The sequence below is a fragment of the Megascapheus bottae genome, chromosome 3 (assembly GCF_031878675.1).
Source record: "Megascapheus bottae isolate mThoBot1 chromosome 3, mThoBot2.hap1, whole genome shotgun sequence".
NCBI classification, from domain to species: Eukaryota; Metazoa; Chordata; class Mammalia; order Rodentia; family Geomyidae; genus Megascapheus; species Megascapheus bottae.
Genome location: NC_143511.1, coordinates 9,879,278 through 10,023,456, shown reverse-complemented (window position 1 = coordinate 10,023,456; position 144,179 = coordinate 9,879,278).

Below are 144,179 nucleotides of genomic sequence, written 5' to 3'. Positions count from 1 at the left end.
TTTCTTGTAAATTGGTCATTTCTAGCTTGTACTCGAGAGTACAAATTGATCCCATATTTAAAAACATTAGGAACAATTAAATGGACTAACTATGCATATACATATATATAATATTAAATTAGTATCATAATACATTTTGTGCTACTATAGCAATATTTGAGCCAGGACACTTTATTAAGAATAGAAATAGTAGACATTTCTCACAGTTCTAGACCTGGAGGCACAAGAGTAAGACATGAGTGGATTGAGTTGCCTGACGAGGGCTCCATCCCTGCATGAGAGGAATGCTAGGTCCTCATGGGATTAAAGCTGAAATGCAAAATACCTTTATGTTGTGAAATCTCTTTGCCAAGGTCTTGTCCAAGCCTTAGCCTAATGACCTAATAACCTCATGAAAGCCACTTCCTACTATTTTATAATACCCAGTGTTGCAGGAAACCCTTGGAAACAATAGAAGACAAAATTTTGTAGGATAAAACATCTTTAAATTAATATGGTTACTGAAGCTGATGAGGGTTTAAACTATTTGTCCAATTAAAAGACTATGGCACCCATCATTGCATTAATTCAATGTGGAAAGGAAACAGTTTACAAGTTTTATCAGTTTACAAGAGTAACTAAACAAAAGTTGTAAGTACAGTTTCACCTTATTTTCCTTGCTTCATTTATCTCTTTGTTTATTCTTCTTCTTTTCATATGTATTTTAAGCATTAGCATAGTATTTTAAGACAGTTTATGATTTTAACAAATACCAAAAATCATTATTCTAACATATCAGGCAAGTGTTGGATTCATAGTAAGAACTCAGTGATGATATTTGGAGACCAAAATGTAGAGGAATTACGAATTGCTAAAGGAAAAATTAGGCCATCTCTACCTTTTCAGATAGTATTTGTAAGTATCTAACTTTAGTAGCTTAGTTTAACTGTTTGCACTTCTTACCTATGTATTTATTATATCAATACAGATTTATTTTTTCTTTGCTTTTCTCCTTTTAATATTCATATAAAATTTGTTTATGTCTCATTCATTTCAAGGAAATGATATAGAATTAAAGTATCCCCTGATTAATATATCACACTTATAGTCTGTATATATACTTACATTCCTTTCTAAGTATATATATATTTTAATAGTTATCTCTTACAGAAAAATATAAATGCATTTCTTCTATAGGCTTACAGTTTTCATTTTTAATGCCTGTACTTTTTACTATGCATTTTAGTGGCACTAAAAATGTGCTAGACCCTTACATAGAAAATTATAATAACTATCTGTGTTTTTTAGTAGTAAAGAGAAATCAGGCCTTACTATTCTATATGGTTTTGGAAGTAATTGTCATTCCTTCAAAAGACTTGATAGAAAAAAAGGAACAGTGATGGGAAAAATCACTCTTTTTGTTACTGAATCCATCTTATAATTAAAGATGTTCCTACTTAATAAATATAGTGTGTAAACAGTAACTGTTAGACTCCTTCTTGGTCATAAAGAAACTTACCCCTTTTTGCATAAATGTCAGACTTGTTATAATGGCCCAACAAAAATTTTATAGAGGAATATGCTAATTAAACTACTATTTTTTAAAAGTGAGGATATTAACATAGTACAGAGATGTAGGGAATGTCATTTCCTAGCTCCTATAAGCCTCAAATAATATATTTTAATATCTTAATAAATGAAAAATGTTTATTGATTCTCTGGTTTGTTCACTGTCAAATAGATATGACTAGTCCCCATTGCAGAGCTTCTTTATAAGACAGAAGAAAATGTAAAAGAAATGTTATTATTTAGAAGAAATATTCAGCTAAGCTGTACAGATATGAAAGAAGGACTGGTTTCATAATGATCTCAAGAAACTGGCATTTTGTGGGTGTAAACTCAAGCAAACTGTGGCTTCTGTGGCTTCTGTAGTTAACTTTCACAGTAACAACAAATACCAACGAGTATCAAGTAAGTATTTTTCTTTTTGTGGCACTGGTACTGAAATATGAAACCAGAGACATGTACTTCCTTCTCAGGCACTCTGTAACTTAAAATATACCTCAGCCCATCCCCATCATGTACCATTTGGTGTGATGTACTATGTACAATATTGGTACTACGGTTTTGTTGAAACAATGAAATGTCTGAGTCTGAGCTGGAGTGTGTTATACTTCAGAAATCTTAACTGAGGGCAGTTCTATCCATCCATTTTAAGTGTGCAAATTATCAGAGGCAAGAAAATTATTATATTCAAAGAACAAAGGAAACAGAGTGATATAGAATGATATAGATAATTAAACTGAACTATTTAAGATGAGAGAAAATAAAGCTGGATTAAAAAGAGTACTTAATAACATTATAACATGACGATTTCATTGTTTTAACAATCCTACATGAGGTTGTGAAAATGTCACTAAGTGAAGACTGAGTAAAGAGACTGTATTACTTATACAAATGTGGCTACTTTTATCTAAGTATAAACTAATTTGATCAGAAAACATTTAAAACTTAATCAACTGTTTCACCTTTGATACTTATCTACCTTAGTATTTCTAAGTTGAAATCTTGAGTATTGGAATCCCTGACTTTTCTGGACTTGCAAGTTCTTTTTTGTTTGTTTGTTTCTGCTTGCTATATTTTTTGTTTCAAATATTGATATTTTATTTATTTGACAGTGTTTCTGTGTGCTAGTTGATACTGAAATTTCCCTACCTTCTACCCTTCCTTCCTTCCTTCCTTCCTTCCTTCCTTCCTTCCTTCCTTCCTTCCTTCCTTCCTTCCTTCCTTCCTTCCTTCCCCCTCTCTCTTTCTCTTTCACCTGTCTCTCTCTCTCTCTCTCTCTCTCTCTCTCTCTCTCTCTCTCTCTCTCTCTCTCTCTCTCTCTCTCTCTCTCTCTCTCTCTCCCCTCTCCCTCTCCCTCTCCCTCTCCCTCTCCCCCTCCCCCTCCCCCTCCCCCTCCCTCCTCTCTCTCTCCCCCTCCCCCTCCCCCTCCCCCTCCCCCCCCCTCTCTCTCTCTCTCTCTCTCTCTCTCTCTCTCTCTCTCTCTCTCTCTCTCTCTCTCTCTCTCTCTCCATTAGTGGCTCTGGGGTTTGAATTCAAGGTGTTTGACTTGCTATCTGGTGTTATACCAGGGAGCGTGACTCCACCTCCTTATTGGCTGACATTTTTAATACGGTTTCTCTTTCAGCTCAGGAGGTTACATGGACTGCAAACTACTTGTGTTAGACTTGCTGTCATAGCTGAAATGACCAACTGGCCCTCTGTCACTTGAGTCAGATTTTTACTTCCAAGATTTGCAAATTCTTAATGAAATTTATTAAACCTTTGTTAGTGTTAATAATAGAAAAGCTATTTTAATCCTAACAACATGGTTGATACAGTTTGAGAATGGGAATCTGCAATGGTTTCTCAGATTTAAATTGAATATGGGAAAATACATTAATATCTTTAAGGATTCGAGGAGAATCTAGTAATTATTCTATGACTAGAATCCTAGAATAGGTAGGTATTAAGGTGGAATTAAATAGGTACAAACTATCATATTAGTGCAGGTCTCATGAAATTAATGCAATCAATCATGTAATCACTGATCTCTAAGTGAAATTTACAAGTAAAATAAATTTGTTGCTTGATGCAATTATAAAATTATCATTAATTATTAATATTAATTTTTAAACATAATTACTGAAAGGTACAGTGTATAACTATTTTTTTAAGTTTTATATAAAATGACACATTGTTGTTCCTCCAGAGATTATTGGCAATAAATCTCATTTCAAACCTCACTTGCTACGTAAACACAATTGTAAAGGGTCTTCGTAATTTTCTTATTTACACAAGACTGAATATTAACTCCTGTATATTCTATCTTCTGGGTCTATAGTTGCTATTTAGTTGAACTCCATAAAACGGCATGTTACATGAAATGAATTGAGTAGCAAAAATACATTGATATCTCATAGTTTGGATAACACCGCTTCCCAGTGCTCCATGCTTTAAAGGTTTAGGTGCCAGCATGTGGCACTGCTGAAGGCTGAAGAGGGTGGTAAAAGATGGGACCCTACCGGCAGAGGTATAGCCTTGCCTGGAATGCTGATATCCTGGATCTTTTAACACCCTGCTGTCAAAACAGGAGTATCTTCCTGGGACACAAGCACCTCCTATCATAATGTCTAAATTTGCACAGGTATAGAGAACTATAGCCAAATGACAATGAAGTGAGAACTCAGAAACAAAAACAACTGTTTAGGTGGCAATTATATTTGTATTTAGTTAATGCAAATGATTTGGATGTTATTTAAAATATGAAAGGCATTGCAGTGATTATGTGTAAATATTTGATTTTATGTAAGAAAATTATCTAATTTTCTAGTCACTAAATCAAATTTTAATGTGCAATTCTCATATGTTGGTATCTATTGGAGACCTGAATTAATCATTCATGGAAACTGACTGGATGTGTGTGTGTGTGTGTGTGTGTGCATGTGTGTTTGTGAATTTAAGTTTACATTTTCATGACAATTAAATGAACTAAGTGATAAGTGATATACTTGAAGTTTAGCACTGCATTATGTTCCAGTTAACATGGATAATGTAAGTGCTTGAAATATATTTATTGACTTATACATTATCCTTTACCTTTTGTATTCATAAGGATTGATTGGATCCACAATGGATTGAAAGGTTAAGTTTTAAAATTTGTTTTCATTCACTAAATAGTTGCTGGTGCATATGACTCTGAAGCAGATTTGATGAGAATAATCAACCAAAATTTTCTTTTCTTTTTTCAAATATTTTATTGTAATAAATAGAAAGGTTATATTATATTCACCTGTAGACAGTGCATTACTTCACAATCACACTGATACCCTTTCTCATGTCTTGTTCCCATTTCCCTCCCCAACCCCAGTAACTCATCTTGTTTTCCTCCCTATCTGACTTCCAATAACCAAATACGCATATATACAATATATCAGATAACCAGGAGAAATACTGTAACAATATGAGATAACCAAGTGACAGCAAAAGAGATGAGAGACAACATAGTACATTGAGGACAACAGTCACTCATTATAAGGCTCTTGTTTTTATATCCTGGAGGTCCTTTCATTAGCATCATACTACATGGCCTTATGAATCTACATTTTTTTTTCTATTGTATATCTCTGGTAGAAGAGCCAAGTTTTCTACTGATTAGGACAAATGAGGGAAACCATTGAACCTTTGAGTCTGCTTACTTCACTTAATGTGATTTTTTCAAAGTCTTTCCATTTCCTTACAAATGGGGCCATGTCATTCTTTCTGACAGCCTGACAGCAGCATAGAATTCCATTGTGTATAAATACCACATCTTGTTGATCCACTCATCAACTGAAGGGCATCTGGGTTGGTTCCAAATCTTTGCTATGGTAATAGTGCTGCAATGAAAATCGTTGTGCTAGTGGATTTTGTATGTCCTTGTTTTTGGACTATTGGGTAAATGCCAAGTAGTGGAATTGTTGGGTCATAGGGGAGTTCTATGTTTAGTCTTTTGAGGAACTGCCATACTGCTTTCCATAGTGATTGAATGAGTTTGCACTCCCATCAGAAGTGTAATATTGATCCCTCCTGGCCACATCCCCTCCAGGATCTGTTGTTATTAGATTTCTTGATCCTGGCCATTCTAACTGGAATGAGGTGGAATCTTAGAGTTGTTTTGATTTGCATTTCTTTATGGCCAGAGATGTCGAGCATTTCTTAATGTGTCTTAGGCTATTCTTATTTCTTCTTCAGAGAAGACTCTCTTTAAGTCTTTGGTCCATCTTTTAATGGGATGGTTGTTACTTTGGAGATTAGTTTTAGAGTGATTCAATTTTTTGAGCTGTTGATATATTTTAGTTACGAGGCCTTTGTCCATTTTATTCAACCAAAATTTTCTAAGGAATATTCATGTTTGGCCACACAATATATTAGTGAAGTAATGACTACATAAATTTGCTTGATGATAGTTTAGAAATGTGTACATCTAGCAAAACATCATGTTGTATTTTATTTCATTTTACTCTATTTTAAATATTTGTTTTGCACACATAAGTACAAGCATAAATTTATACATTTTCCATTTTATGTACTCCAAATAATATTTATCTCGTGCACAAATACAAGAGTGAAAGATAAGCATTATCAAATATGTTATTTTGCATGATATAGAAACAGATTTGACTAACCAATGTTTACTTTCTTTTTTTTGCCAGTCCTGGGCTTGAGCTCAGGGCCTGAGCACTGTCCTTGGACTTTCTCAAGGCTAGAGCTCTACCACTTGAGCCTCAGCACCACTTCCAGCATTTTTCTATGTATGTGGTACCGAGGAATCGAACCCGGGTCTTTATGCATGCTAGGCAAGCACTTTAACCACTAGGCCAAACTCCCGGCCCCTGACCAATGTTTACTTAATTTACATTCTTCTATAGTCTCAGGAGATGCTTGAAATAATCCTTGTATTATACATAGATTCAAATTATCTAGGTTTCTTGTATCATTATCCAGACTTCCTGAAGCATTTTTGTATTTATCTCAAACAATTTTTTTATTTATTAAAGAATTTATTAACATTGATTTTTAAATCATATTTCAAATGATATATTTATGAAACAAGTATTCAAGAAGGGAATTTCTATATACAATCACTGGCACTTAGATATTAGAATATAATTAAAATTAGGCTGAGGGTTTGTATGTCATAGATACATATTAATCTATGTAATAAAACATTATGTCTATAGAATCATAGATTTTTTTTTTGCCAGTCCTGGGCTTGGGTTCAGGGCCTGAGCACTGTCCTTGGACTTTCTCAAGGCTTAGCACTCTACCACTTGAGCCTCAGCACCACTTCCGGCTTTTTTTCTATGTACATGGTACCGAGGAATCGAACCTGGGTCTTCGTGCATGCTAGGCAAGCACTCTACCACTAGGCCAAACTCCCGGCCCCTAGAATCATAGATTTTTATGTCTATGTAGTTGTGTTTATATTTCCAATACTATGTCCATAGCATTGGGTACGCAAATATTGTGTCCTCACTCTTGTACTGTTTGGATCTAGTAGCCACATATCAAGGATACCATGTGCCTTTTGTTCCTTTGGTCTTGACTTGTCCCACTCACCATGATCCACTCTATCTCAATCAATTTTAACAAACAAATACATTATGAATTGTATTCAGATGTGACATTCTACAGCCTATTAATTGTAAAAATGGCTTATTGAAGTTGTTATTATTGTGAAGACACATGTTGTCTATTATGTACGAATAAAAAAATTTCTTCTATGTTATCTATATATGTTTATACATTTTAGTATGCACATATATGTATCATATTCCTACTATTGTGTTACTTCTCTTGTTGCAGTGATCAAAATACTTGGCAGAAACAACCTAAGGGAAAAAGGATTATTTTGAATCATATTATTTTCAATATACAGCACTATGACAGGGATATTTAGTGAGGTCACAGAGCTCATGTGAGAAAGAGCAGGAAGCAGAAAGGGAAATACAGGTACATTGTTCTTTTATAGTTAATTTTATTGTAGGGGTGATGCACAGAGGGATTACAGTTACATACATAAGTTAGTGAGTACATTTATTTACTGCATTTTAGTTTGCCATTTTCCTTTGTCAACAACTTTATTTAAAGGTTGATACACATATACACAGTTATCTTACATATATTTATAAAGAAGATAAATGATATAAAAAGAAAATATAGAATTCCCCTATGACCCAGCAATTCCACTACTTGGCATTTACCCAATCGTCCAGAAACAAGGACGTATTAAATCCACTAGCACAACGATGTTCATTGTAGCACTATTTACCATAGCAAAGATATGGAACCAACCCAGATGTCCCTCAGTTGATGAGTGACTCAACAAGATGTGGTATTTATACACAATGGAATTCTATGCTGCTGTCAGGCTGTCAGAAAGAATGGCATTGCCCCATTTGTAAGGAAATGGAAAGACTTAGAAAAAATCATATTAAGCGAAGTAAGCCAGACTCAAAGGAACATAGGCCCAATAGTCTCCTTCATTTGTCATAATCAGTAGGAACCCTGGGCTCTCCTAGCAGAGATTCACAATAGAACAAAATCTAGATTCATAAGGCCATATAGTATGACGCTAAATGTAAGGACCTCCAGGATATAGAAACAAAAGCCATATAAGGAGTAGCTTGTTGTCCTTGATGTACTATGTTATCTCTCATCTCTTTTACTGTCTCTTGGTTATCTCATATTGTTACAATATTTCACCTTGTTATCTGATATATTTTATATATGCTTAATTGTTTGTTTGAAATAGGAAAGCGAAGGGGGGAAATCAAGTTGTGAGTGGAGAAGGGGGGAGGAAAATGGGAAACAGGACATGAGAAAGGGTATCACTATTTATGATACCCTATCTGATGAATATAACGTAATCCTTCTATTACAATAAAAAATGTATGAAAAAATAAAATAACTCATTTAGTATATAATTTTCTACTTACTTGCCAGTAACCGAATGCACAATACTTTAGGGAACATTTTTACAAAACTTTTATGTCATCAAATTATAATAACTTGAAGTAGAATTGGCTCGTAGTTGTCAATATTATTTGCCTTTTGTTACAAATTAAGTAAAATAAATTCTGTGTGTTATATACAATATATTGAGACATACAGTTTCATATAAAATATGTATGCATCTCCTCTCACTTTAAAATATTTATATGTGTAAAACTAAAACTAAACAAATTATACTTGATTCTTTTAGTTATGGATAAATGCATTTATTTAATTGTTTTTACTCCAGGGTATATGTTCACATAATCAAATTCTAGAAAAATTTACAAGATGTTTTAACCTTAAGAAACATAATTTTAGTTTGAGAGTATTTTTGCTTTTTCTATAGATCAAGTTATATATTTGATAGTGCATAATACTGTAATTTATATATGATTCATATGTCAAGGAAAGTAATCTATATTCTCTTTTTTTTTTGCCAGTCCTGGGCTTGAGCTCAGGGCCTGAGCACTGTCCTTGGACTTTCTCAAGGCTAGAGCTCTACCACTTGAGCCTGAGCACCACTTCTGGCTTTTTTCTATGTATGTGGTACCGAGGAATCGAACCAGGGTCTTCATGCATGCTAGGCAAGCACTTTAACCACTAGGCCAAACTCCCGGCCCCAGTAATCTATATTCTAAAGAATTACTGTACACACAAATGGCATTTGGTAAAATTAAAAATCATTACATTTATTCACTGAATTTATTTAACTTTACCAAACATGTGATTTTATTATAGTTCCTGTAGTTATATGTATTTCTTCATTTCTAAACAGCTGATAATTTCTTGCATTGATAATTTTCAAGGAAAATTTTGGTGCTTGTCTCCTGTACCTGACCTCATCCGACTCTGTCTGTGTGTGTGTGTGTGTGTGTGTGTGTGTGTGTGTGTGTGTGTGTGTAGAACCTGTATGTTCTGACCAGAAAAGTAAAGGAAGGAAGGAAAAGTAAAAGTAAGGAAGTTTCAGTTTTAAAACTCAAATAGAAAACTTTACTAATCTGTAGATTTCTTAGTTTCTAATTCTACTTAGTAGAGATGGTGTTATATGCTACCACTCTCTAGATAGTTTTCAAACTGTGTTCATGACCCTATTTTCCTCTTCTACTGACGATAGTCTGGCAATAATAGTTTTTCCATCTTCATTTCCTTTGCCATCTGCCTCCCAAATCCATCCTAAAAAGTATATTGCTTTTCTTTTCTGTTCTCAAGGGCCTTATTTTTCCTCTTCATTTAACTATAAATTTTTCATTATTGCTTTTTATTTCTTTCTAATTTCCACTAACTCTTGAAATATGATTTGACTTACATATGCATGCTGACCACTGCAGAAAATAAATGATTTCTCAAATATCCTAGTCATCCCCGGTCCACTCCACTCACGTGAGTACTACGTTGTTGTTGCTGTTGTTGTTAAAGTAGTCTCAACATTAGTTTCTTTGTGAGGATGATTGTATGTATCTTTGTGATTGACTTAAAAAAATCTAATAATCATTCTCAGAATTATCTTGAGATATTGTGCAAAATCTAGATACATAAGGTCATATAGTATGAGGCTAAATGAAAGGATCTCCAGGATATGGAAACAAAAGCTTTATCTGTGTCATTGTTGTTCTTAATGTACTATGTTATTTCTCTTCTATTTTGTTGCCCTTTGGTTAATCTTATATTGTTACTGCATCTGACTTTGTTTCCTACTATATTGTATATATGTTTATTAGTTTATTTGAAATAGGAAAGGGAAGGGGGGAAACATGTTGATTGGGAGATGGTGCTAGGAGGAAAATGAGAACAAAAACCAGAGAAGTGGTATCAATGTGTGAAAACTAATGCAACTATTATCTGTCAAATATAACTGTAACCCCTCTATACATTACAATAACCGTCAAAAACAATTTGTGAACCTCAAGTATTTGATAGCAATACTTTTAGACAATACCTTTAGTTACTTGTAAGTAATTTTTAATTTCCCTTTGGGAAATGACAATGATTAACTGCACTCTAGAAATTAGTTGAAGTAAGAAATACACCCTTATTAGTCAGATCAGCCTTTCTGTTTGACTTCTTAAAACTTTTGTCAAATCATAGGGAAAATCAATATTAAAACTTAAAACATGAAGCAACACATAATTGGAGGCCTAAAACTGAAGGACACTCCAGTTAGAAGTATTCTTAAGAATCTGAAATAGCACTTTAATTATACATTGCTTATCATCTTGACACTTATTTAGAGCCTGGTGAAAATAAATAGATTTTGACTTTTTAAATAATTCAATTATCATGACGTGCATAAGAACCTATTATTTAAAAATCAGTGTACTCTTTTCTCCTTTCTTTTTCATTTAATTGGCTCATGTCTGTACAGTTTCTCAATTAGAGCACTATTATACCTCATAATTTGTTGTCACAATTTCCCTACAGATAGTCAATATCCCAATTAAAAGCAATAAATACACAAAATTCCCTCAAGTTAAATGTGTACTATACTCTGTGGGTACATTTCTCACTTTATTTCCTGGGGATACAAATATATTTCAATATTATAAAAGCTGTCATGTCTTATTAGCCTTTTCTCTACACTCCAAACAAAAAATGAAAATAGTTTAGACAGTCTCACAGCATGTATATTAGTCTACTTTACCACTTATTTTATAACCATTGTTCAAATCTACTTGAAAATTAATTTAAAAATCAAAATATTTCCAGAGGCAGCCAATCCTCTGAAATCTCCAGAGTAAACTTTCACTTGTTTCAAGATGGCTGACAATTATTAGGATAAATGCTGTAATAATCAGGGTAAAAATGATTCCTATTCTAATGCACCACACCAACATTTTTCTGTATTAACACAAAAACAATTGGGTTCTTTATCATGCAGAATCCAATATAAATGTTTATAATAGGTAGGATTTCTGCAAGAAGTCGTTCAGTATGTTCCATTACTGTTCTGATAACTGGAGGCCAATAAGCTTTCTACTTAATTGGTATGGAGGAAAAAATACAGAGAGAGATTTTTTTATGGACCAGTTAATAAATCATGGTCTGTTACCTTTTTTATTTCTGGAAACTAGAACCAGTGTTTTGGATTAGTACAAAAACACTATGAAATACAATCTTAAGTTTTTTTCTTTAAATTTTGTCATAGTGATGGAGTACAGTTACATTTGTAAGGGAGTGAGTACATTACTACTTGAACAGTTACCCCTTCCCATGTTTTTCTCTTACTTTCAATTCCATCAACCCCTAGCAAGTTGTAAAGTTCCTTTCAATATATTGTCTTGTGATTATAACTGGTACATTGGTTCATCCTTTGTCCTTTGTCTCATCTTCTTGTTTTTCCACTTCCTTTCCCTAATTCAATTAAACAAATAAACCTATATACAATATACGAGGTACCAAAGTTAGGTACAGTAACAATGGGGATAAACCATAAGGGGTAAAAAAGACAAAACAGAATAGAAACAACTCCACATAATGTAATAGTCACAACAATAAAACTCTTGTTTCCATATCCTGGAGTGTATTTCACTTAGTATCATCCTATATGATCATATGCACATAAATCTAATTAAGCTATTGTGATCCTATGCTAGGAAAATTCCGGATATATTAATTATTGCAAATGAGGAAAAAGCCTATGTTTCTCTCGTTCTGGCTTATTTCACTTAATATGATACTTTCCAAGTCTTCAAACAGGTTTTACTAGATAAACATAATACAGAGAGATCTAAGAATGGAGAGAAAAGAACCGTTGGTCTGGGTTTCTCCAGATAATGTTTTCAATCTGTCATAATCTCTCCTGTTTGGGGTGAGTGCTACAAATACTCTTCTCAGCCCTAGAGTTATCCTGTTATTTTAATCTCAGGCAGGAATTAGGATACTGACTAGAAGACAAACATCCTAAAAATTTCACTTAAACCAAAGTAATCTGGAAGGAGAAGCAGATCCTTACATATTTATAGTAATCTGAAAAATAGTGGGGCTTGAACTCTGGGCCTCATTCTCTCACTTGGCTTTTTTGCTCAAGGGTGGTGCTCTAAGCCTAGAGCCACAACTCCCAGAATTTTCAGTCAATTGAAAATAATAGTCTTATGAACTTTTTCCTTCTGGCTAACTTTAAACCACAAACTGCAGATCTCAGTTTCTTGAGAGGCTAAGATTATAGGCATGAATCACTAGTGCCTGACTTAAATTGTATTTATTTATTTCTGTTATTACATCTAGTAATTTTTAATTGTTATTGTAAAGATGTTATACAGAAGGGTTACAGTTATATAAGTCAGGTAATGAGTACATTTGTTTTTGAAATGTCACTTCCTCTCTCATTTTCTACCAGATTCTCTCCCAACTCCCCATTCAGTTGTGTAGTTCTTTTCCAGTACAGCTTCTAGTGAGTATCCCTGCAACATTTGTTTACTCTTTGTCATACCATTTCTGTGCTCCTCCTACCCTCCACAAATAGATAAGCTTACATACAAAAGGTTCATAAAGCACATAGTGTGACAAAGTAGATTAAAACAAAAAAAAGCAAAATAAAAAATAAGGTCTTGCTTCCATTTCTTGACATTCATTTCAATAAGCATCATCTTAATATTTGACTTCTAGACACATAATGTGCTATAGTTAAGATGTGGAATTATTCTCACACAGGTACTGAATTTATATACACATATATAAATTTGTACAGCAATCCAAAATACAAGAAAAGATGGTAAAACTCATGAAAAATGATCTTCTGTTCTTCCGTGTGTGTGTGTGTGTGTGTGTGTGTGTGTGTGTGTGTGTGTGTGTGTTTGTGTCCTCGGACTTGAACACAAGGTCTAGGTGCTATCTCAGAGTTTCTTTTCCCCAAGGATATTGTGCTCTATTACTTGAGCCACAGCTCCACTTTCAGATTTTTTTGGTAGTTTAGTGCAAATAAAAGTCTTACAAGCTTTCCTACCTACGCAGTCTTCCAATAGAGATCCACAATTCACAGTCTCTTGAGTGGCTAAGATTACAGTTGAAAAACCACAAACACCTGGTTTCCCAGTTCGTTTCAAAAGCAACTTCCATTATCTCTTTTGAACATTTTTTTACTCTATTTTTTTCAATTATACAGAACGAAATACCAAACATAAGTAACATCCTGTGTGTTAATTTATATAAATCCACTCAAAAATGTGTACATGTTTTTATGAGATTGAAATATATATGATGAGAAAAATATTTATTTAATAATCCCATATCTTTTATCTGTAAATATATTTTTTTTAAATTTTCACAACGTTGACAGCAGTTTAGATTTTCTTTTATTTATTTATTTATTTTGCCAGTCCTGGGCTTGGGCTCAGGACCTGAGCACTGTCCCTGGATTTTCTCAAGGCTAGGGCTTTAACATTTGAGCCACAGCACCACTTCTGGCTTTTTGCTATGTATGTGGTACTGAGGAATCGAACCCAGGTCTTCGTGCATGCTAGGCAAGCACTCTACCACTAGGCCAAACTCCCGGCCCCTTTATTTTTTGTATTTTGGGGATAATGTATATTTTGGGGTTGCTGTTACATTTGACAGGTAATTAGTGCATTATTCTCACACATAATACTCCTCATGTTTTTGTCCCAATTTCTCTTCCAGTCATCTTGTTTTATCCCCTTTCCTTTCCTATTTCAAGTAAACAAATAAGCCTATATACAACACACCAGGTAACAAAGTCAGATATAGTAACAATATGGGATTAACCATAGGTCAAAAAATAAAAAGACAAATAACACAGTACATTAAGAACAACAAACACAAGAGAAAGCTCTTGTTTCCATATCCTAGAGGTCCTTTCATTTAGTTTCATCCTATATGACCTTATGTACCTAGGTTTGAGCTATTGTAATCCTCTTCTAGGAGAGTCCTAGATGTGTAGTAATCATTACAAATGAGGAAAACCATTGAGCCCATGTTTCTTTGGGTCTGACTTAATTCACTTAATATGATTTTTTCCAAGTCTTTCCATTTCCTTATGGGGCAATGTCACTCTTTCTGATCTCTAAATATTTTGCAAAGAAATTTAAGACTTTCTGTGGCTCAAGTAATATTGAATTTGAATTTCTCATGTTCTCCTGTCATGATTTTTGTACTGGAAACAAGAAAACTCAGATGTTTGAGATACTTGACAAAAGATGTAGAGCATGAGTAGACAGTCTAAATACACTATTAGCATGGACAATTTTTTCAGAAAGAAAAAACCAAATCCCCCAAGCAAGTTTAGAAATCAATGTCTATGTATAAAAAAGAATGAAAAGTTAAGAATATGCAAACATTCAAACATTTCCCTGATACTTTATGTGCACAAACATCAGAATTCCATACCTCATTACATGTAAGTGATCTAGAAAACGTTTGAAGCTTTCTCTTCCCTTTTTATTGCAAAGACTATTATCTCATAGGTCAATTTGGAGTCATCTACCTGTCGCTATGAAAGTCCATATTGTATTGTTAGAAGTTAAAACAGCTGAAAAAGAAAATTAGTTGGGCATTGATCACCAATTAGCTTTCAGGTTTCCAGTAACAGCTATCATTCCTGTAATTGGAATATATTTCTAAACTTCATCAAATTGAGACTCTGGATATCGAGTATTGTATAGTTTTCTACAGTGATAAGCAAAACCAGTAAATCATAGACAACAGAATTACAAAGTGAAATGAATGATATTTTAATATGTTTGTGAATTATAATAGTGAATATATTTCACCCAGATACATATGGATATTATATATCATATATAATGTATATAATATATATTATATTCTACAGTCCAATTTAATGAAAAGAAAACCTTATACATAATATAATATATAATGAATATATAATATCTATAAAATATTATATGCTACTATACTCACTTCCTTCAAAGAAAATCCTTATTTTCATATATTTCTAATTGTAATTATTAAAAAGGTTACATTATATTCACCAGATACAAGGTGCATTACTTCACATACATTGATATCCTTTCTCATGTTTTGGTCCCGATTTCCCTCCCTCAACCCCCACCCCTCATCTTGTGTTCCCCACTTCCCTATCCTATTTCTTTTTTTTTTAATTTTATTTTTTTTATTGTAATTAGTAAAAGGGTTACATGATATTTGCCAGATAGAAGGTGCATTAATTCACATACATTGATACCCTTTCACATGTCTTGGTACCCGTTTCCCTCCCCCCCATCCCTATCCTATTTCAAATAACCAAATAAGCATATACACAATACATAAGATAACAAGGTAAAATACTGTAACAATATGAGATAACCAAGGGACAGCAAAAGAGATGAGAGATAACATAGAACATTAAGGACAACAATCACTCATTATATGGTTTTTGTTTCTATATTCTGGAAGTCCTTTCAGTTAGCATCATACTATATGGCCTTAAGTATCTAGGTTTTGCTCTATTGTAAATCTCTGCTAGGAGAGCTCAAGGTTTCTACTGGTTATGACAAATGAGGGAAACCACTGAGCCTACTTCCTTTGAGTCTGGCTTACTTCATTTAATATGATTTTTGCCTAAGTCTTTCCATTTTCTTACAAATGTGATGTGTTTGTGGAATTTTCTGGCTGTCAATTGAACTTACACTTTCTTTAATTGACATGTTTATTAATCCTGGCTTTCATAGGTTTGTGTATGTTGGGGGAGGGGCATTGTGGAGCTTGAAATCTGGGCCTGGGTGCTGTCCCTGAGATCTTCAGCTGAAGGCTAGTGCTCTACCCCTTGAGCCACAGTGTCATTTCCAGTTTTCTCTATTTAATTGGAGATAAGAATCTCATGGACTTTAGGGCTGTCTTTGAACTAATCATCTGATCTCAGCCTCCTGAGAGCACTCCCAGCTTTTTCATATGTTTTGATTGTGTATTTTGATAATAAATCTTTCAAGTTTGTTTTCATCAAATATGATATGCATAAAATTCACAAAAATTTCATGTTTCATCTTTGTTTTCCTTCAGTTTTACATTTTAGTCATGTATGTATAAATTGACTGCAGTTTTATACTTGTTATGGGTAAGATAATTTTGAGTTGTTTTATCCTGAACATGTTTTTTTTCGCTTGAATATATTTTCTTGTAGAGCTTAATTATTATTTTGATTTTTAATCTTTGTAATTGCAACAGTTTATTAAACTCTGAAGACTTTTCTGACATTATTTCTTCACATATTTTCTTGTTTATTTGTTGGATTTCCCACTGTAATTAGTATTAATTATGGAAACACTGACTCTCTAACCTATGCCTTTATGATTTATTAAGTTTTGTTATTTTTTATAATTGTATTTCGATATTTCAAAATGATTTACTTGTTAAGGATTTTAGTTTGTTTAACTTTACTTAGGATTTGATTTTGGTTTATTGTCTGCTTATTGCAATCCCAAAAGGCACACGCCAAAAGCAGAGTGATTGCATATTCTGTAGAATTTTTAAATCTGCGTGATGTTTTAGTGAAATATAAGTTCTCTTCTTTATGAAAAACTCAGGTACTCTCATTTCTTGATAATTCATGATTTGGAAATACCTTCAAAAACAAAAAATATTAAACATTTTGCTTATAGAATTTGAGAACCATTGTCTATTTTTACCTACCTGCCCTATATTCCTTTGACCATCACCCTGTACACACTGCTTTATTCAAGAACTGGTAAATAAAGTTTCTGATTTCTTCAATTCTTATCTGAAATTAAACAGTTATATCTATAGGCCTGGAGTTGGGTCTAGTGGTAGAGTGATTGCCTAGCATGCATGAAGTCCTGAGGTTCAATTCCTTCATAGCACATGCACAGAAAAAGCCAGAAGTGGTTCTGTGGCTCAAGTAGTAGAGCTCTAGCCTTGAGAAAGCCCAAGTAGAATACTCAGGCATTGAGTTCAAGCCCCAAGACTGGAAAAAAATAAAATATAAGAGTTCCATCTATGCTATTTTGCACTGATATTCATAAGATTGACAAAACAATTAGTCTACCATAGTTAAACATTATTAACAAATAGCTTTGAAGTATGAAATTCTTAGAATATACCTATCAGATAAAGAAACAAGTAAAAATTCAGTATAAAATATATTGTTTTGCTAAATAGCATATCTAACCATCATATATAAATATATATATATGTATCAGTAAAGCAATATACTTATAATTAAAAGTAGCAGACTTATTAGGCCCTAAATGCTTGTCTCATTATGAATATTGATTGTTCACTTCTGAGAGAAAATATAAAATGAGATATTCAAAAATATTTATAATTGTTTATAGACTTAAGTTTACTCTAAATTGAGCTTCACTATCGTTTTCTATCAACACTGCAATTTAACATATGTGGTTTTGACAATGTTACAATTTATCACTTGTGATTATCTGGCAAGGAAGAAGAAATGCCCAGCTTAGAAACTGAAGATAAAAGCAGTAACAACCTTTTAAATATGTGGATACATTTCTTAAAATTATCTCCATTATTTTTGAAGGAAAAGATAATGAGCATATATGTAATCCAAAGGCTTGAAATCTTTCATATAGTTTACTAGATAGCACTAAAAGTTTCTAGTGAAACTTGCTTGCCCCCAAAATGTGTAAAAATCAAAATGTCAATAAAAAGACATTCTCTGACTGTAGTTTAATAACATATCTTCTTTTCTATTTTTGCAATAAAGTCAATAAAATAAAAAATAAAAACAAATCACAGACAGTTTTGTTTTGTTTTGTTTTGTTTGGCCAGTCCTGGGCCTTGAACTCAGGGCCTGGTCACTATCCTTGGGCTTTCTCAAGGCTAGAGCTCTGCCTCTTGAGCCACAGCACCACTTTAGATTTTTACTGTGTGTGTAGTACCAAGGAATTGAACCCAGAGCTTCATGCATGCTAGGCAAGCACTCTACCACTAGGCCACATTCCCTATCCAACTGAGAGATTTATAGTCAGTATTTTAGTTTTTTTTAATTTCCATCCCATGGCTGTTAATTGTTTTTGTTGTAGCCTTGTCTGGTGAATAATGATGAAGAACATTTTAGAGGTACTAAAATAAATTTGGGATATGTGAGTTTACTTTCAGTGCTTCTGGTCTTAATTTTCCATATTTTGTGATTTACATATTTTCTGTATGTTGAGATAGCTTTTAGTAATCTGAGCTTAAAAATCTCACAGAAGAAACATTTGAACTCACAGGGCCTTGTATGTGCAACTCTGAAGAAAAGACTGGTTTCTAGTGCAATTCTGTTGTTGGAAGAATCAAATTCCTTGAGGTTAGGATCTACAGTCCCTGTCCGGCTGTTATGGAGAAATGAACAAACCGTGGAGAGACCAAGGGATTTATTCAGAGAGGTAGGAGTAGAGCAGGGTTTTTCACAACTTTGGCCCCAGAGGAGTTCAGCTTCAAAGTCTGAGTGACAATATTGGGTCATACAGAGTGTTTACAAGCAAGTTAGATACAGAAGAGGCTACAGGTATGGAGCAAGTTTCTAAGAAAACACTTTTTTTCCCCTCAGAGGGCAGATCCAGGAAACTTTTGTAAGGGACGAATGCAAAACCTTTGCAGTAGGTTTCAGGCTTCTCAGAATTTCATCTCAGAAATTTACAGATTTACTACAATGTCTTAGAAATCACAGGAAAGGGTTCAGAAATCATACATGGTTATAGAAGCGAAATGTGAAACTTGCTGGAGCCAAGCTGGTTTTAACAATGGCTGATTTGTTCACCACTGGACTGTAGCTTGTAGGGGAAGGGTCCCAGCTATTGCCAGTGTCCTTACCTGATGTCAGCCAAACCAAGCATCCTTCACACTGTAATTGTCTCCTGGACAACTCTGATCCTCTAGGCCACCTGCCTTCCTTTTCTAACTATACATGATACAGGTCTAAGAGACAGGAATGACTATACTAGGCCAGGAGACAAGGCTCAAGAGAAAAGTCCCACTAGGCCAGATAACCAAAACCTCCTTCTTATGAATAATTTGGTAGAGGACGAAAATGAGAAATCAAACAATTCTAAGAAATAGTCATAATGAAAGATATGAGATACAATGTTATATGAAAAAAAAACTGAATGCAAATAGACCAAAATAGGGACAGGATAGAGAATAAAATTATAATCCAAGATGATGTCATTTTATTAACAGAAAAATCTCTCTGTTCATTTTATTTTTTTCATATATTTTTATTATAATTAATAGAAGGGTTACATTATATTCACCAGATAGAAGCTGCATTACTTCATATATATTGATATCCTTTCTCATGTCTTGGTCACCATTTCCCTTCCCCCAACCCCCACCCCTCATCTTGTTTTCCCCCTTCCCTATTCAGTTTCAAATAACCAAATACGCATTTATCCAATATATCAGATAACAAAGTGAAATACTGTAACAATATGAGATAACCAAGGGACAGCAAAAGAGATGAGAGATAACATAGTACATTAAGGACAACAATCACTCATTATATGGCTTTTGTTTTTATATCCTAGAGGTCTTTTCATTTAGCATCATACTACTTGGCTTTATGTATCTAGGTTTTGCTCTTTTGTAAATCTCTGCTAGGAGAGCCCAAGGTTTCTAATGATTATGACAAATGAGGGAAACCATTGAGCCTAAGTTCCTTTCAGTCTGGCTTACTTCACTTAATATGATTTTTTCTAAGTCTTTCCATTTCCTTACACATGGGGCAATGTCATTCTTTCTGACAGCCTGACAGCAGCATAGAATTCCATTGTGTATAAATACCACATCTTGTTGATCCACTCATCAACTGAGGGACGTCTTGGTTGGTTCCATACCTTTGCTATGGTAAATAGTGCTGCAATGACCATCATTGTGCTAGTGGATTTAGTATGCCATTGTTGCTTGACGGTTGGGTAAATGCCAAGTAGTGGAATTGCTGCCATACTGCTTTCCATAGTGGTTGAACAAGTTTGCACTCCCACCAACAGTGTAGTAATGATCCCTCCTGGCCACATCCCCTCCAGCATCTGTTGTTAGTAGATTCCTTGTTCATGGCCATTCTAACTGGAGTGAGGTGGAATCATAGAGTTGTTTTGATTTGCATTTCTTTTATGACCAGAAATGTCAAGTGTTTCTGCATGTGTCTATAGGCCATTTTTTTTCTTCGTCAGAGAAGACTCTTTAAGTCTTTGGCCCATCTTTTAATGGGATGGTTGTTACTTTGGAGATTAGTTTTGGAGTGATTCAATTTTTCGAGCTGTTGATATATTTTAGATATGAGTCCTTTGTCTGTTGTATGGTTAGTGAAGATTTTCTCCCACTCTGTAGGCTTGCTATTTAATTTACTAGCTATGTCTTTTGCCCTATAGAAGCTATGTAGTTTAATGCAGTCCCACTTATACAGCCTTTCTCTGATTTTTTTCTGTTTCTTGGTCCTTATTGAGAAAGTTTCGATCTGTACCAAGGAGGCCTAGTTGTGTCTCCTATTCCTTCTTGTAAAGTTTTCAGTGTGTCGGCTTTTACCTCGACGTCTTTGATCCATTTAGAATTAATTCTAGTGCAGGGTGACAGAGAAGGACCCAACTTTAGTTTTCTGCAGGTGCTTAACAAGCTCTGCCAGCACCACTTGTTGACGAGGCTTTCTTCCATTCTATTTTTTTGGCTCCCTTGTCAAAGATTAGGTGCCATAGGTCTGTGGTTTAATATCTGGGTCCTCAGTTGTATTCCATTGGTCTTCAGGCCTATTCTTGTGCCAGTGCCAAGCTGTTTTGATAATTATAGCTCTGTAATAGGAGTCTAAAGTTTGCTATTGAAAATCCTCCTGGGCTGTTCTTTCTGCTAAGAAGAGTTTTTGCTATACTGGGTCTATTATTATTCCATATGAAATTTTGGATTGCCTCTTCTATTTCTTTTAGGAATGACATTGGAATATTGATGGGTATTGGGTTGAATTTGTAGATAGCCCTTCGCAATATTGTCATTTTCACGACGATGATTCTTCTAATCCAGGAGCATGGGAGTTTTCCATTTCCTCAGTTCTACTTTAATTTCCTTTTTCAGGGTTTTAAAGTTTTCATCAAAACATCAAAAAGATAAAGTACCTAGGAATTCTTAGTTAAGATAATTCCTAGGTACTTTATCTTTTTTGACGGTATTGCAAAAGTTGTTGCTTTACTGATTGTTGCCTCGTTCCTCTCATTGTTGGCATAGAGGAAGGCAGTTGATTTTTGAGGGTTAATTTTATATCCTGCTATCTTTCCAAAGTTTTGAATCAGCTCAAGGAGCTTGGGAGTGGAGTCTATAGGGTTCTTTAAATACAGAATCATGTCATCTGCAAAGAGGGAGAGTTTCACTTCCTCTTTCCCTATTTGGATCCCCTTTATGCTTGCTTCTTGCCTTATTGCTCTGGCTAGGAATTCTGATACCATGTTAAAGAGGAATGGAGAGAGTGGGCATCCTTGTCTCGTTCCTGATTATTAGAGGGAATGGCTTTAACTTTTCACCATTAAGTATAATACTAGCTGTGGGTTTGTCATACACAGCCTTTATTATACTGAGGAATATTCCATGGATTCCTAGTTTCTCCAGAGCTTTTAGCATAAATGGGGGTTGAATCTTGTCAAATGTCTTTTCTGCATCTATTGAGAAAATCATGTGATTTTTGTCCTTACTCCTATTGATACGTTGAAGTATATTAATTGATTTGCATATGTTGAACTAGCTTTGACTCCCTGTATGAATCCTGTTTGATCATACTGTATGATTTTTTTTTGATAAGTTGTTGTAGACGGTTGGCCAGTATTTTGTTGAGAAGTTTTGCATCAATATTCATCAAAGAAATTGGTCTATAGTTCTCTTTCTTTGATGAATATATGTCTGGTTTGGGGATGAGGGTTATATTGCCTTCATCGAATGAGTTTGGCAGAGCCTTCATTTTCAATTTCGTTGAAGAGCTTGAGGAGTATTGGTGTGAGCTCTGCTTTGAAGATCTTATAGAATTCAGCTCTGAATCCATCTGGCCCTGGGCTTTTCTTAGGCGGAAGGTCTCTTATTGCAGTTTCTATTTCAGTGCTTAAAATAGGCCTGTTTAGTTGGGTTAGGTCTTCTTGGTTCGGTGTGGGTATGTTAATATTGGCTAGAGATTCATCCATTTCTTCTAGAATCTCAAATTTGTTGGCATAGTTTTGAAAGTATTCCCTCATGATGCTCTGGATCTAGGTAATTTCTGTCGTCATATTACCATTGTCATCTGTGATTTTATTTCACTATGCTCCCTTCTTTTTTGGGTAAGATTTGCTAAGGGTCCGTCAATTTTGTTAATTTTTTCAAAGGAACAACTCCTTGTTTTTTTTTATAGTTTTTTTGGTCTCCAATTCATTTAACTCTGCTTTGATTTTAATAATTTGCTTCCTTCTACTGTGATCAGGGTTGGTTTGTTGCTCTTATTCCAGGCGCATAAGGTGACACATTAAGTTGTTTCTTTGCAATTTTTCCAATTTGTTATTGTAGGCACTCAGAGCTATAAACTTTCCTCTGAGTACAGCCTTTGCCGTGTCCCCAAAGGAGCTGGTATTTTGTGTGCTCCTTTTTGTTAAATTTCATAAACTGTTGGATTTCTGTTCTGATCACCTCAATGACCCATTGGTGATTCAACAATGTGTTGTTCAATCTCCATGAGTTACAGTGTTTTCATTGGTGGAGATTGGTGTTCAGTTCCAGTTTGATGCCTTTGTGGTCTGAGAGAGTGCAGGGAATAATTTCAGTGTTTCTGAATCTGTCCGGGTTTGTTTTATGGCCTAAGATGTGGTCTATTTTGGAAAAAGTTCCATGTGCTGCTGAAAAAAAACGTATATTGTGTTGTTGCTGGGTGGAATATTCTGCAGATATCTGTTAGATCTAGTTGGTCTATATAGTTGTTCAGTTCTAAGGTTTCTCTGTTGAGTTTTTGCCTTGTTGATCTGTCCATAGGTGAGAGGGGTGTGTTAAAGTCACCAACAATCACTGTGTTTCGATCTATGTATGTTTTCAGTGAATGTGAAGTTTGCTTGATGAAGTCTGTGATTAGGTGTGTAGATATTTAGGATGTTTATGTCCTCCTGGATGAGAGATCCCTTTAGTAGTATGTAATAACCTTCTTTGTCTTTTCTCACTAATTTTAGTTTGAAGTCTATTGTGTCTTATATGAGGATGGCAACTCCAGCCTGTTTATGTGGGCCCTTAGCTTGATAAAGTTTATTCCCACCTCTCACTTTCAAAAAAAAGTTTGTTTTTCTGAGCAAGATGTGTCTCTTGAAGACAGTAGAACGATGGATCTTGATGTTGCATCCATCTAGATAGTCTATGCCATTGGAGAGTTAAGTCCATTGATATTGATTGAGAAATATTTATTAGTTCCTGCCATTATTAAAAGCTTTCATTAGGGCCTGTGTCTTGACAGTTCTGGTGGTACTTAGATGGTATGATGTTTAGGTGCCATTTCTTTCTCTGTATTGCATTTGTGTTGATTTTCTATGTGTAGCATGTCTTTGAGAATTTTCTGTAATGTTGGTTTGGTTGCTATGCAATGTTGCAGCTTTTCCCTGGAATGGAATGTTTTTATTGTTCCCTCAGTTATGAATGAGAGTTTAGCTGGATACAGTATTCTTGGTTGGTAGTTATTGGACTTAAGGGCATGACATGTATGCTTCCAATCTCTTCTTGTTTGCATGGTCTCTGCTGAGAAATCTGGGGTTATTCTGATGGGTTTGCCTTTGGAGATGATTGTTTTCTTTCTCTGGTTGCCTTTGGGATCCTTTCTTTGGTCTCTATTGATCCTGTTTGGATTATAATGTGGCAGTGGGAGGTCTTTTTCTGGTCAGGTCTGTTTGGGGTTCTAAAAACTTCTTGTATCTGGATGGGCCTGCCTTTCTGGATATTTGGGAAGTTCTTTGAGATGATTCCCTGAAGTATATTTCCAATACCATTGATCTCTTTCTCCAGACTCTTCTCAATACCAATTAGCCTTGAATTAGGCTTCCTAATTGTATCTTGGACCTCCTGAAGCGATCTCTCATATTTCCTAGATTTGGTTTGACTCATTTTCTGTTCTTTATAACAACTAAATTATCTTCAACCCTGGAAATTCTCTTTTCTGTGTTGTCTAACCTGCTATCAAAGCTATCTTGTTTATTCTTCATCTCCCTTGCTTCTAATTGCTCATTTGTGATGCCTTGCCTCTCTTTTTTTAGATCATGTATGGATTTCTTTAACTTGATTTCCATTTGAGTGGTTAGCTCAGCAGCTTTATTCTCTTTGGACATTTGTTGGAGTTTGCTCACATTTTTGTTTGTGAATTCTATGAATTCGTCCATTTTTCTTTGAAAAACCTTTTTATGGCCTCCTTTATGGCTTCCCCTTTTTCACATATTACCTTGTTTATGGTTTCCTCTTGTTTAGCTATGGCTTCCTCCCTCATCTCTTTCTTTATATTTTCATACTTTTCATTAATGATGTTTATCAGTTGCATTTGTATAGCACTTGGAAGCCTCTCCTCTAGGTTTGCCAGTGACTGTTCCATTGTCTGTTTATATTTGGTGGGAGATGCTTTTCCTTGATTTGACATTTTTCTTGAGTTTCTTGTTCTGCCCATTTGAAAATGGGAGCAAAATTAACATTAAAAAAGATTATAATTTTTCAGATATAACCAACCTACACCTCTTTAGCTGGCTGACAGTAGATGTTCACAATTTTAGATGGGTATTATCACTTTCTCTTTCTTTTTGTGCACTTACAGACAAATCTAATACAACCACTGATTACCGATTTATGACCAAGGCAATAAGCCCCTCAATCCAATCTCTATTGTATTTAAGTTCCTCTGGACCTAGAGTATAATTGAACACCTAGGTATACAGTATTGCTCAACAAACATCAAATGTAGATCTATGCATTATAAGAGTTGAAGGATAAACAGAGGACCAGAGATAGAAAAATAGTATGGGAGAAAACAACAGGGGATGCAAGGAAAGAGTAATGTAGGAGTGTAAGCTTATTATAGTAATGAAGAAAAGGTATAGCTTAAGTATAACTGACCTAAGGTGATAAACAGATATGATATTTGAGTACAAGGTTTAGAAAAAAATTAGATAAAACTTATGAAAATAAGAGGAGTAATAAGAATATATAGAGAAAAGGGGAGGTAGATATAGGAGATTTCAATGTTAAAAATTTTTTAAAAGAAAAAAACAAAAACACCAACAAAGAACGTAAAACAAAACAAAACAAAAAACAGAAAAACGAAACAAAATGAAAAGAAAAAAAAGAAACAAAAAAAACGAAAAAAGAAAAAAAAAGAGAAAGATGGGGAAGATTCCTCACTATTCTGAGTTCTTACCCAAGAAATACTAGGGTTGAGAACCAGGAGATTAAAAAGCAGGAGACTGTATAAATATAGATATCATTTGTATTCAGATTGTACCCAGAGCTGTCACTATGTTTCTAGGAACAACCACAGTGACAGAACGAATGCAGGAAAAGAAAGAGAGGAAAATAAAAAAAGAAAGAAAAGAAATACAACATTAAAATAAAGTGTAGGTAAACTGGCAAAGAAAAAATAAGAACACCTAAAATGCAAATTAAAAGGGGTAGAAGAAAAGAAATACAAAGAACTAAAAAAAAGTGTATTTTTCAGGGTTTTTTTGGGGGGGGCAGGATAGGAAACTTGTGTCTCCACTAAATTCAGGATCCACACACTTCAGAAAGTCTTTTATTCTTGTGATTTGGCTTTGCAGTTTTACAGATCAGATTGCTTGCTTGGGAAAACAAAGCTGAAAGATTCACGGGCAGGTTTTCTTTACCAGGACTGTGGCCAGGCTTAGAGGATGGACTTCAGGAGCGCTGGGCCCAAATTTCCGGCTTAGGTTTCTCTGGGAAATCCTTTGCCAGTTAGAATGATGGCCCTGCCAGTACCACCTCTCAGGTTCCAATTGCTTTGGCCGGGTCTTTGCCAGCAGTCAAGATGGCGCTGCTCTCAGCTGGTGGGGGTGGAGGTTCCCTCCCAATGCTGTTCCTGGAGCAGAAGTGGAAACTTCTCTTTGGAGGTACTCACAAATTGCTGGATTCTCCGGTTCCGTGAAGCTGGCAGGTCCGTGCTCGACTGGGTGTCGGCTCTGGGCTCCACAGGCTGTGTGTGGCTCTGCAGCCAGCAGGTCTGTGCCGCTGGGAAGCACTGTCTTCTCTGATTCAGAAGAGCAGCTTTGTCTCTGTGGCTGCTCTATACTGGCTTCTTGAGTCTTTTCTTTTTCTTTTTTTTTTGCCTTTCTCCTCTCTCACTGAGATCTCTGTATCACTAAAGCTTACTTAGGATTGATTTGAGATATCAATCCAGAGCTGGTATCTTGGTGGGAGCTCAAAAAGACTCACTGAACCGCCACCACCACTGATCTCCTTCTTTTTTCTTTTGTACTTTTTTAAGCAGGATTTATGCAAATGGTACTCAGGTTGAACATTTAAAGTCAGTGAATACCATGATGAATAAATTATATTCAGCATCAATCTGCTGCTACACAATCAATTTCTATTTTTGAAAAAAATTAATTAATAAATATATATCATTGTCACTTGCTATTCATAAGTTTTGTTTAAAATGATTATACCATATCCTATTTATATGTGGTTTGTAATTAGGATTTGTAAATAGGAATTTGAACACATAATATCTGCACACATTATGTAAATCATGTCAAACTCAATAGTCACTGCAGATTTTTTTTTTGCAAAAGTCAACAGGATTTGGGGAAATATCAGTTAAGGAAGTAATTACTCACTTGTGTAGGTAATGTGATTCCAATACTTTAAAATGTTTATGCTGTATGGTCTTCAAATATGTTTTAAGAATTAATGTAAAAATAACAAGGTCATCAAAACAAGGCAATTTTTTCATAACTAAAAATTTTCATTCATTTTCTGTCATCCATTAATTATTTGCATTGCATGTATATTTGAAGACTTTTCTCATGTTCTACCATATACACAGAAAAAGTTGGAAGTGGTTCTGTGGCTCAAGTGGTAGAGTGTTAGCCTTGAGAAAGTTCAAGGACAGTGCTCAGGCCCTGAGCTCAAGCCAGAACTGGCAAAATAAATAAATAAATACAAATAAATACAAATAAATACAAATAAATAAACAAGCACACAAAAAAGCCTGAGGCTGTAGAAGATACTAATGGAAATAAATTTATCTAGATTTTGATTTCATGAAATGTTGATAAAATATAAATATCTCAAAATTATATATTTTTTGTACCTAACATCAATTATTACATTAAGCTTTCAAGAAATATGGCTGTCAACATAAAAACAAAACATGGCTAGTTTATCTTGCAACTTTATCTCCCTGTGCTTTGCCATAAGAAAACCATGACTTTGTCATGTGCTTTAAGTGAATTTACAATTTAATATATCAGAATATTAAGATTGGTAGTCACTTGCCATAATTTAACACAATTAGCTTTTATCATTTTAACATGACATTTTAACTGAGGCTGCCTTTCTTGCCATTTTAAACTCCATGCAGTTGTTGGAAGGAAACAGCCACTAGAACAGTATGGGGTGACTGTCAAGGTTCACAGTTAGATGCTGTCACCTTTTTCCACTTTCTTTGTCCTTCCAAAAGTCATGCAATTCAAAGCAAACACAGAAATGATTTTTTTTTATAGTTGAAGCTATTGTGAGATAATTAAATTTAGATAAATCCTTATGATAGAATTAAATTCCTTATATAAAGAAGACAAGAGCTTTTTTGTCACATAAGGAAACAGCAAAGAGTTAGCTGTCTATAAGAAGCATTCTCACCAGTCAGGGTATCAGCTGCCTCTGTGACCTTGGCCTTTTGGCCTTTCCATCCACAAATACTGGGAGAGATGAATTTCTGTGTAAGTCATGGATGCTAGGAATGAATGAATGCTGGACCATCTCATTGAGTTTGTAGTATTGTGTGAAAGCAATTTGAAAACATGATAATATCACTACCAGTGATGATGTACCTTTCTGAACACAGACAATTGAAACACAGTTAAATAACATAATTGAAGTGGTTTTATCTCCAGATCCCCTGAAAGTAGCTCATCCAGCCAGGTGTATTTATTCCAAATGAGAATATTTGAATAATAATAAAAATTAAGTAGCTAATTGTGTATTTCAGTTATGTGACCAAGCAAATGTAGCATTCATATGTGTTTTCTGTATATTTGAAAATACTTTTTAATGGATGATTTTAAAGTTAATATCCATAACTTTACAAGTGTAGTGGAAAGCTCAGTTTTTAACTCTAAGTAGTTGAGTTAATTTATTTGTACACTGGGGCAAATATATACAGGAAAGGTAATATCAGTCTTTTTCAAATGGATGTTTGGCAAAGTATTTGAAGGATCAGAAAAATTCTACCATTTATTAATTAAGACTATGTAGAGTGTGTGAGTTGTAACACAAAGGAATCATATATACAATATGTAAGGCTTAAGTAACTGTATTATAACCCTCAATGAGACTTTTGTCTAAAAACTTCCTTAATTATTCAATGATTCAGGAGATGTGGGTTATATTAATAAGATTTGAAGATAGAGACTGGTGATTATTCAGCTTGCCTATCCAACTGGTGATCTACCATTGAGCCACACATCCATCCCAGAATTTTTTTTTTGCCAGTCCTGGGCTTGAGCTCAGGGCCTGAGCACTGCCCTTGGAATTTTTCAAGGCCAGACTTCTACCACTTGAGCCTCAGCACCACTTCCAGCTTTTTTTCTATGTATGTGGTACCGAGGAATTGAACCTGGGTCTTTGTGCATGTTAGGCAAGCACTGTACCACTAGGCCAAACTCCAGGCCCCCATCCCAGAATTTTTAATGATCACTTTGGAGATTGAATCTACATAATGACTTTTCTACTAGGTTGTTTATTCGAATCACAAACTCCTGAGTAGATTGTGGATAATCATAACTGAACAATGGCATGCTAGGAAACTTTTAACTATAGTAAATACCATACCCTGGAAAATGGATATTTTAACCAACAGAAGTGCAATGTACATTTTTCATTGTTGCCCTTAAGACATTCAGTGTTTGGGATAATGCTTATTAACATTCACATAGAATGGTAAAGTTATTGGGGTATCCCCTTCTAAAATAACACATCATTTTTATTAAGCCAAGTCTGAAAATATATTGATGATAAAATTCTTTATCTGACCAATTCTGCCTCAATTTCTTTCTCAGAAATTATATTCCTGGTAGGTTTTCCCATTATATAGTCATACATACATGCATATTGCAGATTCTTTTTTCTTTTCTTTTTTTCTTTTTTTTTTTTGCCAGTCCTGGACTTGAGCTCAGAGCCTGAGCAATGTCCTTGGACTTTCTCAAGGCTAGAGCTCTACCATTTGAGCCTCAGCACCACTTCCGGCTTTTTTCTATGTATGTGGTACCAAAGAATGCGAACCAGGTCTTCATGCATGCTAGGCAAGCACTTTAACCACTAGGCCAAATTCCCGGCCCGCAGATTCTGTTTTTTAAGAATAAAGATAAGAGAAAGTTCATTGTGTAGAGTCTACAAAGCATTTATTAATATACATATGCATTTGGCCAATCACCAGTGCAATGAGTGCCGTGTTCCTCACCATATGTTACAAATGGATATTTCCTGGCATGTCATGGCAATGTAGTTGTTAAATTTTATTAATTATAAAGTAGTCAAGTAAAAAAATATACTAGTAGAGGGTAATTCCCAATGTGTATAACATATCTGGCCTTTTAGAAGTGTGAGCAAAATAAGAAAAATGATGACATTCATTGGTTATTATGGGAGAGAATGATGACATTTATTGGTTATTATGGGGGAGAATGAAGGTATGAGTGAGAGGTGGTGAAATGAAGTGTGATTAATCACCAAGTTAATTGATGAATAAAAGCCAGAGGGCCTCCTTAGTAGCATATAAAATATTTCTCATCTCAGCTGAAGGGTACTAAAAGCTGATGATGAGTCTAGTATTGAACTAGAGAAGAAGTAAAGTTTCAGACAGAATGACATTTTTATTAAGTGTGGTCTGTTTAAACTACTGATTGAGAGGAATTGTGGAAAGGAGAAATAAAGGGAAACTCAGAATTTTGAGAATCTTGAACCACAGATCTTACTGTATATAATGGATTTGTAAAAAAAAAAGTGCTCTAATGTAGGCTGGGACTGTGGCCTGGAGGTAGAGTGTTGACCTAGCATGCATGAAGCCCTGTACCACATACACAGAAAAAGCTGGAAGTGGTGCTGTGGCTCAAGAGGCAGAGTACTAGCCTTGAGCAAAAAGAGTTCCCAGGCTTGAGTTCAACCCCAGGACTGGAAAAAAGAAAAAAAATCTAATGACTTAAATGGTAGGTTACTTGAAACTGAAGACCACTAAAACATCTCTACCTTGTGACACAAAGCTCCAGTTTACTTCTTAATGCTACCCAAGAAATAAAAAGGATTATTCTACATGGAAGCTGGAAGGGCTGGAAAATACATGTATAAGAATTATTACAGAGTATCCTACAATTGAAACATACAATTTGATAAAGGACTAACAAATCTCCTTTGATCTATTGTGAAAGATCTTTAGAAAAAAATATCACATATTCACAAACCTGCTTTGTCTCTTGGAACCTTGGGAAAGAATGCCTAAACTAATGAAAGTACAAGTTCTACAACTTTCATGGAAACCACTAGCAGGCTTATATACTAAAAGTATCAGGAGATGAGTAGTCTCTTCCAGTAGCTTGAAAAACATACAAATGACTTATGACCTATATGATAGCTCAGAAGTCACTTTCTCTACCAAAATGATGACAAATGTGTATGTGCAAATAAGAGCAGTACTTCTTAAAAGTTCAGTTTTTCCATTCTTTTGAAAACTGTTGGTAGTGAAGAACAACACAGGATCTCATGAAGACATTCACATAACACTTTTGACTATCAGCAAAAGAAAGATGGGGACAATTATTTTAATAAGTGTCAATGTCAGAGTAGAAACCAGAGGGTTTCTTATATGGATAGTTATTAAGATACCAGAAATATCTGTGTTTCTAGGGATAAGACAGATGGGCAACCTCAACAAGAAAATAGAATTGCTCATAAACCCAATCAAAATAATTCAAGGATAATTAGTATAAGACAAATCAAGCTAAGGACAATGGGACAGTAAAAAGCCACACCACACTATCTTTCTCACTTTCTGGATCACAATGCATATATATATATATATGTATGTATGTATTAACATCAGATATTTAGATCCCTAAAAATGAGAATGACCATATATCATCATAAGTGTATAAAATAGCTATTCTCTCATTCTTCCTCACAGATACTTCCATGTCTTAACAGGTGTATATATAATGTGAAGGAAGAAAATGTGACATGTTTTTTCATAGTAGATATGAATTAACTTCAGCATAGAGAAACTCAAACATAACCCATGCTTTCTGCAAAATAGGGCATTTGACATAGCAGGTAGTAATTTTTAATCCTAGAATTTATCTGAATAAAAATTGATCTAGGATGTCCAAAGCAATTGTCAAGTTCCTATCTAAATGACTGAATTGAATTATCTTATAATGGAGAAAGATAAGAATAAGTCTTTACAACTATCTATTGTTGTTCCTAAAGAAATGAGAAGTGTGCAGGATGAAGAAATATTGGAAGTAGTGAGTAATTTCTTAAATTAATGTAAAATTAAAAACTATTGATGTACCCAAAAGTTAGAAATAAAATTGAGAGAACTAATAGGCATGATAAATACCAATGGAGACAATGAAAATATAGAAATAAAAACTATTCAAATTGAAGAAAGGAAGAATATTAAACATAAAATTATTAATGTGTAAGATAATTGCAGATACAATAAATGAGAAACTGATATTTCAGAAAAAAAGAAGAGTGAGGAATACTGCTCAATGATAAAGGACTTGCTTTACACATGCAGGAACACACACACATGTATAAAATATGTATTATATATGTATAAAATATATAATATATATGAAATACATGCACATACATATAGAGGTATGAAGAGAAATGGAAGAAGTGGAGAACATAAAGATGACAAGAAGGAGAAAAATATAATTAGTATAGAGAGAAAGAAATAAAGAGTATTATAGAGGAATAGATAAAAAGAGATTTATTATAAAAAGATTCAGAAAATAAATAAAAATACAGATCAAATCATCTCAACCACAAAAATTAAGTTTATAAGGGTACCAAAAGAAATACTGAGGTGACAAAAGTGGTAAAAATAATTTTGTATTCTGTCCCGTAGAGTCAAATAATTATGAAGTAGTTACTATCTAATCCGTTCAGCCAATGAAATTTGCCTCTTACAATAACTCTGCTGTACTGAGTAGGATAAGATTCTTTTTTAAAGGAGTATTTATGAAGAAACTTTTTGTAATATGTGTAACCAATAAAGAAGCAGAAAGCAATAGAGGAAGGATAGTCTAACTATTCATTTTCAAATGACACAAACACAAACAATAAGCCTCGATTTCAATCAAGAGAACTGACCTACATATTTTTGAAATTGGCTTTGGGCTTACCATAATGTATTATTGAACTCTACACTAATTAAGAGCTGAGGCAGAGGGCCTTGAGCTTTCCTTAAAACTATAACGAATGAAATGTGTTCTTTTCCCAGAGGAAATGCTTGATAATTTTGAAAAAGAAGGGGAAATAGACATCACATAGAAGATCGAAAAAATATTCATACTGTGGGTCCCACTAATATCAGAGAAATAAGATGCATCAATATTGGTCAGCGATATTTGTCTTATAAACAATGATTTCTCACAAAACTTGCACATCAAATTCCAGCCCATAGATCTCAACTTGACAGGTTTCTTACCAGTAAATCCTGAAAATGTGGATAAAATTTGGCAAATTGTTAATGTGCAGCAACTAGTTGCAAAGATATATATTGGTAATCACAGAAAATCTGATTAGTAGAAATATCTTATAGATCATGTAGTATAATCAAATGTGTTACACTTCCAGTTCTTCCAATTCTTCTATAGTTTTAGACATACAATTTTTTAAGTGAAACTCTATTTTATTTTCTGGGCTCTTTGGCTCAGAAAGTTCAAACCATCTTTCAAAACTGTAAACTTATTTTCTCAATGCTTCTTTGAATACAAAGCATAGTCAATTTGAAATTGTAGTCTGAAACAGATGATCAGCATTTGCAATAGGTATAAAGAAGATTTTCATCATTATCAATGAAGTGCGAAATGGATGAAGATAAGAGGCATTGTAAGGAGAATGTCTCAAGGTGTAAGTCTTGAGCCACATTAAAAGGGCAAGGGACAAAATATAAATTGCAATGTAAAGTGTGCTTTTTTGCTGACTTAATTTCCATAAAAGGGAAAGGTTTTATTACAACTTGTCTAGGTGTTAAAGCCAGATTGTTAAAGACAAATGATACCTAAGTATCCTCAAACAAATATGACATTGTAGACCTGAAAAATAAAGTTTCTCATCACTGAAGACATTTTGTTTTATCCTCATAATAGAAATGTCATAGAGTAAATTTTATGTAAAGCCTATGTCTGTCAGGCATTAGAGTTTACATTATCTTTTTAAATAAGGAACTAGGGTGGTGAGGCATAAATTATTATATCTATGATATATATATATATATATATATATAATACCTCATTATTTGTATCACTTGAGTGCTTGCTCAGTGTCAAGAATGCTCAAGTGACCCTCATCCATAATCTTTTCCTGTAGGTTGCCTTCAGATTTTATATGGACGTTTTTACTGGGGATGTATTTGATGTACTGCATTGTTTTCCACAAATAAAATCATATAGCTTAGTAGAAGATAGTATCTTAACAAGTCTTTGGTTACTGAAAAATTGGGGGGGGGTGTCAATTTTGAAGGAGTATTGTGAAGAAATACATTTTGGGAGCTTTCAGCGCAACCAGTGTAAAATGTGGCAAGAGAACACACAGAGAGTGACACAAACTAATAGTTCTGCTAAGGCTTCCCAGGAAAGAGGGGATAGAAATGAATTTGTTGCTGTGAGTACCTAAGTGAAAGTGAATGGGGTTGAACACATAAGAGGGAGGAGATTTCACTCCTGAAAGGCCAGGGACAATCAAATGTACAGGGAGAAAGTCCAGGTAGTAATATCAGTAAGTAGGACTGGAAAGGGTTGTAACAGGCAGGTATTAAATCAGAAGAAAAATTAAAATGTAGCTATACTAACTAAAGTTAACAATGAAATAACAAAGTACAAATATGCTAGGAAAAGGAAATATAAATCTCTTTAGTTTGTGATTTACGAGGTATTTTAATTTATTTGCAATAATTTGGTAGGCTTTTTTTTTTTTGGTTTGTTTTTGTTTGTTTTTGGTCATGGTGGTCATGGGGCTTGAACTTGGCCTAAGCGCTGTGCCTGAGCCCTTCAGCTCAAGGCTAGCAATCTACCACTTGAGCCACAGTGCCAGTTCCAGTTTTCTGGTGATTAATTGGAGATAAGGATCTTATGGACTTTAGCGCCCAGGCTGTCTTTAAACCTCAGATCTCAGCCTCCTGAGTAGCTAGGATTACAGGCATGAGCCATCACGCTCAGTTGATTTGGTAGATTTTTAAAAAGAAGAAAGCATATGAAATATTTATCTAAGAACTAAAGAATTTAAAACCTCCATTCTCTGATCCAATTCCTGTAATAATCTGTTGGGGAGTAAAATAAATGATCAGGAAATCTCAGAAGGAACATATAAATTTCAAGACCCAGCTAAAGGAGAGCGCCTGAAGATATTTAGACCATGGTCAAAACAATATGCATATTTAAATAAGACCTATGAGGTAGACAACAAGGCAAAAAAGAAAAAAGAAATCCATAGTAAAAACTACCACCAGAAATTGGCTAAATATGACTTTTAAGAAAAAAAAGGATTAGTTCTAATATTACAGGAAGTTCATCATTTATGTTTATAGTACCATTCACTAAATTTGGCAAGCATTTTAACATCATAAATGACTTGTAATTACTTGAAATTAAATGGTAGTTTGGAATTCCACATTTTAAATGGAAATAAAGATGTAGATAATTAGAAAGAAACACTGTTCTTGTTTCAATTTTGAGGGAAATAGGTATAAATTAAGATGAAAAGCATATGGGTGAGAAAACTGCTAGGTAGTTGCCTCAAAAATAAATAAATTTAATAATGTAAGAGATATTCTTAAAGAGATATTCATGATATGATTGCAAATAAAGAGCTATATTAGCAGATGTGGTACATAACATAATATATGAATGACCTTAATTTTCACAGAGAAGGTCACATAATAATAAAAAAATGAACAAATGTGTCACATCTTATAAATTATCTAGGAAAACTGGGAGAAAAAATTACTAAGACAACTGGATATATGAAAACGTTTTAGAGTATAATGAGTTTGAAAAACTTGGATTAGCATTCAACCAAGGGATTTTATTATATTATATAATATACAAATATATATTATATTATGTAATTAAAGTTGGCTTTAAAGCTTATTACATATGATTGTATGTAACATTATGTTATTATATATGACATAATATTATATATTAATTATACAATAATTTTTTTTTATATTTAACATAAAACATTGTAATATTTCATTCTTTTTTCTGTCTCTAAAGAAGTCTATAATTAAATTTGAGTAAAATTAATGAATAAAATGTGTATGTACTCTTTTAGCAAAATAACATTTAAATTTTTTTTCTTTCAACAACTCTACAAAATGGTTTCAATTCAGCATGTCAATTTATGAGTACAGTGCATCTTTATAATAGCAACTCTTCTGTTATTCTCTCCCATCTTTAGCAGCCTATCTCCTCAAGTTACCTTATTCAACATAGTTTGACCTTTTTAAAAAAAGAAGTTGAGGAATAATTCCTCACATGTTGTATTGGATGAATGGAGATAAAATTGGAATAGCAAATTAATTACTTGTATTGAATATTGTATTCCAATATTTAAGGATTAAAAATGAAACAAAAAGATACGATAGTATTCACAAAATACACTATTCAGTAAAAAGTGAGCAAGTCCAGCAAGTGTGTAGTTTAGGATACAATAAAATCATGTGTGGAATATTGGGCAAGCTCTCATCTCTTTTGCTGTCCCTTGGTTATCTCATATTGTTACAGTATCTCACTTTGTTATCTGATATATTGGATTTATTTGTATTTGGTTATTTGAAATTGGATAGGGAAGGGGAGAAAACCAACAGGGGGGGAGGGGGGGTAATGGGGACCAAGACATGTGAAAGGGTATCAACATATGTGAATTAATGCACCTTCTATCTGGCAAATATCATATAACCCTTTTATTAATTACAATAAAAAATATATAAAAACGAGTTACAAATGAGAAATAGGTGAGAATATGATTGATTTCATCCAGCTGTGGTGAAATTTGAATATGAGCCCAATAAATACTTAAAATATTGACTTACATGGAGCATATGTATTTTATGATACCTGTATTTTTAAATGTCTTGGTTACTTAATTGACCTTTGTTAATCTTTTTTAAAACAAAAAAATATGCCTTTATTGATTAGCTGCTCCACTCTTGATCCACCTTGTAGACTACAACCTTTTTTGTAAGAGGTATCCTTTGTTCTGTGGGTTGTTTACTTAACACCCCATCCTCTCCTTCTTAGGCTGTCTCTGAGAGAAGTCACAAACAAAAAGCTTTTTAAAATTTTTTATTGTAGGGGTAATGTATAAACTGGTTACAGTTACATTGGCCAGGAAGTAGGTACATTACTTCTCACACATTGACACCCCTTCTAATGTTTTTGTCCCTATTTCCTTCCCCCAGCCCATCCCAATAATCTTGTTTTTACCCCTTCCCTTGTCTATAATCATTGTTAATCTTGATAATTATTTTCTGGCCTCTACAAAGCTGGCTCCATGTCGAATATGGGCAAGTAGGGAGTATTTTTGTTGTTGTTGTTGTTGTTTTGTGGGTCTTGGGGCTTGAACTTGGCCTGAGCAATGTTCTTGAGCTCTTCAGGTCAAGGCTACCATTCTACACCCAGGCCTGGGCGTTGTCCCTGAGCTCTTCAGCTCAAGGCTATACCACCCTACCTTGAGCCAAGCCCCACTTCCCATTTTCTAGGTGTTAGAAAGTTGGAGATAAGAGACTCAGGTCCTTTTACTCCCGGGCTTGCTTTGAACCTTGATCCTCGGATCTCAGCCTCCTGAGTGGCTAGGATGACAGGTGTGAGCCACCGCGCCCGGCATAAGGAGCATTTTTTAATGTAAAAATGTTCAGTCATCTGTAAAGGGAAAAATGATAAATGAGAAATATGACTCCATAAAACCCATTCCCAGGAGAAAATAGCAAATTTATACTGAGTCAGCAGAAAAGCTCTTCTAAGAACCTGAAGACAAATTTATCCAGCAAGGAGTCAATGCTCCATTGTGCAGTCTGTTTATAGTGCTAAAACAAACCAACCATCAAATACTATTGTGCTTCTTACTCAGATCAATATCCAAGTATCCAATTTTCTAGTGTGAATGCATGTAAGTCCATTTTTGGCTCTACGGCTTATTAAAATCAACTTAATTACTTGACTATTATTCTTGGTTGAAGGAGACAATGTTACTCATTAATTTTGATTTATGTATTTTTTAATCTGTTGACAACTCAAAACTGATGAATGAAGCCAAAATTAGTTCATAAATTCTATACACATTATTTTAATTTTCAGCTTATTTTAAGCTGTCATTAAGACAAAAAAGAAACAATGAGCTTTGAAAAAAAATTTTGTGCACAAAGCCTGAAGCTCCTTTAAACAAATGTGTTTTAGATGCACAATTTCAAATCTTAATGCTTTATCATGATTTTAGCTGGTAGAATGTTTTGCCAGTAAAACCTTATACAATTGAGTTCTTTATTATAAAAATCATTGCATGATGTACTAACAATCAGTAGTACTTGGCAAAATGTTACTACATTACTAATTGCTTTAATGCAGAAAAACTGTGAAAATTTCAATAAATAAAATTCATATAAAAGAAAATCTGTATCAATTACAACAATTGAAATAAAAGACATGCAAATTCAGGATAATTTTAACCATGGATAAAGTGATTCAGGATATCTGTATCTGTACAGGCAATGTCTCTTAAATAAAAAATTGTATTCCTTTGGAATCAGTATTTTATTTCTGTGTAGTGTAACTTCCACTTTATAGAATAGAGATAAGTTAAATCACTCAAACAATGTAAAACACACAAATGTTTTGGTATTCTATGTATTACATAGAATTCTATGTTACATGTTTTCCATTCAATAACTTTAGTAAAATATGATTTATACAGTAATATCCTCTCATTTACAGCATGGGATTCACTGGTTTTACTATATCCATCAACTCATGCAATATTGCAATCTAAATTCAGAACATTTTGTTAATCCCCAAGGAAACCCTGTATTTGTTTTCCATCCTTCCAGTCATTGCTGTGCCATCATTCTATTATAACTAGGCTATACAGATTTATGGCTTTTGCCGAGTTCTGCAAAAGTAATTTTACAAAATGAAGACACAGTCACTGAGTAGCTTCGCATTTTCTGCAGATTTCCAGTGGTGTACCTTGTATTCATACTTTATTCTCTATATTGGCAAATAAGAAAAATTTCTGTATAAGGATATATTTGCATTTCTTTTGAATATATATAGGTGTGATATTAACTTATACATTTTCTATAGAGCTAATTTAATAAGCAAATTCCTACCAGTGTAAACTTTAGAGTTAACATAGGTAGAAATTTGGTTATTTCTTCCTGAGTGGCTGTATTATATTTCATCCAGCAGTATAAGACAATTGTAAATTCTCCACATATTTACAAACATATATATATATATCCCTACCAATGGTGTGAAATAATAACTTAGTCTGAAATTGCATTTTCATTTTTCATTTTTAATTATTAGTTTTGGTATCATGATAATAACACCTCATAGCCTTCTGTTGGCTAGTAAGACACTCACCTATTTCATCCATACCCCAGAATTCTCCCCTTTTAGTTAAGTTTTCATAGGGGATCTCATACATTTTTCCTAGGCTGCCTTTGAATCTTGGCTCTAAGAAAGGTTTTTAGTATTATATACATGAGACACTACATAAAACCTGTTTATGTATTTTCTTCCTGGTTAACAATGCTGAACAATTTCTATAACATGAATCATATGCATATATTTTCTTTGCATAAAAATCCATTCATATCTTTTGCTCAAAGCCAAATCTGAGCAGTTGTTTATAATATTGCTTTGTAAGAATTCCCAATGAATTCTGCTTATGATAACTGTTCAAATAAATTATTCATAGATATAGCATTTGCTCCATTCTAGATTTGTTACAGAGGATGGTTTTAATTTTGATTAGTTATTTTTTTTTTGCCAGTCCTGGGCTTGAGCTCAGGGCCTGAGCCCCGTCCTTGGACTTTCTCAAGGCTAGAGCTCTACCACTTGAGCCTCAGCACCACTCCCGGCTTTTCTACATATGTGGTACCAAGGAATCGAACCCGGGTCTTCATGCATGCTAGGCAAGCACTTTAACCACTAGGCCAAGCTCCCGGCCCAATTGAGATTAGTTAATTTACCTACTTTTTCTTACTTCTACTTAAATAAAAATTATATTGTCTAAGCGACATACAATATCAGTATATGTTCTTTTTTTGAACAAAAACACTACAGTACATTTTATTTTATGATATTTAAAATACTAACAAAATCACTCCAAATTTTTTCAGAATAATTTATAAAAATATTTTTGGAACTAATTGTTACCTTTTTATATGCTTTCCATTGGAAGAAAGCATTTATTTGAAGTTATTATTGAGAATAAGAGAATAATATGAACAAAATATTAAAATGACTAGAATCATTACACAGCTTATAAACAAGGGTGATATGGAGGGTTTAAAACAATAATTCATAACTAACAGTACTATAATTAGGGAAATAACAGTGAAGAGAGTTATTTTTATGTGGTCAATGTCTTAAACATAAGAAATTCTGATTCAGACTTCTTAGGGAGATTCTTTTCCCATTGCTGTTTGAAATTCTATGTTAAAGACTGCACTACAAAAATAACACAGACTTAAGGATTAACAGTGCTCAGGAAACAACACAAACACATAATTATTCATTTGAAAAATTATATGGTAAAATGATTGGAGGAAATACCAGCCTGTCAAATAAGTTGGCTTATTCTAATTAAGAGAGAATAACTTAATTACATAATCTTACAACTCTGATAGAGATTTCCAACATTTAAATTTTGTGTAATTTAAATAATGTAATCATTCTATTCTCAATTTATCATTTTGCTATTTGAAAAAGATTTATTTCTTGTCAGTTGAATATAAGGTGGAGGAATATAGCTTTTAGGGTTCATTTTTAATTAATTATTAAAATTTCAGTATTCAAGGTATATGACAGCTACATGGAAAAAGCTGTGTTTATTATATAAACGAGTGGTCATATTTTTCCATATATTTTTATTCTAATTAATGGAAGGATTACATTATATTCACCAGGTAGAAGGCACATTACTTCACAAACATTGATACCCCTTCTCATGTCTTGGTCCTCATTTCTCTCCCTCCACCCCACCCCTCATCTTGTTTTCCCCCCTTCCCTATCCTATTTCAAATAACCAAATAAGCATATATACAATATATCAGATAACAAGGTGAAATACTGTAACAATATGAGATAAACCAGGGACAGCCAGGATATAGAAACAAAAGCCATATAATGAGTGTGTTCATATTTTTGAAGAGCACTACACACTAAAGTAGACTTTTCCATTACTGAACTAAAAGTGTAAGGACTTCAGCACTAAATAAGAGAGTTCAAACCCATGTATTCATTCATGTAAAATAAAAATAAAAACAAATTATGTTGGCAAATCCTGTGCCACATTGTAAGGAGAATCTCAATTATCACTTTTCCAAATCTTGCAATCTTATTAGAGACGAAAGTCAGGGAGATTTTCAAAATTAATATAGTTTGATTTGTGGATTGAAGACCTATCAAAAGCTGCATAATTCACTTATTGATTTAGTATGCTATGCCCATTATTTTCAATGAATTCTTGAAATACTATTTTCTTTATAGCACTGAAAGAAACAGATGCCCTGAGAAGTGAAATTATATGCCAAAGGCATATACACTCCTATACAATTACTTGTATTTAATATTAATCTAAGAACCAGAACGTCTATGAATTTTAAAAATATTATCAGTGTAATATGCATTTGTATAGTTATATATCAGTATATCGTTATAAACACACCCATGTATAAATGTTGAACATATATACATATGTTTAATTTTGTAAATGTGAACAAAATAGTACATGTGCATATGTATATACTTATATAGTATGTTTATCATATGTATACATGTTTAACTCTATGTAAATCTGAGGAATTTTAATATTATGCTCCACTCACTCTGCAAACAGAAAAATGTACATAAACTACATGCAAGTTTTCAACGTAGAATTACTTTCTATTATTTATTCAATCACTTATTGGTACCAATATGAAGTATTTATTTTGAGCTTTCTTTTTTCTAATGTGATAGCCTTGAATACTTCAGAGATATTAGGTAACTCTATGTTTAATTCTCCTAAAATTTCCATTGAACTATATTCTTAATTTCACTGATTGTTTTCTTTAAATGTTATGCTAACAAATGCTGAAAAAGAATTTTTAGTAGTTACATGTTCAGAATTTCTACTGTTGATGATATAGGGGCAAAATCAGATTCCAGATTTTATGTTTTGCTTTGTAGGTAACCATTTCTTCCTGTGTATCTTCCTAATACCTTGCCTTATTTCGACCTATATGTGTTTCCAAATCTTCCTCTTTATTAAACTCACCTTGGATTAGAATCAACTCAAAACACTTCATTTGAAATTTATTGTTAAAATATCTTCAGATAGCCAATGCTTATTAATAAGTTAAAGTACATGTGGTTCTTAAATATTACCAAAATTTGCTGGTCTTTGATAAGACTCAGTTAAGTGCAATGTATAGTCACGTACACTCTTAATGTTGGCACTCAGGAGGCTAAGGCAAGTAAAGGCATGTTAGGTTGGGTTAGATGAATAATATATTTAAGAACTACTTGGACAACATAGATCCCAAATTAAAGACTCAATAAAAGACAAAAATTTAATTTTACATGTGCATTAGATAACATTCTTAAATACTATAGTTTAGAATTCTAACTAATTTTTGTTTAGTTGGAGACTAACCAATAAAAATTACTGCAATTTTATCAGTTTTACTTTACTAGAACATGAGATTGCATACACTGGAAATTAGAAGAAACGTAAGATGTTTTCAGTTGAAAATAATTTCAAGACTGTGCAATTAGTGAACGAGAAAATGTACCTAGAAATATGTTAGCCAAAACTTTTTAGCTCTTGTTCCAAGAAGGAATTAATGACATTGGTATCATTACTAGAATGAGATGGAATTAGTTATAAATATATTTCCTAAGACTGTATGTATACAATGATTTTATATTTAATGCTTTTGATTTTATTTATATAAAAATGTGTTTGTCATACGCTCAAGTTAAATGGGTTGATATAACGTTCCAGAATTCTGATGGAAATACAGATAAATGCATTTATCCAAGTGACTACGAACAAGGCCACATTAAGCAAGCAACATAACCATGTTCATTGCAGCATTGGTTACCAGAACGAAGCTATGGAATCAACACAGGTGACCTTCAGTGGATGAAGGGATCAAGAAAATTTGGCATACATACACACGGAATTCTGTTCTTCCATCAAAAAGAACGTTTTATTATTCTTAAGGAAATGAAAATACATGGAAATAATTATATTAAATGAAGTAACATAAAACCCAAAGAAACACAGATTATATGAATTTCCACATTTGTTGTAACTATAATGTTCCTATAAATCTGAAAGGAAACACACTGGATGGCAAAAGACAAAAAAAAATACAGTTGCAAAATGCCCACAAAAGACAAAAAATACACATAATAAATTATACAAGACTCTAAGCAGTCACACAGTGAGTCCAAAAGGAAGATATTCTTAGGACTGGGTCACCAAGGGTTCATAGCTATGTGCATATGATCATGTAACATGATAATTATCTAAATGAACTTGAAGAAATGGAAATGAGATTTTTTGTTAATTCATTTTTCTTGTTCTCCTTTGCCATTGTTTTGTTTACTGTTCCTTTTGTCTGGTAAGTAAGTTTTTCTGTTTGGGCTTGGGGGAAGGAGGCTAAGGAGGAACACAGATAGTGTGACAAAAGTTGAACACATGCAGCCTTGATACTATGTAGAAAATGAACTGCACAACATGGCGGGGAGGATGTTGGGAAGAAAAAAGTGGGAGAAAAAGTGGGAAGAGTTGACAACATTCAAAATGAATTGTGCTCATTACCTGATTTACATAACTGTAACCTCTGTGTAGATCATCCTTACAATAGCTATTAAATTTTATTTATTCTTCCCTGAGAAGGATTATTCTTAAGGATGTGTCATATCCATACAATGCGGTTAATATGTTAAAGGTAAATAAATGAAAATGAAAGAAGTTAATAAATCAGAGAAAATCAATATTTGAAAAGTATTATTTTTCACTAGGTCCACCAAAAATGTTTGGCTCTCAAAAATAATGATTATGATAAAGCAGCTGCTTTTGTTTTGTTTTACTTTGATTTTTCATGTGGGAATTCTGAGAATAAAACTTCTAGAGGTATCTCTGTGCCAGGAATTTTGGTCTTTAAAATATTTCTCTTTAATAGGGCCCATACTCCCTGAACAGAAGGCAAATTCTATTCCTGGCTTGAAGAAGAACTCAAAACTCAATAATACAGTACCTATTAATTGCATCTTAAGGGCATTTAAAAGTGCCTTGTTGAAAAATTCAACATTGAAATTTAAACACTGAAAACAAAAGTAATGTGTAATGTAACATCTAGAATGGAGAATCCTACATAAATACAAATACTCAGAGTTGCATTTACTACACATCAGAACAAATGCTCACTAAATACAATGTTGAAAATGAATCGCACAACTGGTCTGGGATGAGGATTGGGTAAACTTGGAGAAAATGAAGGAAGAGATGACACAGTTCAAAATAATAACTGGTATGTGTCTAGAATAGTTCTAGCCGAGGATCACAATAACTCAAAAGCTATGTACAGATAACTGTATAAAACGACGGGAATTGAAAGGAACTACAAGATATGGAAACAAGAGGGTTTTGTGTGTGTGATGGCGGTGGTGGTGGTGGTGGTGGTTATGTGTGTGTGCATGTTGCTTGTGGTTATTTCTTTTTTCTTTCATTTCCCCTTCCCTTTGGTTTCTTTCCTGTTGTCACTGTTTTGTTGTTGTTGTACCCTTTGTCTTGTAAATCTAACTGATTTGGGAAGGGAAGGGAAGAGTGGGACAAATGGTGAACCAATGAAACTGCGATAGTCTGGTGACTCTATGTTGGCAATGAATTTTACAATGTGGGGGGCGGGGGAAGGAAGGAGTTTGTGGGGTAAGCAGAAGAGGACCAGGGAGAGGATAATACTCTTCAGAAAGAAATGCACTCATTACCTTATTCATGTAACTATAACCTTTCTCTAATCACTGTTACAATAAAAAGCACACATGATTACCCGACTTATGTAACTCTAACTCCTCGTTACATCACTATTATAATAACAATAAAAAGAACAGAAGGATGGAAGGAAGGGAGAGAGAGAGGGAGGGAGGGAGGGAAGGAGGAGGAAGTGAGAAATGGAGGGAGGGAAGGAAAAAAGAAACCAAGAAAAAAATGTTGGATAATGTCAAAGGAAACTAGACACTTTTTATAATCACAGTGAAATGTGATATATTAGTTTGTATTGTACTCTAGGGCAGTTTTCTTAACACAACATATTAGACTCTTCTTTGAACTAGGCCTTTTTGTCCACTAAGTTTTACAGAGTTTTGCTACCAAAACTCAATCTCATAGAGCAACATATACAAGATAATATATATTGTATATGTTTGGTGGAAAAATTTGCGTATGGTAGCAGAAAAATTCATTTGCATAAATCTTCTATGCAAATAATTTCCTAGTGAAATCTATATTTCGAACATTAACACAAGGTATCCACCCTGAACATAAATAATACTTATAATTTGGTTGACAACCAAATAATTGTCAGACAAGTATCAATTCTCTCCAATTATGATTGTTTAAATTTTTATGAAGCCTGAATTACATTGATGTGATAAAATATCTGTCGTGCTGATAATCATTGTTTAACTCATTTTGGGAAGGAGGAATGTCAAAACTAGACAAATTCTCACAATACTGAACAGAGTGTAACTTGCAATACTGAATAAATTGACCCTAAAAGCAAGAACAACATAAGAAAAACAGATGAGTCATTGAATGCTCATTTTTATTATAGTATTATTCACAATGATCAATATTCTGAAGTTATACTAGCCCCCTAGCAGACTAATGGACAGTGGTATATGATGCACAATGAGTAGATTCAAAGAGTATGGAGGGAACACGTGCAGGTAATGTCTGTACTCCTGTGACCCCTGTTACATTGTGTATAACAACCAAGCTATGGAATCAGATTTACTGTCTATTACAGGATGAGTGAGTAATGAAAACTCCAGAGCCATACATTTTAAGACAATAAATTTCATTTTTAATTAATTTACTCAAATAAAAATGCACACCAAATTGAGCTGGTTCTTAATTGTGTGAATTCATGAGTTCAATAAGGAAATGACTTAAAATTTTGCATGATGTTTTGAAAGAAAAACCTAAATTTAACATAGTTCCATTGATAGAAGCAAAATATGTTACTGACTTAAAAACACAGATAATGTAGGACTATAGTTCATAAATATGTTTTTGACTGAAAGTGAATTTCAGAAATTTTAATAATACCTTCTCTTAAAATGCTTGAATTTAGTTATTAAATTCTACCTCTGTCTCTGAACTCTACACATATGTGTGACTTAATGGATACAGAGAAGGAAGGGATTTCTTTATGTTTCCCTTAATTTTTCTATTGTTACTTATTCAAAATACCAGCTGTAAGCACAACCATTTTGTTTCTGAGTTCCTTGCGTGCTAATACAAGTGATCTTTTTAGTACTCTTTCTTCGATATTTTCATGTATGATCTCAGTCTTCTTCTCAGGCATAGTATGGCACTTCAGGGAGTTTCTAGACCTCTGAAAATTGAGCATGAAGGAATCTCTCTGTCTTATTGGTCTATAGGGAGCTAAAGAATGAACACCAGGTGCATCCTGTGGCTTGTTTCTGAGCATGGCTTCTCTTTATTTGCAGAAATACGACAAACTGGAAATGCACTAAACATTTTGTGACAGATACTGACACATATCTGAAGAAAAATATAATAATGTGAGAAAAGGGAATTTGCAATGTGTACCTGGGATGCGCTAGGGAGCGAATATTAAGGTTGACCTTGATTGCTTCCACAGAATTTCCCACATCTAAGTAGCTTTTCTCCAAGATTTTTTGAAGAGAGTAGTATTGGTGACAAAACACATGCCAAGGAAAGGTCACACCTAACAGTACCCTCTAGGAAGTACCAATGAACTGGGGAATATAGATTTTAATATCAACAGGTTCGGGTTGGTGACAGATTGGACATACATGCTATGACAAGAGATCCCACAGGAAAAAGTGTGTTTTGGAACCTGATAGCTGATCTGACTGTTGCTGTGCATTGGGAAATAAAAATAAGGTGTTAAGTCTAAATAAGCATAATTTACATGCAATACAGTTTGCAATTCTTCCAGTTTTTAATTTGGAAACATCTTAACAGCTAAAATAGAAAGTAAGCCAAAATATTTTCATAGAAATATTAAAAAACTATTGTTTTCCTGTTGACATAGAAAATAGCAAAATATATTAGTTGAGATGTTGTTCTATGATAAAGTAAAATACAAATATATGTAGACCTTTTAAACAAGAAGAGTTTGTCAACTGAATGTCCAGTAATAGTGTTGGTGTGACCAATATACAGAAGGCATTTTCGGAGTATACTTCAGGGTATTCCATCAAATACAGTGAAATTCTTAAGTCAAATAACTTTATATCTCCTAATAAGATTTTCCTATACACCTGATAATGTTTTTAATAGAAATAAAGATTCCCAACAAAGTTAGTGAAATATAAAATAAAAGCTTATCTGTCACTGAGAATTTGTATTAATACCAAGGCTACAAGGTGTTGATTAACTTGTAAGAAAGAAAAAAAAAACACTACTTTAAGAATGTGTTAGAAGGGGCTGAGAGTTTGGACTAGTGGTAGAGTGCTTGCCTAGGATGCACGAAGACCCAGGTACCACACACATAGAAAAAAGCTGGAAGTGGTGCTGAGGCTCAAGGGTTAGAGCTCTAACCTTGAGAAAGTCCAAAGACAGTGCTCAGGCCCTGAGCTCAAGCTCAAGGCTGGCAAAAAAGAAAAAAAAAAAAGGAATGTGTTACAGAATGTTTAGGAATTCTCTGTAAGTCTTTATGTTAAAAACTAAATAAGTCTTTCCCTTTCCTTTCCCTATATCTTATAAGAAATTAAGCACATAGTGATAAAAATTCATCAATACGCTTTTACCATAACCAAGTGAAAACAGTAAACACTGGCATTCATTCTGTGGTTTTCTTTCTTTCTTTCTTTCTTTCTTTCTTTCTTTCTTTCTTTCTTTCTTCCTTCCTTCCTTCCTTCCTTCCTTTCTTTCTTTCTTTCTTTCTTTCTTTCTTTCTTTCCTTCCTTCCTTCCTTCCTTCCTTCCTTCCTTCCTTCCTTCCTTCTTTCTTTCTTTCTTTCTTTCTTTCTTTCTTTCTTTCTTTCTTTCTCTCTTTCTTTCTTTCTTGAGGGTCATGGGGCTTGAGCTCAGCCTGGGTGTTGTCCCTTAGCTCTTCAGCTCAAGAGTACTGCCCTATCCTTGAGCCAAGCCCAACTTCCTGTTTTCTAGAGGTTAATTGGAGATAAGAATCCTTTTGTGCCTGGGTGGGCTTTGAACATTGATCATCAGATCTCAGCCTCCTGATTAGCTAGGATTACAGGTATGAGCCACTTCGTCCAGCCACTCTGGTTTTTCTCCGCTTCTTTTATAGATGTAGCTATATAGGTAGATGTAATAAATATATGTGTTAATTATACATGGATATATATTTATATCTATATATACACAGACTATGCATATGTATTTATAGACTATGTATTTATAGTGTACATTAATACATATTTAAATTTACACTTGTTTATTTTTGTCTTTAATGATTGAAACAATATGATGTTGAGATTAAATTTGTAAGTTCATCATACCATGGGTTTGGTCAAAATGCTTCCAAGTATTATCTTAATTTTCGTGTAATGCTTCAATGGAAGACAAGGCAAATAAGTAATAAAGCAGAATTTTGAAACCTTCAGCATACTCAGTATATGCTCAGGCAAATAGTGGACTGTCTTATAAAATTAGTCATCTCAGCAATTTCCATATTGCTTGGACTGTTCTTTTATGCCTGTTGTAGTCAGGAAATTGGAATAAATCTTAATAGATGGTTTCACTTTCACTGGCTCCAGTTAGCTCTTCTATGTAAAAAGATGGCAGATTTATTCAGCTTACTAGAACTTTCTAGGGACAACCAGTCATTTACCTTTCACAGAAATATTCATTTCAAAAGTGCTTGTCCCACTGTAACATATACTATTTCATCCTTCCATAATTGGATTTAGGAGTACAACAGAAACTGTCTTATGCATACATGAAATCATTATGTAATGCAGATAGTCATGCATTCCTTATTCTTCTTTACCTTCAATAAATATATTAGAAGAAAATAATTTAAGTGATTGTGTTTTTGTAGAGTTTTACCACTTCTGTTCATGATAACAAAATGTTATCAACTCCTCCAAATGAAACTTATGATATGGGAAAGATATATGGATGTACTTATAAAAGAAAAGGACCACTCTGAATATCAAAGTTAGAAGGGTAGCAGGAAATTATTTTAAACCTATGGATTTATTTTTAAAATTAAAGTTTTAAAAATGTAAAATACTAAAATCGTTTTAAAAGTTATATATGTAGAGAAAGATAGATATTCTACATATGTATAGTTTCTATAAAACTTATTATAAAAATACATATCTCTGGGGGGAGGGGGGGAGGAAAATGGGGACCAAGCCATGAGAAAGGGTATTAATGTTTGTGAGGTTATGCACCTTCTATCTGGTGAATATAATGTAACCCTTCTATTAGTCACAATAAAAATTATTAAAAAAATAAATATCTCAATCTTGTCTTCAGAGACTGAACTTCATAGATACATAAGAAATCACAGGATTAGTAAAGCTATTCTTGTTCTTTTTCTACCACCTTTTTTTTCTCCTAAAAGTGTCTATTGATTGTGGCTGGAGCTGCAGGAAGATTCCTTCACATAAACAGATTTTGCAGAATGTGTAGCAAGAACTGCCTAATAGAAAACATAAAGCTTATTCAGGGAAGGATATAGTGAAAACAGAAGTTCATGTTTATTTTTTCCAAACTGGAAATCAAATACGTAAGTATCCATTTACTATTCGTATATCCAGCTGTCCTGAAAAGCAACATTACAGCCTGGAAGATGTCCAGCTCTTTTTCAGCCTCATTACAAATCTTTTCCATTGCATAACTATTTCATACCTCTGTGCTACAGTTGAGCAAGTTTGCTAGTCCCCTTTTCCATTTTGATAAATGATGCTGACATCCTTTGTGGGATTCTAAGTGGAATAATGCCAGGAAGATACAATCTCTGACATATGTAACCAAAAGTTACTCTGTCAATGACTTCAAAAGACTCAAGTAGGATGTTTTGATTCTCAGACAATTGTATAATGTTCATGTCCATCAAACATGGACATGAATCATGTCTTGTGCTTGGTCATGATTGTTAGCTTCCAGTTCATCATCACTCTGTACTTGTTTGGTTGATTCTGTACTTTTTGTTCGTCAATAGTTCTTACTGTGGCAATATCATAAAAACTTGAGACAGGAAAAAAACAATGTGTTTGCTTGGTTTTCCTAATAAGTCTCTTTCACCAACTTGCTTTTCTCCCCAGAGAGATAATCCAAATGAGGGTTGATCTTTTCCCAGCACTAATAACCCGAAAAAGAGCACATCTATTCCTGCTCTTCCAATCACTGAAGAACATTTTTCTATGACTTCCCTTGGGGTCCTTTGTTGATTGCAATACTAGGCCGGAGGTACTAATAGGAAGGAGTCTTGATTGTCAAAGGTGATTCAGTGGCGTAAAGGCCTTTTTCAAGCATTTGGTACATGTAATGGTACCACCTAATTGTCTTTGTGTGGATGAGCAATTTCCCCTTCCAATGAAAATAAGGGAAAATAACTGGCACATTGTAACTTGTTACTTTAACAGAAACAGAAATGAAACTAATGACTAACCAGTCCTTTTTTCTCCTTTCACCACGTATCTTGTGATTATGAAGAAGCAGCCACAGAAAAGCATTTTAAATAACTATAGTGGGAATCCAGCACACACACCCAAAAAGTATTTTATGATGTTTTTGACACTCTGAGAAGGATGGGCTGTGTACTCTATGGGTACCTGGTGTTTTTATCTTTTCTCATTTCCTGACACACATCCAAATGGCATAAGCTACATGTTTCATTAATATAACAAACTTTTATTCCTTAGCAAAACTTACTCAAAATCTTAAGAAATATTCCAAGGTGTTTTGTTGTTGTTGATGTTGTTAGTTTGTTAGTTTGTGTTGAACTTGGCCTGGGCCCTGTCCCTGAGCAATTCAGCTCAAGACTACTATCCTACCCTGGGGCCTGGGCACTCTTACTGAGCTCCTCAGCTCAAGGCTACCACCCTACTCTTTGAGCCCCAGTGCCACTTTGAGTTTTCTGGTGGTTAATTGGAGATTTGAGTCTGTCAGTCTTTACTGCCGCAATCCTTTGAACCACAATCCTCAGATTTCAGCCTCTTGAGTGGCTAGGATTACAGGCATGAGGCACCACGCCCGGCTATTCCAAATTATTATCAGCTGGTAAATTATTTTGGAGAATTCAAGAATTCTTAACCATTTATAGGAAGAGCATTAGTGTGTGTGTGTGTGTATGTGTGTGTGTGTGTGTGTGTATGTTTATGTGAAGTATTTTTGTAAATCATAGTGATTAACTACAATGATGTATTTCAGATATTGTTAATACTTCTACCATTGTTAGCTTTCTGTTTGTCCTACTAAGTACATCTTAGATTGTCTAACTTGAAGCTATGTTTCATTTACATTTTCTGGGTTTTGTTGTTGATCTGTAATGAATGATGGGCTATTATGATAGCTCTACTTTATGGAGTAAGTTTTAGAATTTTATTTAAGGAGGCAAAATAAGAAAGTAAGACTTCTTAAATAATATCAAGGGAGAAAAGAGGCCCATTTTGAATTAGACCCTCTCTAGATACTTGACCCTGGCAAAAAGTTATATATTTACCAAGTGAATAGTAATGTCGAATAAACCAAGCAAGCAAATAAAGAAGAGCAAAAAAGTATGTGCTTAATCTCTACCATACTTTCAAATTCTGAAACTAAAATGGCAATCAATGAAAGTATCCTTATGGATGATTCTATCCAAAGTGAATAGTTTTGCACCACACCCCATGTTTCCAAGTATACTCATCTAATCATGAAAACATTTTTCTTATTTTCACAAAATATTGGTGATTCTTCTTATCTGATTTTACTTTTTCCTATTTTCCTATTTTCTTGTTAGTTGTACACAGAAAGAAGATACTATAAGCTCAAGGATTGCGACTGCCACATTAAAATAAATCTTCTTAAATAATATCTGAATTTCTACTGGTTATAAGCAAGTAAAATACTGCCTTCCCAGAACTAGTGGTTGAATGAATTAATGCACCCAATATTAAAATTAACAAAAAATGAAGTTCATTTTACTTTTTTGTGTATATACTATATTCTCTATTTTGAAGACAAACTCAGGAGTCAAATATTTCACATTATGTAAATTTAAGAAGTGAAATGTGGAGATTTTACCGAAAGTTTGTTAACACTTGAGAAATTTTTGAAGTCCATTTTATAAGACGTTAAAATTCACAATTAATTTAAATTAATGACTTGCTTCAAGTCTTTAAACAATGTGTACCTGCTGCAATATATGTTCATTATCTCTCAAGATTTTTCCTATCACTTTTTGTTTGACTTAAACCATACATTGTTGACAGTAGATCATTTGAATTTTATGTCATATTTTAATAATACACTCATTGTACTTGTGAATGAGTTAAATCCAAAACAGATATTAGGATTATGCAGCCTTCTTATAGACATATATGTACATATTGGTAGTTATTAAAATCCATGTGCTAGTAAGTTGTTTCAAAAATTTCTTTGGATCTAGAACAGTGATATACCCCAACTAATAAAAATACCTGGACCTAGTGACCCATGTCTATCAACCTAGCTATACTGAAAACGTAAATAAGATCACGATTGGTCTGGCAAGGCCATGAATCAAGATCTCTTCCTAACATAGTTAAAGTGACAAGTGCTAGTTGCTCTTAAGTGCAAGAATATCTGCATCAGAAGCAGAAGATCCTGAGTTTGAAGTATAGTACTACTAAAAATAGATGAAGGACTAAATAAACACATAGATACCTTTGAAATTTACTATGTCTACTTTCTGTTTTAAAATATTTAGAATAAGAGATAAAATGTATTCACTATTCTAAAGCAGCCATCTTAAAATATCTTTTTTCTGTGTTTCATTTTAGATGACTCCTGAGATGTAAAATCTAGAACCCAACTTCATCGAAATTAAGGGTCTACTTTCTTACACAGTATACAAATAATTATCACCTAGCAAATGGGATAATTGATTCTGGTAGCATAGCTAATGTAAGAGTTTATATTTTAAGAATTATTTTTAAGGCAGGATCATTTCTTCCCTAATATTCATTTTAGACATAAGAATGTTAAACACTGAAAATAAATCCAAACTGTGAGTATGGTATTTATTATTATTTTGGAGGACAAATTATTTTTTGGACCTCTAGCATATTTTAAGAAGAACCCAAGGAAAGTAGAACTACTGTACCTCAGAATCTCACTTTGGGCCAATTGAATTTAATATGTGTAACTGGCAAGCTTGGATGTAAGCCTCAGGGAATATTTTTCATGAAAATCTTCAGTGCCACTATCTTGATATTCTGGGACACATAATTAAATGAACTAAAATATTCACACAGAATTTTTGGACAAATAAAATGTTATGTGTATGATAAGAAGAAAACAGTAAATAATCTCATATTTTGAATCACTAGAAAACATAACATGAACATTGATAAACGTTTGGGAATCTGAACACTGACCAAATAGTGTCTTCTTTATTCTGGCTCAGAACCAAGACTCAGTGGTTATTCTGAAAGAAGCTTATTTTTATTCAATTTTGTATCATGTTTATCTTAATGGATATCTTGCTTGTAGATGTCCAATCATATCTGCAGAACAAGTTCCACTTATCTCAATTTTGGAGTCATCTCTTGAATCTCGGAGAATGGCATTTTCAAAGTAATGGGTAAACACATGCATGATGCTATTATTTATTAATCAACCTAATGCAATCTCATATCAGGATCAATGGAAATATGAGTCCATTAAAGACCAGTAAGCCACAAAAACCTGTGGTGATGGGTGAAGGGCATTTCACTCCACATATGTTGCTTAGCAGCAATTCCTTCCTGAGCATAATGGTAACTGTAGGAAGCAATTAACATTGAAGCGACTGGAAAGCAAGGAGCAAGAGGGCAATGCATCATACCTACCAGAAGATGTGGCCCACTTGTAACGGATGCGCATGTTACCCTAGCCTGGAAGTGATTTCAAAGTGAGTATCGCTTTCATAAACGCAGGACTTCAGACATGCACAAGTAGTGCGTGTGATGCCTCAGCATGCACACAAATGCTATCGTTCTTCACAAAATGACAGCAAAGAACTTCCAACCTACGGCAAAGCAGAATTAACTTCTCCCGAAGAATGTAAGATACAATGCAATTATGAGTAGCAGGTGAATTTGTTACATTTCATCAATAACAATATACTTGACTTAAATTAGTAATTTGAGACTATTTCTGAATTTTAAATGAACATTATATAAGATAATGCTTCAGTGATAGGAGCATACACACATACTGATGGCATAACTAAGCTTCACAGTTCTTGGAAATAGTGTAAGAGGAATTAGCAGATTTTCCAGCTCATTTTTTTTAATATCTCAAGTTCAACACTTGAGATATTATATTATAAGAAGCATGGATTGAACTCAGAGCTGATAAGTGATTAGCATTGCTCAAGTATTTTTGCTTTGGATAAACATTTTGAAAACCTATCTTGAGGATTTTTAATTTCACCATAGAAATATTAATGAGTTTCTCCCTATAGTCAAAGAATTTGAATACTTTGATATTAAAAATTTATTTATATATGAAAAAGACTTAAGGAAACTCATCTGTAATCTAAGTGATAGTTTATTGGGTTACAAAAGCATTTATTTTTCGTTTTTCTTTCTTTTTTTGTCAGCTGTGGGACTTGAACTCTGGGCCTAGGCATTATCCCTGAGCTCTTCAGCTCAAAGTCACTGGCCCTACCCCTTGATCCACAGTGCCACTTCCTACAAAAGCATTTCTAAGTCACATTTTTTCATTGTGCAAGGGACATCTATTAAGATTACTGTGAACCAACTAAATGTGGTCACAGAAACAGTACAATTGGAGAGGAAAAGTGGGAGAATGGGGGAAGGAGTGACAATGTTCAGTAATAGGGGATGGGTAACAATGTTCAAGAGGTAATGTACCCACTACCTGAGCAATGTAACTTCAACCCCTCTGTACATCACCCCAACAATAAAATAAAATAAAAAAGAAATGTACTCATTCCCCATGTAACTGTAACCCTGCTGTACATCCCCTTGACAATAAAATTAAAATTTTAAAGAGCAACAGCACAATGTTTTTGAAGTACTCGTGTCAATTGGATAGATGCCCAGAAGTGTATTGCTGGATCAGAGGGAAGCTGTATGTTCAGACTTTGGCAGAATCTCCATGTTGCTTTCAAAACTGGTTGAGTAAGTTTACATTCCAACCAACAGTTTAATATATTCCCTACTGGCTACTTCCCTGACAACATCTGCTATTGCTAGTTTTCTTACCAATGGCCAATCTACCTGGGGTGCAGTGGAATTTCAATGTCCTTTTTTTACATTTCTTTTATGGCCAGAGATGGCCAATGTTTCTTCGGGTGTCTTCTGGCCATTCATTTTTATTTCTTTTTCAGAGAAGTCTCTTCAGGAAATGGAAGCAAGAGGACTATTGTTGTTGTTGTTAGTTGTTGCTGTTGTTTAATTGTACAGTAGGAAATTTTTTGTTTTTCCCTTTGGTTTATTACTTATTGTTGCTGTTTATGATGTCTATATCCACCTCTGTATATAAGCTGATGTAATTTGTGGAAGTGAAGGGTAAGCACAGAAATGGTGGGACAAAGGGTGAACAGATTCAGCAGTGAAACACCACCAGACACTATGCTGGAAATGAACTACATAACCTGGGGAGGAGAAAACTGGGAGAGCATTTCCAAAGGAAATGTACTCATTACATGACTTGTAACTGTAACCTCACTGGGTATCACTTTTAAAATAAAAACGTTAAAAACCAATATTGACTAGAAGTCTTGCAATGTAGGGGAATTTTAACAATTGGTTAATACTCAATGTATATCAAAATCCAAAACTTTTGTATAATATCTACTCAATTAAAAACAAACAATCAAGTTTTCTCAAAAGGGGAAATGCTGATATCAAAGATAAAGACATGAAAAGACACACAACGTCACTAATCATCAAAAAAGGGCAAATAAAACCAGCAGTATCTCATCTCAACCCAGGTGCAACACTTGACAACCGCGATAGAACTGGAGTCTCCTCCGAGCACACTTGAAAAAGTAAAGTGTACTCAGAAAAGGCAGACACCAGCAAGGGATAGTTTGAACAAGAACTGCTTCAAGCTGGGTCACTGGCAACTGATTTTGGCCTGGAGCCATATGTTTTTGTGCCTTATGGACATTAGAGCACCACTCTGGTAGTTTCAATAGAAGAGTGATTCACTGAATAAACAGAATCAAATAAAAAATTGCTTTAATCACACTGTAAGTTATATTTTGCAAGACTCACTTTCACCAAATTACTGGATGTGCATATGTAAATGTCAGTTAGGATATGTTTTACACAACTTTTTGAGCACATGATAATATTCAGTGTAGTATTATGTCTATGAAAATTAAGTACTGAAATGCCGATGTTATCAACTATTTTGATATGTAACTCACTACTTCAGATTTTCATTTGATTAACATTTTCTATGTATACATCCAAATTTACTGTGTGTTAATGTTTCGTAGCACAGACAATAAACCCATATATGTATATACAATAAAATATAATTGCTTGTTGATTAAAAGAAAAAGAAAACCTGAGTCCCACTAAAGAAAGTTTCATCATCAAAAATAAAAGCATTTTTATCTACCAGAATATAGGACTATTATAGAAATGCAGTTCAATGAATTGAGAACCAGTAAAACTATGATTGTGAAGGAATTGTCATTTTCTTACTTTGGGAATCTCAGGAACAAACCCATGGAAAATGATTATAGTACAGGAACCATGAAAAGGAAATGGATGTTGGGGCAAATACCTGAATCACAAAACCTCAGCAATGTCCTAATTACCTCTACATGAAGCAAAGACTAAATACAGTGTAATCTCATTGCATTTCAAAACTAATGAAAGGTATACATGTTGTTGCACTCAGGGAACAAGGGGACTAAGTATTTCTGCTGTATAATTCCCATAGCTTGTTCATGGGAACAAGTTTGCCATTCAAGATTACCTAAGATTTTCTAAGGCCCTAGAGCAATACACAGGTAAAGAAATGAATACTGTCTTTAGAAAAATGGTGAACACAATTCCAAAATTACTGACAGTAAAAGTCAACAGTCACCTAGATGTTCTGCACAGATACTTCAAATATGTATCGCAAAGGACAAAGATTGTGGGAATTGAATACAAATAATTATAAATGCGTGCTGATGATATTAGTTATGTATGGAATTATTGATTCAGATATTCATTGAGTTCTAAACAATGTTCAATACATAATTATACATTAATAAAGTCGTTTTAAGGCAAAACAACGATGGAAAAGATAATATAGGGAGTCTATTTAATCTTGATTAGAACAAATGTGGTAAAGATCAAAAATCAGTAGAGATAGATTACTGGTATATGACATTATCAGTATTTTCATTGACGATGAGGATGATTTTGTATTTGTTTTAGAATATTATCTATTAGATGTAGTGTCTGTAATTTATCTTTAAATTGATTTTGAAAAAAATAATTTAAATACCAAAGAGAGTAAAAATAAGCTAGAATAGCTGACTTTTGGCATTTCCAACATCTGCTTACCTTTAAATTTTTTTACAATTAAAATTTACTTATTTATTTGTTCAAGTGTAATCTGTAGATACTATGCTCTATTTAACATGCAGTATCTATTACAACCAAGGTATATTTAATTGCCTAAGATAGGTAAATATAACAAATTAATTTAACTGGGATATTGGCATATTGTGCACAGTTTGGTCATTGGAGGATGTGAACTAATGACTTTGGATATATTGGTTCACCCTCTACCTTCTCATTTATCATACTTTCTTTAACTCCTTGCTAATTACGAAGTCACAATACATTTTCTCCAATGTATACTGCCTTCTAAAAGATGATTTCATAACATTTTTACAAATCCTTCTTTATTTTGACATGCATATTGAATTCTTTGGCAACATATAAAAACAGAATACAATGACTGCTTACGACTCCATTTGCTTTGTACAGGATTTATTTTTCATGCATTTTAACTTAAAGCAATTTCCTTCTGTGTTCTCAATTGCTAAGATATATAATTCTTGAATTATAGTAATTTGTAGATCATATTTTCTGAGTCCACTTTCTGACTTAGTAGAACCTATAATGATGCCAAACTTCTAAAATGCAAATAGAATATATTCTCACAACTTTCTGAAGTTAAAAAAAAATAGATGAGGAAAAAGACAACTTACAAAATTCAGTTATTTTAATATGCAGTCAGTTCAATGTGATATGTTGAAAATCCAATCAGACATTGGCATTTTCTGTGAGAAATGTACTTTTAACACAACTTAATAAGTAGAGAGGAAGACAGTGTGCTAAAAGAATAATTTCATCTTTTACTCAAGATAACTTCTATCTCATAATGATGAAAGATTTCATGTATGTGTAAGACAAAGCTAAGCTATAATGAGGTTATTCATATTTTTTTAGACCAGCAAATAAATGAACTCTAAGTAATGGCTTCCAATTTAGAGTCCCTTTTTTCATACTGAATATAAGGACTTTGCAGAACTCTAATGTATCTTTTAGTGTCTCTGCATGCTCTTCAGTTATTACAAATAAATTTACAGAGGTTTGGGGGGAAAGGGAGATGGGAGTTCTATTTATAGTCTTTAATATCTAGCATTATCATGAAACCCAGAGGCTGTTTCTAAAGAAAAGGAAATAAATCTGTTACAAATTATCTACAAAAGACACTAATTTTTGCAAAACCCTAATTGATATTAAACTATCTGTAATAACTGGAGTATGTCTATGGTATTTCTATCAATAGATCACAATATTCCAATCACTAGATACATGTGAGCATATAGATATAGATATAGATGATGATCAAAATGATATCCAAGAACTGAAAAATTGAGATAAGGAGGTTTTATTATGTTCCTTTTGCAATTATTTCCATTTTTTCTTTTTAGTTTATGTACCCTTTGCCTTATATGTATCTAATATATGGAAGGGAAAGGGAATTACAGAAACAGCAAGACAAAGGATGAACTAATGCAACAATTAGACTCACAAGACACCATGTTGTAAACAAACTTTACAAATTTGGGGGGATGTCAGTAAGGAGGGGAAAGCTGGAGAAAATGAGGATGGGGTAACTGTTCAAAAAGAAATAAACTCGTTGCCTTACTTATGTAACTATAATAACCTGTTCATTAACTTTACAATAAATTAAAAAATGAAATACAATTTTAAAAAACTTTTCTATTGAGCTTGGAATTCAGTAAGAATCCCACAAAATTAAGAAGAGATCAGAGAGGGATGGATGAGACCGTTGAGAGGGAACACATTGATCAAGATGCAATTTATTCATAAACTACTTCAAGAGGTAATAACAGGTGTAATTGAGTAAAGATACAACTCAAGAAAGGAGAATATGAAAGTAAATTTTCAATGAGTTGCCAGCCAGTTATTCTATATGTTGAATAATACTACATTTTCTATATATTTTTGTTTGGACATTGTGGATGCTTTTTTTTTTTTTGCCAGTCCTGGGCTTGGGCTCAGGGCTTGAGCACTGTCCTTGGACTTTCTCAAGGCTAGAGCTCTACCACTTAAGCCTCAGCACCACTTCCAGCTTTTTGCTATGTATGTGGGGTACCGAGGAATTGAACCCTGGTCTTCGTGCATGCTAGGCAAGCACTCTACCACTAGGCCAAACTCCCGGCCCCCATTGTGGATGCTTTTAAGTTGTTTACATGTTTTTTGGTCACTTAGGTATGCCTGTCACATGGAAAAAAAGCTGGAAGTGGTGCTGAGACTCAAGTGCTAGAGCTCTAGACTTGAGAAAGTCCAAGGACAGTGCTCAGGCCTTGAGCTCAAGCCCAGGACTGGCAAAATAAAAAATAGAATAGATTATTTTCTAATTTAACTCTATAAGGTTTTCTGATACTCTAGAACTCTGAAGATACCATTTAAAGAAATAGTTTAAAACATTTTAAAAGAACATTGAACCAGAAGGAAAAAAAAAGAACACATAGAAATCACTGCAGGAAGATTTAACCTGTATCCCCAAACTGTGGATTTGTTTGTTTGCTTGATTTCATTGGGTTTTAACTTTTGTTTGATTTTATTGTAAAATATTTACTCTCTCAAAGTAGTGGGTATATTAGTCATTATAACTATCTTCTAAGGCAGATTGCACTGATCAATTAATGAGGCAAATAGTCCACTTTGATCACCTGGTCTTGCCAGTGTTTGTGAAGCTGCATAGAGAACCCTGACTTCAAGACAGCATTGTCTATGCTCCATGCAATACAATATAACAAAGAAAATTATTGTAGAGGGGGTTTGTATAGGGGGCCTGGAGTGTGACCTAGTGGTAGAGTACTTGCCTAGGATGCACAAAGCCCTGGGTTCAATTCCTCGGTACCACATACATAGAAATAATCAGAAGTGGTGTTGTAGCTCAAAGTGGTAGAGTGCTAGTCTTGAGAAAGCTCAAGGACAGTGCTCAGGCCCTGAGTTCTAACCTCAGGACAGACAGACAGACAGACAGACAGAGAGAAAGAAAGGAAGGGAAGAAGGAAGAAAGAAAGGAAGGAAGGAAGGAAGGAAGGAAGGAAGGAAGGAAGGAAGAAAGAAAGAAAGAAAGAAAGAAAGAAAGAAAGAAAGAAAGAAAGAAAGAAAGAATTTGTGTAGGATCATGTCTCTACAAATATGAGGTGTGCATGAGTGCTCAATTTTAACCTAAAAGAAGTGAATTAATTTCTTTAAAAGACAATGAACATTATTCTCGCAAAACAATTTTCCACTGCTTTCTGAAACTTGGCCATCTGTTTCTCATCTCTGTATGTTATTCAGTCATAAGTAATTCTATACAAAGCAATATAATGAATTTATTTAAATAATTTAATACTTTACTAATGATAAAGTAACAAATTGAAATTAAATGTAATATGAAATTAAGAGTAATAGTTTAAGCATGTAATTAATTTAAGTTTTAAGCATTTATTTCAGATAGTTATATGTTCTTTTGAGGTTTAAAAATATTCAATAAAATAGGGACCAGGAGTGTGGCCTAGTAGTAGAGTGCTTGCCTAGCCTACATGAAGCCATAGGTTCCATTCCTTGGTACCACTTATACAGAAAAAGCCAGAAGTGATGCTGTGGCCAGAGTGCTAGCCTTGAGAAAGCTCAAGGACAATGCTCAGGATCTGAGTTCAAGACCCAGACTAGCAAAAGAAAATTCAATTTAATAAAAAAATAAAAATTTCATTAAAGATTATGCTTTATTTCTCAAAAGATGTATTCTTTTTCTGACATTTTTTGTGAAGTTGCAGTAAAGATGAACAAGTGGAATAATAAATTAATCAGACAAGGTGTTCATCCAAGATGAATAATTATAAATGTGATACACACAAATAAACACACACATCCTATTTGGGATTACAAAAGAATGAAATTTTCATGTTCAGAAAAATATATTAGAGATCATTTTAAGCAAAATAAGATAAACTGAGAATGACACTATATGTTCTCTCTCATTTGTTGACTTTCAACAAAAATAAACAATAAGAATGGAACTTTTACATGAGAGGAATGAGTAAGTATGTGGAAACAGAGAAGGGAGAGTAAAGTGAGAATAAATAGGGCTTCTCTGTGTGATAAACGTGCATTCAAACAGATGGATTAAATGTGTTAAGCTTTGCTTTTTTCTGAAAATTTTTTATTGTTGTAAAAGTGTTGTACAGAGGGGTACAGATATAAATGTACAGATACAGAAGTCAGGTAAAGAGACATTGTTGAAGTAGTTCTACTTTAAGGGAAGCAGTAAAAAGAGCCTAAGAAACAATACAGCGAAGAGGCTTCCTGCCTTGGGAGGCAGTGGCAGTGTGCCAGGACAACTGGCAGGGGATACTCCATTCACTCACTGAGCCTCTGGGACCCCGGGACCCCTTAGGGATGTTACATTTCCTCTCCTTTCATTGTCAGGGAACTAGACATGTCCTGAAGGCCTCCCGCTAACCCAGAGAGTGCTTTGGAAAACCCACAGCAAGCACACACCATAGCGCTGGTCCTTGCTTCCAGTTGGCAACCAAATCACCCAGGCTGGCTTTGTCCATTCGCACTGTTCTCTAACCTGTCAGCTGACCAACACCTTCTTCCTTGTGGCTCGGATTTTTTTCGGACTGGCTACTCTCCTCAGCCCTAGAGTATCACCCTGCAGCTCTTGGTATTTCATACTCTTTGACCAGAGATAGTATTGATTTTTTGAACTATTTCCTGATTGGACCCAGATTACTGCGTCACTTCCACTTGACCTTCTCATTCATAAAATATAATCATGTACAAAAAGTTTATGAATGGATAAATTTATTATTGAATTTTCAGATAAATTGATGAGTTCCATCCTAAGCAAGATAAATCATGGAAAATCCACTGAACTATTTCCACACATCATGATGAGTTTCAGAGGTAGAGGATTTTATTTTCTTTTATAGGCTGTGTAAACATTTTCTGTGTAGTGCGTCCTAATTAAAATATTGTAGATGGATTCCTGAAATAGAAGCTTGTGTCTCACTTAATCGAGGCCTTTGCATATCAAGGTGACATTTAAGATTTGAGAAACTAAAGTTGTTATTGAATTGCTGGAATCTCTGACAGTATCCTAACAGCTGTATGACTGGGCGACTAGGTGTAATCACACTTGCCAAGAAATGTGAGGAGAAAATGCATTTTTAGAAACAAATAAATATGTGCATAATCTTCTCCAAAATCTGTAATAGAAAAACTTCAGTAAGCATCTTGCATTTCTCTCCCATTTTCATAAATAAACTTGACATCATGAAAACAATAAATTTCTAAGAATGGGATTGTAATTCACTCTATACCAAAAAAATAAAATAGAACACAGCAGCAACAACAAATCTTGCATTACTTAAATCTTGCATTAGAAGCTTGTGGGTTTGGTATTGTTTCACTTTTATTTATTTTCCTGAAGAACATACATTATTATTACTCTTAAATTCTCAGAGAAATTACCTTAGTAGGACTTGAAAGAAAAATATAAATGATCATTTTTGTGAAGTATGGGAATCTGGTGATTTTCTTTATATCTTGTTCATTTACTCTGGCCCAGCTTCATGAAGCGGGTTTCATGTTAACTCAACAAATATTTTAAATGTGTACTCAATACCATTATAGCACCTTAGCTTTATGGAAATTTTCAATAATCCATACAAAATAAAAGACCCATCTGAAAGCAAAACTGTCAGAAGCTAGTTTCGTTCTTTAAACCCATTTGGATGAAGACTGAAGAAAACATAGTATTTCTTCTTTCCTTCCTCCCTTCATTTTGCATGTCAAATCTCCTTTTCCTTCTTTTCTTCCTTCTTCAGAATTTCTCAATGTATCTTTTCCTTATTGAAAAGACTTAATCATATCCATACATATGTGCACAGTGCCAAATAATTGATTAATTTCTTGGATACTTTGATAAACCAAAAGTTTTGCTAATGGCCAGTAGTGTGGCTTACTGGTAGAGCACTCACCTAGCATGCATAAAGCACTGGGTTGAATTCTGCAGTAGCACATACACAGAAAGCGCCAGAAGTGGCCCTGTGGCTCAAGTAACAGAGTGCTAGCCTTGAGCAAAAAATGTCCAAGAACAGTGCCCAGGCCCTGACATCAAGCCCCAGGACCATAAAAAAAATTGCTAAATTTCCACACTAGCAGTTTAAATCTTTCATAATTTTTATACTCCTTTTTTTTTTTTACTGATTTCTATTGTTGCACATTTTTTCCTATTGATTCACTGGCCACTCCTTTTTGTTTGTTTTTGTTTGTTTGAATGTTTTTTTTTATTTTCTTCATTTTCCACTTCATTCAATGGGAAAGGTTCTTTGTGTATATTTGGTGGCTACAAATTGAGTTTTTAAAATTTGATATATAAAATTATCTGGGCCTGGGCGGTGGTGGTTCACACCTGAAATCATTAGTACTCAGGATGTCAAAATCTAAGGACCTCGGTTTACCAGCACAGGCAGGAAAGACCATGAGACTCTTACCTCCAATTAACCACCAGAAAACCTGAAGTGGCTCTGTGATTCAAAGTGATACAGCACTCACTTTGAGCAAAAAGCTCAGAGACAGCACCTAGTCCCTGAGTTCAATATTCATGACACAACATAAATAATTGAATAATTGAATAATGCTTCCATTTCGGGAAATCACTTTTACACTCAGACAATTCTGAAGACAATACGTTAGAGATAACCTTTGCAACTGAAGGGGGTGGGGGGAGAAGAATTGGAGGAGAGTAGAAGACAAAGGAGGGAGAGGGTAATGTTTTACAAGAAATATCTTACATATATAACTTTAACCCTCTGTACATCACCTTGACAATAAAAATGGAATTAAAACATTTGAATTCTTTTTTCAACATTAATAGCTTCTGCATACTATAAAATAATTTATTCCTAAATACTACTCTTTAGTGATTTTATATAATTTTTATTGTTGGTTATGCAGATACACCTGTAGATATATAGAAATAAAGAAGAATATTAGCTAATATAGTTAACTCGACATAACTCTAAATTTCATATGATGAGTCAACATATATACAAAAATAGGAAAATATCAAAATAGAAAAAAGTGTAGTTAGTAACTTTGAATGGTATTAGTTGGCTCCCATTGATCTCTGTATTACTTTATGTATTTATTTTTCCGTGTGGGACTTGAACTCTGGGCCTGGGCACAGTCCTTGAACTCTTCAGGTCAAAACTACCACCGTATCCCTGGTCCTGGGGAGCTGTCACTGAGTTCTTCATTCAAGGCTACTGCCCTTTGAGCCATAGTGCAACTTTCAGTTTTCTGGTGGTTAATTGGAGGTAAAAGTCTCACAGTCTTTAGTGCCTGGGCATGCTTTGAACTGTGATCCTCGGATCTGAGTCCCCTGAGTAACTAGGATTGCAGGCTTGAGCCACCATCCCCAGCTTCTATATCTTATACATCCTTAGGAAGAAACTTTTCAGCACTTTGATTTGTATAAAGTTTGTCTTTCGACTTGATTTTGGAATTTGCTTTGACTAGTTGGATGATAGCAGGCACATGCAAGTAGACTTGATAAGACTGGATTTTTTTCCTTTTGTTCTTCAGACTACAAATGAAAATTTTCTAAGACTAGTCTACTAAAGAGTAATAAGCATGAAAATCCATCAGAATTTCTCTATGCAGTTAGTGTGAGTACCCTTATAGAAACAAATACCACAAAGGATTTTCAATCTCAGCCATGTAAAAAACTGAACAATGAAGTCAGAAACTGCTCCAAACACGGTTAAAGTGAGGATTGAAGCTCACTCAATCTTGTTTATTGTTTTTATAGATGTTGTAGAGTTACTCAACATTGCAAGATATGCTTTGTGGAACATGAATGACTATGAAGAGGTATTTGAAATTGGAGATTTAAAAATCTAACCAACTTGCATTCATTTTGACTGATATCACAAATATAAAATAAAAATGCTGTTTGACTACACAAAAAAATGCTTCTCTTTAAAATGAATAAGCACTTGCATATAAAAAGAAATGACAAGTGCACTTAATAAAATCAGCAGCTGCTTAAGGTTAGGCTGTGAATTCTGAGCAAGTGTGAGCATTAAGACCCAGTGGGAACTTTGTCAGTGTCAATTCATATTAATAATAGCTGACAAATTAACAATAATCCAGAAGCCACTTTTTTCTTGGCAACTTGTGAAAAACAAGCATATGGTAACTTTGACACCATCTTAATTTCTTGTAGGGGATGCTTTGCTTTTATAGGGAGAGAAGACTTTTTTAATAAGGTTTAAGTGATATTAGGAGGAATTCTCTCTATATATATTTTTGCTTGTTCAAATATGCTTAATGAGATGCCAAAAGTACATCTGGGAAATACTAGATAAATTCAAATATAACACAGAAGTAAAGAAATTCAACTAGCAATATAGAATTTTTGTAGGAATTAAAACTAGCATCTTCAAGTGTATATAATTATTTATTCCATTCTTGTCCACTTCAAATAGACCAACACCTAATAAAACAATGTGAGCAATCAGAGAGAAATGCTCCAAATATGAGGAAATCAAATATGGGAGGATTTTCTCAGTTTATGTTTGCTTCACTGATAATAGTATAACCAAGATGGTAAATAGTTTTCAAAGCATGACCACTTACTGTTTCGAATGTTATAGTTCCATGAAATCAGAGTTATCTCCTGTGTAGAAATTGACCATCTTAGAATAAATGAGGTAATATTGTCAGAGTGTTAATGCAGCTCATAGATGTTAGTATAAAAATAATTGAACAGGGTGAATCAATGTACCAGTAGTACTTATTGGATACTATCTTTAAAATTTACTATACAACTTGTAGGTGGGACTGGAGAGGAAAGAAAACTGGAAGAGAGAAAAGGAGGGGTGTCCAAAAATAGATGTACTCTTTAACTGACTTATGTAGCTATAACATTTCTGTGCATCACCATTATAAAAACAATTTAAAAAGAGAAAAAAAAGCTCCCAAGTTCAAAAAAGTCTTGAGGGGCCGGGAGTTTGGCCTAGTGGTTAAAGTGCTTGCCTAGCATGCATGAAGACCGGGTTCGAGTCCTCGGCACCACATACATAGAAAAGAGCCAGAAATGGTGCTGAGGCTCAAGTGGTAGAGCTCTAGCCTTGAGAAAGTCCAAGGACAGTGCTCAGGCCCTGAACTCAAGCCCAGGACTGGCAAAAAAAAAAGTCTTGAGTAGTAAATAAAATAAAATACAAACTCAATTCTGTTTCCATTTAAGTTACAGAAGATGAATTGAAATTCCTTTGTTTTTAACAAAAGTTAATGCAAATAAGTAAAAAACATGTACAATATGTATGAGTGTATTGGATAAGGAAAGAAACGTGTATAAAGAAAGAAAAAGGCACAATGCTACCTATATCAATAAGAAAATAGTGTATACCGATGACAGCTCTATTGTATACAAATTTAATTTAAAAAGTAACAAGTAGTGCTAATTAAAATATCAATTATTTACATAACATCAATGATACATCTGTATATTCAGAATGATATTTATTTTTATTCTATGACTTTTCTTACTACGTGATATAATATGAAGTATGTACTCACAGGTTACAAAGTGATGTTACACATTTTGAATGCGTATGAGATGATGACTTTATCTGCTGAACCTATCCATCACTTCAAATATTTGTCTTTTCCCGAGGAAAATATTAAGATTATTTTTCCATTCCTGTGTAATTTTTCACTGTATCACTTGAGTTATACTCCAGTTCTACATTTTTGCTGGTTAATTAAAGATGGAGTCTCTTGGACTTTTCTTTCCAGGTTGGCTTTGAAGCATGATCCTAGGTTTTAAGTAGCTAAGAGGTTAGGATTATTAATGTGAATCACTGAAGCTTGGCTAGGATTCATTACCTTAGTGGCAATTACATGTATGGCAAATTCATAGTCTGCAATCGATGCAAAAATGATCAAACATTTCTTCTATTAAGTGGGTTTGTATTTTTTCCTATGGCTATGATCTCTCTGTTCCTATCATCCTCTAGTCCCTAGTAACACCATTCTGCCCTCATCCAGTATGAAAATCTATTGTTTTAGAAATGACAGAGAAGGAAAAACATGAAGTATTTGCCTTTGGGTATTTGTTATAATTTCATACTGTCCCATATTTTCATCATGGTGTCAAAAATAACAGAGAAATCTCCATTATAGTTGAAATGTGCACAACTATCACACATTTTTTTTCTGTTTTCTTTTTGCCAGTCCTGGGATTTGAACTCAGGGGCTGGCATTGTCCTTCAGCTTTCTACAGGTTAGTAGTCTACTACTAAAGCCACAGCACCACTTCTGGCTGTTTCTATGTATGGGCTACCAAGAAACTGAAGCCAGGGCTTCGTACATGCTAGGCAAGCACTCTACCACTAGGCCACTCTCCTAGCCTCCCAGATTATTAATCCACTCATCCACAGAAGACACTTAGACTACTTCCATGACTTGGCTTTTGTGACTCGTGCAGCAATTGTAATGACTATGTCCATACATGAATCCTTTAAGATTACTAATAATCTGAATGAATACCCAATAGTAGATGGGCTTAATTTCTGGTAGTTTCATATTTAGTTTTTCTGTTTGTATGGTTATTTTAGGGTGTGTGAGTATGTGCTCTGTGTGTGTGTGTGTGTGTTATGTGTGTGTCTGTGTGTATGTGTGTGTGTGTGTTTATGTGTGGAGGGGGGTGTTCTATGCTATTTCCATAAGAGTGGTAAAAATGTCTTCCCCACCAAAAATATATAGTACATTTCTTTTTGCCTTTCATCTCTTCAGTAGCAACTATTCACATATCTATGAGGGTATATCACACTGGGATTTTAATCTCCCTAATAATTTTTGATGTTGAGCATTATTATGTGTTTGAACACTGCAAATTTGGGAATGCAACATGTATTGTGTTATTTTTTATTTTATATATGGATGACTTCCAAAACTCTCAGGCAAATTCTGCCTATATGAGAGTTTCCATTAATATATGAACTTAATTCTATGGTGGACCAAAGTAAAAGCATAATATTTGTGAGGTGTCTGGTTTTTTTCATCTAGATGGCAAATATGCCTTATTTTTTTTACCAAGGTATATATCCTAAACAATTATCACATACCTTGGTGTAGCAAGCCTTTTTCCACAGGAGCTGAGATTTGGTCCTAATGACATATGTGTTGCTCCATATTTTAAGGTGTCATGGGAAGATATGTGAAGTGATTTTCACAATATTTCTTCTCTCTGCTCCCCTTAGTCAAGTCACATGTAAACCTATTACCATTCCAGAAGTGTTGACGTTATATCTACAGCGGGTGGCTTTTGCGGTACTAGACACACAGAGTCTATTCGCCAATTAATTACTGAATGTGTCATCTTTCCTTCAAGGTGACCAGTCATTACCTTTCACTGAGCCTCCAAGGAAAGAAAGCTAGCTGTAAACTTCAGCTATGAGTAACACTGAGCAGATTCTGTGACATCTGTGCCAGCTGTCTCTCTCCATTTGAGGAACATTTAGCTTCTGAACTGAGTTGCCTTCAAAAACAAAAATGCAGATTTGGAATTTATATCTTTTGAACTAAAATATTCTTATTTAGCATATGCATAGATATTTAATAGATGGTATTAATGGGAGGGTTCTGGCTTATTATTAGTGTTGTAAGCACAACAGAAGAAGAATCTAGCAAAGTATACCTCATTAGCTTAGCGCCTATCATTCATACTGGGTAGGCAATTTCACAAATTCATATGTGTTATCTCTCAGCATATGACATCTTCTCACATTTTGGAGTGGTGGAGTTTTCAGCATGGTTGCCAATATTTGACATTTTCTGTGATTTCCTTGCAGGTGTTGTCGCTCAGATTAAACCTTTTGCTTTGAGAAGCAGACAGGAAGAACTGTTTATATGAGTTTGAGTGCATAATATAGCAGACCTCACTTCTAAAATTTATGTTTTGTTAAATTATTGCTTATCACCTTCAGTTTAGAATTTCAATGTTAATGCCTACCTAGAATCTTTTGAGTCAACATTTTGCCTAATTAATAAGGTTATGTCAGTTCTAAACATGGCATTTGCGATCACAGGAAGAAGGTAATATTTAAGTTTCATTCAAAATTAAGTGTCAATAAAAGATGTAGAAAGACACACACATCCAAAAATGTATGTTTTAAAAAGGAGCCCTAACATGGACTTTGAAGAATATTTTTCCCTTTAACTATATGGAAGTGTCTTAGCATATTAAGACGAAGGGCATAAAAAGGCATGTGGGAAGATGAAAAATGGCTCTCTCAGATACACTTGCTCACCTTTGCTAAATGTTCTTTTTCACATAAACAAAAAAGTACTATTATTGACATGGGAGATTTAGTGGGTAAAGAAAAGACCATGTCAGCAATATTATACTAAATTTGCTCTCATGGAAATGCTCTTTAAAATTCTTTGAAGGAGTTGGAAAAACAGAAGGAGCTCACAGTTGATATAGTTTTAGACCTGTTTTACAAGTCTGATAAAGTATTTACTGAATTAACAGAAATATAAGTGCTGGATCCTGTGCAACTGCAAAGCAGTTGTTCATTCAGTTGCAATACATCTCATTTAATAGAGCACTTCAGACATCAAAGCTCAAAGCTCACATTCTCCACACAAAACCTTAGACAAGCATAGTTATATCTGAAACATCCAACTACTATGTCCACCTATATCTTATGCTCACATAACACAAACTATTTTCTTTTTCTTTTTTTTTTTTGCCAGTCCTGGGCTTGAGCTCAGGGCCTGAGCACTGTCCTTGGACTTTCTCAAGGCTAGAGCTCTACCACTTGAGCCTCAGCACCACTTCCAGCTTTTTTCTATGTATGTGGTACCGAGGAATCAAACCCGGGTCTTCGTGCATGCTAGGCAAGCACTCTACCACTAGGCCAAACTCCCGGCCCCACAAACTATTTTCTTATAATTCATATATGTACTGTTTTTGTTCTTATGCACATGCATGCAAACTCGATATCCAGGACTTTGTCATAGTCTACTTTTTCATTAGAGACCCTGAAAAATGATAGGTCTTTAGTAAATATTCAATATACAACCCCTTCTATTGCTATATTGAACATCTGAGTTCTAGTCCTTAAAAAATTATGCTTTTTTATAAGTGAAAATTCAGTAAATTAACGATTTACTGTAAGTCAGAGTTATAACTAGAAAGATTATCATTGCCATGGAGTTTGGAAATCAAGATAGGTAAATGAATGAATCTAATAGACAAAGGATACATATAAAACAGCATGGATTTTAACCCCTTAAAAATAACAAGACATTATTAATGTGTTAAATAAGAAGAATAAACACAAACAACAATTATTTTTGATATAACACTTTCTTTTGGTAAACCAAACTACATATCAATAAAAACAACCAATTGTTCTGTTATGGATCAAGTCTGTAATGTTAGCCAAAGGAGACTGAGATCAAAGGATCTCTGTTCAAAGCCATCACAGGCAAGAAAGTCTATGAGGCTTCTAGCTCCAATTAAACACCAGAAAATGGAAAGTGGCACTTTGCTTCAAAATACTAGAGTATTCCTCTTGAGCAAAATAACTCAGGGACAGAGCCCAGATCCTGAGATTAAGACCCACAATAGGCAAACAATAAGATGAAATACAATAAACACAGTAAAACTTGAGATTTAAATATAAATAAATGTAGATGAAAAAGATTGTACGAATAAAAGATAATGAACATGAAATACTACTTATTAAAATAAATAATAATAATTACCACTAACAGTACATAGACTGTATTTAAAATATTAATAAATTTTACTTTTGTAGTTTGGTAATTGTTTAAAAACAATAAAGACAAATTTCCACCCAGGCTCACATCTGTAATCCTAGCTACTCAGGAGGCTGAGATCTGCCAACCCAGACACCTGACATTTCTTTCCAATAAACCACCAAAAAAATCAGAAGTGGTACTGGCATAAGAGCTAGAGTGCCAGCCTTGAGCTGAAGTGCTCAGAAACAGCCCCAGTTCAAGCCCATGAATGACAAGAAAAAGGAAAAAAAAAGAAAAAAATACACACTTCCACTGATATATATATTTCTTTGTTCCTTCCCACACCCTCCCTATATTCCTTCACGTTTTCATTTCTTTCTCATTTTTTAATTTTTGAAAATCAAATACTCTTTTATAAGTGCTATATATAGATTCAACAAAATTATATACAGACTGAACAAAATTAATGATGAAAATTAATGTCAATTAAGAATTATTAGTCTCTTTGAAAAATGTGTTTTATTTCATATTATGTTGCAGGTATTGTGTTAAGATCACATAAGTGATTTGCCATAATATATATATATATATAATATATATATATAGAGTGAGAGAAAAAATAAAACCATAAATACCAGATTAACGTTCCAGTTTTGTGAAGAATTTATGACAAAAGATTATTTTTAATTTGCTTCATGAAGTAACACATAAATGTTATTTTTATAGGTAATAAATTATAGAGTTGAACAATATTAGATTATTTTCTCTTTGTGATAACATCCATTATCTAAATTTAAATTATAGAATAGCAGGCTCATTTTAAGTATGTGCTTTTAAAAGGCACTTCCTAAAAAAATCTCCTCTTCCCAGATTAGCATTTGTTACGTGCTTCTGCTGTTACAATTTCTTTTATTTGATAAACTATGTCCTACTCATAAATCCTCATGCTTGACACAGTAGTGAATATGAATACTATTGCTTTTCAAAGGATCACAGCTTGAATGTTATTCATACATAAGCTGAAAAAATAATTACCATTCATTGTTACCTTATATGTTCCAGATGCACAATAGTGTGTAGATTTTAAGAAATTATAATTCATAGTAAGCAAGAAACATCTATTTTCTTTCTCTGGATAGTCAAATAATCACATAAATCAGAAAAATAATTTCTTAAAAATAATATGAAATGGCACTTTGTTTTTCATTACCCCTTTACAAATCTCTATCATTATTGCACTTACCTTTAATAGGAAATCAACCACAGACTTAATTTTTTTCAATAATAAATCAAATAACTAGACTACAGAGGTAAACTTTTCTATTAATCATTATTACTACGATTTCGCATCTTTTAAAAAGAAATGCACTATGTTCTATTATTTTATAATAGCATTTAAATTATACCATATTTATAACATTTGGGACAAATATTGTTTTCCACTGTTTTGGAAATTGGTTTACAATTCTGAAAAACATCTTCACCCCACAATACAGCATAACTTTGTGAGAATTTCTGATTTCAAAAAAAAAAGAGATAAAATACTAGTTACATTATCTATTACTTAACAAATATTTAACTGTCATTTCTGTGCATTGTATAAAATATTTGTTTGAATGAATGTTAAACATTTTGTTATAACAGATATAATATAGAATGATTATAGTTTGTTGACATTCATTTTATTTATTTTTTGGTGGGGCTTGGGGCTTGAACTTGGCCTAGGCACTGTCCCAGAGCTATTCAGCTCAAGGATACTGCCCTACTTTGAGCCAATCCCCACTTCCATTTTCTAGGGGTTAATTAGAGATAAGCATCTTAGGTCCTTTTGTGCCCAGTCAGGCATAGACCTTGATCCTTAGATCTCAGCCTACTGATTAATTAAGATTACAGGCGTGAGTCACCACACCCAGCCTATAGTTTCTTTGTTTTCTTTTAATAAACTTTTATTCAGCTTTTAGTTTAATGCCATATTTAACAAAAATATTGGTGAATTCCAATTCAAATAACATGATGTGATTATGAGGAATTTCAATATAATCTGCCAAGGAAAAGTTGATTAAATGGTTGAGAATTTCTCTTAGCTTTAAAATATATGATTGATATGTCAGATCTTTTAAAAATGTGTTAATACTATCCTGAGCAAAATACAGTCTGTACCACAAAGATGGAGTACAAAGGCACCACCCTGAACATTCTTTTTAATATACAGAGATTCTGGTTTCAGGTCATCTTTAAATCTCAATATATGAAAATATAGGTAGGGCCGGGAGTTTGGCCTAGTGGTTAAAGTGTTTGCCTAGCATGCATGAAGACCCAGGTTCGATTCCTCGGTACCACATACATAGAAAAAGCTGGAAGTGGTGCTGAGGCTCAAGTGGTAGAGCTCTAGCCTGAGAAAGTCCAAGGACAGTGCTCAGACCCTGAACTCAAGCTCAGGACTGGCAAAAAAAAAAAAAAAGAAAATATAGGTAAACTAAGTTTAGTTTTCTTTTATATGCTGTTTAATGTTTGTTTCTAGGCCTGCATAATTAATTATATAATTTTACTTACCACTGTTACTTGATGGAGAAATGTTCTGTGGGAGAAACTGAACCTATTCACAAGATAAAACTATATTGTAATGATGAAAAATGTGTTTTATACGTATGCACATGTGTTTGTATGTATGTAAAGAAAAATGGGCAGTTTTTCATAGAGCTCCCCTATGAACCAGCAATTCCACTACTTGGCATTTACCCACTCGTTCAGAAACAAAGACATACTAAATCCACTAGCACAATGATGTTCATTGAAGCACTATTTACCATAAAAAAGATAGGGAACCAACCCAGATGTCCCTCAATTGATGAGTGGAGTGGATCAACAAGATGTGAAATTTATACACAATGGAATTTTATGCTGCTGTCAGAAAGAATGACATTGCCCCATTTGTAAGGAAATGGAAGGACTTAGAAAAATTCATATTAAGTGAAGTAAGCCAGACTGAAAGGAATATAGGCTCAATGGTTTCCACAATTTGTAATAACCAGTAGAAACCTTGGACTTCTAGCAGAGATTTACAATAGGACAAAACCTAGATACATAAGGCCATATAGTATGACAGTAAATGAAAGTACCTCCAGGATATAGAAACAAAAGCCACATAATGAGTGATTGTTGTCCTTAATGTACTATGATATCTCTCATCTCTTTTGCTGTCCCTTGGTTATCTCATTTTGTTACCAGTATTTTACTTTGTTAACTGATATATTGTGCATATGTGTATTTGGTTATTTGAAATAGATAGGGAAGGAGGGAAAACAAGATGAAGGGCAGGGGTTGGGAGAGGGAAATGGGGACCAAGACATGAGAAAGAATATCAATGTTTGTGAAGTAATGCACCTTCTATCTGGTGAATATAATGTAACCCTTCTAATAATTACAATTAAAAATATAAAAAAAGAAAAAATGGGCAGATTTGGATGTGAGTGTTTGATGTAGATGATTATAGACTTGATTCCACACCTAGTAAATCCTTGGATAATTCATTTAAAGTAGCACAATTTTCTGAATGATGTTCCATAGAAGTAGTCCATATCATACACACATTTTCAAGCAGGTTCTTGATCAAAACACAAAGGACTTATTGTTATAACATGTACCTGTTTATGATAGGCCTATCAATCCTAACATATGAATTTTTCATATTATTGATCTCTGAATAGGTGTTACAAAATATAGTAAAACAAAATATGGTAAAAAGTTTTAACAACGCTTCCTAAGCATTTTGACCACAATGTATCTAATACATCTCATTGGGCCAATATACTGAAGAACGGACTGTGAAACATAAGAACTATTAGGACCTAATAGGCCATTTTATTGTTGATACATTCCCAGATTCTAACTTAGAATTCTCTGTGTATAATATATAAGATAAATCAAAGACAAATCATTGAGATTTAGCTTTAATTTGTGAACAAGAAATAGTTTGAGAGACAAATCCCTCATTCCAAGTGAATTTGGATCAATTCTTCTATGGGTAAAAATGTTAATGAATGCTTCTTTCATCTTCTCTGTTTTTGTATGTATGTATTTTTAATTATTATTAATGAGCTTCATGAAGGAATTTACTTTCAATATTTCAATTTATGTCATTTTTTGTTTCCATATTATCTCTTTTGGTTTTCTGACATTTTCTGTCTGTATCATTTCCAAAAATTTCCACCTCTCCATATTTTTCTCTCATTTTCAATAGTTATAGATAAGCACAGATATACATAAAAGCAAAATGGCAAAATGGATTCTGCTCCATTTTACAACTGTTAGCTTACTTAATGTTTAGGATTAACTCTATCAGTTAGGTAGTTGGCTTCATGTCTGTTTTGTAAATGAGATAACTGATAAACAGGGAGGTAAATCTGTTTTATCATAAACAGGCATAACATATAGACTTGCATTTACTTAAGCCATTTATGTTCAGAAACTATATTACTAGTTCTCATCTTCTGCCACCCTCCATGATCTAACCAGCAGAAACAAAATAATCATCCTTTTTTGAAGATACCTTCAAAAGAGTGTTGCCATTTTTTATAGGTTAACATGTAAGGAAAGAAAAAAAGCTAGAGAAATCTCTGTAATCAGAATATACATTGTATTTGGTTAGTAACTCTAAGAAGAAAAAAACGAAATGTATTGTTGTTTTATTTTTTGGTAGTACAAGTGGAAATCACTAATAGGCCACATATAGTATTTATGGAGTTTTTATTAAAATCTTTTCTTCACTGACTTGACTAATTTTGTCTGTGCAAATTACCCACTAGACTGTTGTTATTTTTGGTGCATTTTTAAGTAATACCTTGTGTACCTCCATGTTTTTAAAGTTTGGTAATAGGGTTTTCAAGTATAAACTCACCTTTAATTGCTTGGTTCAGAGTATAAAGCAGATTTTCAGTTAATTAAAAAATATATGCACAGATACACACACACACAGACAAACACACACACACACACACAGTGTGAGATGAGAAAAGACAAGAAAGTAAGGAACATGAGAGTTGTGTGGTTTACATGAAATGTCCTCCAAGGCCTTAAGCACAGAGTGTTTTGTCATGAGGATGGTTTTCTGAGGAGAGTTTGGATCATGAAGAGTCTTACATAATAATTTGATTAATATAGTAACATTCATAATGGATACCATGGGAGATAGTGGAAACAGGAAGGTGGGGACTGGTGAAAGGAGTAAAACCTAGGTTTTTGTATGGGAACATATGATCTCTGTTCTTTCTTGACTCACTTGCCTGCTACGTGTCACAATTTGAGCCATTTCATTTTACTACAGTCTCCCTGCTATGGTACTCTGCCCTTCACATGTGAGCCACATGTGATTATTGACGGAAACCTGGGAACCAAAATAAACCCAAGAGTTTGTGTTCTCAGGTATTTTATTACTGTTACAGACTACTAAGTTTTAACACCAAATCTGATCGACAATTTAAATTAATTCACAATCCAAATATGATTATTCATCAAGCTAGAGATAAAAATCTGAAAAATCATCTAGACCAAAAGAAAGCCCTGATAACCAATGCAATATTGACAAAAATGAGTAGTTGTGGAGTTATCCAGAGACACAGTAACAAAAACTACAGAAGCACAACAAAAACCTGTAGAGACACAGTAACAAAAACCTACAAAGACAAAGTAACAAAAACTACAGAGCTGGGAAGGGGTTTGGCCTAGTGGTGTAATGTTTGCCTAGCATGCTCCACGACCGGGTTCAATTCTACAGTACCACATACACAGAAAAATGCCACAAGTGGTGCTGAGGCTCAACTGGTAGAGCTCTAGACTTCAGAAGGTCCAAGGATAGTGCTCGGCTGAAGTCAAGCCCAGGACTGGCAAAAAGAAAAAGAAAAAAAAAAACTACAGAGAAATAGTAACAAAAACTAGAGACAGACTAACAAACTACAGAGACACATTAAGAAAAAACTACAGACAGTAACAAAACTGATAGAGACACAGAAACCAAAACTACAGACACAGTAAGAACAAAAAAAACTGCATTGGTAAAATATCATTCTTGAAGATAAATGGATCAGAAATAAACCCATATACATATAATCATTCAGTATTTGAAAAAGGAGCAAAAACTATGTTAATAAAAATACAAATAATAATAATAATAACAAAGTGTGGGAAAACAAAAAATCCATATGCAGAAGAATGAAACTGAACCTAATTTATATGTCATCTGGAACTGATATCAAGTCAAGTAAAGTAAAAAATCACAGTGAATAACATGAAACTTTGAAATTACCAGAAGGAGAAAAATAAAAACACATTAGCACTTGCTGGAATAAACAGGAACTCTCTGAGCAAAATTCTATGGACTCAGCAAATAGGAGAATTGATAAATAAGACCACATACAGCTAAAACTTTGGAACAGTAATAGTCATAGAAATTTAGAAGAAATACCTATACAACAGAAGAAAGTCTTTGTCAGCTATATATCAACCAGTGGCCCAATATTCAGAATATATGCAGAACTCCATAAAGTAAACACTCAAAGCACCAATAAACCAGTTAATAAATGGGTGAAATGAGAAAATGTAGGCTTCTGAGATAAAGAAGTAAAACTGGACACATGAAAAATTATTCCAAATCTCTGGCTACAAATGAAATTCAAATCAAGACAAGACTTAATCTTGATCATGGCCTTGACTGAGAATATGAATAGCAACAAATGATGACAGGACACTAGGGTTAAAGGAACACTAACACATTATACTTATTGTATTCAATATACATATGGGAAAATGAAATCAGACAACTTGAAGATGTAGATGTAGGTGGGGTTGAAAGTGAAGAGAGAAATGGAAATGGAAAGAATCAAATTTACCAACTGATTTGTGGAATGCAAACACCATTGTATACCTATACATAAAGATAATAGTATAAAAACTTTTACATACAAATGTATACATTTTGACATGTTTAGAAATTGACCATATGTTGAGAAAAATTCTGAAATATGTGTTTAATGCTTGCATATTTAAATAACATTTTCATTATAAAATTCATTTTTGCAGATCACTTTGACTCCTTTGAGATATTCTTTGAAACTTTGCTAGCACAGGATTAAAATGGATGTATCTTCAGAGATATTTCATATATATTTATGTGCTTCTTTAGGGGATATTACTGAATTTCCCAGTTATTCCTAGGAACTCTGTCTTGGCTGTTCAACTCTTGAATCGAATTCCAAGCAGTCTGAACTGTGGGAACAGCTCAGCCTACAATTTCATTTATCCTATCCATATCTCTGGAGAGTTTTCTGTGTTTATTTTCTTGCTAAAACTCAAGCCTACTCCTAAAGCTGCCTGACACTCCCAAAATGCAAATTAAATCTTCAAAGTTAGTGAGACTATGTAGCTCTTTTTGACATTGAACTTATAAAGTCATTTCTAGGCATAAAGCCAGGATAAGTAAGGAGTTTACCTCCTTTCTGTATCTCAAGGAGTAAAATATGGTGCCCCTTCTTGTCCAAAGTCCGCTAATGATTTCTGTGTATAATTTTCTACTTTTTTATGGTGTGAATATAAGTTGTGAATATATTCTAGCAAGACCAGCATGTTTCTAAATAGAGTTTATAGGAAAAATATCTTAATAGTATGAATTAAAATACATTAATTATTCCAACTTTATTTAATTATGTCACACTAAAATATGAAATTCTCTCCAAATTTAGGTCAGTATAAATAAATAAGCATATGTTCCTGAAATCTGAAATTCATGGTTATCTATGCAATCTGAAAATACTGATATGTGTTGTGCATGTGTGTGTTTATCTTTGTTGTGAGTACAATATTGTTTGATTTTGTACAAATGTTACATGGCAAAAATAGTTTGACTTCCTGATATAACATGAAATATTCTTGAAATGATATTGTGAATATATAACTATCAATGCAAGAATAATCACTTATTTCATTATGAATAAAGATTAAATACTTGTATAGTATTTTAGTTAGGATAAATCATAAAATAAAATGAATCTTACCTTGGCAGAAAATAACCCTTAACCTTGGTGTTATGCATTCCACAAAGACATTTGTTGATTTTTCCCCCATTCTCTTTCTGTAACTATCTTACTAAATTTATAATCAATGTGTACTTAATTCTCTTTTTTAAGCAAAGAATGTATATCTCTGGGTTTAAAAGTGTAGAGTAAGGCTATACAGGGAAGAAAACTAATAATTATGTAACAAATTATAAAAATAATTTTAATCTAGATAAGCAAAGGTCAATTTAATCAACTAACATGAGAGTAATCTTTGTTTATTCAGAGTAAATCTGAAAATATTTCCTCATTGAGGGAACAATAAATAGAAGCCAAATTTTCTATAAGTTATTATTCATTCTATGGGCTCCTCCTTTCTATATCCAATAGAACCATCTATTTACAACAATCTGCTTTGCTATGATCCAAGAAAATATTTAATAGACTTATGCCAACAGTTGACCCAGCATAAGTGAATGAATAACTAACTGAAAAATAAATTTTCAGGAAATACATATAGAGATAAATGTGGTATTGTAGATTGTTCTGACATTGAATTGCAGGCAAATTAAGAGATAAATTTGGTAATGGAAAAGCAATGAAATAATGAATACTGGCAGAAATAAGATGAAAATTGTAAGCAACTGAAAGATTATGTGCAGCATATTTCATTTTCATGATGCACACGGACATACTCATTCACTTTTATCATTCAATACCTATCTCCACAAGAATGTGATTTGAAGTACTTAGGGTAGAAATGTGTCAGAAATAAAGGGAAAAATGTGTGCACAAAAGACATGTAATATAAATAAAAACAGTCTAAATATTACTTGTGATGATTCTTTACAAAACAGACTTCAGTATTTTCAAAATTGATTAAATTGCCCTTTAGGAATACTATAAATATGGTTAATTCTGCACACAGAATAATGCTGATCAAAATAAGATATACTTATCTACATTCCTATGGATGAAGAGTATGATCTCAGGATTCATATGTTGAAATAATAATCCACAATGTGACTGAAAGGAAAAGAAAGAAAACTTACAGTCTATCAATGTCAAACAAGATCAAGAGAGTAGGGCTGCAGTCTAATATGACTCATGTTATTTTAAGAGAATGCATTTTTTCTATTGTAATGTATAGAGGCATTATAGTTTTATTGCCCAGAGAGTAGGTGCATTACTTCTCACACACTGATGCCACTTCTCAGGTTTTTGTCCCCATTTTCCTCTCCCCATCCCCTCCCAATCATCTTATTTTCCCCCCTTCCCTTTCCTATTTCAAATAAACAAGTAAACATATATATATATATAATATAGCAGGTAACAAAATCAGATACTGTAAAAATATGAGATTAACCAAAGGGCAACAAAAGAGAAGAGAAACAACATAGTATATTAAGAGCAACAATCACACAAGATAAAGCTTCTGTTTCCATATCCTGGAGATCCTTTCATTTAGCCTCATCCTATATGACCTTATGTATCTAGGTTTTGTGCTATTGTAATCCTCTGTTAAGAGAGTCTTAGATGTGTACTAATTATTACAAATGAGGGAAACCATTGAGCCTATGTTCCTTTGGGTCTGACTTACTTCGCTTAATATGATTTTTTCCAAGTCTTTCCATTTCCCTAGGAATGGGGCAATGTCATTCTTTCTGATTGCAAGGAAGAATTTTTTGTGTATAAATATCACATCTTCGTGATCCAATCATCTAATGAGTGACATCTAGTTTGGTTCCATATCTTCGCTATGGTAAATAGTGCTGCAATGAACATCGGTGTGCTAGTAGCTTTAGTGTGTCCTTGTTTCTGGATGTTTGGGTAAATGCGAAGGAGTGGAATTGCTGGGTCTTAGGGTAGCTCTATGCTTAATCTTTTTGTCTTTATTCACAGATGCACAAAATAATAGCCTGTGTAAACCAAGGATAAACACTTTACCTACAAGTCAGGTAGAGACCTTGGCAGAAATAATCTTGAACTTCTAATCTTCAGTTCAGCAAGCAAATAGATTTAGATTGCTTGACCTACACAATCTGTGGTATTATACTTTGTTAACAGAGACACAAATGAATACATATTTAAGTACTTGAAATGGAATGCTGCTATCAGTTCTATGTAAAAATTGGTAGTGACTTTTTGAAACGTGTTGATGGATTCATTATTTTTGGAAGAGTTTTTACATGCACATTAATAAAACAATAAAATTCCCTTTGGGGATTTTTTTTGTAAAACAGAATATTGCAAGTTGTTTGACAGCATGAATAAGATCCTAGATTCCAAAAATGATAAAGTCAGATTAAATACTGCCCTACCCCTTGAGCCACAATGCCATTTCTTGTTTTCTAGTGGTTAATGCATATACCTGCAGAATCAGTTCACTCTATATCCAGGAAATAGGACCTAATATGAAACATACAAAATAATCGAATCTTCACAAATACAAAAATAGAGCTATAACTTCATGCTGGGTATTGATGGCTCCTTGCCTATAATTGTACTTACTTAGGTGACTGAGGTCTTAGATTGAAGTTTGAAACTTGTACAAGCAGTGAACTTCTGAGGCTGAATTTGTGTGTAGTGAATTTGTTGGTAGCACAACAGCTATGAATAAAAAAGGTAAAGAAGACCAGTATTTTAAGCCTCAGTACTGAAAAAAAAAACAGAAAAAATAAATAAAAAAAGACCTTTACATGCTTTATCAAACCACAATAAAACTTAAATTAAAACTAAGAGCAAGACAAATTATGACTTCCAACAGTATTTGCAGTCAGTTAAAATAAACAGCAGCCAACACTGGTTAGGATATGGGATAAATAAACTCTTACAAACTATCAATGGGAGTTTAAATTAGGGAAGCCATTATGGAAATCAATACAGAGGCTACTCAAAAGTAAAATTAGAGTACATCACAGGAATGAATGTCAACCAATATACAATGGAAGAACTCACACACTCACATATGTGTTTACTGCAGCACTCTTCTCTTTAGCCTAAGAAATCATGCTAGGTGTTCATATACTGTTGGAGGAATGAACAAAAAAAAAGAACAATTACACAGGAAAATAAAGACCATCCTCTTAAGGAAAGCCAGATTCAGACAATCAAATATGTATGCTTTCAACTGTGAATCTAGACGAAACAAAAATTAATGTAACAGAAAGAAGATGTAAAGCATTTCTATGTGGGAAGGAACCATCAGCCTCACTCTTATGAAATGGAAGCAATAAGAAGGTAGTGTGAACACAACATGCTGCATAAATGTTTTGAAACAGACTAATATAAGCTATGAAAAACTATCAAAAGAGAGAAGGTACACAAAAGACTAACAGAAATGCAAATGTAAACAAAATGAATATATGCAAATGTCACATTGAATACTGTGGCAGTAAAGATAGGTTAAAAATCAGCTATAATAAAAGAATCAGAATTGAATTGAATTAAGGGGATTGAAAATATATTAAGATCCTGTTGATTGAGTTTACAAATGTTGGTAAGAATATTTTGAAATAGCTTTTTTGAATATATATATTAATTAAGTCTTCAAAATTATATTGTTTGAGCTATATCATTTGCAAAAATTCAAAATCACTCGCACAGATTTCTAAATGAAAATTTTAAATTGTTGCATGATTAATCTAATATAGATTGTTTTACTCCTACTATACTCATATGTATTTGAAATCCTAAAGAAGTATAAAATAGGAGAGGTATTAATCCTCAAGTTCAGGATTTACTGCATATATAATGAAAATTATTTGTTATTTTTCTTCAATATAGCTATTCAGAAATGGTTGTAGCATAAATCCACTGTATATGGTTCTTGTCAAATTTTTCTTCAATTTACTTTGACATTTTAGATGAAAAACATCTTCATTCTTAAGGTGTACCACCTTCTAATAAACTCTGGCAACATACATCACTGGATGTTTCACAAACATGATGCTCAGATAGAACATGGCACATTGCTTATATGTTTAAATATCTTAATTATGAGCCATTGAGAGAAGAAAATTCAGTGGCAACTTCCATTGTACTTTAGTGCTCAAGGAGGAATATCCTGACAAGAAAGCAGATGCTTATGCTATTCAAAACAGAGGTAGAAATTGCTAAGCTTTTCCCCTTTTCCTCTCTCTTAAGCCACTATAGCTGGCTATATTGGGGGAAGAACAGATGGGATGAATTATGTATTCAAATACCCTTTGACATCAGGTCAAATATCTTTGTGCTGTAACTGGAATTTCAATATTTTTAGTCATGATATTCATTGTATTGAAATGCTTTGTGCAATAAAATATGCACTAGAACTATATACTGTGTATTACTAATGATGAACTAAGATTGAAGAGAATAACCATTCTATTTTAATAAATACCATACATCACTTTTTTTACTATTTGAAAAAGTTGTAATCCTTTTGCAATAGTTAAGACTTTCTATCACCTAATATTAAAAACAAAGCTAATACTTATTTCAGGAACTACTGTACTATTAGAGAATTATCAGGGTACCAAAGCTGGTGATAAAAGCAAATTTCCTCATTTTTGAAAGAGCTAAAGTTTAATAAGCATAATATAATCACTTTACGAGTCAGAATTTTTATTAAAAGTTGAAGGATTTAAAAGTAAAAATTTCAAATAATTCACCAACTAAGAATTCATTAATTCAAAACATGTTATTTGATCATCTACAATGTGAGTGATATCAACCTAGTAGTAAAGTTTCCTTACCCTAAATATCATTGATTTCCACTGGACAAGAAAGACAATTAATTAGTTAATTAAACCAGTATATAAGATCTGGTTGCTTGTATGAGCAGTGAAGTTGAGGACAATATAGATAGTTGAAGAATTATTGTCATTTTTATTTCATGTGATCAGGGATAGGCTCTAATATGGTATATTTTATATAGATGTAGGAAATAAGGAAAGTGTGATTTAAATTGAGTACATAAGGAAAATTCTTTTCTCAAGTTGAAAGCATAAGTAAAAAAATACTTGCAATTGAATGATGTTTGCTTTGTTTGAGGAACTGTGTGGTAATTTTTGTGTCTGTGCCAGAATAAGGGAAATAAAAAATAAACTTGGTTGGAACTTAAGGCAAATATATATTTAAGAGTCTTTCATAATAATACAAATTGAATTAATAATTGGAACAAATGTAAAAAATGAAAATGAATAGTAGTAATTGGATGCTGAAGATAATTTTGAACATAAAGCTAGTAAGTGATTTATAGGATTGAATTTATATATGAGGCTGGAAACAGTAAAAATGTGGTTGTAGAGATTAATCTACAACTGAAAGTGTGATCCAATTGATTAAAAAAAGAATATTAGTTGATTACTAATCTCCTTAAACTTTTACCTACACATCTACACAGAACATTACAATGTGGCTTCATTCAGGAATAAAGTCCTTATAAAACCTTAAAGTAAGGACTTATATGAGATACTAGCATTGAGTTCAAGTTCATTCTAAATTGAATTGGAGTATCCTGAAAAGAAAAATATAAGCACACACACGCTTGCCAAGAATCAGGTAATATAAAGGTGAATGTGGAGATACCAGTTCTGTATTTACAAGTTGAGGTAAAGAATGATTACAAGTGATCAACAGTAGTCCAATGTCATGGAATGTAGTTATGTCAGAGCTTCTTAAAGGTTCACCTCTATAAATACATAGATTTAGATGCTAACACAGTGGAATAAATTTCTGATTTTGAGCTCCCATATTTGTATTAACTTTGTTGTGACAACCTTCAATACCAGGTACACAGAGATGAAATTAGATGATGATAGTAAATTAGGAGTTTAGCTTTTTATGTGCAGATATTTGAGGTGCTTATTATACATATAAAAAAGAAGCACCAGGTGGGAGTACAGCCTAGTGGTAGAGTGCTTGCCTAGCATGCACGAAGACCCATGTTTGATTCCTCAGTACCACATACATAGAAAAAAGCTGGAAGTGGTGCCGAGGCTCAAAGGTCTAGCCTTGAGAAAGTCCAAGGACAGTGCTCAAGCCCTGACCTCAAGCTCAGTACAGGCAAAAAAAAAAAAAAAAAAAACAACCACCAACATGACAAGCTAGAAATAAGTGTGGAGTTAAGAATTGACATTAGGCTAAACTTATTAATTTGTGGATCATTAAGATGTGACTGATGCTTCAAATTGTCACTGAATGAAATTACCTGTTAAATGAATACAACTATGGACAGAGTTGGCATGAGTTTAGATTAGTTGAATATACTCATATATAAAATGCAAACAACTGATGAACCATCCAAGAAGAATGTTAATTAACATGGTGACAGAAACTGGAAATGAGTTTCTCCTGCTGAAGCTAAATCTGAACCATGATACATAGATCCCAGCCTCCTGAGTAGCCAGGAATACAGACATAAACTAGCAGGGCCTAGTATAACAGATTTTAATTGTAAAAACTCACTCAAATCCCTTTATTGTGCATGAAAAATGACAACGTGAAGAATCTTGCAGTTTAGAATTAACACTACCTAGCAGAGCAGACCTAACATGCATTTCAGTACTAATTATATTTGATTATCTTTAAGCCACTCAGGAACACCCTCTATTTACATTTTATATTATTCTTTCATAGCTTACTTTCTTTTATGTACATGTAAATACCTTAAAGCCATGTTTATTAGAAAATTAAGATGCATGTTCCTTAGAAGATAATTCTGTTAATTTGGGCCACATGCTGTATAAATGGCATAATGCAATATTTTAATTATACAGGGCCTTTCTTTTAGTCATGTTTTCTCATAATTCTGTCAATAGTGTTATATTTCCATTTAGCTAACAAACTGATTATACCAATGAAAAATTCCAGTAGACTTAAAGATGTTGAACATTAATTTCTTGGCTGGTCAATAGCTGTTGAAACATCTAAGTTGTTTTCCAAGCATTTTAAAGACATATCTAAAATAATTGATGAGTTAATATAATGACATTTAACATATACATATATATTTAAGCAAAACACATTAAGATAATGGGATAATTTTTCATTGTATATCAGTAATTTATGAAAAACAGAGTGTAAGCCAGGCATGAAGGCTCACAACTGTAATCCTAGTTACTCAGTAGGTTGAGATCTGAGGATCAAGGTTCAAATCCAGCCTGGAAACAAAAGGGCCTGAGACTCTTATCTCCAGTTAACCATTAGAAAACAGGAAGCAGGGCTTGACTCAAGGGTAGGGCAGTAGCCTTGAGCTGGAGAGCTCAGTGACAATGCCCAGGCCCAGGGATAAGGCGCTAGCCTTGAGCTGAAGAGCCCAGTTCAACCTCATGACCCACCAAAGAAAAAAGCAAAAAACAGTAGAGTGTAAAATAAATTACCTATACTTTTGATAACTTAGTTATGTAACTTTTTCTGTTATAAAGATAATTATTTTATTTAGTATTTAATATTCATATGGCATATTTTGTCATCTACAATAAATCACTTTGATATTTAAATGCCATGATTTTCATCTCATAAATTCATCAAAATTGTTCTTAATCTGATTAAAATATTAACAAAATTCAATGATCATTTCCAGCCACATAAAATACTGTTTCTATTTTACAGTAGATAAATAATGAGTGTTGCTCTATGTTTACTCTGCCATGATTCCATCACATAACCAACCATCTGAAAGTGTACAAATAATCAAATAAACTTAAATCACCATTTGTTTCTTTTCTTTGTTCCTTTCTTCCTTCCTCTCTTTCCCTTTTTCTCTTTCTACCTTCTTTCTTTCCCTCCCTCTCTCCCTCCTTCCTTCTCTCCCTCCCTTCCTTCCTTCATTCTTTCCTTTTCTTTCCTTCTGCATGGAAAGTACTCAACATATTTTAATAATCAATTTTGACCCAAGTGCCATTGGCTTATGCCTGTTATCTTATTTACTAAGGAATCTGAGATCTACATTCTGTGTGATGTAATCCATGCATTTTCAATTATTATTATCTCTAGTAAATTTCTAGAATGCTGATTATTCATACAATAAAATATTTGCAATTAAGATTTAAAAAGAAAACAAATTAAAGAAATTAACATAAATGCAGAAATTTCTGCAGAGATTTAGTGAAGAGTTTTATTTATTTAAGCTTAATTTAAATGTTTTATGTATTTAAACTGCAATTTAAAGATAGTGATATTCCACCAATTTTGAAAAATTGCACACATGCACATTCTTCATACTATATACATTCATACAAAAATTTTTCACAAGAAACAGACACACCTATTATAGGAGAGAAAAATACTCAAAATTATGGTAGAGATTAAACTGGTAAATAAAATCCTCACATATATTGTGATGCATACACCATTTGGGTTATAGAAAAACACCATCCTTCAAAGTAAAAATATGATTAACTATTTTAACTTATTTAATTATCCTGCTTTTATTTCAATATTTTTCATATAGTTTTTTTGTGTAGGGATAACATTGGATACTTTATTTTAGAAGAATCAGTATAATTTGTTTGTGACATTATAATTCTAAAACAATGAAATGCTTTAAAAAGTAACAACTGTTACCCAATGAAAACTAAGATGACAGGATAGATAGATAGATAGACAGACAGACAGACAAACATAGATGTAGATATATATTTTATTTTATTGCTTTATGGACTGGTAGAGATAAAAAATAATTGCGGAGGTACTTGACAAAAACCTTAGCACACTTATCACTGGGAAAAATGGAGCCTCCTGGTAATGTCATTTAGCAATGTATCGTAATTTAAAATACATTTATAAATCATCATAGATACCAGAATTAGATTATTAAACATTTTCATGTTGTGAATGAGCAGGATCCAGTTCACAAATTAAGAAGTTTCTGAAGTGAGAAAACTCCTTGTAGGAGTCTATGGAGACTGGGAATTACAGAGGTTCCATGAAGGTATAAGATAGAGGCCAAGATTTTCAAGTTGGTATCTGGGTACCCTGGCTAGAGGCAGGAAATTAAGAATACAGCAAAACATGTAAAATCACATGGTTGTCCCACCAATATCAGCTATGGGAAAAACACACAAGAGTTGCATGTGAACTTTACTACCAGACCAAGAATGTATCCCAGGCAACACAGAGCTGAGACTGGGAACTCAGTGACATATAGCAACTATGGTCTAACAACCCAGAGGAAACTTTACCATAGCAACATTACTATAGAACTTAAATGTACAAAACAAGGGTAGGAAAAGGGAGTAGTGGCCAGTAGAGGAAGGAAATAAAAACTACAAGAACCTAGCAGCAGCCATGAAACCAGAGGCTGCAGGAACTTGGTAGGTTACAGTACTGGGAGATGGAGGATTGGTAATGTTCTCCAAACGATAGACAGAGGAGGCATCTGGATAGAGATGGTGGGACTCATATAGAAAGTCTGTGATACCCTAGAAATCCAGTAAACATAAGAGATACACTGCAAAGCTGTAGCTGCTGAATTATAGTTAGCTATGTGGAGCATCACTAGATAGAGATAGCTGGCAGCTAAGGAGTCTAGAAAGTCCCTGCTGATATAGATAATAATGGAATCATCCATGAACTTAAGGCATGAACTCTGAAGCCATCTCCTATGTCAGGTCTTCAGTACAAAGGAAACATATCCAGGTCTAAAACCTACTTGTGCAAAATATCGAAGTTTTACAGACAAACCGTAAAACTCATGTTGATTATAAGTCCATTGTTTTGTTTCTTTTTGGTTTAAATATTTGACTGTTGCAGCATTTGTTTGCTCACATTATCTGAAAATCAGATAAATTTCATTTAGCTCTTAAGTTGCACATTGTAGAAAGACCTGTGCTTTTCTATCATTTTACTTTGTAATTTGCTCCTAATTTTTACTTTTATCAGAGACTATCCTATCTGAAGCTCATTATTTGTCTTTTAGTATTCACTTTTGAGTCATACACTTGTCTCCATCCCATAACCACTTTGCATAATAACCACTAAAGTTCATATATATATATATATATATATATATATATATATATATATATATACCTTAAGGTCACTACCATTAAATCTTCAATACCCTAAATCTACACCTGGAATTTAGATTACCTGAACATCATTTGTTCTTTCCATTTTTTAAAAAATTTTCAGTATTGCTTTCTGCTCTTGCTTTACTTTGTCAGACTGATATTTTCTTCTTTTTGCTGTTTATCTTTCCTGATCATCAGTGTTGCCTGTTGTTTTCTGCATACATATGCCTACTCATCTTCTCTAACCAAACTTATCATTAACTGAATTCTTGTTTCCACTTACCTCAAACACTTTCTCTCATATATGTCCATCTGTATCCTCCACTCAGCTACAAAATTCTCTTCTCTGTGATTAGTTCCTCAAACTGCCAAATACCTGCATTATTTCATTGCGGAATGTTTTTATATCCCCAAACTATATCAAGGAATCTGCTATCTAATTGTTGGTTACTCTGTCATATTCTTTAGTTTGTTTTTCTATTCTGATTTTAAACTGTTTCTTTAATATCTACAGCTAAATAAGTACCTTCAAATGTGAGATACAGAGCCGGTGTATACTTGCTTCAGAGGAAAAACAAGTTGGAGAGTTAAAGAATGCTTTCAATCAACTGAGAATTTATTATAGAAAATGACAATGTATGGTACAATATTTTCAATCAAAATTTTACTGGATACTAAATCAAGGTTTGAACATAGAAAAGGAAAATATTTTGTCTTTAGTTACATCTAACTGTCCTACTTTTTCCTTTAGCTAGTCAGAATTCTGTTAGAGGTAGTATTTTCTCAAATGCCTCACTGTTGAACTGGTGCTAGTCCTTTTTCAAATGATCAGATATCAATATTAAAGTCATATTTTATGGATATGGCCAAATGAATTTTCCTCATATAGTACCTTGATACTAATAAATGTTGTGGGAGAAAAGATCTGATATTCTCATGGGTATCAAAATTCTTACATATTTTATATATTTTGTATGTCTAGAGATTCTAAGATAGGAAAGACAATGAAGGGAATCACAAAAAGCAGATCTTAGCAAGTAGACTTTGCAATCAAACCTTGTAAACAAGTTGAATAAAAGAGAATTACAGCAAGAAATACATACTATCTTCATGTAGTACTCATAATTAAAATAGATCATATGAGATCTCTGCAATAATTGGAGCACAACAATTTAACAGCTGTCATTTGAGAACAGGGCATGTAAATGAAAGGTGAGAGGCTGGTTTCTATGTCACAAGATCTGAAAGAAGCATACGAAAAGAAGTACAATGTCAAGAAACCTAAGGGGAAAGAAGAATCAATAAATTAATTTCTATGTTGTCAGAATAATGAAACTGGAGCTATAAAACATATTTATCTCTTGATATAAAAGGATGGCAAGTACTCTGCTGATATTAGAGATTTTGAAGTGAACTTCATCCACATCCAGGTTCTTGACATCTCTATATGTGGCAGATCTTCCCTTTGGTTGGGTACTCCATATTTTGAAAAGAGGGTACTAAGGGCAAGAAATAAAAGAAATGAAGAAAATAAATTACTGTGTGTGTGTGTGTGTGTGTGTTTGTGTGTTGTGTAAATAGGCCAAATATCAGGGCTACTTATTTTTATTTTAGTGGATTTATTCTTATTCTTAGTTAATTTTTTCAGTTGTGGGGCTAGAACTCAGGGCCTAGATGCCATACCTGAAGTCTTCTGCTCAAAGCTAAAGCTCTGCCACTTTTAGGCACAGCCCCACTTCCAGTATTCTGGGGGTTAATTGGAGGTAAGTCTCATAGACTTCCTTCCCAAGCTTGTTTTGAACTACAGTCCTCAGATCTCAGCCTCTTGACTAACCAAAATTGACAGGTGTGAGCTATCAACACCTGGATTTTAGGGGATTTAAATTGTATTTTGGAAGCTGGTCAATTATTTATCTTCCAAGTTTCCATCATCTCAATTTCTGATTTAATGTAGCTGATACTGGTTTTAGCAATCAAGGTTATAGAAATGGACAAATAGGTCACAAGACACACATTTAAGAAGTTTCTTTTCTTAAAATTAGAGACAAAATCGAACTAAATACATACTCACATGACTTCCTGTTCTTTATGGTTACATCTGGAATTCTACCACATGTCATGCCTCCAGCTCTATTTTTTTTTACCAAATTACATTTAACATTTTAATTTTTTTGCTTATATGCCCTATTAAACCTAGTCTTTCTTGTTTATGATACTGAGCTATTAACAAATATTCACAGTAGTTCTTGTTATTCAGTTCTTGGGCACTTGAAGGTAGAGTAATTTTGATTTAGAAAATGTCATTTTTGTCTAACTTTCAATAATACTTGGTTGGCAATTTATTATAACCCAGAGACTGACTTGAAATATGTCGATTTTTTACTATTGTCACAATGATTATTAAAATGATTAATATTTAGTATATAAGCCATTGGTATTATATGCTTTTCTACTATTTTTATGTTTTGAACATGATACATTTTAAAATTTTATGTTTCAGCATATTCTATCCTGCTGTTAGTCACACACACACACACACAGCCAGTCCTGGGGCTTGAATTCAGGGTCTGGACATTCTCCTTGGGCTTTCTCAAGGGTCTCATCTACCATAGTGCCACTTTTCTCTTTTTCTGTGTATGTGGTACTGAGGAATCAAACCCAGGACTTCATAATGGTAGGCAAATACTCTACCACTAGGCCATGTTCACGGCTCAACACATACATATTTGTTTCTTTGAATTTTTTAAAATTTTATTTTACCAACACATCTTTTGCCAGTTTTGGGGCTTGGACTCAAGACTGAGAATTGTCCTTGGGCTTTCCTCAAGGTTAGAGCTCTACCACTTGAGCCACTGCACCACTTCTGGCTTTTTCTGTGTGTGTTGTGCAGAGGACTCAAATACAGGGCTTCATTCATGCTAGGCAAGCACTCTAACACTAGGCCCAGCATGTATATTTTTGAAGTATCAAAATCCTTCTATATGATTAACTCCATTTCCATAGGGTTATCTTATAAATTATATATGATATATATAAAATCAACATAAATACTTTATACTCATTGTTATTAGTGCATACAATAAAATCACTTTTAAATCACCAACACACATTTTAATTGTATATTACATCTGATTGCTTCTGCTATAAGATCACATGTTACAGTGTGCATGTAATATTAGCTTTGAAATTTAATATTAAATATGCCAGTAGGACACACCATATGGGTGTTTTGGGACAATTTAAAAAGAGATTGAAGACAATGAAGTAGCTTTGAAAGATAGTTTTATTATGGTGTGATGATATAAGATGAAAACTGTACAAGATTAATGTATACAATTCGATTAGTTTTAGATAAACTAATATTTCTGTTTCTGCTTTGTGGAGTGATGGGTAATGAAATCTTTCACTTAAGGCTATACACAAAATTTGGAGCATAAAGTATCATTCTAACACTTGATTTAAACAACCTTGCATAACTAGAATTTCTTACCCAAAACATAAAAATTTTCCATTTACCCTTCCACTACCCAATTCCCATCTAGACCATTTTTCCGTAACTTTTACTATTTTGTACTATTCTGACTTCAAACAGAATCTTGCAATATTTGTCCATTTGTGTGTGGCTCATTTTACTTTGCATAGTGCCAGCCATTGTGTTGTTTTATACCGGTGGATCAAATTGAGACATACTGAGGTATATCGAGCTAAAAGTCTCCATCATCTATTATTTGCGAAAATTCTTCTAAACTTGAGTATCAGAGAAATGAATTACTATTGGAATGGCATGCTACCAGGAATTCATATAATGCCTAACAGCAGCATATTGGATTTCATATATAAAGGAGATCAGATCTAGACCAATGCCGATTAATTTAAGCAATCATTAAGCTCAGTATAATGGAAGAAACTTCACAAACCGATTCTCTGTTGTGAGTGATGTGCTTGTAGCTCTTCCTAACAAAAGATTAACAATTAATGTTACTTGGAAATAAACTGATAGGAAGGATGGCAATATTACCTACCACTTGATATACTCACAATTAAAAACAGTTTTAAGACAGTTCAAAGATTTGAGGAGTGAGACATAGTAAACCACAATGATGAATCCATAGAAGTATGAACTAAAAAGGTTTTAGATCCATATGTGTTTAAAAGAAAATGGGTCTGATATTATTGGTTTCATAGATGCCAACAATTAAATGGTATAGATGCTGAATGCTATATAAAGCTGGAATACATCAACAATGTAATAGATCCAGTTTGAAATTATCATTAATAAACACCACAGTATATCATAATTTATCTGTATGCATTATACTTCGTTAATGCTGACTCTTTGGTCACATGCCAATTTAAGCGGTGAGTTTTTCATCATAAAATTTTTGTCAGAGTCTGTGATTGAAGCTACAAAATCAGATTTGGCTTCCTCCAGTTTTATGTAAGAAGTCACAGGTAGCTTTGTTGTATTGTAATGACCAATCATACTACCCCATAGCATGATTAAATTAAAAAAGAAAACTTGATAATCAAAAACAATGGGGCACTCCTGGGGTAAGAGTCCTCTGTCTGGCTATATTTGTTCATGGAAGAGTAACAGGTAAAAAAAGATGGTGCTTATAAAAGAAGGATAAAAAGTTTATGATTTCCAAACTTCCCCAAAATTTAAAGGCCAAGTGTGATTTGGAATCAACCACATGTTTTTGGGGGTCTGAGGCAGAGGTGGCCTAAGGTTGTTACCTACCAGTTCTTTCCCACAGAATTTCCTGGTTGCTCACAGAATCATGGGCAGGATTCAGAGAACTCAGGATAGTCAAGAATGGCCTAATGTGAGACACTGGCCTCTAGTGGTCAGAGGTGGAGGCCAAGGACACCAAGAGTTCATTGTCTGCCTCTGAAGTATGAGGAAATCCCAGAAAACAAAACAAAACAGAACATAACTTTCCAAGGGAGGTGGGGAGGGAGGGTGGCTCTGCTACCTAGTCACTTTCAGGCACCAGTCCGCTAACCTAGGAAAGAATAGGGCCGCAGTAGTGTCACATAGTGAACCAGAAGGTCGATTTTCTGTGGCTGTTAATGGAAACTGATTGATGAGAGATATTTTTTCCAGTAGGAGGCAGACCTATCTGAAGCCCAAGGAAGAGGTAGCTGTGGTGAGAAACCAAGAGAAAAGCTGCAGGAACAGACTTGTAGTGTGACTAGGGGAGCAATCAAAGCAGAATGAAGCCCTTTCAGAGGCTCAGAAACCTGCAATCTATGACAATTTAAAGATGAGGAAAAGATATGGAGCACATCTATATATAGGAAATGAGTGGACACACACTTCATTTATATGTTTCATTTAAAGAACTTCCGATTAAATGTAACTAGCATGACAATGCTCATTATAAACATCATTGACAAAAAGGAACATACCTTATTCTGAGAATAAATACAAATTGCTTTTCACATGAATCAGACCTAAATAGAAAGAAGACTATATTGTCTGTGTTTAACATTTAGTTCATGGAGCAGGATCTTCATAATACATGCCTCCCTGTGTATACTATGGGGTGTATACGTGCATGAGCTTGTCTGCTCCAAAGAAATAAAAGTACATGGTTTCATTGCCATGGGGAAATAAAAAGTATACAATGCATTGTCAGCTATAGGAAGAGGTGGCTTTAGATGGACAGAGTGGACAGACATGGGACACCTATATGAGGTACATTTGAACTTCTCAGCGTCTGGATGTCTGGATCAGGAGTGGAAGAAGGGCTAGACTTGCTGCTGTGTGTAATATTGGACTAGTAGGTTGAATCTAAGATCTAACTTTCCACTCCCTGGAATGTTATATCCTTTCTAGCTCCCCATGCTATCTTATTCTCCTTCCCTCCCTCCTGGATTACATCCACTTGCTTATCTTCCTTGGGATTCAAGTTATGTCCTCATAGGAAAGGTATATCTATTCTGCATCTCTCAGATAAGAGAGATATGGTTATTAAAGTATACATTCCTCAAGATGTCCTACAAGTAATAAACATGCATCACCTCTTGGTAACCCGGAATCACAGTAAAAGTAAATTTCTGGTTTTTAGCTTGTAACTATGCACACTATAGTTTATGAATTAATCCACACTATCTCCTCCCATTCTCCACTTTCTTTCTTCACCATCTTTCCTGTGATCTCAATGGCTTTTTAGGTCACAGAGAAATGAATTTTTCCCTAAATATGATTTATTCATTTTAGAATAAGAAGACATTTATGTATGTGCAATATGACCTCCCTATATCATTTATTCTTTTTAAAACTACAGTTAAGACACTATAAAATGTTTCAACATATTATCTAAAAAGAGGACCTATAACAAGAACAGATTTTGAAAAAAAATCTCATTGTACTTAAATTTGTTCAGAAACTTTGTATGTATAGAGGCTATAAAGGCCTCTTTATAGAATATGTGATACACTTTCAAAAGCACTGAACCAATAAAATATTTTGAAGTTACTAGGCTATTTATTTATTGGTTGGTCATAGGATTTGACCTTTGGGCTAGGCACTGTCCCTGAGCTCTTTAGCTACGGTGCCACTTCTGGTTTTCTGGTGGTTAATTGGAGGTAAGAGTCTCACAGACTTTCGTGCCCAGGTTGGCTTTGAAGAGCAGATCACAGCTTCCTGAATAACTAGGATTATAGGCAGGTGTGAGCCATAAGTGCCTGGCTAAACTTCTTTTTAGATAGTTTATTTTTTTTGTCAGGGTGATGTATAGAGGGGTTACATTCATAAGGTAGACAGTTCATTACTTCTCAAACATATTTTTCTTACACTTCCCCTCTCCATATCCCCTCCCAAGATATAAGATGAATTGCTAATTTATTGTCTTGGGAATATTGCTGTTTGGCCTTCAACCTGTTAGTCTTACCTTCTTTCCTCTACTTAAAAGGTACACTTTGAATTGTAATGCTTTCATCCAAGGTGAAACTAGCCTAACACTGCATAATCTACAAAGAGAAATTTTAGACTTTCCAGAACATCATTTTGGACATTGATCAAATCATAAAACACTGACTTTAAGATTTATTCTGCAGGACAAGGGATTTTTATATCCTTTGCCTCTTATCTGACCCCTATTTATGGCTTTCAGATTACCATTTAGTCAGTTTCCCAATGACATAACAGCTACATAATATAAACTGTATTTTCCAAGTACATTGATAAGGATAATAAACTTAAATATAGTATGCACTAAGGACTCAGAAACCTTGCAAGTGCTACATTAACATTAGTGCATCACAGTGGTGTTTATGAATAACCTAAATCCCTTGGAATCACACTTGGCAGTAACTCAAGGTGTAATAGTAGGGAAGTCACCGACCATCTGTCCCTACAGCTGGGAAAGGGTAACAAGTTCATAACAATGGGAAAACAAATTCATAGCAATGAATGATTATTGGTGAAATTTACAGAAAGGATTAGGTTATAATGAGCTATTTTTTTAAAAAAAATGAAGCAGACCATGTTACAGATGTTGTTTCTTCTCAGTTGCCAGTTTAGAAATGTAATAAATAATCTCTGAATATTTACCTGTACACAAGTAGAAGGAAAAAAATTTTATACTTAATAGGCACTCTGTCAGAAAAGTATGAAGAGGTAAGAAAATAACTTCCTCAGGGTTACAAACACAGTTGTTTTAATATCATGTCCAAAATCACCTCCTTGGTTACATCTGGTCCTGATTAAGAGAGTTGAAATGACTAAAATGATTGACAAAATTAAAATGGAGTCATAAGCAATACATTTTCTCACAAACAGGTAGATCTCACATACTTTTGCTTCTTTCTACATATTATAATTAATTTACTTCCTAAGTGTTCCCAGAGATATTTCAGGAAACAGAGCATACTAATAGGAAAAGATATAATAATAACATTCTGTTGCTTTCAAATGATCTGCTGACCAGGTAGACCGAATTTATCACTATCAAGACTGGACTTAAAGATTGGGAGTCCAATTCTGAAGTATCCCTTTCAACACAAACAGCTATTATTTTCACATATTTTATTATCCCACACCAATAGATGGAAAGTTTGCTGCATTGAAGTGCCCATTGCTGGTGGCTCATGTGGGGAGGTAGAATCAGGCAGCAGCCTTATCTCTCAGCAGCTCCAATGGAATGTCACACTTCCTGCTGGGTCACCTACAACTTTCTGCACAGACTGGTTAAAGAAGTTTAACCTATATCTTTGCTATCGTAAATAGTGCTGCAATGAACATTGTTGTGCTGGTGGATGTAGTATGTCTTTGTTTCTGGATGATTGGGTAAATGCCAAGTAGTGGATTGCTGGGTCACAAGGGAGCTCTATGTTTAGTCTTTTGAGGAACTGCCATACTGCTTTCCATAGTGGTTGAATGAGTTTGCACTCCCACCAACAGTGTAGTAGTGATCCCTCCTGGCCACATCCCCTCCAGCATCTGTTGTTATTAGTTTTCTTGATCCTGGCCATTCTAACTAGAGTTGTTTTGATTTGCATTTCTTTTATGACCAGAGATGTTGAGCATTTCTTCATGTGTCTGTAGGCCATTTTTGTTTCTTCTTCAGAGAAGACTCTGTTTAAGTCTTTGGCCCATCTTTTAATGGGATGGTTGTTACTTTGGAGATTAGTTTTGCAGTGATTCAATTTTTGGAGCTGTTGATATATTTTAGACATGAGGCCTTTGTTTGTTGTATAGTTGGTGAAGATCTCCCACTCTGTAGGCTTCCTAATTAGTTTACTAGCTATGTCCTTTGCCACACAAAAGCTCTGCAGTTTAATGCAGTCCCACTTGTCCAGACTTTCTCTGATTTGTTGTGATTCTTGGTCCTTATTAAGAAAGTTTCGACCTGTGCCAAGGAGGTGTAGTGTATCTCCTATTCCTTCTTGTAAAATTTTACCATAGCAAAGATATGGAGCCAACCTAGATGTCCCTCAGTTGACGAGTGGGTCAACAAGATGTGATATTTATACACAATGGAATTCTATGCTGCTGTCAGAAAGAATGACATTGCCCCATTTGTTAGGAAATGGAAAGACTTAGAAAAGATCATATTAAGTGAAGTAAGCCAGACTCAAAGGAGCTTAGGCTCAATGGTTTCCCTCATTTGTCATAATCAGTAGAAACCTTGGGCTCTCCTAGCAGAGATTTGCAATAGAGCAAAACCTTGATACAAAAGGCCATAAGTAGGACGCTGAATGAAAGGATCTCTAGGATATAGAAACATAAGCCATATAATGAATGATTGTTGTTCTTAAGGTACTATGTTATCTCTCATCTCTTTTGCTGTACCTTGGTTATCTCATATTGTTACAGTATCTCACTTTGTTACCTGATATATTGAATATATTTGTATTTGGTTATTTGAAATTGGATAGGGAAGGGGGAAAACAAGATGAGGGGTAGGAGTGGGGTGGGGGAGGGAAATGGGGACTAAGACATGTGAAAGGGTATCAATGTATGGGAATTATTGCACCATCTATCTGGCAAATATCATGTAACCCTTCTATTAATTACAATAAAAAATATATGAAAAGAAAAAGAAGTTTAACCTACGGCCTTACTTTGGTGGATCCTCCCAATACTTTCCTGGTTGCTTTACCTGAGCACACTCATGTTTTTCAGGCTGGCACTCCATTAGTTTTTAAGGCAGTACAGGGTTGAGATTCTAAAGTAATATCAGGGTGACAACTTTTAGTATAAATTAATATGTTTCTGTCACATACAAACCTTTAGCCTTTTGATTAAGTTCTAAATACTAAGTCCCAGTGATTGTAAAAAGAGATTACCTACTTGAACACTTGTTTGTTAAACTTGTCATTTAAAATATGATGTAAAAATCAACGTTAATAAATTCTTTAATAAAAAAAATGAGGCTAGGATTCCTTAGACAGGTATAGAAGACTTCAACCTGGAGCCATTCCCCACAAGTGCAGTCTCCACTCTTACACATCTGTTATTACTCTTTCCCATGCCTCTAACTTATTTTTCAAAAATGACTCTGTTCCCTTCATCTTAAAGGTGTTTGATGGGTGAAGATCCATTTTCTGTAACTTCTTCAGGCTGACTCAGGGACATTGTCTCAATACCTACCCAGGAACCCTAAAATCTTAGCCTGTTTTACCAAGAGGTTTCCAGACTTACATTTCAGGAGCAATATTTTACTCCAAACTGGAGATCATGTAAAACATTTCTTTTTTTCCTGCAGTTTAGTTACTGCCTAGAACTCCAGCAACATTTTAAACTCAAATAAGTTTTTCCTTAATGCAAGAACTACAAACATCATCAGTGCACCAAAAGTCCAGACTTCTTTTTCTAAAATACATCCAATTGCAACCCAGTAACATGAAATCAAATCATAAGGAGATAAACCTTTCAACATCCTTTTAAAACCCTTTTCCCCAATTTAATACATTTTAGGGGGCAGTTTAAGGAATACTAATCACATCACCCACATTTTACCATCACATTTTCAGTGTCAGTCTGCAAGGAAAAAGGACAAAGATGGTCCACTCAGTCCATCTGATCAGTTTAGATGAACAGCCTTTGTGCCAACTTATCTTTTAACATGTGTGGACCCTCCCTAAGGATCTTTTTTCCACCATGGGAACCCAAAGCTGTACCTTTGCCAGTTCACCTCTCACCCCCAAATATGGTCACACAGGACTATCCTAAGTTTTCCCATCCTTTCTCTTGGCATTTGATTACCTAAACAGTTTTAAAAGACAGGCAAAGTTTCTAACACTGATAAACAAATTCAGATACTTATCTCCAAATTTTATCTTAAGGAAATAAATTCCAAATTCCCTAATGCCTCTGGGCTAATCAAGATACAATGTTTACAATGTAAAGAGCTCTATGCATTACAATACCAGATTTTTTTAATGCAGATTTCAGAATCTTAGAAAGATCCCTTTTTTAAGTAGCTCCTCTTTAAAACAATGCAATAATCCTTTGAGACATTGAAAACATTCAATTTCCTTGAAGTTTAGACTTAGATTTACCCTATTGCCTTTGTGTTTCAAGTATAAACTCATCCATTGTTTTACACAGCTGACAATTTAACCTTGAACATGTTCACTCACACCCATTTACACACATTCATACTCAAAGATTTTAAAACGTGCCAAATTAATATCAGGCGTACATTTTCCGGAAGTTTGTGTCAAGAGAGGTTTGCCAATTTCACTCTTGCAGGTGACAACCAAGTTTTAAAACAAAGCTTTTTAACAAGGCAACTTAGCTGAAATTTATTTTTCCAGAGCTTGTTTAGGAAAAACAAAACTAGACTCAGCCTGTAGCTACTTTGTCTGACCTCCGCTCGCCTCAACTGTAACTGAATGGGAGGGGCCATACCAAGTCGGAGACCTATCCTTTCACTCCCCAGAAATATTCAAATAGATAACAAAGATGTGAGCGCGTGCATGCGTGCGCACACACACACACACACACACACACACACACACACACACACAAACCACAAGGATCCATATTTAGGACTGGTACCAATTTCAAAGACAAAACCAGACAAGACAAAAATTATCCAAGTAAAAACATATAACAAGAACAAGACAGAGAAGCAGACTCTTAAATATCTCCCAAATTTCTGGCCTTAAACTATCAGAGTGATGGAAAGACCATAGGGCCCTGAACTCAGGGGGCACCTCCCCTACAGAGATTTCCGTTCCCTGGTAGCCACTGGCGGAGGCCATCCTAACCTACCTATTCTCAAACAAAACCAGACATTGGCTCATAACAAGACAATTGGACTCAATCCGATACATTTAACACAAAAACATGAATTTAGATTTAGACATGTCTTGCCGGTGGGACTCTCAGGTATGCCCTGTTACCAACAAGAAACCCAGAAGGAGGTCAAGGCATCCCTTGACCACCCAGGCCTTAGAGAGCTAGCTGCATCCAGCTAGCTTTTCCTCTCTATTTTAGGCCTACAGTGCACTTTCTAGAAAAAAGAAAAAAAAATACAGACATACAGGGGATCGGCCAACTTCTACTTACCTTTGGAGGCCTTTCTTTTCATCTGGGCATCTTTCCCAAAAAAGGTTGTTAATAGGAGGGGTGGTAAAGGAATGCTACTGCTTATCTAATGGGTGAAGGGGAATAAAAGGAAAAAGTAATCCTTTATTTCAATAGCATAAAAATTATTAGGAATTGATGAAAGACGTGTGAGCCCTGGTTGGGTGGCTCCCATGGGCTGCATAAACCTGTATTTGCCTGACCCTTTTGATAACAAAAATAGGGATTTCTGAAACTGTTCCTATATCAATTTTAGTAGCTCTATTTTTTTTTTCTGCCAATAGGCCACTGCTCTGTCCATATAGGATCATGTGATTTGTTCTACAAAAAAAGGAGGGATTACTGAGGGATGGGCTTCCCATCCCAGGAGATTCCTGAGGGGGCCTAGAGGCATAAGGGAACCTCTGTGGAGGATCCGCCAGGATGTAGGGGAGGTCTGCTTTCATTTTTGAGCTTGAGATCAATCAGAGATGGATAAATTTGCTGGCCTGTGTCTTTATCTACAGGGGTAGCAGAGTACTCTCCCAGGCTCCCTTTTCTGACCCTTCCAGGCTACCCTCTCCCAGGTGCACTCATTCCATCCTGCAAGAATTCGTGGGCAGAGGGACAGAACAGTTTCATAAAATTGCTCAAGCTTATTCCCTACCTTTAACCAGGTTTATAAATTTAGGGTTCCCTCCATGGGAAACCATGGACACACTTCCTCAATAAACTGTAGGGAGCCTCAAGACTCAAGACTGTTATGATGCGTCACTCACCATAGAGAGGTCCTCTACCGTTGTCCCAGGTTTTCAGGTCTCTGTTCGGACGCCATTTGCCGGAGCCAGCTGGCAGCGAGTGGGGGTTCCTGACTTAGGGGGTAGGGACTTGGAAAAGAAGATGGAGACAAGAAAAAGATGGGGTCGGAAGAACTACAGTCCAAGTCAGCAGCCCAAGAAAGCTGAGAGCTTAAGACTGTAGCCACATTTATTTCTTTGTTCCAATCTTAAATACTTTTCTAAAAACCAGGAAACTACCACGTGTTGTATTCGTACAAAACAGCAATCAAGTAAACAAGAAGGGATTAACATAGTCCAAAGTCATGCTAATAGCTTATTTCTTTGTGTACACAGCTGTGCAGGTCCAAGGTCTCTCTGACCCTATAGGCCCCCAACACTTTTTAGTTCTGTATTTTAGACAGTATTTTTTCAGAAGATTGGTTTATTTGTCATTTTGTAATCTCTCTCTAATAATACTTTCTGTAAAGTCTTTTATCTAGTATCAATAGAAACCATATTGTTCTTTATTACAGTTATGTTTAAAGTTCTGCTATACTTTTACCTTCCACTTCCATATACTGTTATATGCGAAGGAGTTTCTTATAAAAGCAAGTCTATTTAGGTCATGTTCCATTTCTGTGAATCTGCCTTTTAGTGGGAGAGTCAGATGATTTATATGTAAATTCATTACCATGTTCAAATTAAGTGTGTCATTTTAACCTTCATTACTTGCCTTCTGGTTTTCCACTTTCATTTTTCTTGCTTTTCTGTGGATTTTTTCAACCTATTTTAAATGTCCTTCATTATTAACATGCAATGTCATTGATTATTTCTTTGTATGAACTTATTTGGTGGAGCTATAAGTAATACACTACTCTATATTATACTTAATATGATAACAGATAATTTTATATAATAAAATTTATATATAATATAAATGTATACAATTTTATATAACATATATAATTTATATATAAATATTATATTTACATACAATTTTATAGCTATCTATTATTACTTTGATTCAAATATAGGAATTTTACCTCTCCTTGTATATTTTATAATTTTCTATTTATATTATTATAATTTTCCTACTTATTACATATATATATATATATTTAGAATCACTAATCCCAGACATTGTTAAAATGATAAGCTAGAATATCCCTTGGAGTTTCTTTTTTCATTGTTATCAGTGTTGTGTAATGAATTTCGAGCCTCATCTTGTCTTGGCTTGCATGCTGGACGTGCACTCTCCCACTTGAGCTAACTTTCAACTTTGCTTTTCTATAGATATTTGGAGACAGAGATTAAGGTACTTGCTAACTCGGCAGTCCTCCACTTGTGGTCCTGTGGATTTTAGCACCTTGTAAATCTGGATTACAGTCATAAACCACTGGCACCTAGATTCTCTGGATTTTCTTATAGCTTCATACTTCACAGACTTTATACTAAATAAGTTGCCAAGATGAAAACAACAATGAACTCTAGGGGGAAACAAAAATCTTAACAAAATACAAGAGAAGAGGAAGCCAAATAAGTCAACAGCAATGTAGATACCTGTTACCTAGTTCATAAAAATATTAAGCATTGAAAAAAAATAACACCCTGGACCAACTTTGCCAGCAAGTAAGACATTCTTCTCCAAGGCCTTCCATCCCCAAATCCAAGTTCATTTCCATCCCTAATCCCCAGCTACAGCAGCTGTCACAGAACTAGCAATAAACAATTTTCACCCAGAAATATGAGGATACTCCTTCCCCTTCCATATCAACTCATTTATTTTAAAATTACAAATAATAAGAAATTGAACATTAGAATTGAATAGCAACTTTTTTTGAGAAATAACTTAGGTTATGGAATGATAAAACAGGAATATCTATGCTACAAAACATGCCAACTTTTCAGGAAATAATCCATTTTTTAACATGTGAAAGATTATTTCCTGTATGTGTTGTGAAATACTAGCCTAATGATAATTTTTACATTGTAGACAGGTATTTATTTTTAAATTTTATACTCTTTCAGTAGTTACACAAAGAAGTTGCTTTTCAACAAAGTGGCTATGAATACAATACATTTTGATCAACGGCATCCCTAACAACATTCTCACCTCCCACTTCCAACTTACCTCTTCCCCCACTTTTCTTAATTTTCAGGATACCCATCGAATTTTTTTTCACTGCACTCTACATTCCCTATGCCTTCTTTTCTTCATTAATCTATCCCCCGTCCTTATCTCTACCTTGCCATTCTCAATTACCTATTTCCTGGTGTTTATTTGGTTGAACTATAATTTTGCCCAAGTAATTATACTGTTTTAATTCTCACCTAAATCTATCATATTTCAATTAATACATTTGTATACACTTACATAGTGTCCAGGAAATTTACTTATATATTTATGAACGACTCTGGCTTCTGCATATGACAGAGAAGATGCAATCTTTGTGTGACTGGGCTTCATTTACTTCACTTAACATACTTTTTGCCAAGTCTTTCTATTTCTGTTTTTTCAAATGAAGTAATATCACTCTTTCTAATAGATTACTAAAATGGCATTATATGTACATACACATATATATCACATTTTGTTTGAAAACAAAACATGACTATATTAAATAAATATGAAAATAAAATATACCTAGTGAAAATAATAACTTGATAAGGACCCTGCTACTTTAAAAAAATCAACCTTTCTAAAGATGAAGAGATCAAGTCAGATTTCACATGTGTTGCAAATTTACATTCATTATGTGCAGATCAGTTAGCTATCCATCATCCTTCAAAGATCTGCACTCAGTTAAATCATGGTAGCTTTAATTGTACTACTGTGAGTTCAAAATTATTCTTTTGAATGCTACTCATGTTTGTATGGGACATTCTTAGCAAGAAAAGGAAGTATTTTAAAATTAAATGGCATATTCATGGCCCAGCATAATAATTTAGTCCAAATATAAAATATTCCCTTTGAAATGTCTGTGAAAATGCATTAAAATTACTTTAAATATGGATATAACACATACTCAAATGTTTTTCCTCACAGGAAAAACTTCATTACTCTATGCAAGATACGTGAATACTTAATTTATAGTAGAAGGATTATACATTTTAACAACTGAACATCTTATATAAGTTAAATGAAAACCAATTTGTCTGATATTATATTTATACTATATTTCAATATTACTGACTCGTGATAGTTAGTGATAAATGAGATATACAATATACAGATTTAAGGTTACACTTACATAATGTTTACTTCATTTTTCAGGTCTGAATGTTTTGTCAACTTTGAATAAAACATCCTTTCAGCTAATGATTTATTAACAACAATAAGACAAATTTAGGAGAAAATATTATTAATGATATTTTAAAGGTGTACAATTTACTATTTTTAACTTTATGAAATTAGAACATATAAAGGGTGACATTGGTCAAGATGTTTTACTTACCAGATGGCAAGTTCTATGTATAACTATTTAAAAACAATGAAAATGTTAAAAAGAAATCAACTAGAACTTGTAAATTATGTGGAAGACATTTTATTTAAGAAACTCTGATTAAACCTAGTTATTTTTGTTTTAGTTTAGTTAAAATATTATAAGAAAGTTTCATGTCTAGATATTTTCTAGATGTACACAGAGTAATGGTGGATTTTCCAAGCAACTTACAATTACTATATATTTTAAATATATATATTATGAAGGTTTATAGAAGAATAAATTCATATACAACTTGTCTCCAGTGGTTCATGCCACTAGTTCTAGCTACTCAGGGGGCTTGGGTTCAAAGGACCTCAGTTTGATGTCAAATGAATTACCTAGTGAAAAGCTCAGCTGGAGGTGTGCATGGTTCAAGTGGCAGTTAGAGCCTCTGCTGAGGAAGCAAACCTAGTAACATGAGACCCTGAATTCAAACCCCAATACTGGAAAAGACAAATAAGGAAGCAAGCAAATTCACACACAAGCAAAGCTTTTTAATTGCAGCACAAAATTTCTATTTTAATGTGAATCAAAGAGATTGTAGCTATTGGATGGAAAAGGAATTAGAATTCCCTAAATGTCTTGGGGAAGAAAAAAAGTGCAATTTTGGAAATCATTGTTCCATATAATACAACCAAGAACAGAAATTAGCATATAGGCATTTATGCATTGATCAAACCCACAAACCTTGTAATAATCACAAAAGATAGTAGCACTAAAAATTGTCGTAGGTTTTCCTTACAAAGAGGTTAAGACCCCTTTAAACGCGTTTTATTAGTGAAAGAAGGAACATTAAAGGCCAAAGAAGTATGTTAGTTATAAAAGATAATAATTTCACAACTAGCATCACTTTCATTAACCTACTGGAGTAATCTAATTACAAAATATTAACACACAATAGTTTTATAATGTGGTTTTCCCTGAGAATATCATTTGTAACATAAAATTTCAAAGTTTGTAACAGTAAACTGGGTTTGCTTCCATGCACAAAATCCTTTAGATAAATGCCTACAATAGATGCATGTTGATAGCTAATGTTTGTGTGTGCACATATGTACTTTCCAATTTCTGAAATGATTCATACACTAAAAAATGTGTGAAAAGATAAAAAGTTTAATGGTGTGAGGAGAGAGCATGTGCTAGAAGTGGTGTTGAACACAGAGCCTTGCACTTCACTAAACATTTGCACTCAGGGTTTGAGCTTTAACACTTGAGCCGTGTCTCCAGTTCCAAAATGTTTAATTCTTAAATACATACTATAAGATAATATGTTGTTTCATTTTATTCATTTAGCTTTTTTGTCATTTAGGAAAATCTGCTATAATATTGTTACAGGTGGCAGGTGAGGGTCCCAAGTAGATCCCCTAAAGAGAAAAATCAGAAGCAGATCCCCATTTTGTCTGTTTAGATCCTTGCCTCTTTGTGATGCAGAATAAGAATTTTCTTGTATAGACTCAGGGTGAGAGGCAGAGAAGGCACAATCAGAACTTTAAAAATAGGGGTATTTATAACCTGTAAAACTGCAAGGAAAAGTACAAAGAAGTTGCCCTTTATTTCAGTTCTGATTGGGAACAAGTTTTCCCAAATGTTGGTACAATCAGCATCACTTGAGAGCAATGCTATGGTTTCCAGAAAATGGTTATTCTGCTATATGGTGTAGGTAGCCTTTTCATTGTAAGTATAACTGTCTTCCCTTTTAGGATGATCCATCCTCCAAGGTTCTTCTTGGGGTAGTCTGTCCCTTATAAATATACTATATATATATGCATATATATACATACTATATAATATATGATAGACACATGAAGAAATGCTCAACATCTCTGGTCATAAAAGAAATGCAAATCAAAACAACTCTAAGATTCCACCTCACTCCAGTTAGAATGGCCAGGATCAGGAAAACGAATAACAACAGATGCTGGAGGGGATGTGGCCAGGAGGGATCACTACCACACTTTTGGTGGGAGTGCAAACTCGTTCAACCACTATGGAAAGCAATATGGCAGTTCCTCAAAAGACTAAACATAGATCTCCCCTATGACCTAGCAATTCCACTACTTGGCATTTACCCAATCATCCAGAAACAAAGACATACTAAATACACTAGCACAACAATGTTCTATTTACCATAGCAAAGATATGGAGCCAACCTAGATGTCCCTCAGTTGATGAGTGGATCACAAGATGTGGTATTTATACACAATGGAATTCTATGCTGCTGTCAGAAAGAATGACATCACCCCATTTGTTAGGAAATGGAAAGACTTAGAAAAGATCATATTAAGTGAAGTAAGCCAGACTCAAAGGAGCTTAGGCTCAATGGTTTCCCTCATTTGTCATAATCAGTAGAAATCTTGGGCTCTCCTAGCAGAGATTCACAATAGAGCAAAACCTTGATACAAAAGGCCATATAGTATGATGCTAAATGAAAGGATCTCTAGGATATAGAAACATAAGCCATATAATGAATGATTGTTGTTCTTAAGTTACTATGTTATCTCTCATCTCTTTTGCTGTACCTTGGTTATCTCATATTATTACAGTATCTCACTTTGTTACCTGATATATTGAATATATTTGTATTTGGTTATTTGAAATTGGATAGGGAAGGGGAGAAAACAAAATGAGGGGTGAGGGTGGGGGTGAGGGAAATGGGGAGCAAAACATGTGAAAGGGTATCACTGTATGGGAATTAATGCACCATCTATCTGGCAAATATCATGCAACCCTTCTATTAATTACAATTAAAAATATATGAAAAAAATAAAGGCTCTCCTTTTACTATATCAAAAACTAAGCTCTGTTAGTTGGCTTTTTCAATTTGTTCATTCTAAGACAAATTCAATCACTCAGTCAACTTATTTTCCTCTGAGGAAATTTTACATTTCCAACTTTCTTGGTAGGAAAGCCAACTTTACCTTAATTCATTTGGGAGAATGACAGACTACTCCTGTGTTTTAGATAATCACTGACACACTAAGTGGCATCAATAATAATGTATATTTTACAACAAACACACATTTTAGGATTGTGAAACATTTACTTTCAGAGAAATAATTAGCTATTTGTTTATGTTTACTTGAATTATTTCTTCTCACTTTCTCCCAAGTAACCTTCTCTGTTAAGGAGTTCTATACCAGGGGTCTGCACTCCGACATGTCAGGTCTAGACACTTGCCCTAATATACCAATTAAAGAGGTGAGTGATGGAAAAGGTCACAGAAAGGAGATTTATTAATGCACCAGTGTCATGCCAGAAAAGGGATAGGAGCATTTGAAGCTGACTTTGTGGCATTGAGGTGACGTATGGATGTGCGTAGAAGAATTGTATTGGGAGTGAGAGGTTTGTAAAACCAAATAGCTATAGTGTGAGAACTAGTTGATTATTTTCTGATGATCATTATCCTGATCATTATCAGGACAAGGATTGCACAAAAGTTCTCTCTTTCATTCAAATGACAGAATCAATTTGACTCCAATATGATAAAGAGTCCCCACATATGATACACAGTCTGCTCCTTATATGCAGCTGCATCATTATAGGTAACTGTCTTCGACCTCACTGGAGTGGTATCTGTCCTGTGAGGCTCTTTTATTCCTAGGCGTAATTTTTGATAAAGATGTGGATGAACCAGTCTAATTGGCTGCATAAGAGAAACAGGAACAGAGATGAGAGATGCAGAATGCAGACAGCCAGGCAAAGTTTTTTTTAATGCTTTTAGTTCACTTCTGGGCCTCAGAAAAAAGCCAGTCAGTGCATTCAAGGAAAAGCAATTTTCTAAGTATCTGTTATCTTTCCTGGATTAACAAATTGGTCTCCTAATAGGACTAGTTGTGTGTGCCCTCAATTATATTGTCTCTCAAAGTTGCCTTTGATAAATGCAACTCAGATAATTGTTATTATTTGACAAATATCCTCTTGTAAATAAGAAGGATGCACTAGTTTGTAATGTGTGGTTGGCAATGGTTTGATCTTGGATGTCCTATCAGGGTTTTCCTCAATAGCTCTCACCAGTTTCTGCTCTTCTTATTCAAACCCCATAAATCTCTGGTAGATCAGGGAAGTTATCCTTTTGGCATGCTGTGATCAATTTAGAAAACAAAGACAAAAACAAAAACAAAAGCAAAAACAAAAGATAAATTCATTGTCAGGCTGCAATTACATAGCTGGTTTAGATTAGTCATTGAAGTGAAAGGGAAAACACAAGATGTGTATGCCTCTAAGGAAAAGCATCAATTAGTTTTAATACCCAAGGTGAGAGTTAACCTGTTAGGATCCTCAGGTCCTACAAAAACTGGGAGACAGGGTGTTAACTCCTAAGACATTTACATTTCAAAAAGATGACACCTAACCCTGAAGGACAAACCACAGAATGTTTTAAAATGTTCAAAAGTCTCTTAAAAACATGTACATCTCAAGTAACCTTCCTACTTTACCTCGCCATCCCCCCTCAAAAAAAAAGAGAAAATTGAGGTCAATGAGACAGCAATCTAAATTAAATCAAGCTGAGAAATTTTCAAAGCAATCAAACATTATTAGTAAACTCTGGTCTCTTAGGTTTGAAGTTGGCCTATCATCTAATCACACATTAAATTCCTGGACAGGGCACGGTGATGTATTGAAAGTATAAAAAAAGAATCGTGGAATTTTTTCAGTCACTATTTACCCCAAAGTCCAGTACTTTAGAGTAGAAGGACTTCTACTAATAATATAACAAAATATGCTCATGGTTAGTATTTGTTGTGATCTGGCTGTTTCGAGCTATAGTGAAGGACCTAGCAATATCTTACCTGTAAATAAAGTCTGATGTGGACTATAGCACCCTAACATCTAGGTTCATGCTTCCATCTCAATATTTTGAGAAATTAAGGAAAATATATTATTTGTTTCTTAAGCTTTCATGATGCACTTTGCTAACAATTATCAACCGATTTATACTTCATGTAAAATATATATTTGCATTTAGGAATTATATGATATTATTACAAAGTTTTCTTTAATTCTATTTTTCTTAATTGTCAATAATTGAAGCATCACTTGTGTTAAACTTACCTTGCCAAGGATATGTAGGTAATTTATCATTTGTGATGAAGCAATTTTGTTTGCTGAATTATAAACGGTTAAATAAAAATTGCTAAATTAATTTTCTTTTTAAGCTTATTTATGAAATGATCATTTAAAATCAAGGCAGATCTCTAAATAAGTGTCAATCAGAAAATGAAGTATTTCTGAAAGGTTGAAGGTTAAAAATTAATTGCAGATCTCATAATGTCAAATAGAATGGAATTGAAGGGCTTGAGTAAAAGGAAATGATAAATGAATAGGAGATAGGTATATGAACTATCCTTATCTGATATTTACACATAATATCTATGTATTGAACAGTCACAACAAAAACTATTAGATGTTCATTTAAGTCATGCCTTTCTAGAAATCACAAAGGATAAGTGAAAAAAATATAAAGATTTGGAGAGACCTATGCCAGGGAAGCAATACTTTTAAAAGTGTTAGGGAATCAGTCTTAGTTGAATAGTATTGTCTGTCCAGATCTGTAGGGACATTGCAGAAGAGATTTTTTTTTCCTGTTACTTTCCTTTGCTCTATCTTTAAGGACATAACACCTCTATAACACCTTCAGGGAACACAATAAATGACTGGGACATTTTGATTCTTGGAATATTAGTTACAAAGTATAAAGTATTTTATTATAAATTGGAACATAGAATAGAGGAAGAATAATTGTTAAGATTTAAATAAAATATTAAAATTACCTTAAATAAAAAGTACATGCATTGTGAACATATATAATTCTTATGTGCAAAGTAAAAAAACAAAAAAACAAAACTAGGACCAGAAGTATAGCCTAGTGGTAGAGTGCTCACCTAGCATGCACAAAACCCAGGGTTTCATTCCTTGGTACCACAAACACAGAAGAAGCTGGAAGTAGAGCTCTAGTGGCAGAGTGCTAATCTTGAGAAAGGCCAAGGACAGTGCCCAGGACCTGTGTCAATCCCCAAGACTGGCAAAAATGAATAAATAGAAGAGAGAGAGAGAGAGAGAGAGAGAGAGAGAGAGAGAGAGAGAGAGAGAGAGAGAGAGAGAGAGTCCAGTGACTCATGACTGTCTCCTATGCATTCAGGAAGCTGAAAACTGAAGAATCATGGCTGAAGACTAGCAGGCAGAAAAACTGTTTTTGTCTTGAAAACAGCCAGAAAAAATCAAGGCTGGAGGTGATGCTAAAGTCATAAAACAACAGAGTAGTAAATTCAAGAATATGAAGTCAAATCCCAGTAGAAACACAATAATAAGTAGGGAAAAGTAAAATAAGAAATAAAATACAGGGCTGGGAGTTTAGCCTAGTGGTAGAGTGCTTGCTAGCATGCATGAAGACCCGAGTTCGATTCCTTGGTACCACATACATAGAAAAAAGCCAGAAATGCTGCGGAGGCTCAAGTGGTAGAGCTCTAGCCTTGAGAAAGTCCAAGGACAGTGCTCAGGCCCTGAACTCAAGCCCAAGACTGGCAAAAAAAAAAAGAAATAAAATACAAAAAATCCTGAGTAAATTTGGTTATTAACCTCTTCTGAAATATTGACCTTTTTTCACTTTTTATTAATGAAGTTAAATTATTTAATGTAATGATTACAGATACACTTCTCATTGCTGATGATATAAGATTTTTATATTTTTTTCAGAAATATATATGGTTTAATGCTGTAGTAACATTGTATGTAATACTATAAACCCTTTGAAGATTAAGGCAATTAATCAGTTAAGTATCCTAAGTTTCTTTCCCATAAAATATGATACTAAAACCATAATTGGAGAATATTTCTGTTCTGAAAAAGCAAGTTTTTAATGTTAATCTCTATTTTAAATACTAATATCTATTTGAAAACATAAATCAGGCAAATGTTTTAAGAAAATATGGAATACCACCTGAATCATATTAGAAATTACAACAATGCCTATTTAATAAGCAAGCCTGCATTAATAAAAAACAGGGATTCATTTTAATAAAAATCCATTTCTTTTTCAGCAGCTCCCAAAACACTGGATTCTGTTTGTCAGTATTGTAACTCAACTTGAATGGCAAGTACTCAGAAGGTTTTCTTACTCAATCTCTTCTTTTCCTTTAAGCCAGTCAAGTCTGCTTTTCACTCAATTACGAAGTTATTTAATTAATTAATATATTTATTTTATTTTTTGCCAGTCCTGGTGACTGAACTTAGGGTCAAAACACTGTCCTTGGGCTTTCCTCAAGGCAAGTGCTCTACCACTTGAGCCACAGCACCACTTCTGGCTTTTCTATATATGTGGTACTGAGGAATCGAACCTGGGTCTTCATGCATGCTAGGCAAGCGCTCTACAACTAGGCCAAACTCCTGGCCCCCAAGTTATTTTTAACATTCAATGGATTCTCAGGCTTGAAATGTCCACATCCAAACATTATTCCTCAGTACACCACTGATAGTATTCTAAAACTGGCCCCTATACAGGTAAGATCCTTCAAAATTTTTGTCCCATTAAACAAACTGTTTACGTCAGTCATGAAAAAAATACATTTGTTCATGAAAACCATTTCCCTGTTAACGCGACTTATTTCTTTAAGGTAGTCCTTCATCATTCAGCTGTAACTTTATAGCAGTGATGATTAGTGGTTATTATCACTATGATTTAATGAAATACAGAAACTACAAGGGAAGAACTAAAGATATTTGAACTTACCATTTTAAACTTGCCTATAGGCAATATATCTGAACACTTGTCTATATGCAATATAGATGAAGTTTATTGAGTTAGCAATGTAATCATACAATGAATAATGATACTTCATACAATTTAAGAGGCATGTTAAAGTCAGCTTCCTTTCATGGTAACAGTTAATTCAAGATAAAACAGCTTTTAGAGCAAAAAAGTGGTTATTTTGACTCACAGTTCTGAACACACTGGTTCAGTTGTTCCCAGTGCTCTTGAGCCTGGTGTGGGGCACATATCACAGAAGGGAACACATGTTATGCCAAACCTGAAACATGAAAGAGAGGAAAAGGAAGTGATGGTATCTCTCTATTCCTTTCACTGGCACTTGCTCAGTGAGCATAAGACATGTCCCTAGCCCTCATGTCTTAAAATGTCCACAACCTCCTCTCAACTCTCAGACAATTTGAGGATCAAAACTTTAATGTGCGAGCCACAATGGGAACATTTCATAGTTATGCATGGCAAATACACTTAGTAGTTCTTCAATGTTTTTAAATACAGATTAACTCAACTATTAAATAGTTAAAATATCCTAACAAAAGCATTACTCTAAAGGTGAAATTCATTTATTTAAAGTGCTAGTAAGTCTGAAATAAATGATTCAGTCATTATTATTAATGAAGATATATTCTCATAGGCAACATTTTGTGAGACAACAAATAGGATAAACTGTGTGTGTTTTCTATGGGGGTGGAGAGGTATCTGAAGAAAGCTTATCGTGAGCTAAACATGCACTTTGGATGTAATTAACCTCCCTGTGTCATCTTCGTCATTAATGTGATGAGATTATTATACTGTCCTAATGTGTCCAGATTTCTATTAATGTATTTTCAACTAAATAAATAAAAGGGGGTTAGTAAGAGATGACATTTGCTTTAGCTATTCATTATGCACTTTTTTCTCTCTAAAACTGTGGTCATTTGTTAAATACAAACTATTAGAGAGATGATATTTCATAAGAGGTTTTTTTGAACCTAATTATACCAAATGTCATCATTTTATTTATTAAAAGGATTTGAAAAATAGCACTGTAATAAAAAGATGGATACTTGAACTTTTATGATATTTCAATTGTTTCATTAATTCAAGATAATTTGGATTGACCAGACATTTAATTTAAACTGCTAATAAAGTTGACTGACTTATAGATAAGACTGAAAATTTCCAAATATACTAATGTGGAATATTCCAGAAATTGTTGTTGAAGGAGAAGGAAATCAATTATGTTAGAATAAGATGTGTTATATAATGTGGAAGGCTAAATATCTAACAAAATATTCTTTTGAAGATAAAACTTTTGTCATTTTAAAATTAATGACTCAATTTTTGGACTTATAAATATATTGATGCTTGGGGTGAAGGGAGGGAAATGGGGATCAAGACACGAGAAAGGGTATCAATGTTTGCAAAGTAAAGGCTTTCTATCTCGTGAATATAATATAATCTTTCTATTAATTACAATAAATATATATGGAGAAAAGAGAAATAACAGCAAACAGTACAATCAAATGAATAATAAAAGACAAAAAAACAAGATGAATAAAGACAACTGATTCTTTGAAGGAACTGAGAAAACAGATGCACTCTAAACAAAAACTCAGGAGGTGAAATGGAATTCACACATCAGATTAGAGGTGGAAACCTAAAGATTCTTGGTTTAGACAAAGAACTGGAACTTACACAGAGAAAAACTAGCCAGTTTCTAAGAAGAGCTGAAAAAGAAAAAACAGCAAGAGGATCTACTGATTAGATACCTCCAAAGATTAAGCTTGTCAAATCTCAATAAGCAATATTCATACTGGAACTCAAGAGAGAGAAGGGAGTAGCTTGAACTATGAATGCTGAATTCCCAATAGCAAATTGTCTTGATCACAAGACAATGCATGTAAGACATTGGGAAACAGTGCACATTTGATGTATTTTGTTCAAAAGACACCTGCTTTCTCTTACAAATGGAAAAATTTTATAATAAATACCACAACTTTCCAGGATATGGAAACAAGAGGATTCTCTTTGTGATTGTTGCACTTACCTTACTATATGAAGTTGTTTCTTTTCTTTCTCTCTTCTTTTTTTCTTCTTATAGTTTATCTCAAGTTTTACTGTATCTAACTTTGGTACCTGGTATATTGTATATACATTTATTTGTTTATTTGAAACAGGGATGAAAAGGGGATAAACAAGATGAGTGGGAGGGGTGGGGGAGAGAAACTAGGAGAAAAACTTGGAAAAGGTATCAATGACTCCCTGATGAATGTAACTGTAACTCCTCTATACATTACCCTGACAATAAAATACAGTTATTTAAAAATAAATAAATAATAAATAAATGTTGGGGTTTTTAGTCCTCCGTCCCTCCTGACCTGCAGGATGGATAGAGAGAACACGCCCTGATCAAGACAAGCTGACAAAGGAAAGGGACGACTGACCTCCTGCACCCAGCCTTCACTCACTGGAGGACAATCAGATTTGTCAGGGAGACCCGTCAAGGCAGGAACTCATTCACTGAGGAAGTACATTCAACTAATATAGGATGCAGGAGCCTATCAGCGCAAAGGTGGGCAGGGTGGGGGAGGTAGGTAAAGAAGAGGAATCATGTGCTGTCTGAGAGGGCTGAAGGGTTCTGGTGATTCCAGAGGTAGCCTTACTTTACATCACAAACCACAGCCATGCCTTCCAACTGGGCAGCAGGCACCATCTCAGCCAGGTGTGGTCCTAAAACCAAGAAATGAGTACTGGGCCACAAGTTAGGCCTCCTTTTCTACAGCATATGTTTCCATTTCCCTAATGTGAGGTGCCCCACAAATAAACATATTGATTCTCAAAAAAGTAAATGCAGTTTCATTAATCGGTTATTTGAAATTGGATAGGGAAAGGAGGAAGCAAGATGAGTGGAGAGGGAGGAGGAGAGGGAAATGGGGACCATGACATGAGAAAGGGTATCAATGTTTGTGAAGTAATGCACCTTCTATCTGGTGAATATAATGTAACCCTTCTATTAATTACAATAAAAATATATGAAAAAAGTTAATGCAGTTTGAGAAGTAATGTACCCACTACTTGATGAATGTAACTGTAATCCCTGTTATCCTGACAATAAAAAAAATTAAAAAATTAATGCAATTTCACAAATGTGAACTTATTTTAAATATTAAAATGAATATTAAGGCTCCTTTTCATATATATACATATATATATATTTTTTTGGTGGGTCATAGAAATTGAACTCCACCCGGGCACTGTCCCTGAGCTCTTCAGCTCAAGGCTACTGCTGTACCTTTGAGCCAAGCCCCACTACTAGAGGTCAATTGGAGATAAAAGCCTTAAGTCATTTTGTGACCCAGCTGGCTTTGAAACTTGATTTTCAGATCTCAGCCTCTTGGGTAACTAAGATTATAGGACTGAGCCACCACACCCAGTTTCTATATAATTTTATAATGTGTTCTATATGATGTTCATGTATTGTTATGTTCCATTGGGAAATAATTTGACCTCTAGGACAGTACTTCATTAATTAGTGGCAGAATTAATATTCAAATAAGAAAATCATAGACTCAATAATTTCCTGTATCATGAAATTCTCTTCAGTGACTTTTCTGTTCTCTCATACTTATAAAGTATAATCAGTTGAACCTGGTTTAAGACCCATTGTATAGTATAATTCAAGCATGACTTCTAACTAAATTTTTAGAATATGAATTTAGACATTTCTAAGCCTATTTAATTAAGATAATGTTACAGCTAGTCTGAAAAAACGAATTCTGATGATAGGTGATATAGCATGAGTGTATATAAAAGTAATCAACATTTCATGACAGGTCAAAGAAATGGCTTTGCACAAATGAATAGCAAGTATTTGAGGTGAATTCTCTTTTCATTTGTATTTTGTTGGTCATACTAAGTCTTGAAATTGGGGCAGATGCTCTTATTACTGAGCCATGCCTCCAAGTCCTGAAATTTGCCGGTTATTTTTGAGATAAATTCTCATGCCTGAACTGCGCTCATGCCAAACCAAGATCAGCCTATGTTAGATTTTCTGTGTAGCTAGGAAAACAAGCATAGGCGACCACATGCATGTCTTTCTAAAGATGGGGTCTCTAGAACTTTCTTGTAGGGATCTATGTGGAACTGAAATTCCAAACATTTCAACCTTCAGTTGGCTAAACTACCTTTCACCTTAATTCTATTGATGCCTGTGTTAATCAGATTTATTTATTTCATGATCCACACACATGTATTGGTGTTTTAACAGGAAGACTGACCTATTCCAAAATAATTTAGAATTCCTCCAAACTTTCAAGCATTGTATTTTTCTGAATACATTTTGATTTGACAATTCTTACTGTGTGCTCTTGGCAACTTTGTTGAATTGTAAGTTAAATGTAACATACACCAGTTTATTTATTAGCTTTTCATTCATTTTCATTGGTCTAATTTTTTATTACAGGCTAAAATGTAATTTTAACAATTACAACTTTGATGTACAGCTTATTTTGAAGTTAAGTATTGTATCATTTATTTCTGCTGCAACTGGTTACACTATCTGGATTTATTATGAATTCATATGAATTTTTTCCTGGATATATGATGAATATTGTTTGTATTTTCATAGGGATTTCTATATTTTTGTATTCTAAATGTTTTATTTTGTTAAGGAATTATAGGTTTACTATATTGTTATTGTTTAGAGATTTTCACCTCTATATTTATTGATTGATAGGCTTATTTTGAATTATTGGAAAATTGTTTTTCATATATTTGCTGTTTATTTTTGCAAAATCTTTTATTTTATTTTTTATTCTTTTTCTTTTTTTCATTACACATCATGTTGTTATATAACTTAAGGTAAAATTGAACTTGTGACCTACCAGTATTAGCCAACCAAATCCTGGAATTGCAGGTATGTATTACCACATGTGGCTAATACTATTGACTGTTGTGGCTAAATTTATTTACTTTCTTTCATTCTGTTTTGGTTCTAGTAGCCTTTTAATGGAATCTTCAGGTTTGCTCTGTATACAGGCATTGTGTCATATGCAGTGACAATTTGACTTCCTACAGTTCATTCTTCTTTTGATAAGTTGCCCTGTGTAGAATTTCCAGTACATGTTTCAGAAAGATATTTTGAGTTAGGCACTGATGGCTCATCACTGCAACCTTACTATGCAGAAGACTGAGATCTAAAGGATTACTGTTTGAAGAATGACAAGAGAAGAAAACTCTGAGTTCCAATTGTTTAAATGGGGGATGGAAGGAATACGTGTTTTCATTCAGCATAATGCTATTGGACGGCTTATCATATATATGGTTTATTGTACATGGATTACAAATTGTAATTTTTTTTGTTGGTTATGGGGTTTGAATAGTGGGCCTGAGTGCTGTCCCTGAGCTCTTCAGCTCATAGCTACTGCCGTACACCAGAGCCACAGCCCCACTTCCCGTTTTCTAGTGATTAATTGGAGATAAGAATCTCACTTTCTTTATTGTCAGGGCTGGAATTGAACTGAAATTTCAGACTTCAGCTTCCTGAATAGCTAGGATTACAGGCGTGAGCCACCACGCCGGGCTATAAATTGTAATTCTCAACTACTTTTGATTTCACATGAAGTTTTACTCAGTACATTATTTCTATGCCTAATTTGTTCATAGCTTTTATATTAGAAAATCTTGACATTTTAACATCTTATTTGCACTCATTAAAGTCACCACATTGTGTTTTCCTTCATTTACTGATGAAGGGTGACATTTAAAAAATTTTTTTTGCAGTTGACAAATCAACTACATATTCATGTGATGAATTCTGCTTGATGAATGGAGAATATTCTTCATAACATGCTCTTGTATTTGCTTTGCTCACATTTTATTGAGTAGTTTTAATTTCATGCTCATCAGTTTTCCTTAGACTATCTGAAGATTTATCAATTTATGTCTGTATTTTTAAAGAATGAGATATTCATTTTATTGATTTCTGTTCTGAGCCTCTATTTAATTTGGTTCCTCAGTGATGTTAGTTAATTCTATCTCCATAATAATTTTCTTATTTGACAGGCCTGAAGACCAGTGGAATAGAACTGAGGACCCAGATATTAAACCACAGACCTATGGCCACCTAATCTTTGAAAAGGGAGCCAAAAAAAAATAGAATGGAAGAAAGACAACCTCTTCAACAAGTGGTGCTGGCAAAACTAGTTAAGCACCTGCAGAAAACTAAAGTTGGGTCCTTCTTTGTCACCCTGCACTAAGATTAACTCCAAGTGGATCAAAGACCTTGAAGTAAAAGCCAATACACTGAAAACTTTACAAGAAGGAATAGGAGATATGCTAGGTCTCCTTGGCACAGGTCAAAAATTTCTTTTTTTTATAATTTTTTATTGTAATTAATAAAAGGGTTACATGATATTTGCCAGATAGAAGGTGCATTAATTCACATACATTGATACCCTTTCACATGTCTTGGTACCCATTATCCTTCCCCCCACCCCTCCCCATCCATCTTGGTTTTCCCCCCTTCCCTATCAAATTTCAAATAACCAAATACAAATAAATTCAATATATCATATAACAAAGTGAGATACTGTAACAATATGAGATACCCAAGAGACAGCAAAGGAGATGAAAGATAACATAGTACATTAAGGACAACAATCATTCATTATTTGGCTTTTGTTTCAGTATCCTGGAGGTCCTTTCAATTATCTTCATACTATATGGTCTTACGTATCAAAGTTTTGCTCTATTGCAGATCTCTGCTAGTAGAGCCCAAGGTTTCTACTGGTTATGACAAATGAGGGAAACCATTGAGCCTAAGTTCCTTTGAGTCAGGCTTACTTCACTTAATATGATTTTTTCTAAGTCTTTCCATTTCCTAACAAATGGGGCGATGTCGTTTTTTCTGACAGCAGCATAGAATTCCATTGTGTACAAATACCACAACTTGTCGATCCACTCATCAACGGAGGGACACCTAGGTTGGTTCTATATCTTTGCTATGGTGAATAATGCTGCAATGAACATTGTTGTGCTAGTGGATTTAGTATGCCCTAGATTTTGGATGGTTGGGTAAATGCCAAGTAGTAGAATTGCTGGGTCATAGGGGAGTTCTATGTTTAGCCTTTTGAGGAACTGCCATACTGCTTTCCATAGTGGTTGAACAAGTTTGCACTCCCACCAACAGTGTAGTAGTGATCCCTCCTGGCCACATCCCCTCCAGCATCTGTTATTATTCGTTTTCCTGATCCTGGCCATTCTAATTGAAGTGAGGTGGAATCTTAGAGTTGTTTTGATTGGCATTTCTTTTATGACCAGAGATGTTGAGCATTTCTTCATGTGTCTATAGGCCACTTTTCTTTCTTCTTCAGAGAAGACTCTCTTTAAGTCTTTGGCCCATTTTTTAATGGGATGGTTGTTACTTTTAGTTTTGGAGTGATTCAATTTTTAGAGTTGTTGATATATTTTAGATATGAGGCCTTTGTCCATTGTTTGGTTGGTGAAGATCTTCTCCCACTCTGTAGGCTTCCTATTTAATTTACTAGCTATGTCCTTTGCCATACAAAAGCTCTGCAGTTTAATGCAGTCCCACTTATCTTAATAAGGACCAAAAAACACAACAAATCAGAGTAAGTCTGGACCAAAAAACACAACAAATCAGAGTAAGTCTGGACCAAAAAACACAACAAATCAGAGTAAGTCTGGATAAGTGGGACTGCATTAAACTGCAGATCTTCTGTATGGCAAATTAACTAGAAAGCATACAGAGTGGGAGAAGATCTTCACTAACAGGCACAGGCCTCATATCCAAAATATATCAACAGCTCAAAAAATTGAATCCCTCCAAAACTAATCTCCAAAGAAACAACCATCCCATTAAAAGATGGGCCAAAGACTTAAATAGAGTCTTCTCTGAAGAAGAAACAAAAATGGCCTATAGACACATGAAGAAATGCTCCACAACTCTGGTCATAAAAGAAATGCAAATCACCTCACTCCAGTTAGAATGGCCATGATCAAGAAATCTAATAACAACAGATGCTGGAGGGGATGTGGCCAGGAGGGATCACTACTACACTGTTGGTGGGAATGCAAACTCGTTCAACCACTATGGAAACCAGCATGGCAGTTCCTCAAAAGGCTAAATATAGAACTCCCCCTATAATCCAGCAATTCCACTGCTTGGGATTTATCAAATAGTCCAGAAAAAAGGACAAACTAAATCCATCAGCACAATGATGTTCATTGCAGCACTATTTACCATAGCAAAGATATGGAACAAATCCAGATTCCCCTCAGTAGATGAGTGGATCAACAAGATGTGGTATTTATACACAATGGAATTCTATGCTGCTGTCAGAAAGAACGATATTGCCCCATTTGTAGGAAAATGGAAAGACTTAGAAAAAATCATAAGTGAAGTAAGCCAGACTCAAAGGAACATAGGCTTAATGGTTTTCCTAATTTGTAATAATTAGTAGAAACCTTGGGCTCTCCTAGCCGAGATTCACAATAGAACAAAATCTAGATAAATCAGGCCATATAGTATAATGGAGCACCTCCAGGATAAGGAAACAAAAGCCATATAGTGAGTGATTGTTGTCCTTAATGTGCTCATCTATTATCTCTCATCTATTTTGCTGTCCCTTGGTTATCTCATATTGTTACAATATTTCACCTTGTTTTCTGATACATTTCATATATGCTTAATTGGTTATTTGAAATAGGAGAGGGAAGGGGGGATCAAGATGAGCAGGAGGAGGAGGGAGGGAAAAGGGGACCATGACATATGAGAAAGGGTATCAAGATTTGTGAAATAATGTACTTTCTATCTGGTGAATATAATGTAACCCTTCTATTAATTACAATAAAAGTATGTGGAAAAAATTTTTAAAAACTAATTTTCTTATTTGTTCTTTGTTGTCATGTTTTTGGGGATAAAGGTAAAGATCATATATATGAAAGTATTTTGATTTGTTTATAAAACTGTGCAGATTGATTGTCATGAAATTCTCATTACTGTTGACTTCTTGAATAGGTCTATATTTTGTGTTTTCATAATAAAAATATTTATTTCTTAATTTCCTGCTTGATTCACTGTTAGCTCATATATAAAGTGTGCAACAAAGCATGTATTTTTGTTTCCAAACATTTTCCTGTTACTTTTTTCATTTTATATAATGAAATCCAATATTCACTGATGGCTAATGGATTTTCTACAGCTTTATTTTCAACCTATTGTTTGAAAATAGTTTAAAGTTTGATTTTAAAAATAGAATTGTAAGCCAAGTGCTGTGGCTCACGCCTATAATCCTAGAGACTCCAAAGGCTGAGATCTGAAGATTGAGGTTCAAAGCCATCCCTGGCCTTGAAGTTTGTGAGACTCTCATTTCAAACTAACCACTAGAAAACCAGAAGTGGAGCTATGGCTCCAGGAGTAGGGCAATAGCCTTGAACTGAGGCGCTCAGGACAATGTCCAAGCCCAGAGTTCAAGTCCCACTACCAACCAAAAAGAAAAAATAGAATTGGATATTTAATTATGTTGATCATTCAACAATTGAAATGTGCTTATTAATGTTTGTTTTGCACTAATTGTAATGTAAATTATTGCTTTTTAAAATAATTATTTCAATCAAAACAATGCACATGTATGATTGCTAAAAGTCAACAGAGAGAACATCCACTGAATAGGAAAGTTACAGAGACACAAATTTTGCATTGCTATGAAAATAGATTGTGGTTATAATAAGTAATGTGACTTCTCTGTTTACAAGATATGATCTGCAATATTTTTATTATTAAAATTATTATTGAATTTAAAAGTTATTTTTTTTTGTTTTCCTTATTTTTATTTTAATTTACTTTTAATTACTTTATACTGAATTTAGCTTTGTCCTAAACTTTTTATATATCTACAGATTTAATGTTAATTCTAATTTGATATGTAATTGACTATGAAAGTTTGATAAAAGTAAGCAGTGCAATGTGGTTAGAGAATTTCATCCCTTCTAAATCAAAATTTTATTGGTGGAAAACTCCAAGAATTCTATTTGTACATGTTGTAATATAGATACATATGTAAAAAAAGAATTATAAAAATTAATTAGTGTAAAATGTACTTGAAATTGCCAAGAACATATTCTGTGCATTAAAAATTAGTAGTTTTGAAAAATTGTGTAACATGGTATGAATTTATTCTTAAAAGGAATTTAGAGTATATATTGTTTACATTGTTATCTAGGTTGATGAATGCGACATTTACCCATACAGTAAAAGCAAAGTAAGATATAGAGTGACTCTGCTATTACATAAAATATGAAATCATTATCATGATCAATTAATTCTCAATTTCCAAAGGTGTTAATGAACTCAGCATGGAAGTTAGCACCATAAGAGGATTTGCATGTTGATTATGTAGTGATGATTATGATCAAGGTGTGCTGAAATGATTACTCTTTAATACTTCAAAGACATGAAAGTATATAAAACAGAATAATGCTTATTAACACATTGACACATTGCCAAAGTACTTTCCTTAAACCTGGGGAGTAGTTTACAAACAGTGAGCATCTGGATAGTTACGCACTGAACTCTCTCAGGTGAATGCTTTGTTGTTTGGCATGACTCAGAAAAACTTTTAAAGGCATGACACCTGCTTCATCACAGTCACTGAAGACTCACTCATTGACAGATATGTCTGTAACATTCATTAGAATACCATGAAATCACAAATTAAGAAGTGAAGCAATTGTAAAATAGTAATTATGTTTTTATATATTGGCTATATATGCTGAAATAAATTCATCAATGAGTATGTTGTACTAATCTGTTTTTTCAAGAAATGATCGTATTGTTTATTTATCACAAGATAAAAGCTTTATCTTGTGTGATTGTAGTTCTTTAAGTACTATTATTTCTCTTCTCTTTTGTTTCTCTTTGTTTAATCTCATATTGTTACTGTATTTGACTTTGTTACCTGGTATATTGTATATTTGTTTATTTGAAGTAGGAAAGGGATGGGGGAAACAAGATAATTGGGAAGGGGTTAGGGAGGGAAATGGGAGCAAAAACATGAGAAGGGGTATCAATGTATGAGAAGTAATGCATCTACTATCTGGTGAATGTAACTGTAACCCCTCAATTCATTACAATAATAACAAAAGAAAACTGAGTAAAGGGTGAGTTGGGAAACCTGCTTTGGAGTACTTTCTGAAATGTAGAGATTTTTCTTCTTCTGGATTTTATATTTATTTAATATGGTGATAAACTCTATGGATGTAATATACTGAAATTTTCCAATTTGTGTACATGATGAGTATAGTTCCTTATGCATCCTATAAGTCTTTGTAAACAATAAAAATGATTTACAATAATTCCTAACATTCCTATTCTTGCCTATGCTTTGTGTAGTATTTATTAATATTAATAATGTATGTTATTTATGCTTATATACCAATTTGCAGTTCTGAGAGACATTCTGCTATTCCCTATCTTCCTTATTTTCATAGCCAGATTACTCCTGTTCTCAAATATCTCCTACTCCCCATCAGAGACCACTGTTCACTTTAAGACTTCTTAATATTTCACAATATTTTTGCCAATCCTGGGCTTGAGCTCAGGGCCTGAGCAGTGCCCTTGGGCTTTCTTGAGGCTAGAACCCTACCACTTGAGCCAAAGCATCATTTCTACTTTTTCTATTATGTGGTGTCAAGGAATTTGATCCCCATATTTGTGTATGCTAAGCAAGCACTATACTACTTGGCAAATCTCCTGGTCCCATGATAATATATTTCAATAAACACTTCCACCACCTTTGTCTCCCTATCTTTCCCTCTCCTTTATTTTGTCAGATTTTTTTCAGTCTCTTACAATCAATTTGAAGTTCATTTCTATGCCTGCATTAGAGGCTGCTAGTGCCTGCCTGAGTTTTTCTAGGTGCTAGGCAAGTGTAAGAGCAACTATTGTAGCAAAAAAAACATTTTATAATGCTATTACACCTATATACATATATATAAACAGATAAGGAGCATATGTACATATAGGAGCATGTACATATACAGTCATATATGTGTCCATAGTGTTTTACATGTTTATAATTGTAGGACTCTGAAGAAATTAGAAGGGTAAGGAGGAAAAGTTTATCTTAGAGTTATGTGTAAAATACCATGATTAAAACTCTTTGAGGCTGGGAGTTTGGCCTAGTGCTAGAGAGCTTGCCTAGAATGCACAAAGACCCGGATTTGATTCCTTGGTACCATATTCACAGAAAAAGCCAGAAGTGGTGTTGTGGCTCAAGTGGTAGATCTCTAGCCTTGAGAAAGCTCCAGGATAGTGCTCTGGCACTGAGTCCAAGGGCCAGGACTGGCAAAAACAAAAACAAAAACTCTTTGAAAAATCAATATGCACTAAAGATAGGAAAGTAAAACAGTTCTTTGTTTAGGAAAATGAGAAGGGAAAGTGGGAATGAGATGGGCAAAAAGCTATGGGTATGATCAAAAAATTGTATATACACATGTGAAAATACAACATGGAAACTTGTTGAAACTAGAAGAGATGTGAGGAAGATTGATCATGGAAACGAGTCTGACCAAGGTATAATGTACATACATGTTGAAATAAAATTGCTTATGCATCTCATTTATCCATACAAAATGTGCTAGAATGATAATACCAGTTAAAAAGATTTTTACTTCCTAGAACACGGAAAAATCATTTGTTTTACTGCTACTTTTCTAATCTAGACTCAACTCTGTTTGATGGTAAAAGTTTTATTTATTAGTTTATTTCTTTCAAATTGTTATTACAACACCAGTCATGAGATAGGGACTCAGTAATAACTACTTGGATTCAGAACTCATTCATTCAATGACATTTTCAAAGGATGTTAAGAGCTTCTAAATATATTGGAAATGTATGACTCTTGTTGCCTTAATATAGAAACTTTTGTCATTTCAAATAAATGCTCATCTTTACATTCTTTCTTTTATTTTTTTCCTTTCTTAAATTTTATTTTATTGTCAGTGTGATGTATAGAGGGGTTACAGTTACATTTTTAAGGTAATGAGTGCATTACTTCTTCAACATTGTGTCTCCTTCCCATGTTTCTGTCCCATTTCCCTCTTTTCAGCCCCTCCCAAGTTGTAAGGTTCATTTTCAACTTATTTGTCTTGTGAATATCACTGCTAAATTGTCTCACTCTTTGTCCTTTGTCTCAACATCTTGTTTTCACTTTCCCTTCCGTAACTCAAATAAGCAAATAAATGAATATACAATATACCAGGTACCAAAGTCAGATATAGTGACAACATGAGATAAATCATAAGGGGGAGGGATTAAGAGAAAAGAAATAACTTCACATAGTACATTAAAAACAGCAATCACAAAGATAAACCTCTTGTTTCCATATCCTAGAATTCATTTTGCTTAGACTCATCCTATATGACTCTATGTACATAACTTTTGAGCTATTGTGATCCTCTACTAGGAGAATCCTCGACATGCACTAAATATTACAAATGAGAGAAATAATGGAACTTAAGTTTCTTTGGGTCTGGCTTATTTCCTTTAATATTTTTCCCAAGCCTTTCCATTTCTTTAGGAATGGGGCAGTATCATTCTTTCTAATGACAGCGTAGAATTTCATTATGTATAAATACTACATCTTTTTTTTCCCCATTCATCTACTGAGGGGTATTTTAAAAGCTATTGATTGCTGAGGATTAATTTTATACCCTAGTACTTTTTAGAGTTTTAATTTTTTTATTTCAGTAAGGAGCTATGCTTTTTTAAAAGCCACTGAATGTTTGGCTTTTTATAGAATATAATTTCAGAAAGACATTTGGAGAAATTCTTCCTTGAAGAGAAACAGAATTAATTTCCTAGATTGAATTTAGGATGAAAATAACGAAATCCTATCTCTGACCTTAGACTAGGAAGACTAATATTGTTTTTTGTCTGTGAGATGTAATAATAACAATGAAACCATTGAAAACACAACAGCAAAGATAATGAAGAGAGTTTCATGTATAGAAAAGTATTGCTTTTTCCTAGTTTAGGATCTGGCCAGAAACAGAGAAAAAAGACTGGTTAACAACAATAAGTATAATGGAATATTGTCCTAGGAGAACACACAGTAGAGATTACTAAAATATAGTTAGAAGTGATGCCTCAGTATGCAGAACACATTTGAAAGGTCTAGCTAAATATCCAATAAAATATAAACAAAAACTAAATTCTATAGAAACAGCTTAAGATTTTAAAGTTTGTGCAAATTATGAATGAATATTTAAAAAAATACATAAATATAAAATCAAAATTTATTTTTCTCCTATGAAACAAATAGTAATTGTTTTGTATGTGAATTAATGCACCTTCTATCTGGCAAATATCATGTTACCCTTTTATTAAATACAATAAAAAAAGAACATGAAAAAAAACTAGTCAATTTATTCTAAAATATTTGAAATAATTAAAATTTCAATGTATCATGATTTATCACTTATATAATAAATACAATTACATATGCATGAGAAAGAAAGGAATTTTGGCAAATAAAGATAGACAGATACATATCCCATATTCATTTAAAATTAATCTCATTCACATGACTACTCAGAATGAAGAATCAACAATAAGTTTTTCTTCAGTAGTTTATTTACTAGATTACCACTTTAGTTTACATTGTGCTGATTCTAAAATATGGCAGTGATCATAAAAATATTTTCTATTCTTATCGTAATAACAAAACTCAGGCTAATAAGCAAATTAACATAATTATATATTAAGGAATTTCTTAAAACTAAAAATGCCGAAGATAAAAGGGAGTCTATTTATTTTTATTTATTTATTTTTCGTCATTCATGCGGCTTGAACTCGGCCTGGGCGCTGTCCCTGAGCTCTTCAGCTCAAGGCTACTACCCTTCTCCTTGAGTTACATACAGTGCTATTCCATTTTTCTAGTGGCTAATTGGAGATAAGAGTCTCATGGTCTTTAGTGCCGAGGCTGGCTTTGAACAGCAGTCCTCAAATCTTAGCCTCCTGATTAGCTAGGATTATAGGTGTGAGCCACCGTGCCCAGCAAAAATGTGTTAAAGTAACACATTTGATTAAGCAAATGACAAAATGACATATTTGGTTATTCAAATGTCAAAATCAACAATGAATATGTTGATATGTTAACTTCTTCACATAATTTGTCAAAAGAATAGAAATTCATTTAAAAATATCTGTTAATTATATGCATATGTACGTATATACTTACATACATACATATATATAATTCCACCTAATTTAGTGATTTTCAGAAATTAAAAACATTTTACTGAAGTCTCATTAATTTTCAGAAATTTCCTAAATAACAAATATTTACTACAAGTGATTCTTATTGTCAATACTATAATTATGTGTCTTACTCTTTTCAGGTTGTGTTCATAAAGCAGATGGGGTTGTTCAAAGCATAGCCATCTATTTTGCCATACTTCTGTAGGCTGAAAGCCCAAGATCACAATGCCAGCAATCAGGTTCTTGATGTGGCTCTTATCCTAGCTTGCAGACAGTCATCTTTCCAATATTCTTATATGTTTGAGAGGAAGGCAGCCTAAGGTTATCTCCTTTAAAAGGCTAGACCTTCATTACCCTGCTAGCTGTACATACATCACAAAGAACTTACCAACAAAGAATTTCAAATTGAGGGTTTAAGGTACATTTTTAGGAATTGATGTGGAAGGCACATCTATTTAATGCTATTATTTAGATATATTTATTATTAAAATAGTGCTGGCCTAATCTGATAATTACTGACTTCAAAATAGAGAATTTAAGAAAATACACCAGACCATACATTGAATTTTCCAATATAAATCAATGTATGGCAAAAGCAAGGACAGGAAGAGAAAATTACAGATAGTGTGTGAAAAAGAAGGAAGAGAGAGAGAAAGAGAGAGAGAAAGAGAGGGAGAGAGAGAGAGAGAGAGAGAGAGAGAGAGAGAGAGAGAGAGAGAGAGAGAGAGAGAGAGGGAGAGAGAGGGAGGGGAGAGGGAGAGGGCGGGGAGAGGGAGAGGGAGAGGGAAACGCCCGATTGAAAGAACTGGAGTTAAGAAACATATACAGAAGTTTCTTCATTGTGGATGACCAGTTATGAAGAAACAATATGCCCCCACAAAGTACAATACAACTTTTCATCATAGTTTAGGTTTGAGTTATAGTCTTTTCTGTCTCTCATCATCTTTATTATTTTATTGTAAATGTGGTATAAAAAGAGTGACAGTTACATATATGAGGAAATGAGTATCATTCTAGCCAAACTTTGCTGCCCCCTCCCTCATTTCCTCCTACTATTCCTCTCGCTGAACTTCCCTCCCCATACGTTTTAAAGTTCATTTCCAACATAGTGTATTGTAAGGATTACTGTTGCATTGGTTTACCCTTTGTTTTTTGTTTTAGTAGTTCTATAATTCCCCTTCCTATCCCCATATCAGTTAAAATTTACATACAAAGGGTGCTGAGATAAAAAAAAACAAAAAACAAAAAACAAAAAACAAACCAATAACAGGCCCGGGAGTTTGGCCTAGCAGTAGAGTGCTTGCCTAGCATGCACAAAGACCCAGGTTCAATTCCTTGGTACCACATACATAGAAAAAAGCCAGAAGTGGTGCTGAGGCTCAACGGGTGGAGCTCTAGCCTTGAGAAAGTCCAAGGCCAGTGCTCAGGCCCTGAGCTAAAGCCCAGGACTGGCAAAAAACAAAAAACAAAAAACAAACAAACAAAAAACAAAGCACAGGGGGATACACTAAAGTAAAAACAAATAGCTGCATGTAGTACACTAAGAAACAAAAGCTTTTGTTTCCATTTCTTGGAGTTCATTTCTATTAGCATCATCTTACATGGCCATATGCCATGTAAGATTGTTATCATCTGCTAGGCCTATGCTAGACATACACTAATTATTACAAATGATAGAAACCATGCAGCCTCTGTTTATTTGAGTCTGGCTTATTTCACTTAATACAATTTTTTTCAAGTCTTTCCATTTCTTTATGAATGGGTGTTGCCATTTTTTCTGATGGAAACATAGAATTCCATTCTGCATATATTTCCTATTTTCTTGATCTATTCATCTACTGAGAGGCATCTGGGTTAATTCCAGGTCTTTCCTGTGGCAAATTATGATGCGGTAAACATGGTTGTGCTGGAAGCTTTGGTGTGGCTTTGTTTGTGGTCATTTAGTAAATGCCCAGGAGTAGATTTGTTGAGACATGAGGGAGCTCTGCATTTAGCCTTTGGAGACACCGCCATACTACTTTACAGAATGGTTGAACAATTTTACCTACCAGTGGTATTCCCTTTTGGCCATGTCCCTGCCAGCTTCTATTATTTTATTGAAAATGTCCATACTAAGCCGGGAACGGTGGCTCCGCCAGTAATCAGGAGCTACTCAGGAGGCTGTGGTATGAGTGTCAAGGTTCAAAGTGAGCCTGGCCACAAAAGGACCTGAGACTCTTATCACCAATTAACCTTTAGAAAATGAGAACTGGATCTTGGCTCAAGGGTAGGGCAGTAGCCTTGAGCTGAAGAGCTCAGGGACATCGCCCAGGCCAAGTTCAAGCCCATGATCCACAAAAAAATGAAAACAAAAACAAAAAGCAAAAAACAAACAAAACAACAACAAAAATAAAATAAACGAAAGAAAGAGAAAAGAAAAGAAAAGTAAATATTCATACTAGCTGGGGTGAGGTAGAATCTCAATACAGTTTTGATTTGCAATTCTTTGCTGGCCAGCGATGTCTGGATCATTTCTCCGTGTGTTTATTGGCCATTCTTATTTTCTCTTCAGAGTAGTCACTACTTGAGTCTTTAGACCACTCATTTGTGAGGTGGTTGTTTTTTTTTAGGATTTGTTTGCGGGAGTTAAGTTTTTGGCTCTTATTATATTTTATGTATAAGACCCTTGTCTGTTGTATGGCTAATGAAGATCTTCTCCCAATTTGTTTTCTATTTATCTTGCTAACTTTGGCCATTGCATGCAGAAGCTCTGAAGTTCAATGCAATCCCATTTATCTAATCTTTGATTTTTTTTTGTGCTTCTGTCTTTATTAAGAAAGTTTCATCCTTTGCCAAAGAGCCTGAGTGTTTCCCTTCTTCCTTTCTGTGGTATTTCCAGGGTATCCGATTTTACATTGAGGTCTTTGATCCTTTTGGAGTTGTTTCATGTCCAAGATGATATACAAGAGTCCAAATTCAGTTTTCTACATGCACATTAGGCAATTCTGCCAGCATCTTTTGTTGAAGAGACTATTGTCTTAATCTGAATCATGGGGCAAATTCTTACAGTGCTTTCATTGTTGTTTATTTCATGATGAGGTAACTTTCAACAAGTAAATTCCAAGAAGCTACTGCCACTACTATCAAGTAGATTGCAGTTTTTTGTGTTTCTGGCTCTAAGGCAAAGTCTGCATAATGCTGCTAACCAAGTGTCTGTAAAATAATTTGTCTTTCTTTGTAAGATTTTTTTATAGAATGCTATTTAAATAGCCAGAAGTACTATAATATATTTAGTAGATTTTTCTAGAAAGCATTTAATCTAGACTAATTTCACCATAAATTAGACATAATTAAGAAAATTTGAACTACAATGAGAACAACGAATGAAAGAATTTCTTGCTTACATTAACAGCAGAATTTAGAAAAGGGGAAAATGCTACAGAGTGCAGAAGCTTATTAAAATCTACAGTGGGACTACACTGTTGGTGGGAGTGCAAACTCGTTTAACCGCTATGGAAAGCAGTATGGCAGTTCCTCAAAAGACTAAACATAGAGCTCCCCTATGACCCAGCACTTCCACTCGTTGGCATTTACCCAACCATCCAGAAGCAAGGGCATACTAAATCCACTAGCACAACAAAGTTCATTGCAGCTCTATTTACCATAGCAAAGATATGGAACCAACCTAGATGTCCCTCAGTTGATGAGTGGATCAACAAGATGTGGTGTTTATACACAATGGAATTCTATGCTGCTGTCAGAAAGAATGACATCGCCCACTGGCAAGGAAATGAAAAGACTTAGAAAAAATCATATTAATTGAAGTAAGCCAGACTCAAAGGAATATAGGCTCAATGGTTTCCCTCATTTGTCATAACCAGTAGAAACCTTGGGCTCTCCTAGCAGAGATTTACAATAGAACAAAACCTAGATACATACAGCCATATAGAATGATGCTAAATGAAAGGATCTCCAGGATATAGAAACAAAAGCCATATAATGAGTCATTGTACTTAATGTACTGTTATCTCTCATCTCTTTTGTTGTCCCTTGGTTATATTGTTACAGTATTTCACCTGGTTATCTGATATATTGGATTTATGCATATTTGGTAATTTTAAGTTGGATAAGGAAGGGAGGAAAACAAGATGAGGGGCAGGGTTGTGGGGAGAGAAATGGGGACCAAGACATGAGAAAGGGTATCAATGTATGTGAAGTAATGCATCTTCTATCTGGTGAATATAATGTAACCCTTCTAATAATTACAATAAAAATATATGAAAAAAATCTACAGTGGGAATTTTTTGTCAGGATTCCAGACTCTATGTTAGAGAAATCTCAACACAGCACACATGTTATTATAGCATTATATCTAAGAAAATTATATATCAAATGATCAAACTGATATATATCTACATATTTACATATTATTTTATTTGAAAATAATAACAACTGTCCTGTCATTATACCTCATCTTCTAACTTTACTAAATATTGTCATGTGTAACTAACTCAAGTTTTAGTTTCTAAGCCAAATAAGTATGTTAAGATTTAGAAGCTGGTCCTATCAATATTGATAGAATCTTGCTTGCTTGTGTCAATGTCCATTCTTTAGAGAAAATATAATCTAGCTGGAGTAATAGGATTAATGGGCCAATGAACATTATTTAAAAAGGAAATAAGTTCACTGGGAAGCGTTAAATAGATAAAGAATAGGGGGCCTGGAGTTTGGCCTAGTTGTTGAGTGCTTGCCTAGCATGCACAAAGACCCAGGTTCAATTCCTGGGTGCCACATACATAGAAAAAAGCCAGAGGTGGTGCTGAGGCTCAAGTGATAGAGCTCTAGCCTTGAGAAAATCCAAGGACAGTGCTCAGGCCCGACCTCAAGGCCAGGACTGGCAAAAAAAAAAAAAGAATAGCTGAACTATGAAGTTTTAAAGACAAGTACAAAGAAAAACAATCAGGTCTAGGACCAAGTCCACTTTAAGTTATGAACTGCAGAGATAGACATGTGATTAATATATTAGTATACATTAATACATTAATACATATGTATTGTGATGAATTCAATATACCAATATTTTTATTTTGTTTTATAAAAAACAGAGTTTCATGATTGTTAGTTACTTTAATTCAGTAACAGAAGATATATCTCTTTTCAAATTCATTACCTTTATTGCTATGTGAATATGAGCTTCATTTTCAGAAATTGTTGTTTTGTCTCAAAAGTATATAATCACAAACAGCTCAGGGACAGGGTCCAGGCTCTTAGTTCTAGGCCCAGGAACAGAACAACAGCCACAATAAAAATGTATTTTAAATAATTGAATGAAAGGTGCAGTTTGAATGTATTTTTAAATTGTGGATGTTTTGTGACCGTTATTTTTTTTGCCCATCCTAGGGCTTGAACTCAGGACCTGAGCACTGTCCTTGGACTTTCTCAGGGCTAACACTCTATCACTTGAGCCACAATACCCCTTCTGACTTTTGCATTGTATGTAGTACCAAGGAACCAAACCTGGGTTTTCTTGTATGCTAGGGAAGCACTGTACCACTAGGCCAAAACCCCAGCTTGTGACCATTATTTTTAACTCAAAGAAAGGTTGATGAAATATAGTAACACAAAAACCTGTTTCACATGTTATATTTGCAAAAAATATACTCAAGCAAAAAGAAAAAAACATAGTGAAGCAATTTTATTCTGCCATTTTATCTTCTTGATCTTTTGGATTAATCATCATGTTTAGTTATACAATTATTCCTTTTAGTGGTTGCTGTTATGAAACTCTACACAGTATAATAATCATTTGACAAACACACACATATATGTATATATACATTTATATATATTAGTATCCCAATACATTGAGCATACTATATACTTCAATGCTAGTTACTGTGATTCCTTCAAACAGTTATCTTTTTACAGAGTATAGGAAAAAACCCAAGAAAATATAGCTATTATTTATACTTATATATGAAAAGTACTTTTGTCTTTTGAATCACTTCAAGTTTCCTTGTCTGAAACACTCCAATTCCTTTGAAAACAGTAGTTTTGAGTTTTGTTTTTTAATTCCATTGTTTCCTTCAAGGTAAAAATTTCATACTTAGCAACAAAATTCTCACTTGTTTTTAAACTGGAGTAGAATGATTGATTTTTAATCTTTTCATCATGTGAAACTCCAGAAATAAAATTAACTTTATAAGTGTGATGGAATTTGGAAGGATTTTTGTCATAGCTAGTTCCAAAAGGACTGGATCGTGAATTTGTTTTATTATTGCCTCCAAGAACTTGCTCCCTTTGCTTCTGTGATGTGTTACAATATGTGATTATCAGAAATCCCTGTAAGGTTAGATGCTAGATTTTGCTTTTGTTTTCAATCCTTCTTTAACCATGATCATTAAGGGAGTAACTTTTTCTTTGATTTTTTTTATTGAAACACCTATAGTATTTTGTTGTTGTTGTTGTTCCGGTGTGGGACTTGAAGTCTGGGTGTGGGCACTGTCTCTGAACTCTTCAGCTCAAGGGTACTGCCCTATCCCTGGGCCTGGGCGTAGTCATGTGCTCTAGCTCAAGGCTACTACCCTATCCCTTCTGGTTTTCAAGTGGTTAATTGAAGATAAGAGTGTTACCGTCTTTAGTACTCAGGCTGGCTTTGAACCAAGATCCTCAGATCTCAGCCTCCTGAGTTGCAGGCATGAGCCATCATGTCCTGCCTTTTTTTCTTAAAAATACTGATAATTTTATTTATTTGAAATGAAACATCCTTAGCTACAATATTCAGAAATCCAGCCATAATCCTTCATTAACATTTTTCTTAAAGACCAAATTCTGAAGGCTAGATCAGCTATTTATCATCTCTCCATTTTTGTTTTAGTAAATGTGGGATTGTTCCAAATATATCCTATGAATTTTGATTTCTTTGTTAGAAGGATTGATGAATAACTAGAAATACATCACTGATGAAATTCTTTCTGTATTCTTTGCATATCAAACAAATATCTAATATTTGGAATTCATGTTAATTATCTCTAATTGTTTTCATCATCATCATCATCATCATCATCATCATCATCATCATTGTCATCATCATCATTATTGTTTGGTCATGGTGCTTGACCTCGTGGCCTTGACACTGTTGTACTTTTTAGCTCAAGGCTAGCACTCTATCACCTTGAGCCATAGCAACATTTTCAGTCTTCTAGTGGTTAATTGGAAAGAAGAGTCTCAAGGACTTTTCTGCCTGAGCTGATTTTGAACTAAGATTCTCAGATCTTAGCCTCCTAAATAATTGGGATTAGAGACATGAGCCATCAGTGTCAGTTGTTTTTAGACACGGGTTACTTTTTATTTTTATTTATTTATTTATTTTTGGCCATCCTGGGCTTAAGCCCAGGGCTTGAGCATTTTTCTTGGATTTTCTCAAGTCCAGAACTCTACCACTTGAACCTCTGCACGACTTCCAGCTTTTTTTCTATGTATGTGGTACATACATACCCAAGTCTTCATGTATGCTAGGCAAGCACTCTACCACTAGGCCAAATTCCCGGCCCCCACATACAGGTTACTTTTGAAAATGCTCAAAGCCTCTAATCACTGTGGTGCTGATGGTAATTATATATGAGTCTTTGCGGGATATGTTACCCAGGAGATTAATCACAGATCACACTATCTTCTATCTGTCTTATTTTCTGGCCTTCTTTTTTGTCACCCAGGCTTTCCCATGAGTTATCAAAATGTTTTTGGAATATCCCACGTTACCCTGGCAATATAAAGAGAGGATTCCTGTATTCTATGTACTAGAGAACAATGAATTTTTTTTAAAAAGCCTGGTTATCATTGAGGCATCAATATCTGGCCAGTCTAGACAGTGTGATGAGTTGTTTTCATTTTCTAAGAATGTATGGGCTGTGGTCTAAAGCAGTTGCTAAGCATGGGTTCTGCCCCATTTGAACAATATTTCATGATTAGGAGAAAAGGTAATGCAAATGAGAAAAAAATATAATTTTTGTTAAGGAAAATCACCATACATGCCAAGCTGACAAAAATGCATCATTCACTAATTTTGAAAGTATTATCTATTAGCTTTCAATGCAGTTCATTCCATATAATAAAAATATATAGAATATTAACATGAACTAAGAATACATACATTTTAAACATACATATTTCAAAAAGCAACATGAAAATTATTCAGTAAGTCACTGGCATCTCCCTTGAAGACAACTGATGAAGTTCTCACAAGGTAAATCTTAACCTGGCCTTTTTATTTTTTTTAATTTAATTAATTAATTTATTTATTTATTTATTGCCAGTCTTGGGGTTGAGCTCAGGGCCTGAGCACTGTCCTTGGACTTTCTCAAAGCTAGAGCTCTATCACTTGGGCCTCAGCACCACTTCCGGCTTTTTTCTATGTATGTGGTACCGAGGAATCAAACCCAGGTCTTTGTGTATGCTAAGCAAGCACTCTACCACTAGGCCAAACTCCCAGCCCTCCTGGCCTTTTTATATACTGTTACTCTCACAAGTTTGTACATTTTTCCATTTAATATAAAGTAAGTCCTATCCACCTTTAAGTGCTGAGCACTTTCCACTAGTGTGAACATATCTTGAAATGTGGACATCATTTTTATACAGAGTAGTAAATAAATGACAACACTGATAGGATTTATTGTATTTACTTTTCATTGTGTATGTTTGTGTTATGTCCTTGAAAACTATGCATACATACATATATATATTTTGTACTGGTATATGTATATTTCAGTAAATGTATGTATAGTTCAGTAAATATATATATTCATCTAATTTCAGAATATTAATTTCTATGAAATAGGAAGTTCTATGGAACTTCCTTTGCAAAATTACAAATATAGGAATCAGGAAAAAATTTCAAGAAGGGAAAAATTGATCATTTTAGGTCTCTAGTCTTTGCAAGTATAAGAGGACTTAGTAATTTGGACAATCACTGCTCTGAAACATTCAGTCTGTGAAAAATTCAAGATTAGACTAGCAAATAAAAGATCCAAACCTGAAATGCTGTTGCTTTCATATGAAGTTAAAGCTAGGCAAAATAATACATTAAGTGAATTTATTCTATGAATATTATATTTATTTCCTAAATTAGCCTAATTATTATAAAGGACTGGTACTATAACACCTAACCAAAGAGTGTGGATTTACGTTATATATACAAAATACAGAGACTTCTAACAATTTCACATTATAAACACAATTTTAAATCAAATTGCTATTTATACCTTTGAAATCAACTTTATGTATATGAAAAGAGAGCATTTCTAGTGAAGCTACAGCCATATTATATTCTTATAATTATAGCATGCTTTGATTTAGTCGAAGCAATTAACTCAAATCAAATCAAGCATTCTTAATTTTTGGGAATTATGTACCACAATGATTCTACATGCATCATTTGAAAAGTCAAATATATTTGATTGTGTTTTTGAAAACTGGTCAAATAGTTACAGTTAACATTAAGAAACACACAGTTAATATTTAAGAAAATTTTATAATAAACAAAAACTTGACCCTTGCTCAGAAGACACTCACCTACAAGAGCAAATTGCCTACATCTATCTAAACAAAAAGGCACAACAAAACATATGCCAGACACATCTACTTTAATAAGTAGTGATGGAAAACTTAGCATCCAAATCCTTACATACCTTTGTACATAAGTATCACTCTTCCCATACAAAGTATATTCTTGAGACAATCCCTGAAATAAAAGAGCTACTACAGAAAGTAGTTCATGAGGCACTGGAAATAATACTAAGAAATAAAAAAGGCATTGTATCTTTTTCTAAGTTCTAAACAAGCTGGGTGCTGGTGGATCATGACAGTAATCCTAGTTAGGATTCTGAGATCTGAAGATCATGGTTTGAAGCTAGCAGAGGTAGGAAAGTCTGTGAAACTCATTTCCAATGAACCACCAGAAACCGAGAAGCAGAGCTGTAGCTGAAATGGATAGAAAGCTAGCCAAGAGCACAAAAAATCTGAGGGATAGTTTCCAGGCCCTGAGTCCAAGCATCAGGACTGCTGAATACACACACACACACACACACACACACACACACACACACACACACACGCAGAGAGGGGGGGGGCAGAGGGAGGGATGGAGAGGCAGAGGTTGAGGGAGAGGGAAAGGGAGAGAGTTCTAGGTTGCAAACAGCAAACAAAGCAAGTACCTCAGGGAATTGACTACCTACAGAATTGGAGACAATTTTTGCCAGTTATATATCTAAGTGGAGTGAATAGAAAGACTGAGAAAATAAAATTACAAGAACAGAAGAGTCAATTAAAAAATGGGCAAGTTAAATGTAGAGCCAGCTCCCAAAATAAGGAAAAATGACTGATAAAAAAGAAAACCAATAAAATTGCATTAAGTTAAAACATTCGATGTCCTTACCCAATTGGAAAATGCAAATCAAAATTACATTAATGTTTTACTTTATTCCGTTCAGTACAGCTATCATCAAGAAAGCAAAACCACAGCACCTACTGGCAGAAATATAAGAAAACCTACCTGTTAAGTAGTCATGGAGAATAATACAGTTACTAAGGAAAGCTGTTTGGAGGAGAGTCCTTGAAAAAACCTTAAAGCACAACTATTTAAGATCCAACTATACTACTCCTTGGAATATACTAAAAGAAAAGAATCAAATTATCATACAACAGGTATTCTTCTGTCATGATTAATTTGGAATTTCATAAAGAAAATACTTTTAGCCTTGCACAGATAGCTCATGCCTACAATCTCAGCAATATGGGAGGCTGAGATTTGAGCATCACAGGCCAAAGTCAATCCAGGCCAGCTGTAGTTTGGGAAAGTGACACATAAGCTATTCCCTCTAAACTGTCTTTGAGCCATGATCATTCTCTTCTCAGAATGCCAAGTATTTAAGGTTGTATGTTTGAGACTATGGCACCTGGTTTAGTTATATTTTAATTAATGAAAAACTTCTAATAGATACTAAATATTAATTCAGCAGAGTACTTCTATAACAAAAGTAATTTGCTTCAGCAAAGGTTCATTATGTGAAGCCCAATAAATATGTATAATATTGACTCAAAAACAGATTTCAGGAGTTTATCTGGATTAAAAGTATTTATCTATTAATATCAGAATTAAAATAAGAGCTGATGTAATTGCTACAGTTCTCGAGCTAGTATCAGTGTAGTCCTGTGTTCTCAGTAACTAATACTGCATTGTATTTTCGTTTGTATTTGCATTTATAACTGTATTTATTCTGTCTCTGTACCACAACTGATTCAGATTCTTAATAAATCATACGATCCTGAAGTTCCATTAGTATGTTCAATCCATCAAACAATAGAAGACAGAAAAAAATGTTGTATATTTTATAATGTTAGCAAGGATCATGCTTTAAAATTTTAATGTAATCCTTGGAAATATTTTATAGTCTTATATCAAAACAATTCCAGTAATTACAAAGGGGCTCACCTGAAGAACTGAGTTTATCAGATGTTGACATATTTCAGTGCTAGGATCATAATCTGGTCAATAAATGACTTAGGTTTATTTTGCATGGCGTATGGCATACCAAAGCTAGCAAATGATATGAATGCCTGATTGACAATAAAGATTTACTTTAACACATCTATGAGAAAGTCTTCATGACTGAGTAACAAAAAGCAAGATAGAAATGAAGAGTGAAAGATACAATAACTTAAGTGTATAAATTGGTGATGTTATAAAGGTATTTAATCAAGTCAAAAAAGGATAACATTATCATGAAATATCTAGTTTATTTTATGGGAGTAGTTATTGTTTGAACTAATTTATATCAACATATAAACTATATCTCAGTGGCAATGTATAAGCAAAAGTTAAGTTATTATAGCTTATAAATGGTGAAATATCATGCCTTCACTCAATATGTTAGGTCATTGTCAGGCTATTTTGTAAAAATGTTTTATTTTCTTGCCTCTATTCTTATTTATTTATTTATTTATTTATTTATTGCCAGTCCTGGGCTTGAGCTCAGGGCCTGAGCACTGTCCTTGGACTTTCTCAAGGCTAGAACTCTACCACTTGAGCCTCAGCACCACTTCTGGCTTTTTCTATATATGTAGTACCAAGGAATCGAACCCAGGTCTTCATGCAATGTAGGCAAGCACTTTAACCACTAGGCCAAACTCCCGGCTCTTGCCTCTATTCTTAAATAAATCTATATATCATTGTAATTGAAAAACAATGTATATCACTTTTCTCAGAAAAATGAATTCTTAGTTTTTAAAATAACATAGTGTCTCAATGAAAGTGAACCTTTATGTTGGTGTCCATTTCTGAAGCATTGTGAACAAATTCATTTTTCAGTTTTGATTGTTATTGAAAAGTGATTACATAAGGTTAGTTACATAAGTCCAATCAAGAGTGCATTTCTTCTTTTTTAGAAATGTCACTCTTTTCCCTGCTCTCTATCCATTTGTCCCTCTCATCCCCAATCACATATTATGCAGTTCATTTTAAACATAAAGCCTGCTGAATTTCATTCACCATTTGTCCCTCTGTGCCTTCCCTCAAGCTCCCAAAGATATAAAAACAGACAAGAGAAAAATTGCAAGTAAATTTAAGGAATAGATACCCATCCTCCAATCATTTCATACTGAAAACACATGTAAATGAAGAATAAGCAGCATTGCAATTTTAGGGTCATGTTTTAACACTCCAGATGTTCTAAGGAGTATTTTAATTTCAGATGAATTCTTTCCACTAAGGGACAAAGTCAGCAAGTTTGCAGTGGTTAAAGAAGTCTCGGCTTAGACTCAAAGGAACATAGGCTTAATGGTTTCCCTCATTTGTCATAATCAATAGAAACCTTGGGCTCTCCTAGCAGAGATTTCCAATAGAGCAAAACCTAGATACATAACGCCATACAGTATGATGCTAAATGAAAGGACCTCCAGGATATAGAAACAAAACTCATATAATAAGTGATTTTTGTCCTTAATATAATGTTATCTCTCATCTCTTTTGCTGTCCCTTGGTTATCTCATATTGTTACAGTATTTCACTTTGTTATCTGACATATTGGATATATGTGTATTTGGTTATTTGAAATTGGATAGGGAAGGGGGAAAAACACGATGAGGGGTGGGAGTTGGGGGGAGGGAAATGGGGACCAAAACATGAGAAAGGCTATCAATGTATGTGAAGTAATGTACCTCCTATCTGGCAAATATAATATAACCCTTCTACTAACTACAATAAAAAAATATATGAAAAAAAAAGAAGTCTCGGCTTTGTCTAGTGAGGTGGCTCCTGCCTACAATCCTAGCTATTCAGGAGGCTGACATTTGAGGTTCAAGGTTCAAGGCCAACCTGATCACAAAAGGACCTGGGACTCTTATCTCCAATTAACCTCTAGAAAACGGGAAGTGGGGCTTGGCTCAAGGATATGGTGGTAAGTCACACCTAGCAATATCTCTAAGCCATACACCAATTCCCAAAGACAACAAAACAAAGATAGCAGAGATTTGTTAAAGATACTATTAGTAAATGTTACAGCATCTTCTAAGCACTTTCTGACTTTCTGACTGAGTGTTGAGAGTGAGAAGCATATTTGATCACCTCAAAGAAAATCATGTAAAGCTTGTATTTAAGCTCACCTGCTGTTAACTTATATGTTTGGAATCAATCCATCTTATAATATGAAATAGTCAATTATAGTGGAATGAGATATTTCACTTCAAACAAAATTTCATATTCTTCAACAATTAACATGGTATCCTGAGCATCAAATACCTTTTGTTGTTTGAAAACAACCTTAATTCTTTTTGTGAAAAGAGTTCATATTCTTCTGTATTTCAGAATATTACTAGCCAAGATTGGTCCTCTAAGAGAAGTATTGTTTTCCTCTTTTATCTCTTACTAATAGTATTGACAACTCATTGCTCCAAATATTTTACAGTTTGGCGGTAGATTCCAATAACATTAGATTTTGCATTGTTACATTATCCTTTTTGAAAAAAACTCATTTGAATTATTTGTTAGGCAACAGCAAAAAAATATCTGACTATAACTAGCACAGATTTCTTGTCAGCTATAACTTAATTCAGGCCTTACAATCACCAACTTTGCATGCCTTTACTGAAAGATACCTGCTCTCCTACTCATTCTTTTTCAGTAAATAAACTCAGAACATCATACATGTTTATGTAGTAATTAATGTGAAACAACAGCTTGCAGAAATATTTCATGTGAAGAAGTTGAAAAACTCTGTTCATTTTTTAGCTCCTACAATTATAAAGCTGTGTTTTTTTAAAGGCAGGTATAAGTACATTAATGTTAACCATCATGGAGCAAATTGACCAATATGCTCAAGATGGGTATGTATCTTGAGTTGATAGATTAAATGTATTTTCTTATCGCTTTGTATATAAATCTGACAAGCATTCACATCAAATGTTACAATATTATTTAATCTTTCAAACTTCACTGGATATATATGTTGGGTAAATGAGTTCTATAGTTAAACTAACAAAAAGATAACAAAATGACAAATATAGAGAAAAATTTTATTATATTGTATTTCATTCTAAATATTGTGAGTTATAGAATCTTTCCTACAGATTAATATGAATATGTGTTTATATTATCCTTTTTATAAACAAAACTACTTGCAGAATATGTGAACAAAGTTCAAAGCTTTATTTCAAATTATGGTTTAATATCTGTATAAGAGTGAGAGAAAAATAATGAAAAATAGTTATACATATTTCTTGGACAAGTGCATATGTATATATTTGAATGCAATTTCAATGCAAATGCATTTAAATAGATTAAAATTACAAAATATTTTCTGAGAATAATTGCCTATCAGTGCTTATAAGAAGTTTTCAAATACTTTTCATAAAAATCTTCTAAGTGTCTATTAATTTAT